General features: G+C 46.7%; 3 protein-coding genes and 1 long non-coding RNA gene across 4 annotated transcripts in view; all 4 read right to left on the bottom strand.

The window, feature by feature from the left end:
• Window positions 1–12589: 12589 nt before the first annotated feature.
• On the bottom strand, window positions 12590–15924 carry LOC138368923 (mucin-22-like). Its single transcript, XM_069331646.1, has 3 exons — window positions 15102–15924; window positions 13060–14940; window positions 12590–12720 (listed from the first exon to the last, which is right to left on the bottom strand). The coding sequence occupies exons 1-3, from the start codon at window positions 15922–15924 to the stop codon at window positions 12590–12592; spliced, it is 2835 nt and encodes a 944-aa protein (XP_069187747.1).
• Window positions 15925–16373: 449 nt separating this feature from the next.
• On the bottom strand, window positions 16374–18808 carry LOC138368922 (mucin-22-like). Its single transcript, XM_069331645.1, has 2 exons — window positions 17986–18808; window positions 16374–17824 (listed from the first exon to the last, which is right to left on the bottom strand). The coding sequence occupies exons 1-2, from the start codon at window positions 18806–18808 to the stop codon at window positions 16374–16376; spliced, it is 2274 nt and encodes a 757-aa protein (XP_069187746.1).
• A 449-nt stretch (window positions 18809–19257) lies between these two features.
• Window positions 19258–62077, bottom strand: LOC123749222 (calphotin-like). The gene is made up of 8 exons (XM_069331644.1): window positions 61921–62077; window positions 48953–49153; window positions 48165–48607; window positions 23947–24167; window positions 21620–22504; window positions 20721–21508; window positions 20029–20649; window positions 19258–19928 (listed from the first exon to the last, which is right to left on the bottom strand). The coding sequence occupies exons 1-8, from the start codon at window positions 62075–62077 to the stop codon at window positions 19258–19260; spliced, it is 3987 nt and encodes a 1328-aa protein (XP_069187745.1).
• A 48611-nt stretch (window positions 62078–110688) lies between these two features.
• LOC123757032 (uncharacterized) overlaps window positions 110689–127500 on the bottom strand; it is a 40811-nt gene continuing 23999 nt past the window's right edge. The window contains exons 3-4 of the long non-coding RNA XR_006772709.2: window positions 121822–121945; window positions 110689–111108 (exon numbers count right to left, since the gene is read on the bottom strand). This is a non-coding gene — a long non-coding RNA (uncharacterized lncRNA). The remainder of the gene's footprint in view (window positions 111109–121821; window positions 121946–127500) is intronic.

The following is a 127500-nucleotide window of genomic DNA, read 5'->3' as shown; positions in this document are numbered from 1 at the left end:
CAGGGATTGGGGCACCACCCCCAAATTCTACCCAACAGACACCCAACCTGCCCCATCCCCTGTCAGCCCCCCTCTAAGTACCCACCTAGGGCACCCTCCCCCCACCCACCCCCCTCCCCCCACTCACCCCCCTTCTCCCCCTCACCCCTCTCCCCAGGACCTCCCTTCCCCCCCATCCCCCATGCCCTCCCTTCTCCCACATGCCTTCCCGTCTCTCCCACCCCCATGCCCTCCCTTCTCCCCCTCCCCCCTAAGCCCCCCACTCTCCCCCACCCCACCTAAGTCTTCCCCTCTCCCCCACTCCCCTAAACCCTCCCCTCTTCCTCACCCACCTCAGCCCTCCCTTTTCCCCCACGCCCCCAAAGCCCTCCACCCTTTTCTCTCCCCCCAAGCCCCCCCATCTCCCCTATCCCCCACAGCCTCTCCTCCCCCCATGCTTCCCCAACCCTCCCTCTCTTACCCACCCCCTGTACCCTCCCCCTCTTATCCACCCCCTGTACCCTCCCCCTCTTATCCACCCCCTGTACCCTCCCCCTCTTATCCACCCCCTGTACCCTCCCCCTCTCCCCCACCAACCCAAGCCCTCCCTCCTCCACCAATCCCCCCGTGCCAGGTCCCCCCAGCTCCCACTCACCCCAGATCCCAAAGGTCCCCCCCAGAAAAGAAGCAGAAGAGAGTCAGTTTCAGGGTGATGTACTCGAACATAGATGGGATCACAAGCAAGACAAGTGAACTAAGGGAAAGAGCACAAGAAGTTAACCCAGATGTAATCAGACTCACTGAAACAAAACTCTCTGGAATCATAACGAATGCCGTGTTTCCCCAGGAGTATACAGTAATAAGGAAAGAGAGGGAAGGTAGAGGAGGAGGCGGAGTGGCCCAACTCATGAGAAGGGAATGGAGTTTTAAGGAGATGGCCATCCCGGGCTGTGAGGAGTTCAGAGACTACATAGCAGGCACCATAACAATGGGAGGACCAAGAATAGTAGTAGCAGTAATATACAACCCTCCACCAAATGACAGGAGACCCAGTCAAGAGTATGAAAACAACAACAAGGCAGTTAACACTATAATTGAGAGGGCAGCCTCTGCTGCCTGTAGAAATAGATCCCACCTGCTCATCATGGGCGACTTCAATCACGGAAAGATTGACTGGGAGAACAAGGAACTGCATGGAGGCGAGGATACGTGGAGAGCCAAACTATTGGAGGTGGTGACAAGCAACTTTTTAACCCAGCATGTCGGAGAACCCACAAGGATGAGAGGCAATGACGAACCAGCGAGACTCGACCTAGTCTTCACTCTGAACGACTCCGACATAAGAGAAATCGGTTTTGAGGACCCGGTAGGAATGAGCGACCACAGTGTACTGGTGTTTGAGTACTTGATTGAAGAAGGGTTATTGAACTCGAGGAGGAATACCGAAACCAAAAGGTTAGCATACCGAAAGGGAAACTATGAGGGGATAAGAAAATTCCTAACAGATATAGCATGGGAAACAGAGCTCAGGGGAAAGACGGCCCAAGATATGATGGATTACATCACGCAGAAGTGCAAGGACGCAGCAAACAAGTTTGTCCCAGTCCAAAAGGAAAACAGAGAAATGAAGATGAGAAACCCATGGTTTAATCAAAGATGTAGGCTAGCTAAGCAGCAAAGTAAAAGGGCATGGAGAAACTATAGGAATAACAGGACACTGGAGAGCAGAGAAAGATACCAGAATGCCAGGAATGAATATGTCAGGATGAGAAGAGAGGCAGAAAGACAATACGAAAATGACATCGCAAGCAAGGCAAAGACTCAGCCTAAATTGTTGCATAGCCACATTAGGAGAAAAACAACAGTAAAGGAACAGGTTATGAGATTAAGGATAGGGGCGGAAGGATTCACTACAAATGACAAGGAAGTGTGTGAGGAATTGAATAAGAAATTCCAGGAGGTCTTCACCTTAGAACAAGGAGAAATTCCAGAGGTAAGTGAGGGAATAGCTAACCAGGAACCACTGGAAGAGTTTGAGATTACCAGTGGGGAAGTAAGGAAGTGTTTACTAGAGTTGGACGTGACGAAGGCTATAGGCCCAGATGGAATCTCCCCTTGGGTTCTAAAGGAAGGAGCAAGAGAACTGAGCCTACCACTCTCCATAGTGTATAACAAATCACTGGCAACAGGGGAACTGCCAGATATTTGGAAAGCAGCTAACGTAGTCCCGATATACAAGAAAGGGGATAGACAGGAGGCACTGAACTACAGGCCAGTGTCCCTAACCTGCATACCATGCAAGCTGATGGAGAAGATTGTGCGAAAAAAACTAGTGGAGCATCTGGAGCGAAGGAACTTTGTAACACAGCATCAACATGGGTTCAGGGATGGCAGGTCCTGCCTCACAGGGTTACTTGAATTCTACGACCAGGCAACAAAAATAAGGCAAGAAAGAGAAGGGTGGGCAGACTGCATATTTTTGGATTGTCAGAAAGCCTTTGATACAGTGCCACACAAGAGGCTAGTGCGAAAGTTGGAGATGCAGGCTGGAGTGAGAGGGAAGGTACTCCGGTGGATAGAGGAATACCTAAGCAACAGGAGACACCGAGTCTGTGTGAGGGGTGAGGTCTCAGATTGGCGAGACGTCACAAGTGGAGTCCCGCAGGGGTCAGTCCTTAGACCTATACTGTTTCTGGTATATGTAAATGATCTCCCAGAGGGTATAGATTCGTTCCTCTCAATGTTTGCCGACGATGCAAAAATTATGAGGAGGATTGAAACAGAGGATGATAGTAGGAGGCTACAAGATGGATAGACTGAGTGAATGGTCCAACAAATGGCTGTTGAAGTTCAACCCGAGTAAATGCAAAGTAATGAAACTAGGCAGTGGAAACAGGAGGCCAGGCACAGGATACAGAATAGGAGATGAAGTACTTAATGAAACAGACAGAGAGAAAGATCTAGGAGTTGATATCACACCAAACCTGTCTCCTGAAGCCCACATAAAGAGAATAACGTCTGCGGCATATGCGAGGCTGGCTAACATCAGAACGGCGTTCAGGAACCTGTGTAAGGAATCATTCAGAATCTTGTACACCACATATGTAAGACCAATCCTGGAGTATGCGGCCCCAGCATGGAGCCCGTACCTTGTCAAGCACAAGACGAAGCTGGAAAAAGTCCAAAGGTATGCTACTAGACTAGTCCCAGAACTAAGAGGCATGAGTTATGAGGAAAGGCTACGGGAAATGCACCTCACGACACTGGAAGACAGAAGAGTAAGGGGGGACATGATCACAACCTACAAAATCCTCAGGGGAATCGACCGGGTAAACATGGATGAACTATTCAACACTGGTGGGACGCGAACAAGGGGACACAGGTGGAAGCTGAGTACCCAAATGAGCCACAGAGACGTTAGAAAGAACTTTTTCAGTGTCAGAGTAGTTAGTAAATGGAATGCATTAGGAAGTGATGTGGTGGAGGCTGACTCCATACACAGTTTCAAATGTAGATATGATAGAGCCCAATAGGCTCAGGAATCTGTACACCAGTTGATTGACGGTTGAGAGGCGGGACCAAAGAGCCAGAGCTCAACCCCCGCAAGCACAATTAGGTGAGTACAATTAGGTGAGTACACACACACACACACACACACACACACACACACACACACACACACACACACACACACACACACACACACACACACACACACACACACACACAAAATGGAATGCATTAGGAAGAGATGTGGTGGAGGCTGACTCCATACACAGTTTCAAGTGTAGATATGATAGAGCCCGATAGGCTCAGGAATCTGTACACCTGTTGATTGACGGTTGAGAGGCGGGACCAAAGAGCCAGAGCTCAACCCCTGCAAACACAACTAGGTGAGTACATCTAGGTGAGTACACACACACACACACACACACACACACACACACATCCACTGTAAGGGGCCTCGTAGCCTGGTGGATAGCGCGCAGGACTCGTAATTCTGTGGCGCGGGTTCGATTCCCGCACGAGGCAGAAACAAATGGGCAAAGTTTCTTTCACCCTAAGTGCCCCTGTTACCTAGCAGTAAATAGGTACCTGGGAGTTAGTCAGCTGTCACGGGCTGCTTCCTGGGGTGTGTGTGTGTGGTGTGGAGAAAAAAAAAAAAAAAAAAAAAAAAAGATCTGGGGTGTGATGTCACACCAGACCTGTCCCATGAAACCCACATCAAAAGGATTACATCAGTGGCGTATACAAGGCTGGCAAACATAAGAACTACCTTCAGAAACTTGTGAAAGGAATCATTCAGAACCTTGTATACCTCATATGTCTCCAATACTGGAATATGCGAATCCAGTCTGGAGTCCACATCTAGTCAAACAAAAACGAAGGTAGAAAAGGTTCAGAGGAATGCCAACAGGCTATTCCTCGAGCTGAGAGGTATGAGCTACGAGGAAAGATTGCTGTAACTGAACATCACGACACTTGAAGACAGAAAAGTTAGGGGAGGCATGATCACTACCTATACAATTCTCAGAGGAATTAACAGGGGAAGATAAAGATAAAAGGTAGAGCACGGGTGGGACGAGAACAAGGGGACACAGGTGGAATCTTAATACCAAATAAGCCACAGAGACGTTAGGAAAAACTTTTTCAGTGTCAGAGTTGTTAACAGATGGAATGCATTAGGCGGTGATGTGGTGGAGGCTGACTCCATACACAGTTTGAAATGTAGATATGAAATGAACCCAGAAAGATCAGGAATCTGTACACCAGTTGATTGACAGTTGAGAGGTGGGACCAAAGAGCCAAAGCTCAACCCCCGCAAGCACAATTAGGTGAGTGCACACACACACACACACACACACACACACACACACACACATCCCCATCTGAAGAAGCATATAATGAAACTGGAAAAGGTTCAGAGGTTTGCAACGAGACTCGTCCCAGAGCTACGAGGGATGGGGTATGAAGAGCGCCTGAGGGAACTGTGCCTTACGACACTAGAAAGAAGAAGGGAGAGGGGGGACATGATAGGAACGTATAAGATACTCAGAGGAATTGACAGAGTGGACATAGACGAAATGTTCACACGGAATAGTAACAGAACGAGAGGACATGGATGGAAGCTTGAAACTCAGATGAGTCACAGAGATGTAAGGAAGTTTTCTTTTAGCGTGAGAGTAGTGGGGAAATGGAATGCACTTCAGGAACAGGTTGTGGAAGCAAATACTATTCATAATTTTAAAACCAGGTATGATAGGGAAATGGGACAGGAGTCATTGCTGTAAACAACCGATGCTCGAAAGGCGGGATCCAAGAGTCAATGCTCGATCCTGCAAGCACATATAGGTGAGTACATATAGGTGAGTACACACACACACACACACACACAGCCAAGACCGAACCAAAGCTACTACACAGTCACATCAGGAAGAAGACAACAGTGAAGGAACAGGTGTTGAAACTTATGGTGGGCGAGGACAGGTACACAGAGAATGACAAAGAGGTGTGTGAATAACTCAACAAAAGGTTCCAGGAGGTCTTTACAATAGAACAGGAAGAAGTCACGGCGCTATGAGAGGTGGCAGCAAACCAGGTGACCTTCGATAGGTTCGAAATTACAAGAGATGAGGTCAAGAAGCACCTATTGGAGCTAGATGTGAGAAAAGCTGTTGGGCCGGACGGAATCTCATCATGGGTATTGAAAGGGTGTGCAGGAGCACTTTGCTTCCCACTCTCCATAGTGTATAGTAGGTCACTGGAAACGGGAGACCTACCAGAAATATGGAAGACTGCTAATGTAGTACCAGTATACAAAAAGGGTGACAGACAAGAGGCACTGAACTTCAGGCCAGTATCCTTAACTTGTATACCATGCAAGGTGATGGCGAAGATTGTGAGAAAAAACCTAGTAACACATCTGGAGAGAAGAGACTTCGTGACAACCCATCAACATGGGTTCAGGGAGGGTAAATCTTGCCTTACAGGCTTGATAGAATTCTACGATCAGGTGACAAAGATAAAGCAAGAAAGAGAAGGATGGGCGGACTGCATTTTTTTGGACTGTCGGAAAGCCTTTGACACAGTACCCCATAAAAGGTTGATTCATAAACTGGAGAAACAGGCAGGAGTAACTGGTAGGGCGCTCCAGTGGATAAGGGAGTACCTAGGCAATAGGAAGCAGAGAGTTACAGTGAGGGGTGAGACCTCAGAATGGCGTGAAGTCACCAGTGGAGTCCCACAGGGCTCTGTACTTGGACCTATCTTGTTTCTGATATACGTAAATGATCTCCCAGAGGGTATAGACTCATTCCTCTCAATGTTTGCTGACGACCCCAAAATTATGAGAAGGATTAAGACAGAGGAGGACAGCTTGAGGCTTCAAGAAGTCCTGGTCAAGCTGCAGGAATGGTCGAACAAATGGCTGTTAGAGTTTAACCCAAGCAAATGTAATGTAATGAAGATAGGGGTAGGAAGCAGGAGACCAGATACAAGGTATCATTTGGGAGATGAAATACTTCAAGAGTCAGAGAGAAAGAAAGACCTGGGGGTTGATATCATGCCAGACCTGTCCCCTGAAGCTCATATCAAGTGGATAACATCAGCAGCGTATGCCAGGTTGGTTAACATAAGAATGACCTTTAGAAACTTGTGTAAGGAATCTTTCAGAACATTATATACCACATATGTCAGACCAATCCTGGAGTATGCGGCTCCAGCATGGAGTCCATTTCTAGTCAAGCATAAGACTAAACTGGAAAAGGTTCAAAGGTTTGCCACCAGACTAGTTCCCGAGCTGAGAGGTATGAGCTACGAGGAGAGACTACGGGAATTAAACCTCACTTCGTTGGAAGACAGAAGAGTTAGGGGGGGACATGATCACCACATTCAAGATTCTCAAGGGAATCGACAGGGTTGATAAAGACAGGCTATTTAACACAAGGGACACACGCACTAGGGGACACAGGTGGAAACTGAGTGCCCAAATGAGCCACTGAGATATTAGAAAGAACTTTTTTAGTGTCAGAGTGGTTGACAAATGGAATGCATTAGGAAGTGATGTGGTGGAGGCTGACTCCATACACAGTTTCAAGTGTAGATATGATAGAGCCCAATAGGCTCAGGAACCTGTACACCTGTTGATTGACGGTTGAGAGGCGGGATCAAAGAGCCAAAGCTCAACCCCCGCCAGCACAACTAGGTGAGTACAACTAGGTGAATACACACACACACATGAGGGAGCCGGCGGCCGAGCAGACAGCACGCTGGTTACGTGATCCTGTGGTCCCGGGCGCCGGCGAGAAACGATGGGCAGAGTTTCATCACCCTATGCTCCTGCTACCTAGCAGTAAATAGGTACCTGGGAGTTAGTAAGCTGTCACGAGCTTCTTCCTGGGGTGTGTGTGTGTGTGTGGATGTGGTGTGGGAAAAAAAATAGTAGTAGTAGTAGAAACAGTTGATTGACAGTTCAGAGGCGGGCCGAAAGACTAGAGCTCAACCCCCGCAAGCACAACTAGGTGAATATAACTAGGTGAATACACACACACACTGAGAGGAGACACTCACACACACTCTCTCCTCTCAGTGAGAGGAGAGCGTGAGAGACACACGTGTCAGTAAGGCGTCCGCGGACTAATGTCAATTATCTCAAGACATTGAAGTATTACAGAGATAAGAGACATCGTTTCTTGTCACAGGAGTGTATACAAGCACAGTAATCACGTGTATAGTGAGCTTCTATAGCGTAAGATCAGTTAAGGACAAAATACTGTGGACCATCCTGTGGGACATTTCAACCAAGTCAGATAACTTGGCAAGGGTAGTGTAAGTGGATTATAGCAGTCATAGTGATCAATCTCCCAGAGTGTGCACACCTTGTTGAAAGTATGCTACGTTGTATATGCTGATTGATGGTCAGTGAGAATTACAGGAAGAATAGCATATCAGGCCACGTGGGAACAACATTGAGGAGGAGCAGCAGCGGAGGACAGTCGACCCAACCCCCAAGGACTGTCGGTGGTGGCATATTGTCACCACCTCAAACTCACTTAGTACTGTGCTTGCTTGGGGTGAGCTGTTGGTTTTCAGGATTAGTTGGTACAACAAGGACAGAGACCGAGTGATAAAGGTGGTATTCAAGAGCGAGCGAACTAAAGAGGACTTGTTAGCAAGGAAGAGCGGACAAGCATATGTACAGAAGTTCAAAAAAGTATTCCTGCAGAGGGATATGACAAGGGACGAGAGAAGGAGGTCAGCAGCAGTGAGGAGGGAGTGCAGGGAGAAAGAAAGGAATCAGGGAGCCACAACCCCGAGCCCTACAATCCCAGAAGGAAGCGGAGAACCATCCACAAGCAGCTCAATAGACACAATGAGAGAAGCACTTCCCCCATCCTCCACCCAATAGACGCCCTACCTGCCCCAACCCTTGGTGCCCAAGGTGCCCACCTTGGGCACCCTCCTCCCCTCCCCAGGATCTCCCTTCTCCCCCACCCCCCAAGCCCTCCCTAATCCCTCATTCCCTCCCTTCTCCCCCACCCCAAGCCCTCCATTCTCCCCCACCCCCCTAAACCCTGCAGTATCCTCCACCCTCTTGAGCTCTCCCTTCTCCCCCACTCTCCTCAGCCCTCCCTTTGTTTCTTATCCCCCTCGGCACTCCCTTTCCCCCAGCCTCCCCCCCCACAAGCGCTCCTTCCTTTTATGCCCCCTCAAACCCTCCCTCCTCCCATTCCCCACCAAGCCTTCCCTTCTCACACACTCTCGAAAGCCTCCCCCTCTCACCCACTCCTCAAAGCCTCCCCCTCTCACCCACCCCTCCAAGCCTCCCTTGCCCCCCCCACCCATCAGGCCCTCTTTTCTCCCCAACCCCCAAAAGCCCTCTCTTCAACACCACCAGATCCTCCCACCCCCCACCCACCCCAGATCCCCCAGGTCCCCTCTCATCCCAGTCCCTCCCTGTTTCCCTGCTTCAGGGAAAGCAATAGGATCTGATAAAGGACAGAAGAGAGTCAGCTTCAGGGTGATGTACTCGAACATAGATGGGATCACAAGCAAGACAAGTGAACTACGGGAAAGAACACAAGAAGTAAACCAGATGTAATCAGACTCATTGAAACAAAACTCTCAGGCATCATAATGAATGCCGTGTTTCCCAAGGACTACACTGTAATAAGGAAAGAGAGGGAAGGATGGGGAGGAGGTGGAGTGACCCTACTAATGAGAAAAGAATGGAGTTTCAAGGCGATCGTCATCCTGGGCTGCGAGGGATTCAGAGACTACATAACATGCACCATGACAATGGAAGGACCAAAAGTAGTAGTAGCAGTGATATATAACCCTCCATCAAATGACAGAAGACCAAGGCAAGAGTATGACAACAACAACAGGGCAGTTAACACTATAATTGAGAAAGCAGCCTCTGCTGCCTGAAGAAATAGATCCCATCTACTTATCATGGGAGACTTGAATTACGGAAGGATAGACTGGGAGAACAGGGAACCGCATGGAAGAGAGGATACATGGAGAGCCAAACTAATGGAGGTGGTGACTAGAAACTTTCTAAGCCAACATGTCAGGGAACCCACTAGGATGAGAGGAAACGATGAACCAGCGAGACTCGACCTAGTCTTCATTCTGAACGACTCAGACATAAGGAAAATCGGCTTTGAGACCCCAGTAGGAATGAGCGTCCACAGTGTGCTGGCGTTTGAGTATCTGGTTGAGGATGGATTATTGAACTCGAGGAGGGGTACTGAAAGGCTGGCATTCCGAAAGGGAAACTATGAGGAGTTAAGAAAATTCCTAACAGATTTAACATGGGAAACAGAGCTCAGGGAAAAAAACGGCCCAAGACATGATGGACTTCATTGCGAAGAAATGCAAGGAAGCATCAAACAAGTTTGTCACAACCCAAAAGGAAAACAATGAAATGAAGATGAGAAACCCGTGGTTTAGTCAGAGATGTAGTAGAAAATTTCAGGAGGTCTTCACCTTAGAGGAAGGAGAAATTCCAGAGATAAGAGAGGGAATAGTTAACCAGGAACCACTAGAAGAGTTTGAGATTACCAGTGGGAAAGTAAGGAAGTGTTTACTACAGTTGGATGTGACAAAGGCTACAGGGCCAGAAGGAATCTCTTTAGGATACTAAAGGAAGGGGTAGAAGCACTGTGCCTGCCATTCTCCATAGAGTATAACAAATCACTGGCAACAGGGGATCTGCCAGAAATTTGGAAAGCAGCTAATGTAGTTCCGATATTCAAGAAAAGGGATAGACAGATGACACTGAACTACAGGCCAGTGTCCCTAACCTGCATACCAATCAAGCTGATGGAGAAGATTGTGCGAAGAAAGCTAGTGGAACATCTGGAGCGAAAGAACTTTGTAACACAGCATCAACATGGGTTCAGGGATGGCAAGTCAAGGGTTAATTAAATTTTACGACCAGGTAACAAAAATCAGGCAAGAAAGAGAGGGGTGGGCAGACTGCATATTTTTGGATTGCCAAAAAGCCTTTAATACAGTACCACATAAGAGGCTAGTGAAAAAGCTGAAGATGCAGGCTGCATTGACAGGGAAGGTTCTCCGTTGGATAAGGGAGTACCTAAGCAACAGAAGACAACGAGTCACTGCGATTGGTGAGGTCTCGGATTGGCATAACGTTTCGAGAGGAGTCCCGCAGGGGTCAGTCCTTGGACCTATACTGTTTCTGATATATGTAAATGATCTCCCGGAGGGTATAGACTCGCTTCTCTCAATGTTTGCTGATGATGCAAAAATTATGAGTAGGATTGAAACAGAGGATGATAGTAGGAAGCTACAGGACGACCTGGACAGACTGAATGAATGGTCTAACAAATGGCTGCTAAAGTTTAACCCGAGTAAATGCAAAGTAATGAAACTAGGCGGTGGAAACAGGAGGCCAGACACAGGATTCAAAATAGGAGGTGAAGTACTAAATGAAACGGAAAGAGAGAAAGATCTAGGAATTGATATCACAACAAACCTGTCTCCTGAAGTCCACATAAAATGAATTACGTCTGCGGCATATGCGAGGCTGGCTAACATCAGAGCAGCCTTCAGGAACCTGTGTAAGGGATCATTCAGAATCTTGTATACCACATGTGAAAGATCAATCCTGGAGTATGCGGCCCCAGCATGGAGCCCGTACCTTGTCAAGCACAAGACGAAGCTGGAAAAAGTTCAGAGGTATGCCACTAGACTAGTCCCAGAACTCAGAGGCATGAGTTATGAGGAAAGGCTGGGTGAGATGCACCTCATGACACTGGAAGACAGAAGAGTAATGGGAGACATGATTACTACCAACAAAATTCTCAGAGGAATTGACAGGATAGATAAGGTTAAACATTTCAACACGGGTGATACGCGAACAAGGGGACACAGGTGGAGACTGAGTACTCAAATGAGCCACAGAGACGTTAGAAAGAACTTTTTCAGTGTCAGAATAGTTAACAAGTGAAATGCATTAGGCAGTGATGTGGTGGAGGCTGACTCCATACACAGTTTCAAATGTAGACATGATAGAGCCCAGTAGGCTCAGGAATCTGTACATCAGTTGATTGACAGTTGAGAGGCGGGACCAAAGAGTTAGAGCTCATCCCCCGCAAGCACAATTAGGTGAGTACACAGCTGAGCCTCGCGACTGCATGGACAGCGCTCTGGGATCGGAGTCCTATAGGCCAGGGTTCGATCTCCGGCAGAGGCAGAAACAAATGGGCAGAGTTTCTTTTACCCTGATGCCCGTGTTAACCTAGCAGTGAATAAGTACGTGAGAGTTAGACAGCCGCAACGGGCAGCTTTATGAGAATGTGTGTGTGTGTGTGTGTGTGTGTGTGTGTGTTTGTGTGTGTGTGTGTGTGTGTGTGTGTGTGTGTGTATGAGAAATACATATAGTAGACATAATAGAGGTAAAATAAATTGGATAAAAAGGCAGGGCCCAAGAACTAATAGTTAGAAACTGCCGATACAAATAGATATACTCACATACACACACACACTCAGGGGGTGTGCACATCCCCCTCCCCCGTATGTACACACACAAGAGGTCTGGTAGCTGAGTGGACAGTGCGCAGGACTCGAAATTCTGTGGCCCGGGATCGATTCCCCGACCAGGCACAAACAAATGGGCAAAGTTTCTTTCACCTTAATGCTCCTGTTACCTAGCAGTAAATAGGTACCTGGGAATTAGACAGTTGTTACGGAGCTGCTTCCTGTGAGTGTATGTGTGCGGGGGGGGGGGCGGAAATAGCTAGTTAGTAGTTGGAAACAGATGATTGACAGGTGAGAGGCGGGCCTATAGAGCAAAGTTCAACCTTCGTAAGCATAATTAGGTGAATACAACTAGGTGAACACAAGGGGGTTTAGCTAGCCATCAAGCGTTCAACTAGCACATATTGAAATGTGAATATATAAACATAAAACACGCGTATTTAAAGAGGAATCACATTCAAAGACATTAATATTGACAAGTGAAGCATTAATGTTACAGAAAATTGTATTCCAGGTTACTTAGTATATTATAGGAATGGTCATAACACATGGCAGTAGTACAATAGTTATATTAATGTCCGTTGAAACTACACTCAGATTATTTTCACCAAGGAGAAGATGTTGTAGTTTTCAAAAAAGTACCCGCTGCAGCACCGTGTGTTTCATCAACGGTGGCTGCAGCACCGGGTGTTTCATCAACGGTGGCTGCAGCACCGTGTGTTTCATCAACGGTGGCTGCAGCACCGGGTGTTTCATCAACGGTGGCTGCAGCACCGTGTGTTTCATCAACGGTGGCTGCAGCACCGGGTGTTTCATCAACTGTGGCTGCAGCACCGGGTGTTTCATCAACGGTGGCTGCAGCACCGTGTGTTTCATCAACGGTGGCTGCAGCACCGGGTGTTTCATCAACTGTGGCTGCAGCACCGGGTGTTTCATCAACTGTGGCTGCAGCACCGGGTGTTTCATCAACGGTGGCTGCAGCACCGTGTGTTTCATCAACGGTGGCTGCAGCACCGGGTGTTTCATCAACTGTGGCTGCAGCACCGGGTGTTTCATCAACGGTGGCTGTAGCACCGGGTGTTTCATCAACGGTGGCTGCAGCACCGGGTGTTTCATCAACTGTGGCTGCAGTACCGGGTGTTTCATCAACGGTGGCTGCAGCACCGGGTGTTTCATCAACTGTGGCTGCAGCACCGGGTGTTTCATCAACTGTGGCAGCAGCACCGGGTGTTTCATCAACGGTGGCTGCAGCACCGGGTGTTTCATCAACGGTGGCTGCAGCACCGGGTGTTTCATCAACGGTGGCTGCAGCACCGAGTGTTTCATCAACGGTTGCTGCAGCACATGGTGTTTCATCAACGGTGGCTGCAGCAAAGGGTGTTTCATCAACGGTGGCTGCAGCACCGAGTGTTTCATCAACGGTGGCTGCAGCACCGGGTGTTTCATCAACGGAAGCTGCAGCACCGGGTGTTTCATGAACGGTAGCTGCAGCACTGGGTGTTTCATGAACGGTAGCTGCAGCACCGGGTGTTTCATCAACGGCAGCTGCAGCACCGGGTGTTTTATGAACGGAAGTTGCAGCACTGGGTGTTTCATCAACGGTGGCTGCAGCACCGGGTGTTTCATCAACGGTAGCTGCAGCACTGGGTTTTTCATGAACGGTGGCTGCAGCTCCGGGAGTTTCATCAACGGTGGCTGCAGCACCGGGTGTTTCATCAACGGCGGCTGCAGCACAGGGTGTTTCATCAACGGTGGCTGCAGCACCGGGTGTTTCATCAACGGTGGCTGCAGCACCGAGTGTTTCATCAACGGTTGCTGCAGCACATGGTGTTTCATCAACGGTGGCTGCAGCAAAGGGTGTTTCATCAACGGTGGCTGCAGCACCGAGTGTTTCATCAACGGTGGCTGCAGCACCGGGTGTTTCATCAACGGAAGCTGCAGCACCGGGTGTTTCATGAACGGTAGCTGCAGCACTGGGTGTTTCATGAACGGTAGCTGCAGCACCGGGTGTTTCATCAACGGCAGCTGCAGCACCGGGTGTTTTATGAACGGAAGTTGCAGCACTGGGTGTTTCATCAACGGTGGCTGCAGCACCGGGTGTTTCATCAACGGTAGCTGCAGCACTGGGTTTTTCATGAACGGTGGCTGCAGCTCCGGGAGTTTCATCAACGGTGGCTGCAGCACCGGGTGTTTCATCAACGGCGGCTGCAGCACAGGGTGTTTCATCAACGGTGGCTGCAGCACTGGGTGTTTCATCAACGGTGGCTGCAGCACTGGGTGTTTCATCAACGGTGGCTGCAGAACTGGGTGTTTCATCAACGGTGGCTGCAGCACCGGGTGTTTCATGAACGGTAGCTGCAGCACTGGGTGTTTCATCAACGGTGGCTGCAGCACAGGGTGTTTCATCAACGGTGGCTGCAGCACTGGGTGTTTCATCAACGGTGGCTGCAGCACCGGGTGTTTCATCAACGGTAGCTGCAGCACTGGGAGTTTCATCAACGGTGGCTGCAGCACCGGGTGTTTCATCAACGGTGGCTGCAGCACCGGGTGTTTCATCAACGGTAGCTGCAGCACTGGGTGTTTCATCAACGGTAGCTGCAGCACCGGGTGTTTCATCAACGGCAGCTGTAGCACCGGCTGTTTCATCAACGGTAGCTGAAGCACCAGGTGTTTCATCAACAGCAGCTACTGTACTGGGTGTTTCATCAACGGCAGCAGTAGCAACGGGTGTTTCATCAACGGTAGCTGCAGCACTGGGTGTTTCAATAACGGTGGCTGCAGCTCCGGGAGTTTCATCAACGGTGGCTGCAGCACCGGGTGTTTCATCAACGGCGGCTGCAGCACAGGGTGTTTCATCAACGGTGGCTGCAGCACTGGGTGTTTCATCAACGATATCTGCAGCAATGGGTGTTTCATCAACGGCAGCTGCAGCACTGGGTGTTTCATCAACGGTAGCTGCAAAAATGAGTATTTCATCAACAGCAGCTACTGTACTGGGTGTTTCATCAACGGCAGCTGTAGCAACGGGTGTTTCATCAACGGTGGCTGCAGCACTGGGTGTTTCATCAACGGTTATTGCATCACTGGGGGTGTTTCGTCAACGGTGGCTGCTGCACTGGGTGCTTCATCAACGGTAGCGGCAGCAAAGGGTGTTTCATCAACGGTGGCTGCTGCACTGGGTGCTTCATCAACGGTGTCTGCAGCACTGAGAGTTTCATCAAAGGTAGCTGCTGTACCGGGTGTTTCATCAACGGTGGCTGCAGCACCGGGTGTTTCATCAATGATGGCTGCAGCACCGGGTGTTTCATCAACGGTAGCTGCAGTACCGGGTGTTTCATCAACGGTAGCTGCAATACCGGATGTTTCATCAACGGTAGCGGCAGCAGAGGGTGCTTCATCAACGGTGGCTGCAGCACTGAGAGTTTCATCAAAGGCAGCTGCTATACCGGGTGTTTCATCAACGGTGGCTGGAGCACTGGGTGTTTCATCAACGGCAGCTGAAGCATTGGGTGTTTCATCATCGGTAGCTGCAGCACTGGGTGTTTCATCAACGGTAGCTGCAGAACCGGGGGTTTCATCAACGGTAGCTAGAGCACCGGGGGTTTCATCAACGGTAGCTATAGCACCGGCTGTTTCATCGACGGTAGCTGCAGCACCGGTTGTTTCATCAACGGCAGCTGCAGCACTGGGTGTTTCATCAACGGCAGCAGTAGCAACGGGTGTTCCATCAACGGTGGCTGCAGCACTGGGTGTTTCATCAACGGTGATTGCAGCACAGGGGTGTTTCATCAACGGTGGCTGCTGCACCGGGTGCTTCATCAACGGTAGCGGCAGCACAGGGTGCTTCATCAACGGTGGCTGCAGCACTGAGAGTTTCATCAAACGTAGCTGCTGTACCGGGTGTTTCATCAACGGTGGCTGCAGCACCGGGTGTTTCATCGACGGTGGCTGGAGCACTCGGTGTTTCATCAAACCGGTAGCTAAAGACCCGAGTGTTTCACCACGGCAGTTGCAGCACCGGGTGTTTCACCAACGGTATCTGCTGCACCAGGGGTTTTATCAACAGTAGTTATAGCACCGGCTGTTTCATCGACGGTAGCTGCAGCACAGGGTGTTTCATCAAAGGTAGCTGCCGCACCAGGTCTTTCGTCAACGTTAGCTGCTGCACAGGTGTTTCATCAACGGCAGATGCAGCGCTGGGTGTTTCATCAACGGTAGCTGCAACAATGGGTATTTCATTAATAGCAAATGCAGCACTGGGTGTTTCATCAACGCTAGCTGCAGCAATGGGTGTTTCATCAATGTCAGCTGCAGCACTGGGTGTTTCATCAAAGGTTGTAGCCATAGCGAAGTTTCATCAACGGCAGCTGCAGCACTGGGTGTTTCATCTACGGCTGCAGCAGCACTGGGTGTTTCATTAACGGCAGCGGCAGGACTGGGTGTTTCATCAACATCAGGTGTAGAACCGGGTGTTTCATCAAAGGCAGCTGCAGAATCGGGTGTTTCATCAACATCAGCAGCAGCACTGGGTGTTTCATCAACAGCAGCAGCAGCAGTGGGCGTTTCATCAACGCAGTAGCTGCAGCACTGGGTGTTTCATCAACATCCACTGCACCACTGGGTGTTTCAACAACTTCAGCTGCAGCACTGGGTGTTTCATCAACGGTGGCTGCAGCACCGAGTGTTTCATCAACGGTTGCTGCAGCACATGGTGTTTCATCAACGGTGGCTGCAGCAAAGGGTGTTTCATCAACGGTGGCTGCAGCACCGAGTGTTTCATCAACGGTGGCTGCAGCACCGGGTGTTTCATCAACGGAAGCTGCAGCACCGGGTGTTTCATGAACGGTAGCTGCAGCACTGGGTGTTTCATGAACGGTAGCTGCAGCACCGGGTGTTTCATCAACGGCAGCTGCAGCACCGGGTGTTTTATGAACGGAAGTTGCAGCACTGGGTGTTTCATCAACGGTGGCTGCAGCACCGGGTGTTTCATCAACGGTAGCTGCAGCACTGGGTTTTTCATGAACGGTGGCTGCAGCTCCGGGAGTTTCATCAACGGTGGCTGCAGCACCGGGTGTTTCATCAACGGCGGCTGCAGCACAGGGTGTTTCATCAACGGTGGCTGCAGCACTGGGTGTTTCATCAACGGTGGCTGCAGCACTGGGTGTTTCATCAACGGTGGCTGCAGCACTGGGTGTTTCATCAACGGTGGCTGCAGCACCGGGTGTTTCATGAACGGTAGCTGCAGCACTGGGTGTTTCATCAACGGTGGCTGCAGCACAGGGTGTTTCATCAACGGTGGCTGCAGCACTGGGTGTTTCATCAACGGTGGCTGCAGCACCGGGTGTTTCATCAACGGTAGCTGCAGCACTGGGAGTTTCATCAACGGTGGCTGCAGCACCGGGTGTTTCATCAACGGTGGCTGCAGCACCGGGTGTTTCATCAACGGTAGCTGCAGCACTGGGTGTTTCATCAACGGTAGCTGCAGCACCGGGTGTTTCATCAACGGCAGCTGTAGCACCGGCTGTTTCATCAACGGTAGCTGAAGCACCAGGTGTTTCATCAACAGCAGCTACTGTACTGTGTGTTTCATCAACGGCAGCAGTAGCAACGGGTGTTTCATCAACGGTAGCTGCAGCACTGGGTGTTTCAATAACGGTGGCTGCAGCTCCGGGAGTTTCATCAACGGTGGCTGCAGCACCGGGTGTTTCATCAACGGCGGCTGCAGCACAGGGTGTTTCATCAACGGTGGCTGCAGCACTGGGTGTTTCATCAACGATATCTGCAGCAATGGGTGTTTCATCAACGGCAGCTGCAGCACTGGGTGTTTCATCAACGGTAGCTGCAAAAATGAGTATTTCATCAACAGCAGCTACTGTACTGGGTGTTTCATCAACGGCAGCTGTAGCAACGGGTGTTTCATCAACGGTGGCTGCAGCACTGGGTGTTTCATCAACGGTTATTGCATCACTGGGGGTGTTTCGTCAACGGTGGCTGCTGCACTGGGTGCTTCATCAACGGTAGCGGCAGCAAAGGGTGTTTCATCAACGGTGGCTGCTGCACTGGGTGCTTCATCAACGGTGTCTGCAGCACTGAGAGTTTCATCAAAGGTAGCTGCTGTACCGGGTGTTTCATCAACGGTGGCTGCAGCACCGGGTGTTTCATCAATGATGGCTGCAGCACCGGGTGTTTCATCAACGGTAGCTGCAGTACCGGGTGTTTCATCAACGGTAGCTGCAATACCGGATGTTTCATCAACGGTAGCGGCAGCAGAGGGTGCTTCATCAACGGTGGCTGCAGCACTGAGAGTTTCATCAAAGGCAGCTGCTATACCGGGTGTTTCATCAACGGTGGCTGGAGCACTGGGTGTTTCATCAACGGCAGCTGAAGCATTGGGTGTTTCATCATCGGTAGCTGCAGCACTGGGTGTTTCATCAACGGTAGCTGCAGAACCGGGGGTTTCATCAACGGTAGCTAGAGCACCGGGGGTTTCATCAACGGTAGCTATAGCACCGGCTGTTTCATCGACGGTAGCTGCAGCACCGGTTGTTTCATCAACGGCAGCTGCAGCACTGGGTGTTTCATCAACGGCAGCAGTAGCAACGGGTGTTCCATCAACGGTGGCTGCAGCACTGGGTGTTTCATCAACGGTGATTGCAGCACAGGGGTGTTTCATCAACGGTGGCTGCTGCACCGGGTGCTTCATCAACGGTAGCGGCAGCACAGGGTGCTTCATCAACGGTGGCTGCAGCACTGAGAGTTTCATCAAACGTAGCTGCTGTACCGGGTGTTTCATCAACGGTGGCTGCAGCACCGGGTGTTTCATCGACGGTGGCTGGAGCACTCGGTGTTTCATCAAACCGGTAGCTAAAGACCCGAGTGTTTCACCACGGCAGTTGCAGCACCGGGTGTTTCATCAACGGTAGCTGCAGCACCAGGGGTTTTATCAACAGTAGTTATAGCACCGGCTGTTTCATCGACGGTAGCTGCAGCACAGGGTGTTTCATCAAAGGTAGCTGCCGCACCAGGTCTTTCGCCAACGTTAGCTGCTGCACAGGTGTTTCATCAACGGCAGATGCAGCGCTGGGTGTTTCATCAACGGTAGCTGCAACAATGGGTATTTCATTAATAGCAAATGCAGCACTGGGTGTTTCATCAACGCTAGCTGCAGCAATGGGTGTTTCATCAATGTCAGCTGCAGCACTGGGTGTTTCATCAAAGGTTGTAGCCATAGCGAAGTTTCATCAACGGCAGCTGCAGCACTGGGTGTTTCATCTACGGCTGCAGCAGCACTGGGTGTTTCATTAACGGCAGCGGCAGGACTGGGTGTTTCATCAACATCAGGTGTAGAACCGGGTGTTTCATCAAAGGCAGCTGCAGAATCGGGTGTTTCATCAACATCAGCAGCAGCACTGGGTGTTTCATCAACAGCAGCAGCAGCAGTGGGCGTTTCATCAACGCAGTAGCTGCAGCACTGGGTGTTTCATCAACATCCACTGCACCACTGGGTGTTTCAACAACTTCAGCTGCAGCACTGGGTGTTTCATAAACGGCCGAAGCAGTACTGGGTGTTTCATCAACGGAATCTGCAGCACTGGGGGTTTCATCAAAGGCAGCTGAAGCACTGGGTGTTTCATCAACGGGAGCTGCATCACTGGGTGTTTCATCAACGGCAGCAGCAGCACCGGGTGTTCCATTAACGGCAGCTGAGGCACTTGGTGTTTCATCAATGGTGACTGCAGCACCGGGCGTTTCATCAATCGTCGCTGAAGCACAGTGTGTTTCATCAACAGTGGCTGCAGCACCGGGTGCTTCATCAACGGTAGCTGCATCACCGGATGCTTCATCAACGGTGGCTGCAGCACCGGGTGCTTCATCAACGGTAGCTGCAGCACTGAGTGCTTCATCAAAGGTAGCTGCTGTACCGGGTGTTTTATCAACGGTGGCTGCAGCACCGGGTGTTTCATCATCGGTAGCTGCAGTTCCGGGTGTTTCATCAACGCTGGCTGCAGCACTGGGGTGTTTCATCAACGGTGGTTGCAGTACCGGGTGTTTCATCAACGGTAGCTGTAATTCCGGGTGTTTCATCAACGGTGGCTGCAACACCGGGTGTTTCATCAACGGTGGCAAGAGCACTGGGTGTTTCATCAACAGCAGCTGCAGCACTGTGTGTTTCATCAACGGTAGCTGCACCACCGGGTGTTTCATCAACGGCAGCTGCAGCGTTGGGTGTTTCATCAATGATAGCTGCAGGAATGGGTGTTTCGTCAACGGCAGCTGCATCACTGGGTGTTTCATCAACGGCAACTGCCGCGCTGGGTGTTTCATCAACGGTAGCTGCAACAATGGGTATTTCATTAACTGCAGCTACTGCACTGGGTGTTTCATCAACGATAACAGCGGCACCGGGTGTCTCATCAATAGCAGCTGCAGCACTGGGTGTTTCATCAACGGTAGCTACAGCAATGTGTGTTTCATCAACGGCAGCTGCATCACTGGGTGTTTCATCAACATCAGGTGCAGAACCGGGTGTTTCATCAACGGCAGCTGATGAATAGGGTGTTTCATCAACAGCAGCAGCAGCACTGAGTGTATCATCAACTGCAGCATAAACAGTGAGTGGTTCATCAACGGCAGCTTCAGCATCGGGTGTTTCATCAACGTCAGCTGCAGCACTGGGTGTTTCATCAATGCGGTAGCTGCGGCATTGGCTGTTTCATCAACGGCAGATGCAGCACTTGGTGCTTCATCAACGGCAGCTGCAGCACTGGATGTTTCATCAACGGCAGCTGTAGCACTGGGTGTTTCATTAATAGCCGAAGCAGTACTGGGTGTTTCATCAACGGCAGCTGCAACACGGGGTGTTTCATCAATGGCAGCTGCAGCAATGGGTGTTTCATCAACGGCAGCAGCAGCACTGGGTGTTTCATCAACAGCAGCTGCAGCACTGGGTTTTTCATCAACGGCAGCAGCAGTACTGGGTGTTTCATCAACTGCAGCAGGAGCACTGGGTGTTTCATCAAAGGCAGCTGTAGCACTGTGTGTTTCATCAAAGGCAGCTGTAGCACTGGGTGTTTCATCAACGGGAGCTGCAGCACTGGGTGTTTCATCAACAGCAACACCAGCACTGGGTGTTTCATCAACTGCAGCAGGAGCACTGGGTGTTTCATCAAAGGCAGCTGTAGCACTGTGTGTTTCATCAAAGGCAGCTGTAGCACTGGGTGTTTCATCAACGGGAGCTGCAGCACTGGGTGTTTCATCAACAGCAACACCAGCACTGAGTGTTTCATTAACGGCAGCTGTAGCAATAGGTGTTTCATCAACGGCGGCAACAGAACTGAGTGTTTCGTGAACGGCAGCTTCAGCACTGGGTGTTTCATCAAAGGCAGCTGCAGCATTGGGTGTTTCATCAACGGCAGCTGCAGCATTGGGTGTTTCATCAACGGCAGCTGCAGCACTGGGTGTTTCATAAATGGCAGCAGCAGCAGCAGTTGGTGTTTCATCAACAGCAGCTGCAGCACAGTTTCTTCAACCGTAGCTGCAGCACTAGGTGTTTCATCAACGGCAGTTGCAGCACTGGGTGTTTCATCAACGGCCGAAACAGCACTGGGTGTTTCATCAATGGATGAAGCAGCACAGCACTGGGGGTTTCATCAACGGCCGAAGCAGCGGGTGTTTCATCAACCGCCGCTGCAGCACTGGGCGTTTTATCAACGGCATCTGCAGCACTGGAAGTTTCATCAAGAGTAGAAGCAGCACTGAGTGTTTCATCAACGGCAGCTGCCGCGCTGGGTGTTTCATCAACTCATCAACGGTAGCAGCAGCAGCGGGTGTTTCATCAACGGCAGCTGCAGCAGCGGGTTTTTCATTAACAGCAGGAGCAGCACTGTGCGTTTCCTCAACGGCAGCTGCAGAACCGGGTGTTTCATCGACGGCATCTGCAGCATCAGGTGTTTCATCAATAGTAGCTGCAGCACCGGGTGTTTCATCAACGGCAGCAGCAACATTGTGTATTTCATCATCGGCTGCAGCAGCACTGGGTGTATCATTAACGACAGCTGCAGCACTGTGTATTTCATCAATGGCAGCTGCAGCACTGGGTGTTTCATCAACTCCAGAAGCAGCACTGGGAGTTTCATTAACAGCAGCTGCAGCACTGGGTGTTTCATCAACGGCAAATGCAGCACTGAGTGTTTCATCAACGGCAGCTGCAGCACTGGGTATTTCATCAAGTGTAGCTGCAGCACTGGGTGTTTCATCAACGGCAGCAGAACTGTGTATTTCATCAACGACAGCTGCAGCACCGGGTGTTTCATTAACGGCAGCAGCAGCACAGGGTGTTTCATCAACGGCAGCTGCAGCACTGGGAGATTCATCAACAGCACCTGCAGCACTGGGTGTTTCATCAACAACAGCAGCTGCAGCAGTGGGTGTTTCAATAACATCATCATCTGGTGTTTCATCAATTTCCGCATGGTGCATAGAGGAATTGAGTAAAACCCTAGTTTGTGTCTCGGAGATGCTGCAGGATCCAATTAAATTCAGTAGAACTTCTAGTTGCAATTCTTTTGACCTTGTTGTAGCTCAGTTGATCAAGGCAGCGTCAGGGATCACCTTGGACGTAGATTCGAACCCTCGTCACAGCTCTTGTGGATTTGTTCATATGATGCATCATGCTATTGTGATTTCAGTACTCACCTAGTTGTGTTTGGGGGGGTTGAGCTCTGGCTCTTTGGTCCCGCCTCTCAACTGTCAATCAACTGGTGTACGGATTCCTGAGCTTATTGGGTTCTATCATATCTGCATTTGAAACTGTGTATGGAGTCAGCCTCCATCAAAACACTACTTAATACATTCCATTTGTTAACTACCCGGACACTGAAAAAATTCTTTCTAACGTCTCTCTGGCTCATCTGGATACTAAGTTTCCATCTGTGTCCCCTTGTTCGTGTTCCACCCACGCTAAAGAGTTTTTGTCCACCCAATCAATTCCCCTGAGAATTTTGTAGGTGGTTATCACGTCTCCCCGTCTCCTCACGTCTCTTCTGTTTTCCAGGGTTGTGAGGTTCAGCTCCCTTAGCCTTTCCTCGTAACTCATTCCTCTCAGTTCCGGGACCAGTCTGGTGGCATACCGCTGAATCTTCTCTAACTTCGTCTTGTGTTTAACTAGGTATGGACTCCAGGCTGGAGCTGCATACTCCAGGATTGGTCTTACATAAGTGGTATACAGGGTCCTGAACGATTCCTTACACAAGTTTCTAAAGGCAGTTCTTATATTGGCCAGTCTAGCATATGCCGGTGATGATATCCTTTTAATGTGGGCCTCTTGGAACAGGTTCGGTGTGATATCGACCACTAGATCTTTCTCTCTATTTGACTCTTGCAGGATTTCACCTCCCAGATGGTACATTGTGTTCAGCCTCCTGCTCCCTTCGCCTAATTTCATTACTTTACACTTTCCTGAGTTGAACTTTAGCAGCCATTTTCTAGACCATTCCTCCAGTTTGTCCAGGTCGTCCTGTGGTCTCTGTCTATCTTCATCTGTTTTGATTCTACTCATAATTTTTGCGTGATCAGCAAACATTGAGAGGAATGAGTCTATACTCTCTGGAAGGTCGTTTACATATACTAGAAACAGGATGGGTCCAAGTATAGTGCCCTGTGGAACCCCGCTGGTGACATCGCGCCACTCTGATGCCTTCCTCCTCACCGTTACTCGCTGTTTCCTATGGCTTAGATACTCCCTTATCTACTGGAGCACCCTACCTTTTACTCCTGCCTGCTTGGTCATAGAATTCTATTAGGCCTGTGAGGCACGATTTACCATCTCTGAACCCATGCTGGTGGTGTGTCACTTAGCTGTTTCCCTCCAGATGCTCTACGAGCCTTTTCCTCACAATCTTCTCCATCATCTTGCTTGGTATACAAGTTAGGGAAACTGGCCTATAGTTCAGTGCCTATTGCCTGCCACCCTTTTTGTAAATTGGGACTACATTAGCTGTCTTCCAGCTTTCTGGAAGGTCTCCCGTTTCCGGTGACCTGTTATACACCATAGAGAGTGGCACACTTAATGCTTCTGCACCTTCTTTTAGAATCCACGATGAGATTCCTTCAGCACCAACAGCCTTTGACACATTCAGCTCCAACAGATTCCTTTTGACCTCATCACTGGTGAGGTAAATTTCCTGCAAGGGTGTTCGGTTTGCCTCCTCATTTAGTGCAGGGACCTCTCCTTGTTCTATTGTGAAGACCTCCTGGAATCTCTTGTTGAGTTCTTCATACACCTCTTTGTCGTTCTGTGTGTATCTGTTCTCCCCTTTTCTCGGTTTCATCACTTGTTCCTTCACTGCTGTTTTCCTCCTGATGTGGCTGAGGAGCAGTTTTGGTTGGGTCTTGGCTTTACTTGCGATGTCATTTTCGTACTGCCTCTCTCTCTCCTCACTCTGATGTTCTCATTTCTGGACCCCTGGTATCTCTGCCTGCTCTCTGGTGTTCTGTTGTTCCTGTAGTTTCGCCATGTTCTTTTACTCAATTGCTTTACTGCTGCACATTCCTCGTTGAACCAAGGATTCTTCTGTTGCTTTTCATTTTTCACATTTTTGGACTGGGATAAACCTGTCTGCAGCCTCCTGACACTTCTGAGTGACATAATCCATCATATCCTGTACAGTCGTTTCTCTGAGTTGTTTCCCATGGTATTCCCATTAGGAAATTCCTCATCTCGTCATAATTTCCTCTTCGGCAATTTAGTCGTTTTCCTTCCAATCCCAACCTTGGATAGGTTATCCCTACTTCTACCAGTTACTCAAATATCAATACACTGTGGTCACTCTTTCCTATGGGGGCTTCATATTCGACTTCCCTTATTTCTGAGTCATTTAAGGTGAAAATCAGGTCGAGTCTAGCTGGTTCTTTGTTTCCTCTCATTTTTGTGGGCCCCTTGACATGTTGGCTCAGAAACATCCTTGTACTCACTTCCAAAAGTTTAGATCTCCATGTGTCTTCACCTCCATGTGGGTCCCCATTCTCCCAGTCTATCTTTACATGGTTGAAATCGCCCATGATTAAGAGTATGGATCCATTCCTGCAAGCAACTGAAGCTGCTCTTTCTATTATGTTTTTTGGTAGCCATGTTGTTTCTGACGAACTCTTGTCTGGGTCTTCTGTCATTTAATGGAGGTTTGTAAACGACTGCCACTATTATCTTAGGTCCACCCATTGTCATAGTTTCGGTTAAATAATCTCTGAATCCGTTGCAGCCCGGAATTTCCATCTCTTCGAAGCTCCAGTCCTTTCTTATCAGCAGAGCCACACCTCCTCCTCCACTCCCATCTCTCTCTTTCCTTACTATATAAAAGTCCTTTGGAAACACAGCATTTATTATGACTCCTGATAATTTTGTTTTTGTGAGTCCTATTACATCTGGGTTTTCTTCCTGCACCCTTTCTGCCAGTTCCCTTGCTTTGTTGGTAATCCCATCAATGATTGAGTACATTACCTTGAAGCTCACTTTCCTATGTACATTTTCACCCACCCTCCCCACTAGTGCAGGAAGCTGTTCCATGACCATTGCTGCTGCTCATCCTCCTGTGGGGTAGTTACAAGGGGTTCTGAGGGAGGCGGGGGTGGGTGGGTAGGAGGGGCAGGGGGAGGATGGCTTAGAACTGGGGTGAGGGATGGAGGACCTAGTTCGTGTCTGGGCCGGCTTGGAGCAGGAGGAAGACCAGGGGGTGGGTGGGAAGGGGGAACTCGGGGTAGGGAGGGAGGGTGGAATTGGGTGGAATGGTGGAACTCCCACCTATAAGGTGGTGAGTTGGGATGTTGCAGATCCCTCTGGGGTTCGTTCCTGAGGTGCTGGGTTGGGGTTCCACACTCCCCACTGGGATTGCTGAGTTGGGGGTTGAGGTTCCCTGGCTCCCTTCCCTCTGCCTGCGCCTTTTCCTTGTGCCTCCACCACATCACTTCCTGATGCATTCCATTTGTCAACCACTCTGACACTAAAAACGTTCTTTCAAATATCTCTGTGGCTCACTTGGGCACTCAGTTTCCACCTGTGTCCCCTTGTACGTGTGCCCCTTGTGTTAAATAGCCTGTCTTTATCTACCCTATCAATTCCCTTCAGAATCTTGAATGTGGTGATCATGTCCCCCCTAACTCTTCTGTCTTCTAACGAAGTGAGGTTTAATTCCCGTAGTCTCTCCTCGTAGCTCATACCTCTCAGCTCAGGTACTAGACTGGTAGCAAACCTTTGAACCTTTTCCAGTTTAGTCTTATGCTTGACTAGATATGGACTCCATGCTGGAGCCGCATACTCCAGGATTGGTCTGACATATGTGGTATATAATGTTCTGAAAGATTCCTTACACAAGTTTCTTAAGGCCTTTCTTATGTTAGCCAACCTGGCATATGCTGCTGATGTTATCCTCTTGATATGAGCTTCAGGGGACAGGTCTGGCGTGATATCAACCCCCAGGTCTTTCTCTCTCTCTGACACATGAAGTATTTCATCTCCTAAATGATACCTTGTATCTGGTCTCCTACTTCCTACCCCTATCTTCATTCCATTACATTTGTTTGGGTTAAACTCGAACAGCCACTTGTTCGACCATTCCTGCAGCTTGTCCAGGTCTTCTTGAAGCCTCAAGCTGTCCACCTCTGTCTTAATCCTTCTCATAATTTTGGCGTCGTCAGTAAACATTGAGAGGAATGAGTCTATACCCTCTGGGAGATCATTTACGTATATCAGAAACAGGATAGGTCCGAGTACAGAGCCCTGTGGGACTCCACTGGTGACTTCACGCCACTCTAAGGTCTCATCCCTTCACTGGAACTCTCTGCTTCCTATTGCTTAGTTACTCCCTTATCCACTGGGGCGCCCTACCAGTTACTCCTGCCTGTTTCTCCAGCTTATGTATCAATCTTTTATGGGGAACTGTGTCAAAGGCTTTCCGACAGTCCAAATAAATGCAGTCCGCCCATCCTTCTCTTTCCTGCTTAATCTTTGTCACCTGATCGTTAAAATTCTATCAAGCCTGTAGGGCAAGATTTACCCTCCCTGAACCCATGTTGATGGGTTGTCACGAAGTCTCTTCTCTCCAGATGTGTTACTAGGTTTTTTCTCACAATCTTCTCCATCACCTTGCATGGTATACAAGATAAGGACAGAGGCCTGTAGTTCAGTGCCTCTTGTCTGTCACCCTTTTTGTATATTGGTACTACATTAGCAGTCTTCCATATTTCTGGCAGGTCTCCCATTTCCAGTGACCTACTATACACTATGGAGAGTGGCAAGCAAAGTGCTCCTGCACACTCTTTCAATACCCATGGTGAGATTCCGTCCGGCCCAACAGCTTTTCTCACATCCAGCTCCAATAGGTGCTTCTTGACCTCATCTCTTGTAATTTCGATCCTTTCCAAGGTCACCTGGTTTGCTACCACCTCTCCTAGCGCCGTGACTTCTCCCTGTTCTATTGTAAAGACCTCCTGGAACCTTTTGTTGAGGTTTTCACACACCTCTTTGTCATTCTCTGTGTACTTGTCCTCGCCCACCCACACACACACACACACACACACACACTGTGTGTGTGTGTGTGTGTGTGTATACTCACCTAGTTGTGCTTGCGGGGGTTGAGCTCTGGCTCTTTGGTCCCGCCTCTCAACCGTCAATCAACACGTGTACAGATTCCTGAGCCTATTGGGCTCTATCATATCTACACTTGAAACTGTGTATGGAGTCAGCCTCCACCACATCACTTCCTAATGCATTCCATTTGTCATCCACTCTGACACTAAAAAAGTTCTTTCTAATATCTCTGTGGCTCATTTGGTCGCTCAGTTTCCACCTGTGTCCCCTTGTACGTGTGCCCCTTGTGTTAAATAGCCTTTCTTTACCTACCCTATCAATTCCCTTCAGAATCTTGAATGTGATGATCATGTCCCCCTAACTCTTCTGTCTTCTAACGAAGTGAGGTTTAATTCCCGTAGTCTCTCCTCGTAGCTCATACCTCTCAGCTCGGGTACTAGTCTGGTGGCAAACCTTTGAACCTTTTCCAGTTTAGTCTTATGCTTGACTAGATATGGACTCCATGCTGGAGCCGCATACTCCAGGATTGGTCTGACATATATGGTATATAATGTTCTGAAAGATTCCTTACACAAGTTTCTTAAGGCCTTTCTTATGTTAGCCAACCTGGCATATGCTGCTGATGTTATCCTCTTGATATGAGCTTCAGGGGACAGGTCTGGCGTGATATCAACCCCCAGGTCTTTCTCTCTCTCTGGCACATGAAGTATTTCATCTCCTAAATGATACCTTGTATCTGGTCTCCTACTTCCTACAACTATCTTCATTACATTACATTTGTTTGGGTTAAACTCTAACAGCCACTTGTTCGACCATTCCTGCAGCTTGTCCAGGTCTTCTTGAAGCCTCAAGCTGTCCTCCTCTGTCTTAATCCTTCTCATAATTTTGGCGTCGTCAGTAAACATTGAGAGGAATGAGTCTATACCCTCTGGGAGATCATTTACGTATATCAGAAACAGGATAGGTCCGAGTACAGAGCCCTGTGGGACTCCACTGGTGACTTCACGCCATTCTGAGGTCTCACCCCTTCACTGTAACTCTCTGCTTCCTATTGCTAAGTTACTTCCTTATCCACTGGGGCGCCCTACCAGTTACTCCTGCCTGTTTCTCCAGCTTATGTATCAACCTTTTATGGGGTACTGTGTCAAAGGCTTTCCGACTGTCCAAAAAAATGCAGTCCGCCCATCCTTCTCTTTCTTGCTTAATCTTTGTCACCTGATCGTACAATTCTATCAAGCCTGTAGGGCAAGATTTACCCTCCCTGAACCCATGTTGATGGGTTGTCACGAAGTCTCTTCTCTCCAGATGTGTTACTAGGTTTTTTCTCACAATCTTCTCCATCACCTTGCATGGTATACAAGATAAGGACACTGGCCTGTAGTTCAGTGCCTCTTGTCTGTCACCCTTTTTGCTTACTGGTACTACATTAGCAGTCTTCCATATTTCTGGCAGGTCTCCCATTTCCAGTGACCTACTATACACTATGGAGAGTGGCAAGCAAAGTGCTCCTGCACACTCTTTCAATACCAATAGTGAGATCCCATCCTGCCCAACAGCTTTTCTCACATCCAGCTCCAATAGGTGCTTCTTGACCTCATCTCTTGTAATTTCGATCCTTTCCAAGGTCCCCTGGTTTGCTACCACCTCTCCTAGCGCCGTGACTTCTCCCTCTTCTATTGAAAAAACCTCCTGGAACCTTTTGTTGAGGTTTTCACACACCTCTTTGTCATTTTCTGTGTACCTGTCCACGCCCACCCACACACACACACACACTGTACTCACATAGTTGTACTCACCTAGTTGTGTTTGCGGGGGTTGAGCTCTGGCTCTTTGGTCCCGCCTCTCAACCGTCAATCAACAGGTGTACAGATTCCTGAGCCTACGGGGCTCTATCATATCTACAGAATATGTAGATACTATGTGTGTGTGTGTGTGTGTGTGTGTGTGTGTGTGTGTGTGTGTGTGTGTGTGTGTGTGTGTGTGTGTGTGTGTGTGTATGTGTGTGTGTGTGTGTGTGTGTGTGTGTGTGTGTGTGTGTGTGTGTGTGTATGTGTGTGTGTGTGTGTGTGTGTTCACCTAGTTGTGCTTGCGGGGGTTGAGCTCTGGCTCTTTGGTCCCGCCTCTCAACCGTCAATCAACACGTGTACAGATTCCTGAGCCTATTGGGCTCTATCATATCTACACTTGAAACTGTGTATGGAGTCAGCCTCCACCACATCACTTCCTAATGCATTCCATTTGTCAACCACTCTGACACTAAAAAAGTTCTTTCTAATATCTCTGTGGCTCATTTGGGAGCTCAGTTTCCACCTGTGTCCCCTTGTACGTGTGCCCCTTGTGTTAAATAGCCTGTCTTTATCTACCCTATCAATTCCCTTCAGAATCTTGAATGTGGTGATCATGTCCCCCCTAACTCTTCTGTCTTCTAACGAAGTGAGGTTTAATTCCCGTAGTCTCTCCTCGTAGCTCATACCTCTCAGCTCAGGTACTAGACTGGTAGCAAACCTTTGAACCTTTTCCAGTTTAGTCTTATGCTTGACTAGATATGGACTCCATGCTGGAGCCGCATACTCCAGGATTGATCTGACATATGTGGTATATAATGTTCTGAAAGATTCCTTACACAAGTTTCTTAAGACCTTTCTTATGTTAGCCAACCTGGCATATGCTGCTGATGTTATCCTCTTGATATGAGCTTCAGGGGACAGGTCTGGCGTGATATCAACCCCCAGGTCTTTCTCTCTCTCTGACACATGAAGTATTTCATCTCCTAAATGATTCCTTGTATCTGGTCTCCTACTTCCTACCCCTATCTTCATTCCATTACATTTGTTTGGGTTAAACTCGAACAGCCACTTGTTCGACCATTCCTGCAGCTTGTCCAGGTCTTCTTGAAGCCTCAAGCTGTCCACCTCTGTCTTAATCCTTCTCATAATTTTGGCGTCGTCAGTAAACATTGAGAGGAATGAGTCTATACCCTCTGGGAGATCATTTACGTATATCAGAAACAGGATAGGTCCGAGTACAGAGCCCTGTGGGACTCCACTGGTGACTTCACGCCACTCTAAGGTCTCATCCCTTCACTGTAACTCTCTGCTTCGTATTGCTTAGTTACTCCCTTATCCACTGGGGCGCCCTACCAGTTACTCCTGCCTGTTTCTCCAGCTTATGTATCAATCTTTTATGGGGAACTGTGTCAAAGGCTTTCCGACAGTCCAAATAAATGCAGTCCGCCCATCCTTCTCTTTCCTGCTTAATCTTTGTCACCTGATCGTTAAAATTCTATCAAGCCTGTAGGGCAAGATTTACCCTCCCTGATCCCATGTTGATGGGTTGTCACGAAGTCTCTTCTCTCCAGATGTATTACTAGGTTTTTTCTCACAATCTTCTCCATCACCTTGCATGGTATACAATATAAGGACAGTGGCCTGTAGTTCAGTGCCTCTTGTCTGTCACCCTCTTTGTATATTGGTACTACATTAGCAGTCTTCCATATTTCTGGCAGGTCTCCCATTTCCAGTGACCTACTATACACTATGGAGAGTGGCAAGCAAAGTGCTCCTGCACACTCTTTCAATACCCATGGTGAGATTCCGTCCGGCCCAACAGCTTTTCTCACATCCAGCTCCAATAGGTGCTTCTTGACCTCATCTCTTGTAATTTCGATCCTTTCCAAGGTAACCTGGTTTGCTACCACCTCTCCTAGCGCCGTGACTTCTCCCTGTTCTATTGTAAAGACCTCCTGGAACCTTTTGTTGAGGTTTTCACACACCTCTTTGTCATTCTCAGTATACTTGTCCTCGCCCACCCACACACACACACACACACACACACAGTGTGTGTGTGTGTGTGTGTGTGTGTGTGTGTGTGTGTGTGTGTGTACTCACCTAGTTGTGCTTGCGGGGGTTGAGCTCTGGCTCTTTGGTCCCGCCTCTCAACCGTCAATCAACACGTGTACAGATTCCTGAGCCTATTGGGCTCTATCATATCTACACTTGAAACTGTGTATGGAGTCAGCCTCCACCACATCTCTTCCTAATGCATTCCATTTGTCCACCACTCTGACACTAAAAAGTTCTTTCTAATATCTCTGTGGCTCATTTGGGCACTAAGTTTCCACCTGTGTCCCCTTGTACGTGTTCCCCTTGTGTTAAATAGACTGTCTTTATCTACCCTATCAATTCCCTTCAGAATCTTGAATGTGGTGATCATGTCCCCCCTAACTCTTCTGTCTTCCAGCGAAGTGAGGTTTAATTCCCGTAGTCTCTCCTCGTAGCTCATACCTCTCAGCTCGGGTACTAGTCTGGTGGCAAACCTTTGAACCTTTTCCAGTTTAGTCTTATCCTTGACTAGATATGGACTCCATGATGGGGCTGCGTATTCCAGGATTGGCCTGAAATATGTGGTATACAAAGTTCTGAATGATTCTTTACACAAGTTTCTGAATGCCGTTCGTATGTTGGCCAGCCTGGCATTTGCCGCTGATGTTATCCGCTTGATATGTGCTGCAGGAGACATGTCTGGCGTGATATCAACCCCCATGTCTTTTTCCTTCTCTAACTCCTAAAGAATTTCCTCTCCCAGATGATACCTTGTATCTGGCCTCCTGCTCCCTACACCTATCTTCATTACATTACATTTGGTTGGGTTAAACTCTAACAACCATTTGTTCGACCATTCCTTCAGCTTGTCTAGGTCTTCTTGAAGCCTCAAACAGTCCTCTTCTGTTTTAATCCTTCTCATAATTTTAGCATCGTCTGCAAACATTGAGAGAAATGAATCGATACCCTCTGGGAGATCATTTACATATATCAGAAAGAAGATAGGACCGAGTACAGAGCCCTGTGGGACTCCACTGGTGAATTCACGCCAATCGGAGGTCTCACCCACACCGTAACTCTCTGCTTCCTATTGTTTAGATACTCCCTTATCCACTGGAGCACCTTACCATCTACACCTGCCTGTCTCTCCAGCTTATGTACCAGCCTCTTATGCGGTACTGTGTCAAAGGCTTTCCGACAATCCAAGAAAATGCAGTCCACCCAGCCCTCTCTTTCTTGCTTAATCTTTGTCACCTGATCGTAGAATTCTATCAAGCCTGTAAGGCAAGATTTACCCTCCCTGAACCCATGTTGGTGATTTGTCACGAAGTCCCTTCTCTCAAGATGTGTTACCAGGTTTTTTCTCACGATCTTCTCCATCACCTTGCATGGTATACAAGTCAAGGACACTGGCCTGTAGTTAAGTGCCTCTTGCCTGTCGCCCTTTTTGTATATTGGGACCACATTCGCCATCTTCCATATTTCTGGTAGGTCTCCCGTCTCCAGTGACTTAGTATACACTATGGAGAGTGGCAAGCAAAGTGCCTCTGCACACTCTTTCAGTTTCCATGGTGAGATCCCATCTGGACCAACAGCCTTTCTAACATCCAGATCCAGCAGGTGTCTCTTGACCTCCTCTCTCGTAATTTCGAACTCTTCCAAGGCCGCCTGGTTTACCTCCCTTTCTCCTAGCACAGTGACCTCACCTTGTTCTATTGTGAAGACTTCTTGGAACCTCTTGTTGAGATCTTCACACACCTCTCTGTCATTCTCTGTATACCTGTCCTCGCCTGTTCGAAGTTTCAATACCTGTTCTTTCACTGTTGTTTTCCTTCTGATGTGACTGTGGAGTAGCTTTGGTTCGGTCTTGGCTTTGTTTGCTATATCATTTTCAAAACTTTTCTCTGCTTCTCTTCTCACCCTGACGTACTCATTCCTGGTTCTCTGGTATCTCTCTCTGCTTTCTGGTGTTCTGTTATTCCGGAAGTTCCTCCACGCCCTTTTGTTCAGTTTCTTCGCTTCCATACATGCCCTATTATACCATGGATTCTTCTGTTGCTTCTCGGATTTTTCCCTTTGGGCCGGGATGAACCTGTTTACTGCCTCCTGACACTTTTGGGTAACATAGTCCATCATACCCTGTACGGACTTATCTCTGAGGTCTGTGTCCCAAGGTATTTCACTTAGGAAACTTCTCATCTGTTCATAATTTCCCTTATAGGTATGCCAGCCTTTTGATTCCTAGTTCTTTTTTGGGGGAGATAAGTTCTAGCTCTACCAGGTACTCAAAGTTCAATACACTGTGGTCACTCATTCCCAAGGGCACTTCCATCTTAACTTCTCTTATATCCCACTCATTTAGGGTAAATATCAATTCAAGCATTGCTGGTTCATCTTCTCTCATTCTTGTTGGTTCTTTGATGTGCTGGCTTAGAAAGTTTCTTGTTGCCACGTCCAGCTGCTTAGCCCTCCATGTTTCTGGTCCTCCGTGCGGGTCTCTGTTCTTCCAATCTATCTTCCCATGGTTGAAGTCTCCCATAATTAGTAGTCCAGATCCATTCCTGCTAGCAACAGAAGCTGCTCTTTCTATTATGTTAATGGTGGCCATGTTGTTTCTATCATATTCCTGTCTAGGTCTTCTGTCATTTGGTGGTGGATTATATATGACTACGACTATAATTTTTTTTCCCTCCATTTGTTACAGTACCTGCTATGTAGTCACTGAAACCTTCACAGCCCTGAATATCCATCTCCTCAAAATCCCAGCCTTTTCTCACCAGCAGAGCTGCACCACCCCCACCTCTTCCTTCCCTCTCTTTCCTCATAACATAATAGTCCTGTGGGAACAGTGCGTTTGTTATCGTTTTCGTGATCTTTGTTTCTGAGAGGGCTATTATGTCTGGGTTCCTCTAGTACCCGTTCTCCAAGCTCATTTGCTTTATTTGTAATTCCATCTATGTTAGTGTACATCGCTTTGAGGCTCACTTTCTTCTGTCCCTTCTCATATCGCCTCCTTGGTGAGTGTTCTGCTGGTGGGGGAGGCTGTTCCATGGGTTTGAGGACCTGTGAGGTGGATAACAGGGTCTCAGAGGATACTGGGATGAGGGGCGGGGGATCCACTGAAGGGGGAGGGACAGGGAGGGTATGGGGTGAAAGGGGAGGGAGGACGGGAAGGAAAGGGGGGGAGGGAGGACTCGGGAGGAGGGGAGGGGTAGAAAGGTGGGGATTGGGTGTGGGGGGAGGGAGATTTGGCTGAACATTTGAGTGGGGGCAGGGAGGGTTTGGGGTAGCGGGGTTTTCTATACAGAGGAGGGAGGTGAAGTTGTCCTCCCTTCTGGTGTTACTGGGTAGCTGGTTGTGTGTTCCCCCCTCGCTTCTGGGGGTGTTGTGTTGGGAGCTGTGACTTCCTGGTTATCCCCTCTCGCCCTGCGCCTCTTCCTTGCTTCTGCCGCCACGGCTCTCTCCTCCCTTGTCATGTCTCTCTGGAGGAATACATTTTTGAATTTTCCCACATTTTTCAGGGAGCTCTTCCTTGATAGGATCTTCTCCTTTGTGCTCTCGTTTGCAAACACTATCTTTATCATTCGGTCTCGGTCTTTGTTGTACCAACCTAGCCTGAAAACCTTCTCAATGCTATGCTCAGCCTCTTCCATGTCTAGTGCCTTTAGTAATTCATTCACTGCTGCTTTGTCCTTGGCATTCCACTCTGTCCTATTAGAGCCTTCCTGCTTTTTAATACCCACCGCAACCACTGATCTGTTCCTTTCCAGCAGTTGGCTAGTGGAGCGTGCCGCCTCCTTTGAGGTGGCTGCTTTCATGGCCGCCTCCATCACTGCAGTCATTACTTCAGGGTTATTTTTTTTAGTATTTCCGCAAATGTTGCTTTTATTGTGGCATTCTCATCCAAAAAACTATTACCACTTTCTCCCTGGATGGTTTTCTGATTCTCAGCCTCGATACCATTCTCTTTGAGGGCTCTATTCTCCTCCTTTGCTGCTGTCAGCTCTCTTTTCAGGTTGCTTATTTCGTTCTTCATTTCCTGCATCATTTCTTGCATCTCACTCTTGATGCCCTCCAGAAACTGGGTGAACATTCCCTTCATTTCATCACCTTGGCTCTTCCCAGTTCCCCTGGTACCTCTGGCTGCCATGCTTGACCCTGTTCCTATACTTGTGTCGTGAAAGGATTTGTCAGGAGGGCAGAGCGGGATGGGGGAGGGAGAGAGAGAGAGTAAGAGAGAGAGAAAGAAAGAGAGAAAGAGAGAGAGAGAGAAGGGAGTGATAAAGGGAGAGATAAATGGGTGGGTGGGGGGGATCCGACCCTTCCACTGAAGTGAAAAGAAAGTAGAAGGGGAGGGGGGGAGGAGATGGAGAGGGAGAGAGCGGGTGAGGGAGCGAACGGGTGAGGGAGAGAGGGGGGGGAGGTGCGTGTGTATATGTGTGTAGATGTGTGTGTATAGTTGTGTGTATAGTTGTGTGTGTGTGTGTGTGTGGGCAGAGAGGGAGGGGGAAGGAAAGAGAGGGAAAGGGGGAGAGAGAGAAAGAGAAAGAGAGAGAGAGAGAGAGAGAGAGAGAGAGAGAGAGAGAGAGAGAGAGAGAGAGAGAGAGAGAGAGAGAGAGAGAGAGAGAGAGAGAGAGAGAGAGAGAGAGAGAGAGAGAGGGAGAGGGAGAGCAGGAGAGAGATAGTGGGAGAGATAGAGAGTGGGAGAGAGAGTGAGTGGGAGAGAGAGAGAGTGGGAGTTGGGGAGAGGGAGGGAGAGAGGGGGAGAGAGTGGGGAGGGGATGAGTGTGTATGGGAGATGCGAGGGACTGGGGGTGGGGGGGGGGGAGATGGCGACCAGGTCTGGTCAGGTCAGATGGGTGGGTCAAGAGGGGGGGGGATAGTAAGGTCCTGATCCCAGGTGTTAATGCCTTTTCCCCTGACTGATCGATTGTGTGTGTGTGTGTGTGTGTGTGTGTGTGTGTGTGTGTGTGTGTGTGTGTGTGTGTGTGTGTGTGTGTGTGTGTACTCACCTAGTTGTACTCACCTAGTTGTGTTTGCGGGGGTTGAGCTCTGGCTCTTTGGTTCCGCCTCTCAACCGTCAATCAACAGGTGTACAGATTCCTGAGCCTATTGGGCTCTATCATATCTACACTTGAAACTGTGTATGGAGTCAGCCTCCACCACATCACTTCCTAATGCATTCCATTTGTCAACCACTCTGACACTAAAAAAGTTCTTTCTAATATCTCTGTGGCTCATTTGGGCACTCAGTTTCCACCTGTGTCCCCTTGTGCGTGTTCCCCTTGTGTTAAATAGACTGTCTTTATCTACCCTATCAATTCCCTTCAGAATCTTGAATGTGGTGATCATGTCCCCCCTAACTCTTCTGTCTTCCAGCGAAGTGAGGTTTAATTCCCGTAGTCTCCTCGTAGCTCATACCTCTCAGCTCAGGTACTAGTCTGGTGGCAAACCTTTGAACCTTTTCCAGTTTAGTCTTATCCTTGACTAGATATGGACTCCATGCTGGGGCTGCATACTCCAGGATTGGCCTGACATATGTGGTATACATAGTTCTGAATGATTCTTTACACAAGTTCCTGAATGCCGTTCGTATGTTGGCCAGCCTGGCATATGTCGCTGATGTTATCCGCTTGATATGTGCTGCAGGAGACAGGTCTGGTGTGATGTCAACCCCCAAGTCTTTTTCCTTCTCTGACTCCTGAAGAATTTCCTCTCCCAGATGATACCTTATATCTGGCCTCCTGCTCCCTACACCTATCTTCATTACATTACATTTGGTTGGATTAAACTCTAACAACCATTTGTTCGACCATTCCTGTGTGTGTGTGTGTGTGTGTGTGTGCGTGTATACGTACGTGGGCGGGCGTGCGTGTATGTGTCAAGATATCCCTTATGCGTTACCTCTGCCTAAATGAGCCACCCTGAGATTTTTAAATATATATGATATCCTGAACCTCAATTTGTACACCTGATTAATTGACCAGAGAGGGGGTACATACCAGACTCCTCCTCATCAATCTACTAGCACTTAGTGAATCACCTAGTGGGAGACAACGATGGATAACCATCGTCATCATACATCGTCCTTACTCATCTAGTTGTGTGAGCGGGAGGCAGACTGGTATTTACCCCCTCTCTGGTCAATTAATCAGGTGTACAGATTGAGGTTAAATATTATCAAATTCTTATTCAGGATTTCATGTATATTTAAAATTCTCAGTGGCTCCTATAGGTAGAGGTAACGCTTAAGGGATCTCGTGACACATACACGCACGCCCACCCACGTATGTATGCACGCACACAAGCTTGCACACGCTAAAACAGACACACACACACAAACATTCAGTCAGGGGAAAAGGCATTAACACCTGGGAACAGGGGATACTATCCCTTACACAGGGGGACCTTACTATCCCCCCCACCTCTTAAGCCCCCCATCTGACCTGATCTGACCTGGTCGCCATCTCCGCCCCCCCCCACCCCCAGTCCCTCGCATCCCCCATACACACACTCTTCCCCTACCCACTCTCTCCCTCTCCCACTCCCTCTCTCCCACTCTCTATCTCTCTCCCACTCTCTATCTCTCTCCCACTCTCTCTCTCTCCCACTCTATCTCTCTCCCACTCTCTCTCCCGCTCTCTCTCTCTCTCTCTCTCTCTCTCTCTCTCTCTCTCTCTCTCTCTCTCTCTCTCTCTCTCTCTCTCTCTCTCTCTCTCTCTCTCTCTCTCTCTCTCTCTCTCTCTCTCTCTCTCTCTCTCTCTCTCTCTCTCTCTCTCTCTCTCTCTCTCTCTCTCTCTCTCTCTCTCTCTCTCCCTCCCTCCCTCTCTTTCCTTCCCCCTCCCTCTCTGCCCACACACACACACACACACACACACATACACATACACACACACACACACACACACACACATACACACACACACACACACCTCCCCCCCTCTCTCCCTCTCCATCTCTCTCCCTCTCCTCTCTCTCCCTCTCTCTCTCCCTCATGCCTCTCTCTCCATCTCCTCCCCCGTCCCCATCTAATTTCCTCTCACTTCAGTGGACGGGTCGGATCGCCCCCACCCACCCATTTATCTCTCCCTTTATCACTCTCTTTCTCTCTCTCTTCCTCTCTCTCTCTCTCTCTCTCCCTCCCCCATCCCGCTCTGCAATCCTGACAAATCCTATCACGGCACAACTATAGGAACAGGGGCAAGCATGACAGCCAGAGGTACCATGGGAACAGGGACGAGTCAAGGTGACAAAATGAAGGAAATGTTCGCCCAGTTTCTGGAGGACATCAAGAGTGAGATGCAAGAAATGAAGCAGGAAATGAAGAACGAAATAAGCAACGTGAAAAGAGAGCTGACAGCAGCAAAGGAGGAGAATAGAGCCCTCAAAGAAAATGGTATCGAGGCTGAGACTCAGAAAACCATCCAGGGAGAAGGTGGTAATAGTTTTTTGGATGAGAATGCCACAATAAAAGCAACATTTGCGGAAATACTAAAAAAAAATAACTCTGAAGTAATGACTGCAGTGATGGTGGTGGCCATGAAAGCAGCCACCTCACAGGAGGCGGCACGCTCCACTAGCCAACTGCTGGAAAGGAACAGATCAGTGGTTGCTGTGGGTATTAAAGCGCAGGAAAGCTCTAATAGGACAGAGCGGAATGACAACGACAAAGCAGCAGTGAATGAAGTACTAAAGGCACTAGACATGGAAGGGGCTGAGCATAGCATTAAGAAGGTTTTCAGGCTAGGTTGGTACAGCAAAGACCGAGACCGAATGATAAAGATAGTGTTTGCAAACAAGAGCACAAAGGAGAAGATCCTATCAAGGAAGAGCTTCCTGAAAAACGTGGAAAAATTCAAAAATGTATTCCTCCAGAGAGACATGACAAGGGAGGAGAGAACCGTGGCAGCAGAAGCAAGGAAAAGTTGCAGGGCGAGAGGGGAAAACCAGGAAGTCATAGCTCCCAACACAACACCCCCAGAGGCGAGGGGGGAACCCACAACCAGCTATACCCAGTAACACCAGAAAGGAGGACAACCCTACCACCCTCCTCTGCATAGAAAACCCCCCTACCCCAAACCCTCCCTGCCCCCACTCAAATGTTCAGCCAAATCTCCCTCCCCCCACACCCAATCTCCACCTTTCTACCCCTCCCCTCCTCCCGAGTCCTCCCTCACCCCCTTTCCTTCCCGTCCTCCCTCCCCTTTCACCCCATACCCTCCCTGTCCCTCCCCCTTCAGTGGATCCCCCGCCCCTCATCCCAGTATCCTCTGAGACCCTGTTATCCACCTCACAGGTCCTCGCACCCTTGGAACAGCCTCCCCCACCAGCAGAACACTCACCAAGGAGGCGATATGAGAAGGGACAGAAGAAAGTGAGCCTCAAAGCGATGTACACTAACATAGATGGAATTACAAATAAAGCAAATGAGCTTGGAGAACGGGTACTAGAGGAACCCAGACATAATAGCCCTCACAGAAACAAAGCTCACGAAAACGATAACAAACGCAGTGTTCCCACAGGACTATTATGTTATGAGGAAAGAGAGGGAAGGAAGAGGTTGGGGTGGTGTAGCTCTGCTGGTAAGAAAAGGCTGGGACTATGAGGAGATGGATATTCAGGGCTGTGAAGGTTTCAGTGACTACATAGCAGGTACTGTAACAAATGGAGGGAAAAAAATTATAGTCGTAGTCATATATAATCAACGACCAAATGACAGAAGACCTAGACTGGAATATGATAGAAACAACATGGCCACCGTTAACATAATAGAAAGAGCAGCTTCTGTTGCTAGCAGGAATGGATCTGGACTACTAATTATGAGAGACTTCAACCATGGGAAGATAGATTGTGAGAACAGACACCCACATGGAGGACCAGAAACATGGAGAGCTAAGCTGCTGGACGTGGCCACAAGAAACTTTCTAAGCCAGCACATCAAAGAACCAACAAGAATGAGAGGAGAAGATGAACCAGCAATGCTTGATTTGATATTTACCCTAAATGAGTGGGATATAAGGGAAATTAAGATGGAAGCGCCCTTGGGAATGAGTGACCACAGTGTTTTGAACTTTGAGTACCTGAAAGAGCTAGGAATTATCTCCCCCAAAAAAGAACTAGGAATCAAAAGGCTGGCATACCGAAAGGGGAATTATGAACAGATGAGAAGGTTCCTAAGTGAAATACCTTGGGACACAGACCTCAGAGATAAGTCTGTACAGGGTATGATGGACTATTTTACCCAAAAGTGTCAGGAGGCAGTAAACAGGTTCATCCCGGCCCGAAGGGAAAACGCGAGAAGCAACAGAAGAATCCATGGTATAATAGGGCATGTCTGGAAGCGAAGAAACTGAACAAAAGGGCGTGGAGGAACTTCCAAAATAACAGAACACCAGAAAGCAGAGAGAGATACCAGAGAACCAGGAATGAGTACGTCAGGGTGAGAAGAGAAGCAGAGAAAAGTTTTGAAAATGATATAGCAAACAAAGCCAAGACCGAACCAAAGCTACTCCACAGTCACATCAGAAGGAAAACAACAGTGAAAGAACAGGTATTGAAACTTCGAACAGGCAAGGACAGGTATACAGAGAATGACAGAGAGGTGTGTGAAGAACTCAACAAGAGGTTCCAGGAGGTCTTCACAATAGAACAAGGTGAGGTCGCTGTGCTAGAAGAAAGGGAAGTAAACCAGGCGGCCTTGGAAGAGTTCGAAATTACGAGAGAGGAGGTCAAGAGACACCTGCTGGATCTGGATGTTAGAAAGGCTGTTGGTCCAGACAGGATCTCACCATGGATACTGAAAGAGTGTGCAGAGGCACTTTGCTTGCCACTCTCCATAGTGTATAGTAAGTCACTGGAGACGGGAGACCTACCAGAAATATGGAAGACGGCGAACGTGGTCCCAATATACAAAAAGGGCGACAGGCAAGAGGCACTGAACTACAGGCCAGTGTCCTTGACTTGTATACCATGCAAGGTGATGGAGAAGTTCGTGAGAAAAAACCTGGTAACAAATCTGGAGAGAAGGGACTTCGTGACAAATCACCAACATGGGTTCAGGGAAGGTAAATCTTGCCTTACAGGCTTGATAGAATTCTACGATCAGGTGACAAAGATAAAGCAAGAAAGAGAGGGCTGGGCGAACTGCATTTTCTTGGATTGTCAGAAAGCCTTTGACACAGTACCGCATAAGAGGCTGGTACATAAGCTGGAGAGACAGGCAGGTGTAGCTGGTAAGGTGCTCCAGTGGATAAGGGAGTATCTAAGCAATAGGAAGCAGAGAGTTACGGTGAGGGGTGAGACCTCTGATTGGCGTGAAGTCACCAGTGGAATCCCACAGGGCTCTGTACTCGGTCCTATCTTGTTTCTGATATAGGTAAATGATCTCCCAGAGTGTATCTATTCATTTCTCTCAATGTTTGCGGAGGACAAACAGAAGAGGACTGTTTGAGGCTTCAAGAAGACCTAGACAAGCTGAAGGAATGGTCGAACAAATGGTTGTTAGAGTTTAACCCAACCAAAAGAAATGTAATGAAGATAGGTGTAGGGAGCAGGAGGCTAGATACAAGATATCATCTGGGAGAGGAAATTCTTCAGGAGTCAGAGAAGGAAAAAGACTTGGGGGTTGATATCACGCCTGTGGGACATTTGGGGCTTGAATCTAATTATTTAAATATTAATGTAGTAAATTAAATTACGAAGGACCACCCGCTTTTATAGTAAAGAGGGAAACTGAGAAATTATGATCATTTGATAATTCCTAGATGAACCAGTAACTATGGATAAAATACTAGAGAATATGATCATAGAAATAATTAATGGGCTGTATACTTAAATGAATCAAACCACAAACACCTACATTGGGGGGTTATTACTGGAACTCAGTACGTCCAGGAACTAGTGTGGTTCGTTCACTAATCCAAGATATAATAATCTAATCCTATGAATAATTGTGAAATCATTGTCATTATCATTAATGGGAACATAGATTATGAATATAATAATAATAATCATAATAAACACATGTCAATCCAATAAACAGAGTTCTGCATATAAAGAATTACAAATAATAAATTAGAGGAATACAAAGGAATCTTAGCTTAATGACGATTCCTTAAAGTGAGTCCCGACGCTTCCTCTAATTCTCCTGGGCTCGACTTGGAACCCTTAGGAGCTGGATAACATGGGAGTGGGCAGCTAGGAGAATTCTTCTCACATGCTGTGATTTGTTGTTGTTATGTGTCGTCACGACAAACTACCCAGCTATAATTCTACACCCTATCAGATGCATCAAATAAGGATAAGATACTTAGCTAATATGGGCACTGTTTAAGTTTGCCGAAATTCGCGTCCCAGGCTCTGGCTTAGCCTATCCAGGATAATGACGCGCTTCACTGGCCGGTCACGTGGAGTCACAAAGAACCAGATTAAAAAGGTTCCTTGTATGACACTGACACCAGGTGAAGATATTGTCTGCAAGGCTCTTCACACCTCACAGTGGCGACTTTCTTCAGGAGAATGGATAGCGTTTACCCTGATGGCTGGGTAATGGCATCTCCTCGTGAGCACTACGTGAACAGGTCCGCTCGGGAGCGTCTCAACACGTGCACTGGCGTCCTCTCCCTCCCCGCTCCGCGTCTCGCTTTCATTAACCAAGTTATTATTATGGATATTAGCATTTCTTGCGGTTGTGCTTGAAATGCTCGAGTTAGGACGGGTTTATCATTTGGAAGAGTTAAATATTATTATTTGCCAGTTCAGTGAGAGTAAACAGATAATGGAGAAGAATTAATGTCTCTCCAAGGCATTCACGTGTGACGTTAATTTTTATTACTAGATAACTGTTATGACTTTAACGCTCAATTCGGCTTTAGTTGGAGGTCAATTTATCTGTAATTAATTATCACACAGAACACTGCTTGTTATAGAGAATCGAATTCAATTCTCAGGCACATTGGATATAAATGTGTTTATTACAATGAAATCTGACGCAATACTGGCGTCGGGTGACGTAAGAATTCTAGCCTATTGTACAGATGTAATTATTAGTACATGTGAATTCTACGTTGTGTTAATTTTACTTACTACAATGATTAGTAGAATTAGTAATAATTAATGAGAATACAACAGTGTTGTATTCGGTGTTGGAAATTTCCAACATAACTCCGGGGGGAGGATTCTAGGGTCGTAGTGTACTGTGGAGTACTGACCTATCCCGAAGTTGGTATTAATATTAGTATATTAGTAAGTTAATATGTTAGTATGTTAGTACACACATAACGAACGTCCCGTATTTATCAAGGACTTACAAGAACTCAAGTCTTGCTATTTACATGTCAAATGAAACATGTTATTTATAACCTACACAATAATTAAAGATTTTAAATCACACAATTTAAACAACAGAATCTACTGTGATGGGAATATCTTGGGTCATAGTGACTTGTAATGGTTTGTTACGTGATATCACATCGCAGCACCATCATAGTTATCTAAGTGGGATGTAAAGGGAATTACTCTTGTTCAGAGTTGTAATAGGCTTGCAAATTCCGCCTACATTGTTGAGCAGCAGCTCTAGTGGGGCGGTTGCTTGGAGGATCAGGATTATTGTCCTCGGAAATTACTGGGGAAACTGGATCTGGCTGATATTTTTGCTCAGTCAATTCAAGGGGAACCAGCTTCTCTAAAGTTTTTAGAGTAGTGTTGCCTCGGCATAAAACTTTAACTACTCTCAGGACACCTTGATGATCTGGATGAATGGCAACAATTTTGCCTATAGGCCACTCTGACCTCAGTCCATCACTGTCGACTAGTACTAGGTCCCCTGGTTTTAATTGCACCTTATTGTAAGGACTCGAAGCTCCGTAGTGGTACTCGCGTAGAGCCGTGAGGTACTCTCGAGTCCACACCTCATTCCACCTGTTAATAACTCTGGAGAGATGCTGGTAGCTTTCCACCAAGTCTCCTCTGGTCACATGTGACGGGTCTACAGGGTCCTCTTCGGCTAAAGGGATGAGAGGGCTCAGTAGACCTCCATGGATCAAGTGTGTGGGGCTCAGAGGTTCTCTCTGGGTGAAATCATCAGACAGGTAGGTTATTGGGCGGTTATTGACTCACGCCTCGATTTCCACAACAATAGTTTGGAGTTCTGAGTAACTGACATTTTGTCGGTGTAAAGTTTTCCTTAGACACTTGTTAACTGTGCCTACCATTCGCTCATAGAACCCACCTTGCCAAGGGGCTCTCGGTGCTATGAATTTCCAGTGACATTGTCGTCTCTGTAGGACCGACTGTACTTCTGGGTGGTTCCAGACTTCTCGCAAACAAGTTTCTTCTGCCACAAAATTGGAACCATTGTCCGATATCATTAATTTGGGACAAGATCGGCGGGCAGCAAATCGGCGGAAAGCCTGGATGAAGGCTTCAGCACTCATGTCTGAAGTGACTTCTAAATGTACGCCTCTGGTTGTAGCACACGTAAATAGACAAATGTACGCTTTTACTGGTATATTATCTGGGTTACCAGTGAGAAGTAAGGCTCCTGTGTAATCAACACCAGTGGTTTCGAAAGGACGAAGATGAACCACTCGCTCTTCTGGGAGTGGTGGAGGTCCTGGGTAAGGACATACTCTAGCGTCGTATCTCTTACAGATTACACAAGATTTAATAATTGACTTAACTGTCTGATGACCTTGAGGAAGCCAGTACTTTTGTCTAAGGTCGGTGAGAGTATCTAAAACTCCACCATGTAAGGTACCATATTGATGGTAATGTAAGACAAGAAGTTTAGTGATGATGTGGTGACGAGGTAGAAGAATTGGATTCTTTGTGTCCAAATCAATTTTTGCATGAAGCAAACGTCCTCCACATCTTAGTATGTTATGAGTGTTGGCATCATACCAGATACCTAGAGACTTAGTTAATTTATCTGGAAGATTTTCATATTCGCTTCCATATGTCTCTTGTTGTGCCCGTTTGATCCAGTAGAGGATAGGATTGGGAAACTTATGTCGAATTCCTATCTTAGCAAGAAAATCAAACACATGTGCAGTCACTCATAATAATTTGCTTAAGTTAGAATAATGGTGAGGATCAATGGCTAATATTCGTTGAGATTCTGGTTCTTTCATGGGAGTGGTGATATTGGTCACTATGACTTGTGGCTTTTGTTTGGGCCACTGACTACCAACAAGCCATGAAGGTCCATTGAACCACAGCGAAGACTTGACAAGTTGTTTTAGTGTTAACCCTCGAGATAAATAATCTGCAGGATTGTCCTTAGTAGGAACATGTCTGAATTTATATCCAGCAGATAACTCATAAATCTCCCTGACACGATTACTAACGTAGGGAGTTTTGTTGTTATTGTTTCTTACCCATTGTAAGACTGCCTCGTTGTCTGACCACACTACAATCTCACCAAAGTGGATATTATTGAGTGTCTTTGCCAGGCAATGAGCCAATCTTACTCCCACCAGCAATGCAGTCAACTCCATTTGAGGCAAAGATCTCTTCTTATTGGGAGCAACTCTTGCTTTAGATGTGAGCAAAATTGATTGTGCACTATTAACTAAATAGACTACTGCGCCGTATGCTTTGCCAGAGGCATCGCAGAAAACGTGTAAATTGGTGGGTAAGTTTGGTCCTGAAGCATTACGAGGAAATTTCAAAACGCCTAACTGATTAAAATCCGTTGAGAGTATTTGCCATTTAGCTTGTAACTCACTTGGTAATGGATCATCCCATCCCATATGTTTCTGCCAGCACTCCTGCATTAGGAGTTTGCCCCTTATTAATATAGGAGTAAGTAGGCCTAAAGGATCAAATGGTTGACTGACAAACGAGAGCAGTGTTCTCATGGTAAGGGTTGAATTATCAGTTTGTACTGACTTGACATTCATCTCGTCAGTACTGGTGTTCCATTCCACGCCTAGAACCTTTAATTGACTGGGTACCTGATAATCTGGAAATTCTTTCTCGATTACCTGGTTGAGCAGTTCATTATTTGAGACCCATGACTGTAGTGGCATATTGGCTCCTAATAGTTCACGGTTAGCCTCATAGTAGATTTCTTACAGATCAGCTTGATCATTAGTTGTCCCCTGGAAATTGTCGACATACAAGTTGTCGCTAATGTCTGCCTTATAGGGGCTGTTTGATTTCTTCAAATGTGTGTCTAATGTTGCTTGCAAAAGAAACGGTGAGGACGTAGCTCCAAATAATACTGAGGCAAAACGATAGGTGATTACTTCACTGCTAGGATCCAGTGGATCCTTAATCCAGAGGAATTTTGTGTAGTTACTATCTTCCTCCTGCAAACCTACTTGGAGGAAAGCTTTGCTAATATCAGCAGTATAGGCGAACATACCTGTGCGAAATCGTAACAGCACATCATGTAGCCTTTGTGTTAGGCTAGGTCCCGTTTGGAGACATTAATTTAAAGACACACTGCTTGGCTTTACTTTAGCACTACAGTTAAAGACAATACGAATAGGTGTTGTCAATGAGTCTTTCACCACCGCGTGATGAGGTAAATAATGACCTGTTTTTCGGTCATCGTGTTCAACAACTTCAATGAATTTACTGTTAAGTTGTTGTTGGATAAGTTGATGATACATGTTCAGTTTGTCTGGCTGCTTCCGTAGTCGTGTTAATTGAGACTGCAATTGTGAGGCTGCCATAAAATAATTAACTGGAAGTTGTGGATGATCCAACTTCCATGGGAGTCTTACCCAGTATTGTTTATTTGAATAGACAACTGTATCCAGGTATTGCTGGTAAGTCCACGTATCATCAGGACTTGGTTGTTCAGGGATAATGCCTAAAGTGTCTAAATCCCACAAACGATGTATTGGTGGGTCAGACTCAATATCCTCAGATATTTCCCTGAAACGTAGGGGTGACTGTTCCAAGCCTAGTCACGCCACGATTATGTTATTGGATTGTTGGTTTGTGGACGCTGGACCTTGTCTGAAAAGCACCGGTCCCGTAAGCAATTTGCCTCCTGCAGACGACAACAAATTCATTCCGTGTTGTCTAGTGCATCCAGTTATTAACTTGTAATAATGATCCGCGCCTATAAGTATTCCAACATCTGTGAGGCAGTCAGAATTTATTTTGTAATCTGCTAGCCTCAGGCGGTTTCGTTTAAGATGTCTCGCAGTGCGAGCTAACACTGTGACCTGCAGGTCTGTAGGAAGTTTATCCACTACTACCGCTTGTATTGGACTAGTAGAAGATCCAAGTCTTACTAATACTTTAACTACCTTGTAGTCACGAGGTCCACTATTTGACAAGAAACCAGAAATATTTAACCTCACAATTTTGGCAGGTTTTAAATTTAACTCATCTACCAACTGTTGTGTAATGAAGGTTTTCTGTGAACCTTGGTCAAAAAGACCTCTAGTGTTAATTCTAGATCTTCGGTTTATTAGTTTAAGTTGAGCTGTAGGTAGAGTAGTATTATTGCCTGACTCAGTAGCAAGTACATTTACTTCTTGATGCACTTTGCAATATTGCACTGCGGTAGAATTCGTAGAATTCTCCCCAGTGGTCATGGTTAGTGTAGAAGATTTTCTACATAAGGCGTAGTGGTGTACACCTTGGTTACATCTGTTGCAGGGACGTAGCTGCACTACACATTTTTTGGGATCATGAGAGCCCATGCACCTGGTGCACTTGTGTATTTCTTGCAACCTTTTAATCCTAGCATTATAAGTAGGATAAACAGAACATTGGTAGGCGGTATGCCCTTGATTGCAGAGCAGACACCTTCTCACTTTGTTTGACTTGTTCTCTTTAGAAGACAAGTCATTGGTTATCTCACAAGGAGACATCGAATATGTACCTACATTTCCACTTCTTTTCTCAGTGGATGGAGTCGTTCTAGATGTAAATTTATTAGACTTATTTAAAGTCATTTTTGGTTTGACTGAAGTGTCAACTTGAGCTGAGTTACGATGGGAGTTAGTAGAGGAGTTTGAAACTTTCTCCCCGCCTTGGTTGGCTTTTTGTCTCTCGACTAAGGTATGTAGACCTTCTGTGATCTCTTTCAAAGTCAAAAAGGTCTTATTGTACATAGTACACAACTTATCTAAAGTTTCTCTTGGCAATTTTCGCTTAACAACTACTTTGGTCATCCATTCGGCTGACTGAACTTGGACTTTAAGGCTTAAGGCCTTGAGTAAAGAATCTAGCTCTAGTCTGAAAGTTTGGAGAGAATCTGTGGAATTATTGGCAGAAGGTAAATCTAGCAATTTCTGAACTAAGACAGTAACAGTTCTCTCTGTGTTATCGTAGTTGGTTTTGAGCAATTGAACAGCTGATGTGTACCCATCACTGGTCAGTGTTATATTAGAGTTCACTTTCAAGGCTTCATTTCGTAACAGGCCTTGTAAATAAGTGAATTTGGTGGTTTGAGGAACGTTAGCTTTAGAGTCTACCGCATCTACGAATTTACTCCAGAAATCGTCCCAACTTTCTGTATCTAATCCTGAAAATGTAGGTAAGGCTAAAGTAGGTAGACGGACCTCTGGTAGTTGGTTACTGAATTGAGACCCTGTGTTACTGGTATTGGATCCAGATTGTCTTGCTAATGTAGACAGCCTGTCAATTATATCTTGAGTCTCCTCTTCGTACTGGGAGATACCGTCTACAATTTGACTTACTTCATCAGGATCGGTTTCTACAGTATTTAGTAGAGCAATATAAGACTGACTTGTAGACTTGACTTGATCAAATTTCAGATCAGCTACTCTAACTGATGTCTCTAAGTGATAAGAGTCAATGGGAATATCTTTAGTTAAGTTCTCAGCCTTGTTAATTAATCTGGTCAAATGACCTTTAAGGCCAATGTAGGTTCTCCTTAATTGTTCAGGAGTAGCCATGTTGGGCTTAGGTTCAAACTTCACGGTGTTAGTATATGTATTACTAATGAAGCTTGGGTACTTGTTCATTAGTAGACAAGTAACATTAAATGTAGCCTAATTTAAGGTGGCTATTTATACTTTTCCTCACTTGAGGTTGAATGTACCTACCTACCTAACAACAAATAGCTAGATACTTTGTGCACTGTCTGAACTTCACCATTCGTTCTCGTCCGGTTAGCTCTTCTATATCACCATCAGAGTTAATGGAGATTATCCAGCAATACACAAAATAGATACACAAAATAATGAATACAAGAGAAATATTATGAAGACACTCCAATCAGAGTTATCTCAAAGTTAATCCCACCCTGTATAGGGTCAGCACAAATAGTATAATACATACAACACTGACTAGCTCAGGTCTAGTCGTAATAATTCCTAACTAAGAACTATAAATTTATTTAGTCTGGGTTTGTACCAAATTCAGCACAATCTCAGCCTAAATTCTACCTAATAACATTGGTAAAGATTATTGTGGTGCAGTAAGGTGAATATAGCTGTGCTGTATTTTTGGGTTTTTTGTTTTTATAAGAGTGCACTTACACACACAAGTGCAAACATATAAAGGTTATGAGCTAATGCTCCTGGTGACCTAAAGATTCATACTTCTGTATGAGGTATAGGTCTAAGTGTTGTGGGTAATTAACTGTGTCCCACTACAGCTACCTTATACATGAGGTGAAAGTAGCAATATGTTAGTGTGATTTTGACTAACTGATGTGTTACACTGTTAGTTGACACAATTAATTAAATAGTTAGTCTAGCTTATATCACCCAAGGATTAGTTATTAATGATTAATATTTTAATTATAAATTTAATGCCTATCCGGTTCGAAGGACCATAATGTGGGACATTTGGGGCTTGAATCTAATTATTTAAATATTAATGTAGTAAATTAAATTACGAAGGACCACCCACTTTTATAGTAAAGAGGGAAACTGAGAAATTATGATCATTTGATAATTCCTAGATGAACCAGTAACTATGGATAAAATACTAGAGAATATGATCATAGAAATAATTAATGGGCTGTATAATTAAATGAATCAAACCTCAAACACCTACATTGGGGGGTTATTACTGGAACTCAGTACGTCCAGGAACTAGTGTGGTTCGTTCACTAATCCAAGATATAATAATCTAATCCTATGAATAATTGTGAAATAATTGTCATTATCATTAATGGGAACATAGATTATGAATATAATAATAATAATCATAATAAACACATGTCAATCCAATAAACAGAGTTCTGCATATAAAGAATTACAAATAATAAATTAGAGGAATACAAAGGAATCTTAGCTTAATGACGATTCCTTAAATTGAGTCCCGACGCTTCCTCTAATTCTCCTGGGCTCGACTTGGAACCCTTAGGAGCTGGATAACATGGGAGTGGGCAGCTAGGAGAATTCTTCTCACATGCTGTGATTTGTTGTTGTTATGCGTCATCACGACAAACTACCCAGCTATAATTCTACACCCTATCAGATGCATCAAATAATGATAAGATACTTAGCTAATATGGGCACTGTTTAAGTTTGCCGAAATTCGCGTCCCAGGCTCTGGCTTAGCCTATCCAGGATAATGACGCGCTTCACTGGCCGGTCACGTGGAGTCACAAAGAACCAGATTAAAAAGGTTCCTTGTATGACACTGACACCAGGTGAAGATATTGTCTGCAAGGCTCTTCACGCCTCACAGTGGCGACTTTCTTCGGGAGAATGGATAGCGTTTACCCTGATGGCTGGGTAATGGCGTCTCCTCGTGAGCACTACGTGAACAGGTCCGCTCAGGAGCGTCTCAACACGTGCACTGGCGTCCTCTCCCTCCCCGCTCCGCGTCTCGCTTTCATTAACCAAATTATTATAATGGATATTAGCATTTCTCGCGGTTGTGCTTGAAATGCTTGAGTTAGGACGGGTTTATCATTTGGAAGAGTTAAATATTATTATTTGCCAGTTCAGTGAGAGTAAACAGATAATGGAGAAGAATTAATGTCTCTCCAAGGCATTCACGTATGACGTTAATTTTTATTATTAGATAACTGTTATGACTTTAACGCTCTATTCGGCTTTAGTTGGAGGTCAATTTATCTGTAATTAATTATCACACAGAACACCGCTTGTTATAGAGAATCGAATTCAATTCTCAGGCACATTGGATATAAATGTGTTTATTACAATGAAATCTGACGCAATACTGGCGTCGGGTGACGTAAGAATTCTAGCCTATTGTACAGATGTAATTATTAGTACATGTGAATTCTACGTTGTGTTAATTTTACTTACTACAATGATTAGTAGAATTAGTAATAATTAATGAGAATACAACAGTGTTGTATTCGGTGTTGAAAATTTCCAACATAACTCCGGGGGGAGGATTCTAGGGTCGTAGTGTACTGTGGAGTACTGACCTATCCCGAAGTTGGTATTAATATTGTCGATTACCATATTCTATGCAGGTACAAAATAATTCCTGAACGTCCCTCTCATGTCACTGGAAGGGAAGTGAGAGGGGCACCTTCCGTACCTTCCACAGTCTGTCGTGTCTGTCCTCATTTCCATTATTCCCGAAGTGCAGGCACCTGAGAATCAAGAGGAATCTATCACACAACATATACTGGATGAACACGGGTGATGGAACAAGACTGTACAAGACTGTCTTTGCTCCAATAATCCTGGACGACAGCTTTCTCGGAGTGCTTCATCATCATGCTGAGTGCAGGAAACACGTACATATCGTCAATTATCGTGTCCTTCCATCGCGTAAGGCGTGAGGCGTGAGGCAGGTAAAATACCGGCGTCTATGAAGCTGTGAGCGTACCTGTTTGACTCAGTCACAAGATGGGTCATGAATTCGTGGTCGAAATACGCCTGAAAATATTCCATTTCTGCCATATCATCCCCAGTATACGGGAATAATGGTGTAACACAAACATCGGTGGCATCAAACGTTGGTATTTGTGGGACAAATGTGGCACAATCCTCCCACACAAGTGCACCCGGGGGTTCGGTGTTGGCGCCAACACCACCACGAGCACCAAAAACACCGCTTTGTCGTCTGGTGCTGGAGCTGCGTAAAGGTATGGTAGGTGATAAGCCAGATTTACGTAACGTAAGCCTACCACAAACACCTGATGTTGAGGGGCCACTGTCGTCATTGTCCTGTTGCTGCGAGACACGCTGCCGCCTGCCGCGAAGTGTTGTAATGATGTAATATGCTGACACTAGCAAGGGACACTAAACATCGTGTCTTAGCTTGGTCTTATCTTCTCCTCCTCTTCTCCCTTTCTTCTTTTTTCTCTCTTCTTTCGCCTTTCTTCTCTCTTCTCTCTTCTTACTTCTTTCTCACATGATCTTTGACAAGCGACCGGGGTCCTCAGGGGTGCGTCCGTCCTGGAGTCCATTCTGGCACCTAGAAGGAATGGAGCACAGCTTGTTTTACCGCATCGTAGTTGGTGCATTCTTGGAAGTCGAGCATAGTGTAGGCTTCACGAGCTTCACCTGTGAGCCTCCCTTGAACCAGCTCCGCCCACTCCGCCCTCGGCCACCTCTTCAAAGCAGCAACCCTTTCGAAGTGGTCGAAGAAACTTTCGGCTTCATTTGGCACAAAGACCGGCAGATCTCGTTCCCTCACTCGTCGGTCCTCCTGTTGCGGCGGAGCAGGTGCACCTAGTCCTAGTTCAGCTCGCTTCAGCTCCACCTCCTTGTTGGCTTCTATCTCCTGCTGTCTCATCCTAGCTTCTCGCTCGTGTTCTTCCCTGCGTAGCTGTGCTTCTCGCTCTTGTTCTTCCCTGCGTAGCTGTGCTTCTCACTCCTCACGCTTCAGCTGTGCTTCTCGCTCCTCACACTACAGCTGTGCTTCTGCTTCTCGCTCTTCTTTGCGCTGTTGTGCTTCTTCTCTCCTCAGCTGCGCTTCTCGCTCTTCTCTGCGCTGCTGTGCTTCCAGCTGCAGCTTCATTATCTCCAGCTTAATGCTGTGCCTGCTGCCGCTGGATCCCCTGCTGCTTCCACCAATGCTCAGGTGTTCTCCCACACTGGCAGGTGTTTGTGGCCGTTCCTCCCCTAAAGCTTCGTCTCGTGCTCTGAGCTGTGCCATTATCTCCAGTCTTCTTTCTCCCACTCTGGCAGATCTCAGCTTTATCCCAAAATGGTCTGCTATTGCCAGTAACTGTGTCTTGGTGCACTCCTCCAGCACCTGTTCATCTCTAGTGTCAACAAACCATGTTACTTTATCATCCTCCAACTTGTGCTATGAGTGATAACCTGCACCTGATACCTAATACCACTGCCAACTACCACCACTGCAACCTTTACTTCGATTGTTATAATGGCGAGGTCGCCAATGTTGGGGTTTTCCTCTACTCACGGGTGAGCAACCGTTATCAGTACTTATCCTGGCAAGGTCGCCAATGTTGGGGATATGTATATCCTCCAGCACCTGTTCATCTCTAGTGTCAATAAACCTTGTTACTTTATCATCCTCCATCTTGTGCTATGAGTGATAACCTGCACCTGATACCTAATACCACTGCCAACTACCACCACTGCAACCTTTACTTCGATTGTTATCCTGGCGAGGTCGCCAATGTTGGGGTTTTCCTCTACTCTCGGGTGAGCAACCGTTATCAGTACTTATCCTGGCAAGGTCGCCAATGTTGGGGATATGTATATAGTTCCACTCTCCGGTGGTGAACAACAGTTATCTCAAGGTCACTCACCGTAGCCCTGCGGGTCTTCACTCTATCCTCACGGCGCCACTGCACGCCAGGAGAGTATCCCAGTCAATCCCAACCGGCCTCTGATTGAGAAGGAGTGGGAACACAACTCGTTCACTTAACTGTTATGTGCCCGCCCCAACAATAGGGCTTTACTGTTAACCTCAAGGTCGCCAACTGGTGTTTTCGGTGTCCAGTAACACGTCAGTGGACTGGTTGAATTGTGGTATCCTTGGCAAGGTCACACTCAATAGATCAGGATATCAGGCAGGTACTTACTTTTATCACTCTTTGCTTTCAAGTATAATGTAGCTACAAGATAAATGGAGGGGATGATATAAACACAAATGTATTTTGTATTTTACTTAAAACTCATTCAAAGATGTCACAAGGTCATATCGATAAATAATCAGCTGATCGGGCGGAAGTCGGTCGTTCCCACGTATATTATACACTCACTACGGTGGCAAGACTCCCCCTCTCGTCAATGTCACGATCAGCTGGGCGCCCTCCTCCGCGCGAAAGTTTATTGCTTGTTTCCCTGGCGTCATGCGCGCTGTTTCTTTAAGTTCTCAAAGATCACTAGAAGTTCGCACACTCGATATTTGCAACAATAGCACGTATTACTTCGCTACACTGTACTTGGGCTCAAACAATCGTTTCTATAATAAATGCGACAATAATTCACTGTCATAGTATTTCACACTGCCCTTCCTTCAATGATATCTTATGAAGTATTTAACACTGGAGTTCTCAGTACTTGCTTTCGTGGGCGATAACACAATAAATCACTGCACTCTCAAATGATTATTCAATGCACGAACATAGACATATATAATATAGATAAATCAGACATCAATAAATGGTAAATAAATAGTTACTGGGCACATAGCCTAACTTCCAAATACTGGCATAATATTATATATAATTTCTCACTATATGTTCACATTAAAGTCTCATGAAAGGCATTCTCAACACAGTAAATTCATCACTTAATCCGGGTGCCTGTACGCACCAATAATAATATATATAAATATCGTGAGTACTCTTGATAGTACTATTCTGCATACTGGTGCCTTACTGTGACATAGGTGAGACTTGCTCACGACATACCAAATCCTCAGGCTAAATAATATAGCTGAATAATATAGCTGACTAAAGGGGAATTGGGAGGGAAACTAGAACCACCTACTTCCACCTATCCTCCGATGAGAGTTGAGTTGTAGCTCCTGGTCCTGGCTCCTGCCTCGTGTCGGGAACACCCCCACACACACGTTGTCGTGTCCTCCAGGAACTCAATCACTGTCCCACCTTTAGCGCGTCGTCTCTGTGCCTTCTTCCCAGCAGGTCCGTGCTCCTCCTCGACTTCTTGTAGGGTTGGAGTCGGTCTCCTGGCCGTCGACTTCTCCCAGCTACGGCTGCCCGCCTACTTCTCGGCTGCAGTCGTCCGGATTCCCAAATAGTCCTCTTCTTCCTCTGCTACCCAGTGGCTCTGGTCAGCCACTACGCCGTCACGAATGGGTGAACTGCCTCAGACGTCGCCTACATCACTGCACAGACTTCACTTCTTCTTGCACAGTACCTGTCCTGGAGCACTTGTTGCTCAATAACCGTCGATTCCCTCTCTGGTTCAACACATGAACTAAGGAAGACCTCACAGAGTACTGGCAGACTTCAGGTGACGCATAAAATCCACGGGAGCGGGAAACAACTGTCAAACTGACAGGACCAATCTTCGCACGTCCAACCTCTTTGACGTATCGTGTCTGACTGATGGCGCCAACGCGACGCGCTGCCTGGACCCCCTTTCCTTCGTGACGTCACTTTCGCCACGGGAGGTTTTCATTGGCTCCCTGTGCCACATTGCTGTCGGTGACCAATCCGGTGTTACTGACGTCACACAGTTTTGGCGGGGAAACAGGAGAGCCAGCGCCATCTTGGCTTCCTAAAGGGCCTAAACCACAGGCCAAAACATTATTGTTTCACAAATTTCTCGGCTCTCCGAGAACACTCCACTCTCCCACATATATCAAATTGATGCCTGCGACGTAGAGAACGCTTGGGTAAAGTGGACATGACTCTTACTGCAGGTGTGGGAGAAATATAAGGGGGGGAACACCGTCACAGTAGTAGTTTTAGTTCTTGTTTTGTGAATAAATTGTTTTGTTATAGAAACGGTCGTTTACGTCAAACCTTCCAATATTACTGCCCCACATTTCATGTTCTGCAACGCTCTGCCTGCTTATGTTCATATTAAGTCTGTATCTAAAGCTCGAGTCCATTGCACAGCACCACACTTCTATAAATAAGAGGTGAGAATCCGTCGGCTACCCTTTATTAGTTGTCAAACTAGGAGGAGCCAGCGACCTAAGTGACAGGTGTTACTCGAGTGGTTTCGCCTGGCGGTTTGCTCCCGCGGTCCTATGATCTTAGGTTTTAAGATTAAATATCTGCCACTGGCAGCTCTTGCTGTTTAAGGTCTGCCTCTCTTGCGAGGTAGTTACGATTAACGTAACATCAATAGGACTTAATTCTTTTGATAACCTGTCAAAGAAAAAATCTCACAATCACATCATGAATTTATTGGAGAACGACCGACACTGGGATGTATGCATTAATATGCGTCCAACACGTCACATCCGAATCAAATTCGTGCATTATTTGCAATCATATTGACCGTCTGCTCTCCTTCATCTCCAACAGTTATGGGAGAAATATAAATCGCACATGACTGTAGATGTTATCCATCGAATACGCAAGGAAAATTCATATATTAACATGGATTTCACAGGAAAAGTCTGCAACGAAGCGTTGATAATGATCGAAGATTTGTTCTTAGAAATCGCGAACAAAGTTCTCAATCAGTTGGAACTGCCATCATCGAATCAATCTGTTGCTGCTTTCTTTGATGTAGAATTGCGTCGTGAACATAATTACAAGACGGGTGATCTGTTGTGGTATGTTCAATCAAATATTCCTAAGGTAACGCTTGAGCGAAAAGGCATTTACAACAAAATAATTCAAACTGTCAATAAAGGGCTTGATGAAATCTTCTTAGATGCGCCAGAATGAACTGGTAAATCCTTCCTAATTAATTGATTCTGGCAACATTTCGATCCCAAAATGAAATAACGTTAGCTCTTGCATAGTCCGGAATACCTGCGACATTGCTACCAGGTGGAAGAACTGCTACTGCGGCTTTAAAATTGCCATTGAACATGCAATTCATTGAAACTCCCACGTGCAATATTTCCAAAGGATTTGGCGTGGGAAAAGTATTGCAGAAATGCAAACTTATGAATGCACAATGAGGATGGGATGAATGCACAAAGGCCTACAAAAAATCGCTCGAGGCTCTTGATCGATCATTGTATGATTTGCGTGGAAACATCAGACCATTTGGGAACGCAATAATATTGCTTTCAGGAGATTTCAGGCAAACATTACCTGTAATTCCTCGATTGACACCAGCGGATAATATAAATGCTCGACTGATATAGTCTACTTTGTGGCGCCAGGTAAAGACGCTTAAATTAACTACAAATATGCGTGTCCAGCTGCAAAACGATCCATCAGCTGAGATATTCTCACATAAATTTTTGGAAACTGGGAACGAAAACGGCCGGTTGATCTGACCTCAGGACGAATTTCATTGCCTCATAGCTTCTACAATTTAGTGACGTCAAAAGAAGAACTGATTGAAAAAGTATTTCCAAATATTCCAAAAAATTATAAGAATCACGATGGACTCAGTGAACGAGCTGTTCTTGGGGGCCAAGAACAAAGACATCTACGAACTTAACAATATTATTCAGTCTAACATCCAAAGCAAGGCAGTCACATACACGTCCGTCGAAACTGTTGTGGAAGCAGATGAAGCGGTTAATTATACAAGAGAATTGTTGAATTCACTCGATCTGCCCGGGGATACCATCACACGTACGGCAATTAAAAATCGGCGTGCTAATTATTTTGTTGCGAAATATCAACCAGCCAAAACTTTGCAAGGCCACTCGCCTTGCAGTAAAATACTTAATCAGCAACGTTGTAGAAGAAACAATCTTGGCAGAACCTTTCAAAGGTGAAGATGTCCTCATTCCTCGCATTCCTATTATTCCAGATATGCCATTTCAATTTAAGAGATTGTGATTTCCAATTCGATTGGCGTTTGCAATCAACATCAACAAAGCTCAGAGCCAATGTTTAGAATTGTGTGGTTTATAACTACACACAGATTGCTTTTCACATGGGCAAATATATGTTGCGTGTTCTAGAGTCGGCAAACCAGACAATCTCTATCTCCACAGTTAATAGAACAACAAAAAATATTGTATACCCACAAGCATTATGAAATTAAACATATTAGAAACGTGCGCTTTCTCTTTTCTTTCTTTCCTATTTAACCAGATTGAGCCACAGCAACACGTGGCGGGTACAGCTAGTATTTATTAAATCAGTTGAGCTAGGCAGAGTGCCAGAGTCATGGAAGGTTGCTAATGTGGTACCAATTTTTAAGAAAGGAGATAGATCACTAGCATCAAACTATCGGTCAATTAGCCTAACGTTTATTGTGGGAAAGTTAATTGAATAGATAACTGCAAATACACTTCGTCTTCATCTTGAAAAACATAAATTAATAAATGATTCACAGCCTGGTTTTCCAAATTTAGCAGTCTCCGTGGTGTAGTGGTAAGACACTCGCCTGGCGTTCCGCGAGCGCTATGTCATGGGTTCGTATCCTGGCCAGGGAGGATTTACTGGGCGCAATTCCTTAACTGTAGCCTCTGCTTAACGCAACAGTAAAATGTGTACTTGGACGAAAAAACGATTCTTCGCGGCTGGGGATCGTATTCCAGGGACTATAGGATTAAGGACTTGCCCGAAATGCTACGCGTACTAGTGGCTGTACAAGAATGTAACAACTCTTGTATATATCTCAAAAAAAAAAATGGCAGTTCATGTTTAACAAATTTGCTATCATTTTATTCAAGAATAGTTGAGACAATTAATAGTGGTAAGGATTGTGATGTTGTGTACTTTGACTTTAGCAAAGCTTCTGATAGTGCCACATGAAAGACGTATTAAAAAGATACTCATGGTATTGGGGTGCTATACTAAGTTGGATTAGGGCATGGCTATACCAAAGGAAACAGTGATTTAGTATGAATGGGGTTAAGTCAGAGTGGGAAAATGTTTTAATTAGAGTGCCTCAGAGCTCTGTCCTGGGACCTCTATTGTTTATAATATATATAAATGATTTAGATTCAGGTTTGAGTAACAACATTTGCAAATTTGTCGATGATACAAAAATCGGCAGGGGAAATTAACACGGGAGAAGTATCACTATCACTTAAAGTAGATCTAAACAGGGTTCTGAAATAGTCAAACGATTGGTAGATTCAGTTTAATGTTGACAAATTTAAAGTTTTTAGGTTAGGTAATGATGATATAGTTACATGATACGAGCTAGATGGTGTTGAGATTGCGAAAGGGTTCAGGGAGTTATGATTAGTTAGAATTTAAAACCAAAGGATCAATGCATGGAAGTTCGTAATAAAGCAAATAGGACACTGGGATTTATTCATTGAAGCATTAGTAACAAGATGCCTGGTTTTGTTCTTCAGTTATATCGTCCACCGGTTAGGCCCCATTTAGATTTTGCAGTTCAGGTTTAGTCGCTGTACTATAGAACATAAGAACATAGGTAACTGCAGACGGCCTATTGACCCATACGAAGCAGCTCCTATCTATAACCACCCAATCCCACTCATATACATGTCCAACCCGCGCTTGAAACAATCGAGGGACCCCCATCTCCACCACGTTACGCGGCAATTGGTTCCACAAATCAACAACCCCTGTTACTGAACCAGTATTTACCCAAGTCTTTCCTAAATCTAAACTTATTCAATTTATACCCATTGTTTTGTGTTCTGTCTTGTGTTGATAATTTTAGTACCCTATTAATATCCCCTTTGTTATATCCATTCATCCACTTGTAAACCTCTATCAATTCCTTTCTCTCCCCCCCCCCCAAGCTGTTGCTGGGGCTCCTAATTCTTCTGCTCTCTTGATTCGCACTGATGTTCCATTGTCCCCTTACTTTTTCCTTTGCCTCTCCATTGTTCTGCTGCTCGTATCTTTGTGGGGAAATGGTACACAGTTTGTTCCATTTATCTCCCCCCGAGTGTCCCGCTTTCTCTTCCTGATCTGAAACACCTCTTGGACTCCTTGCCAGAGCCTGTGCTCCTGCTGGGTGATTTCAATTGTCGTCATTCTCTTTGGGGTGATGTTCTGACGAATACCCGAGGTCGCCTTCTTGAGCCGTTTATCCTCTCTTCTTCCCTGTCTCTTCTGAATTCTGGTGAGCCCACTCATTTGGATTCTCGGACTCGCACCCTTTCCTGTCTTGATCTTTCTCTTTGTTCATCTTCTCTTTACTCTGATTTCACGTGGCAGGTTCTTGATGACCTCCATCGCAGGGACCATTTCCCTATCCTTGTTTCCTTTTTCTCTTTTCGTCCTTCCCTCTCCTTCCGTAGGTGGCAGTTTGCTAAAGTGGACTGGAACCTATTTACCATCAGTGCTGCTCTCTCTGACCTCTCCCTTCTGCCTCTCCCTCGCGTTCTCCTCCTTTTTCATGACACTGTCTTCGACGCTGCCCCCCACTCTATTCCTCGCTCTTCCTCTCGGGTCCGGGGAAGTGTGTTCCCTGGTGGAATGCAGACTGTGCTCGAGCTGTCCGCTGTAAGCGTGCAGCCTGGAAGAGGCACCGCCGTCGGCAGACGGCCGATTCTTTTCTTTTCTTTAGCTTTTCTTTTTCTTTGCTTTTTAGCGGAAAGCAAGTGCGGTGGCCCGTAGGGCCATCCATATGGCTAAACGTGAATGTTGGGCATCTTATGTCTCCACAATTACGTCCGAAACTTCCCTGCCACAGATCTGGAAGCGTATCCGCAAGATAGCGGGTAAGTTCGTTCCCAATGTTTGACCGGTCCTTCACCTCCGTGGTACTTTTGTGGTGGACCCGTTGCAGGTTGCTACTGAACTGGGTTCCCACTTTCTTCTGTTAGCTCTGGTCTTCAATTCCCCAATTTTTCCTTCTTCGTAAACCTGTCCTTGAGTCTCGTCCTTTAGATTTCTGCACTCGACTTCGACTTTCCTATAACGATCCCTTCTCTCTCTCTGAACTTCGTTCTGCCCTGGCCCTCTGCGGTTCTACGGCGGCGGGCTCCGATGGTACTCATTATGAGATGCTTCGCCATCTCCCTCCATGCACGTCTCAGTATTTACTGAGTCTATATAATCGGATCTGGGAGTTGTCGTCAGTCTCTGAGGACTGTGTCGATGCTGTTGTCCTCCCTGTTCGCAAACCAGGGTCTCTGGGAACTTCGCCTAAGGACTTTCGCCCTATTGCCCTCACAAATTGTGTCTGCAAACTCTTTGAAGGTATGGTTAACGTTCGTCTGATGTGGTTCCTGAAACACCATCACCTCCTCTCCCCTTCTCAATTTGGTTTCCACAAGTGCCGCAGCACGACAGATGTCCTGGTGAACTTGGAGGTCGATATTCGTACTGCTTTTGCTGCGAAGACCTCCGTTGTTGCCGTCCTTTTTGACCTGGAAAAGGCTTACGACACCACTTGGCGATATCATATTCTATCCCAGCTTCATTCTTTTGGCCTTCGTGGTCATCTCCCTCTCTTTCTCTGCAGCTTCCTCTCTCGTCGTTCCTTTCGGGTGCGCCTTGGTACCGCTCTCTCTGCCTCTTTTCAGCAGTACGAAGGTTTGCCCCTGAGTAGTGTTCTGAGCTTTACTCTTTTCTGGTTGCCCTCAATGGTTTTCTTTCCTCTCTTCCTTCAGGTGTCTTCTCCGCTGTTTATGTCTCACCCTTGGCTGTCAGGGTGATGATTCGCCTCTCCTTCAGCGCCGGCTTTAACTTGCGATTGATGCCGTGTCGTCTCTTGTCGAAGCCACCGATCATGGCTTCAAGTTCTCTACTTCTAAGACTTGTGCCATGTCTTTTACTCGGAAACGAGTCGTTCATCGTCCCTCTTTGTTACTTTATGGTCATCCCCTTGAGTACAAAGATTCCGCGAAGCTTTTGGGGTTATTCCTTGACACTCGTTTGTCTTGGTCTCCCTATATCTCTTACTTCTGTGTTGAGTGCTCTAAGGCCCTTACCCTCCTTCGGGCATTGTCCCATACTTCTTGGGGAGCGGATAGGCGCACTCTCCTTGCTTTACATTCCTCTCTCGTCCTGTCTAAGCTCGATTATGGTTGCCCTGCTTACTCGTCTGCTTCTCCTTCTACTCTTCGCCGTCATGATGCTTTGCACCATACTGGGTTGTGCCTCAGTTTTGGTGCCTTTCGTTTGACTCCTGTCCTTTGCTTGTATGTTGACACTGGCTTCCTGTCTCTCCAGGACCGCCGTGATCGCTACTGTCTTCGCTATCTTGCGCAGTCCTTACAACATCCTTCCTCTCGCCTCTGTCGTGCTTTAACTTTTACCCCTTCTGTGGTTCCTGTTCCTCTTCACCACCTCCCTCTTTCTGTCCGGTTATCTCGCTTACAGGATTCTCTTTCCGTTCGTGTTTCTAATGTTTCTCCTCGTGTGTGAGATTTTTTTCTACGCCTACCTCCCTTAGGAGGTGGACTACAAGTTTAAAGGCTGCTCACGGCAGTTAAGCATGAGTCCAATACAAAAAGGAAAAGCGGGAGCAAACCGCCAGGCCTCCACCACTAGAGGTGAAAACCTGTCCACAATAGGCCACTGGCTCCTCCTAGTTAAACAGGACGTTAAAACTAATAAAGGGTAACCGACGGTTTCTAACAATCAAATAATTATATTTGATGTGGCTCTATGAATTGGAATTCGAATTCCCAAGAGCAGCCGTCATTTCAAGATCACATCAACATTTATTAATATGCAGAAATATGGTGGAATAATATGGTTGAAGGGTTGACATCAAAGACCGTTTTCTATAACATAACAATTTATTAATAACAAGAGACTAACTACTACATTACCGAGTTTACGTTACGTTAATGTCCGTCCAGTGGCACGATAACAAACAGCTAAATATCAACCCTTGCTGTGAGGCTGCATACTGAACTAACCTGAACACAGCTGTGCCCACTGATGACGCAATATTGCAAATCAAAGAAAAATATCACAGACTAAGTTACTCCACAGCGAATGGTTACGCTATTGTCCATCAAGTGGCATTTGCAACACAGCTATTCAACAGCCCCTCGAGAAGTGACAGCAGGCTCCATCTTGCTGACACTTCGGGCTGACAACATGAACTAACTGAACAAATGAAGGATATCCACTGAAGACACAAGCATGCAATCAATAGTGTCTCGGTTTCCCTGACAGCTACTATAATCACAAGCTTAGGGGTCCTCCTGCCCCCCAGGAGAGACCCACGTAACTAGGCGGGTAGTCGAACAGTGACCCCCCCCTATCACAACCCAATGTGAACACTCTTTGCAACTCCCTACAAGAAGCTGCCCTGTAAATAATAACAAAGACAGGCAAGGCGGGATTCTGGGACACAGCTCCACAAATCCCTAGATGACTCTACTCTCGTCACCAGACGACAACCAAAAGAAATTGCCTTAAGTGATTAATTACGTTAATTGACTGATCGCAGCAGTCAGCAACAAAGTACTACGGTAATCACAAACAATTGTCTCACACTAGACAACATCATGGTGATACTCTACGTTAATCTTTAACACTTGTCTCTCTTGTTAACAATAACTCAAACTTATATTACATCACACTTGACTCCTAGCAAGTATTCAGTGAGTAATCCTCAATTAAGGTCAAACGGACCACTAATTACATCCCCATTGAGTTACATTAACTAAGCCTACCCTAACTTGGTAGCTTCTCAACAGTCTGTGTCAAAAAATTACTAGTGAGTGTTAATTACCCTAATTAGCTCCGATCAATTAATTAACTGTCACCAGGACCGATAATTAATCATCCATAAATACGTCTCACTCCGCACTGCCTAAGCAGGTCTCATCAAACACTGTGAATTCACGGGAAAGGAGTTAATTACCCCTAATTAACAAGATGTGCCACTAATCCACTGTCCTCAGACAGGATATGATTAATACAACGATTTATGCTAGCTCCATAACCTCGCTTTACCGAGTCATCGGAGCTCTCAGATGTTAATTACTCCACTAATTAACCTGAGCCACTAATTGCTATACCCCAGAAAGGTAATTAGACTCGAGCAAATTACGTTAACACAAATACTGACAGACTCTGACAGATCCTCTCCCACTACGTGAATTCATGATGAGAAGGCTAATTACATAATTAGCTAGAGTGGTCAATTAGTTGTCACACGGACAATTAATTGCTTCCGAGACGTATCTCACTCAAGCTCAACGCTGTTCTCTCTCATAACAGCCCTCACTCACTCAACAATAGTGTGCACCCCTTATCCAGTTAATTCCCCAATTATTAACTCACTGAATCCTTAAGTCCTCAGCACAACATAAAGAAACAAAGTAACCCCAGCGTTACATAGGTCACACTACAATGGCATGCAACAGCACAAATGCACTGCCCACATATGGTTGCGGCTACAGCAACTCGCTAATTACTGTACCCACACAATAATGACACACGGTTGTGCAACACACAAGAGTATACCAATATTACTGCCCCCCTTTTCTTGCAACCGTTGCAAAGGACAACTATGAACACACACTTACCTCAGCAAGGCAATTAATCCATCAATTGCCTGCTCTCATTAAGCACTGTGAATTCCCCTGAATAATCCTAGAGGCCCCTTAAACCCTCAACACAGCTCCCAGGGCAGCAATATCGTATAAACTGATAACAATACTGCACAAACCTGCAACATAATGATGCCGTCAGCATACCCCACATGCTAATGACATCATTAGGCAATCAGTCAGCAATCACATCTACTGACTCACCACACAACACAGTACATAAACATGCAAATGAACACATAGAAATGGCATTCACATAATCAATGAAAATTATATCATCAGGTATATGTATCTCTAACTACACAGACCTCAGGGGTACCCACTGACATCCCTGCAACCTGGCCTGCCTACCTCTAATGATACAATACGGTACTCTATGGCATTAATCCAGTCTGAACGATTATATAGAATCGACAACTGGATCATTTATATGGTAAATCTCTACACTGACCGGTACATACTCGAGTCAGTCTACACACATATATCTATATATAACTACAGTGTGGTCGTGTACAACATCTATCTCCAGGTACCGCCCTACCGGTCACCTGGACGTGATACAGACAGCTGTCTCTCAGCTGCTTCCCTAGCCTGGCGAGGCTCTGAGACCACTCTTACCGGGAATTTCCACCGGTACTCATCACACTGTACACAATGATAAATTTTACTCACGTCTAACCTCCTCATTTTACTCATTTCCCAGGTCACCACCACTCTAGCTGTCAACATTTAGCTTGCTCCTCATGCGTCGACAAGATGTGACCCTAGGCTGTCCCGGGAAAGTGGCCAAGTGGCCCAAGGAGGTGGCCAAGGCATGTGGCCACCGCGTGGCCCACAGCGCCCCTCCCGAGCTGAGAGGGGGGGTGGTGGTAGCCGGCGCGCGGGCCGAGCTGAGCCGGGCCAAGTGGCCGGGCCGAGCCGAGTGGCCGGGCCGAGTGACTGGGTGGCCTGGGGTGGCCTGGGGGTGGCCTCCAAGCATACACACGTGGTTGAGGAATCGCCCACAACTCCAGCAACCAGAGCCTGCCTTGCTCTACACTGGGGTGACAATGACACTCTTTATAGACACTGTTGTAGACACTCTCAATTAAACCCTTTTTTCCATACTACTCTCACATGTAAGATATACATGTGATATGTATGTCTTACATGTGAGATAATCCCCCATACGACTCCTATATTCGTAATATATCTCAAGGGTAGAGCTGCTTCATAGCCATACATCAAAACTCTAAATTTGATATAGTGAACCCTTAGTGTTCTACGCCCTTACACTAAAAGCTTTAGTGATGCGGGTCAGAGAAGTACAAAATTTGGGAAGGGGGACCCTTCACGGGGGCAGGGATGGAACAATACGAGGATAAACATTAGTAATACGAACCGAAAGAGAATCTTGTAAGCAAGACAAACGGACAGAAAGAGGAAGGTGGTGAAGAGGAACAGGAACTACAGGATTAGTCAATAAGTCAAAGCACGATAGAGGCAAGAGTGAGGATGCGGTAAGGTTCGCGCAAGATAGCGAAGACTGTAGTGATCCCGGCGGTCCTGGAGAGACAGAAAGCCAGTGTCAGCGTACAAGCTGAGGGTAGGAGTTGAGCGGAAAGCACCAGAGCTGAGGCGCAACCCAGTATGGTGCAAAGGATCAAGGCAGCGAAGAGTAGAAGGAGAAGCAGAAGAGTATGCAGGGCAACCATAATCGAGTTTAGACAGGACGAGAGAGGAATGCAAATAGAGGAGCGTGCGCCTATCTGCTCCCCAAGAAGTATGGGACAACACCTTAAGTAGGTTAAGGGCCTTAGTGCATTCAACACGGAGGTAAGAGACATGGGGCGACCAAGACAAACGAGTGTCAAAGAATAACCCCAAATCTTCGTGGAATCTTTGTACTCAAGGGGATGACCATAAAGTGACAAAGAGGGACGAAGAACGACCCGCTTCCGAGTAAAGGTCATGGCACAAGTCTTAATAGTAGAAAACTTGAAGCCATGATTGGTGGCCCAAAATGACACGGCATCAATCACAAGTTGAAGCCGCCATTGAAGGAGAGGCGAATCATCACCCCGACAGCAAAGAGTAAGATCGTCAACATAAAGAGCGGAGATGATGCCAGAAGGAAGGGAGGAAAGAAGACCATTGAGGATAACCAGAAAAAAGAGTAGTACTAAGAACACTACCTTGGGACACACCTTCATACTGCCGAAAAAGAGGCAGAAAGAGTGGTATCAAGCCTGACTCGAAAGGTACGACGAGAGGGAAAGCTTTGAAGGAAGAGAGGGAGATTACCACGAAAGCCAATAGAACGAAGTTGGGACAGAACACGGTATCTCCATGTCGTGTCATAAGCCTTTTCCAAGTTAAAAAGGACAGCAGCAACGGAGGTCTTCGCAGCAAAAGCAGTACGAATATAGACCACCAAGTTCACCAGGACATCAATCGTGCTGCGGCACTTGCAAAAACCAAATTGAGAAGGAGAGAGGTGGTGATTGTGTTCCAAGAACCACATCAGACAGACATTTACCATACGCTCAAACAGCTTGCAAACACAACTCGTGAGAGCAATAGGGCGGAAGTCCTATCGGACGTAATTATGGAAACATAAGATTTCCAACTCTCACGTTTAACTGTACGGATGATCCTACGGGCCACCGCACTTGCCTTCCGAAACAAAATAAAAGAATCGGCCATCTGCCGGCGGCGGTGTTTCTTCCAGGCTGCACGCTTACAGCAGACAACCTGAGCACAGTCCGCATTCCACCAAGGAACGCACTTCCATGTGCCCCCTGGAGGAAGAGCGAGGAATAGAGCGGAGGGTAGCGTTGAAGACAGTGTTATAAAAAAGAAGGAGGGCGCGAGGAAGAGGCAGAGAGGAGAGGTCAGAGAGAATAGCACGGAGGGTAAATAGGCTCCAGTTAGCCTTGGCAAACTGCCACCTAGGGAAGGAGAGGGGAGGGTGAAAAGAAAATAAAGAAACGAGGATGGGGAAATGATCACTGTTATGGAGGTCATCAAGAACCTGCCACGTGAAATCTAAGTAAAGGGACGACGAGCAGAGAGTAAGATCAAGACAGGAAAGGGTGGGAGTTCGAGAGTCCACATGAGTAGGCTCACCAGAATTCAGAAGAGATAGAGAAGAAGCGAGGACGAACGGTTCGAGAAGACGGCCTCGGGTGTTTGTCAGAACATCACCCCAGAGGGAATGTTGACAGTTGAAATCACCCAAAAGGAGCACCGGCTCTGGCAAGGAGTCCAGGAGGTGCTTAAGATCTGGAAGGGAAAGCGAGACATTTGGGGGGAGATAAATGGAACAGACTGTATATCATTTACCCACAAAAACGGGAAAAAATTGGAAAGCAAGAAGACACACACAAAAAAGCAAGACACACTCTCGTCCTGGAAGTCAGGACATTCAAGAAGGACATGCATGACCGTAAGAGGGACAATGCAACTAGGACAATAAGGAGCAGGGCGGCGCTCCATCAAGTGACCATGGGTTAAGCGAGTATGGCCAATACGCAACCTCGCCAGAGCCGTTTCCCATCACCGGTTACGGTGGTAGGAGGATGGCCACGAGGAAACACAACATTTAAGAGTACGTAGTTTGTTACCAGTAACAGACGACCAAGAAGCCTGCGAACAGGTAAGGACGGAGGAATGGATAACCGGGTAAAAGTCGGAATATGGAATACCTTTACGAGAGATGGGACAAGAGCGGACAGCTTCCTTTACGGCAGCATCCACACGCTCATTTAAAGACACACCAATATGGCTGGGAACCCAACAAAACTCAACCGACTTAAATTTACTGTGAACAAGAAACAGAGAATGCTGGATCTCGACAACTACTGGATGAACCGGATTAGAGGACCCCGAGAGCCATGAGGGCACTATGAGAGTCAACAACAACTACAAAGGAAGACTGACAACGAGAAAGCAGGAGACGAAGAGCATAGAGAATAGCATAAAGCTCTGCTGTAAAGATGCTAGTCTCCGGAGGTAAGCGACACATATAAGTGCGATCAGGAAAAACAAGAGTAGCCAACACCATCCGCAGACTTAGACCCATCGGTGAAGACAGAAACGGAGCGGGAGTGAGAAGAAAAGTGCTCGAGGAAAAGGCGTTTTAGAACCGGAGGAGGGGTAAAAGCTTTAGTGATACGGGTCAAGGATGTACAAAACCGCGGAAGAGGGACTCTCCACGGGGGCAAAGAAGGAACAACACGAGGAGAAACATCAGAAATACGAACGGAAAGGGATCCTGTAGGCGAGATAACCGGACAGAAAGAGGGAGGTGGTGAAGAGGAACAGGAACCGCAGGAGGGGTAAAAGTTAAAGCACGACAGAGGCGAGAGGAAGGAAGTTGCAAGGACCGTGCAAGATAGCGAAGACAGTAGCGATCACGGCGGTCCTCGAGAGACAGGAAGCCAGTGTCAACATACAAGCTAAGGATGGGAGTCGAACGAAAGGCACCAGAACTGAGGCACAACCCAGTATGGTGCAAAGCATCAAGACGGCAAAGAGTAGGAGAAGCAGACGAGTAAGCAGGGCAACCATACTCGAGCTTAGACAGGACGAAAGAGGAATGTAAAGCAAGGAGAGTGCGCCTATCTGCCCCCCAAGAAGTATGGGACAAGACCCGAAGGAGGGTAAGGGCCTTAGAGCACTCAACACGGAGGTAAGAGATATGGGGAGACCAAGACAAATGAGTGTCAAGGAATAACCCCAAAAGCTTCGCGGAATCTTTGTACTCAAGGGGATGACCATAAAGTGACAAAGAGGGACGAAGAACGACCCGTTTCCGCGTAAAAGTCATGGCACAAGTCTTAGAAGTAGAGAACTTGAAGCCATGATCGGTGGCCCAAGACAACACGGCATCAATTGCAAGTTGAAACCGACGCTGAAGGAGAGGCGAATCATCACCCTGACAGCAAAGGGTAAGATCATCGACATAGAGAGCGGAGAAGACACCAGAAGGAAGAGAGGAAAGAAGACCATTGAGGGCAACCAGAAAAAGAGTAGTTCTCAGAATACTACCCTGGGGCACACCTTCGTATTGCTGAAAAGAGGCAGAGAGAGCGGTACCAAGGCGCACCCGAAAGGAACGACGAGAGAGGAAGCTGTGGAGAAAGAGAGGGAGATGACCACGAAAGCCAAAAGAATGAAGTTGAGATAGAATATGATATCGCCAAGTGGATTCGTACGCCTTTTCCAGGTCAAAAAGGACGGCAACAACGGAGGTCTTCGCAGCAAAAGCAGTACGAATATAGACCTCCAAGTTCACCAGGACATCTGTCGTGCTGCGGCACTTGCGGAAACCAAATTGAGAAGGGGAGAGGAGGTGATGGTGTTCCAGGAACCAGATCAGACGAACGTTAACCATATGTTCAAAGAGTTTGCAGACACAACTTGTGAGAGCAATAGGGCGAAAGTCCTTAGGGGAAGTACCCAGAGACCCTGGTTTGCGAACAGGGACGACAACGGCATCGAGCCAGTCCTCAGGGACTGACGACGACTCCCAGATCCGATTATATACAGACTCAGTAAATACTGAGACGTGCACGGAGGGAGATGGCGAAGCATCTCATAATGAGCCCATCTGAGCCCGCCGCCGTAGAACCGCAGAGGGCCAGGGCAGAACGAAGTTCAGAGAGAGAGAAGGGATCATTATAGGGAAGCTGAAGATGAGTGCAGAAATCTAAAGAACGAGACTCAAGGACAGGTTTACGAAGAAGGAAAGGTTGGTGAAGATGAAGACCAGGGCTAACAGAAGAAAAGTGGGAACCCAGTTCGGAAGCGACCTGCAACGGGTCTGCCACAAGAGTATCATGGAGGTGGAGGACCGGTGAAACATCGGGAACGAACTTACCCGCTATCTTGCGGATACGCTTCCAGATCTGTAGCAGAGGAGTTTCGGACGTAATTGTGGAGACATAAGATGCCCAACATTCACGTTTAGCCGTACGGATGGCTCTACGGACCACCGCACTCGCTTTCCGAAAGAAAAGAAAAGAATCGGGCGTCTGCCGACAGCGGTGCCTCTTCCAAGCTGCACACTTACAGCGGACAGCCCGAGTCCCTGGCTGGGACTCGGGCTGGGACAACCCTGGTCCGCATTCCACCAGGGAACGCACTTCCGTAGACCCCGAGAGGAAGAGTGAGGAATAGAGCGGAGGGCAGCGTCAAAGACAGTGTCACGAAAAAGGAGGAGAGCGCGAGGGAGAGACAGAACGGAGAGGTCAGAGAGAGCAGCACTGAGGGTAAATAGGTTTCAGTCCGCTTTAGCAAACCGCCTCCTAGGAAAAGAGAGTGAAGGGCGAAACGAGAAAAAGGAAACAAGGATAGGGAAATGATCAATGCCATGGAGGTCATCAAGAACCTGCCACGTGAAATCTAAGTAAAGAGAAGAAGAGCAGAGAGAAAGATCAAGACATGAAAGGGTGCGAGTCCGAGAGTCCAAATGAGTGGGCTCACCAGAATTCAGAAGAGACAGGGATAAAGAGAGGAGAAACGGCTCAAGAAGGCGACCCCGGGTATTCGTCAGAACATCACCCCAAAGAGAATGACGACAATTGAAGTCACCCAGCAGGAGCATAGGCTCCGGCAAGGAGTCCAAGAGGTGTTTCAAATCAGGAAGAGAAAGCGGGACACTCAGGGGGAGATAAATGGAACAAACTGTGTACCATTTCCCCACAAAGATACGAGCAGCAGAACAATGGAGAGGCAAAGGAAAAAGTAAAGGAACAAAGGGAACATCAGTGGGGGGAGAGAAAGGAATAGCCACGAAAACGACCAGGACGAGCACCAAGCATCGGCTCCTGGAGACAGACACAAAGGGGTGAAAACCGCGAAATCAGAAGTTGGAGATCGGAGAAATTATTGGCGTAATAACCTCGAACGTTCCATAGAAGAATAGACATCGACGAGAAGGGAAAGGACAACAACAGAGAACAAGGAAGAAACAAAGGCGAAAGAGCAACACAGCATGTTAAAGAATATCAGGGTCGGGATCAGGGTCAGCAAAGTCAGGGTTAGTGGGCATGGGTAAACTGAGCAAAGACGGAGGGAAGGAAGCGGGAGAGCAGACCAGAGGTGGGCGGGCAGGGTCCGGAGGAGGAGGAGGAAGAGGAGGAGACAAGGGAGAGGAGCAGTCAAGGACAGCAGCAGGAAGAGGGGGAGTAGAAAGAGGGGAGCGCATCTCAGCAAGAGCAGCAACCGAAAGGGAAGCAGGGGCCAAAGAAACCTCCATAGCAGGAACAGGGGGCGCAATCACTGAAATGGGAGGGGAAGGAGCAACAGAGCCAGAAGTAGGGGCTGAGGAAGAAAGCGAAGCCTTCTTACCTACCGGGGAGGAGGAAGGAGAGGAGCCAGGCTTACGCTTCTTACTTAAAGAGACCGGTGTCCCAGCAACCACGTACCGGGCAACGGATTCCAGTGTCTCAACAGGAGAAGCTGAACGAGAGCACACACGACGGCCGGTAGGAGAGCGATGGACATCCGCCTGCACCGACAGGCGGCGGGGAGAGCCAATAGATGGAGGAAGAGGAAGGGAAGGAGGATCGGAGGGAGACGAGGAAGAAGACACAGGAGACACGATAGACCGGGCAGAAAGAAGGGGAACCCCAGACAGAGGACCAGGAGAGGGACCCTTCGGGACAGAACTCATTGGAACAGAGGAGGGGGCAGTGGACGTATCAGGGTCCAAGGCCCGGAAACGGTTGTGAGTCTGAGGAAGGAGGGGAGGATGAGGAGAGGAAGAGCGCAATATGCGAACATAAGAGACGTTAGCATAAGGCGGGAGCCGGCGAACCTGGCGCCTCGCCTCAGGAAAAGATAAACGCTCCCGGTGCTTCAAGGTGAGGACGGCCGCCTCAAGCTTGTAATGGATACAGGCACGGGAGAAGGTAGGATGGGCCTCACCACAGTTGAGGCAGCGAGCTTGGGGAGAAGTGCACTCCGACTTAGAGTGACCTTCACCCCCACACAAAGGACAGAGAGAGACAGTCCCAGAGCAGCGGAGGGCACCAAGCCCAAACCTCCAGCACTTATTACAAAGCCGAGGAGAAGGGATATACTCCTGGACAGAGCACCTAGCACCAGCAAGAATGACAGAGGATGGGAGGGTCCGACCATCAAAGGTGATCTTCACAACACGAAGGGGTTGACGGCGACGACCACGAGGTAAACGAGTCAACCTGGAGGACAGAATGGCTTTGGGCATCAAGGATATGCCGAATATCATCGTGGCAATCCTCCAGATTCCGAACACCGGTTGCAACATGGGGTGGGAGGAGAATAGTGCCAACACTGGCATTCATCTGAACGTTCTTGGAGACCCGAACAGGGATCTCGCAAAGGCAAGACAAGGCTGCCAAGCGGAAAGCTGCATCCTGAGAAGGAGCAGCAACAACACGTGTACCGAGACGAGTGGGGTTAAAGGTAACGGACGCATCCACGGAATCAACAAGATGCCGATGGAGGGAGAAATCGTTAGGAGGCGCAGAATCAAGAGGGAGGAGATCAAAGTATTTGGCCCAAGAAGCGGGACCAAACAAGGCTCGATACGCGTCAGTACGGGAAGGAATCGAGCGAGTGCGGCCGGGGCGCGAACGGCGATGAGAACCCCCAGAGAGAGAGGGGACAAAAGTAGCAGTAGTCACAACGAGAGACTTAGCCGCACCAGGGGACGAAGTGGTCACCACTGGGGGCTGGAGGCTCGACCCAACCACAGAGGAGGGAGGGGAGCTGGGGGAAGAAGTTAGGATGGTCAAAGGAGGAGCAAGGTCGGGGCCCAACGTAGCGGAGGCTACAGAGCCCGGTTTTCCAAGACAGGCCGACTCGGGGGCTTGGTCGCCCACCCCACGAGCCCGAGAGGGTAAAACAGAAGCATTCAACGACATAGGTACGAAGAGTGATAAATTCATCCACGAATGTGCCCCCATACCCACCATGGAGCCACAATTAGAGGTAGGACACCCAACGTGAAGCTATCGCCGATCATGCCGGGGCCCCCTAGGGGTACGTCGTGAGTATACGCCCCACAAACGCCACCTTAAGAACCATCAGTTCATCGAGATCGGGTTCAGCGACGAAAGGGGGATTGACAATAAAAGGTTCCCCTCGCTCAAGACGTTGGGTACTACAGTTCTACGGGTGCAAGAGTATGCCTCCTCAAGCACCCGGGCGTCAAATTAGAAGAAGTCCAAAGAAATAATCCAAAACAAGCAAAAGGTCGGCAGGAAACGACAAGCAGATAGGAGAAGAGGGGGGAGAAAAACGAATCATGAGGAAAAGGAAAAGCGATCCGGCACAATTAGAGAAGACAGCAGCAGGAGTGCAAGGCCAGAAAAGGACAGAGGACTGCCCCACGGAGCATCACACTCCTGCAGCCGTCCACCAAGCCCCCTCACGATGCCAACGGGCCGGATGGGGAGGGGGCAACTGTGAGGGAATCTAGATTCCCTCAGCTAATTTTCCTAGATTCTAGATTAGGCTTGTCGCCCTAGGGACTCTAGAAACTGGAGCTTTCAAACTAACATATACTTGTGGGGTGTTGAATGAAAGCTAATGTTAAGGACTGTCGTTTGGGACTGGTTAAAGGCCTGTGATTGCTCTGTAGAGAGAATTACAGAAATTTTCCTGTTCTGTGAAATAGGATGGGAGTTGAGTGTGAAGTGGTGTAGGGTGGTACTTGATTCTCAAACCGTTAGAGATGGGGGGAAAGTGGGGTGAATGTTGCCCCCCCCCCCCCACCATGAGAGACAGTGCACCCCTTGTCTTTAGGCCTCCCCCTCCTTGTGACATCACAGCACGCCTGAGGGTGAGTGAGGCCTGTGATTGGGTTAGGCACGGCTGCTCTGAGCTGTGTCTTGGTGCGAACAGCTGTGATTGGAAGCGGCACCATGGCGGTGTGCCGGCTTCCTGCTGATTGGTCAAGACAAAGTAGGGGGGGGGAGGTATGGGCATTTTGAGTTTCCTTAGCCCGTGAAATCGTCAGTTTGAGCAGGGTAGCAGGTGGACGAGGACGTAGCTGGGTGGAGGGGGGAGTCTCCCCCCTCCACCCCATTAATCGCGGACGTTACCGTGTTGTCCAGCAGGGATGGCACTCCTGCCATCCCGGGTTGTGTCTAGGCCCAATTTTCATGAAATTTGGGGCCGATGAGGTACGGAAGGACCAGTAAAATAGCCTCAGAGACAGTGGGCACCCAAGAAGCAGCTGGCAGAGCCTCATGGTGTAACAGGTGGTTCAAATAACCTGTCTAGTGTTGATGGATAATTGGCGGAATACGGGCAGGGCCTCCTAGTGTAATTGTGGTGAGATTACAGGCCCATGTTGGACTTTGAATTCCGCCAGGTGGCGTCAGTGTGGGGACGCCGCCGGCCATTGTCACCTCAGTGTAGAGCAAGGCAAGCTCTGGTTTGATGGGGTTGTTGGTGATTCCCCATCCACGTGTATATGCCCGGGGGCCACCCCCAGGCCACCCAGGCCACCCAGGCCACCCAGGCCACCCACCCGCCCGCCCGGCCCGGCAACCCCACCCGCCCACCCGGCCCGGCCACCCCGCCTGCCCGTGCGCCGGCTACCCCAGGCCAACCGCGCGCCGGCTACCCACCCCCTCTCAGCTCGGGAGGGGCGCGGTGGCCACATGCCTTGGCCACCCCCTTGGGCCACTTGGCCACTTTCCCGGGACCGCCTAGGGCCACATCTTGTCGATGCACGAGGAGCAAGCTAAGTGTTGACAGGCAGAGAGGTAGTGACCTGGGAAATGAGAGGAAAACGTGAGTACAATAGTCAGTGTGTAACAGTGTCTCAGTATTAGTGGAAATTCCGGTAAAAGCTGTGTTGTCCCATAGCCCTGCCAGGCTAGGGAAGGAGCTGAGAGACAGCTGTCTGTAGCACGTCCAGGTGACTGGTAGGGCGGTACCTGGAGATAGATGTTGTACACGGTACCACACTGTAGATACATATAGTATATACATATAAGTGTGTAGACTGACTCGAGTATGTACCGATCAGTGTAGAGATTTACCATATAAGTGATCCAGCCTGTCGATTCTATATAATCGTTCAGACTTGATTAATGCCATAGAGTACCGCATATAAATTGTATCATTAGAGGTAGGCAGGCCAGGTTGCAGGGATGTTAGTGGATACCCTGAGGTCTGTGTAGTTAGAGTTACATTTACCTGATGATATGATTTTCATTGATTATGTGAATGCCATTTCTTATGTTCATTTGCATGTTTTATGTACTGTGTTGTGTGGTGAGTCAGTAGATGTGATTGCTGACTGATTGCCTAATGATGTCATTAGCATGTGGGGTATGCTGACAGCATCATTATGTTGCAGGTTTGTGCAGTATTGTTATCAGTTTATACGATATTGCTGCCCTGGGAGCTGTGTTGAGGGTTTAAGGGGCCTCTAGAATTATTCAGGGGAATTCACAGTACTTAATGAGAGCAGGCAATTGATGGATTAATTGCCTTGCTGAGGTAAGTGTGTGTTCACAGTAGTCCTTTGCAACGGTTGCAAGAAAAGGGGGCAGTAATATTGGTATACTCTTGTGTGTTGCACAACCGTGTGTCATTATTGTGTGGGCACAGTAATTAACGAGTTGCAGTAGCCGCAACCGTATGTGGGCAGTGCATTTGTGTTGTTGCATGCCATTGTTGTGTGACCTATGTAACACTGGGGTTACTTTGTTTCTTTAAGTTGTGTTGAGGACTTAAGGTTTCAGTGAGTTAATTAAGATACGTCTCGGGAGCAATTAATTGTCTGTGGGACAACTAATTGACCACTCTAGCTAATTATGTAATTAGCCTTCTCATCATGAATTCATGTAGTGGGAGAGGTTCTGTCAGTCTGTCAGTATTTGTGTTAACGTAATTTGCTCGAGACTAATTACCTTTCTGGGGTATAGCAATTAGTGGCTCATGTAAATTAGTGGAGTAATTAACGTCTTGAGGGCTCAGATGACTCGGTAAAGCGAGGTCATGGAGCTAGCATAAATCGTTGCATTAATCATATCCTGTCTGAGGACAGTGGATTAATTGCACTCAGGTTAATTAGGGGTAATTAACTCCTTTCCCGTGAATTCACAGTGTTTGATGAAACCTGCTTAGGCAGTGCGGAATGAGACGTATTTGTGGATGATTAATTATCGGTCCTAGTGACAGTAGTTAATTGCTCGGAGTTAATTAGGGTAATTAACACTCACTAGTAATTTTTTGACACAGACTGTTGAGAAGCTACCAAGTTAGGGTAGGCTTAGTTAACGTAACTCAATGGGGATGTAATTAGTGGTCCGTTTGACCTTAATTAAGAATTACTCACTGAATACTTGCTTGGAGTCAAGTGTGATGTAATATAAGAGTTTGAGTTATTGTTAACAGAGATGACTTGTATTGAGAGAAACAAGTGTTGATGATTAATTAATGTAGAGTACCATCATGTTGTTGTCTAGTGTGAGACAATTGTTTGTGATTACCGTAGTACTTTGTTGCTGACTGCTGCGATCAGTCAATTAACGTAATTAATCACTTAAGGCAATTTCTTTTGGTTGTCGTCTGGTGACGAGAGTAGAGTAATCTAGGGATTTGTGGAGCTGTGTCCCAGAATCCCGCCTTGCCTGTCTTTGTTTACTGTTTACAGTGCAACTTCTTGTAGGGAGTTGCAAAGAGTGTTCACACTGGGTTGTGATAGGGAGAGTTACTGTTGGACTACCCGCCTAGTTACGTGGGTCTCTACTGGGGGGGCGGGAGGACCTTTAAGCTTGTGATTAGAGTAAGCTGTCAGGGAAACCGTGACACTATTGATTGCATGCTTGTGTCTCCAGTGGGCATCATTGTTCAGTTAGTTCACTTGTCAGCCCGAAGTGTCAGCAGGATGAAGCCTGCTGTCATTTCTCGAGGGGCTGTTGAATAGCTGTGTTGCAATTGCCACTGGATAGAGAATAACGTAACCATTCGCTGTGGAGTAACTTAGTCTGTGATATTTTTCTTTGATTTGCAATATTGTGTCATCAGTGGGCACACATGTGTTCAAATTAGTTCAGTATGCAGCCTCACAGCAAGAATTGCTATTTAGCTGTTTGTTATCGTGCCACTGGATGGACATTAACGTAACGTAAACTCGGTAATGTAGTAGTTAGTCTCTTGTTATTAATAAATTGTTATGTTATAGAAAACGGTCTTTGTTGTCAACCCTTCAACCATATTATTCCACCATTTTTCTGCATATTACGATTAAATGTTGATGTGATCTTGATATGACGGCTGTTCTTGGGAATTCGAATTCCAATTCATAGCGCCACATCAAATATAAATATTTGATTGTGAGAACCCGTCGGTTACCCTTTATTAGTTTTAACGTCCTGTTTAACTAGGAGGAGCCAGCGGTCTATTGATGACAGGTTTTCACCCCTAGTGAAAGGCCTGGCGGTTTTCTCCTGCTTTTCCTTTTTTCTATTGGACTCATGCTTAACTGCCATGAGCAGCCTTTAAACTTGTAGTCCACCTCCTAATGGAGGTAGGCGTAGAAAAAAATCTCACATCAACAACAACTACAAAGGAAGACTGACAATGAGAAAACAGGAGACGAAGGGCATAGAGAATAGCATAAAGCTCCGCTGTAAAGATGCTAGTCTCCGGAGGTAAGCGACACATATAAGTGCGATCAGGAAAAACAACAGAGTAGCCAACACCATCCGCAGACTTAAACCCATCGGTGAAGACAGAAACGGAGCGGGAGTGAGAAGAAAAGTGCTCTAGGAAAATGCGTTTTAGAACTGTAGGAGGGGTAAAAGCTGTAGTGATGCGGGTCAAGGATGTATAAAACTTCGAAAGGGGGACGCTCCTCGGGGGCAAAGAAGGAACAACACGATGTGAGGGAATCTAGATTCCCTCAGCTAGTTTTCCTAGTTTCTAGATTAGGCTAGTCGCTCTAGGAAACTCTAGAAACTGAAGCTTTCAAACTAACATATACTTGTGGGGTGTTGAATGAAAGCTTATGTTAAGGACTATCGGTTGGGACTGGTTACAGGCCTGTGATTGCTCTGTACAGAGAATTACAGAAATTTTCCTGTTTCTGTGAAATAGGATGGGGGTTGAGAGTGAAGTGGTATGAGAGGATACTTGACTAAAACCGTTAGAGGTGGGGGGAGAGTAGGGTGAACGTTGCCCCCCCCCAACATGTGAGACATTGCGCCATTGTCTTTAGGCCTCCCCCTCCTTCTGACGTCACAGGGAGGCTTGAGGGTGAGTGAGGCTGTGATTGGTTTAGGCACCTGTGCTCAAAGCCGAGTTTTGGCGCGAAGAGCTGTGGTTGGAAGCGGCATCTTGGTAGTGTGCCGGCTCCCTGCTGATTGGTCAAGACAAGGAAGGGGAGAGATATGGGCATTTGAGTTTCCCTGCCCGCCATAGAGTCAGTTTGAATTGGGCGGCAAGCAGAGGAAGAAGTGACTGGTGGAGGTGGCAGGCCGGCCACCTCCACCCCCGTTAATTGTTTCTGTCGTCCAAATTATTCAGCGAGCACGGCACTCCTGCCATCAGGGGTTGTGTCAAGGCCCAATTGGCGTGAATTAGGGCCAAGGATTTACGGAAGGAACAGTAAAAGGCTAGAGACAGTTGACAGTGTTCACCCATGAGGCAGCTGGCAGAGCCTCATGGTGTAACAGGTGGTTTGAATAACCTGTCTAGTGTTGTTGGACAATTAGCAGAATCGAGCAGGGCTTCCTAGTGTAATTGTGGTGTGATTACAGGCCCATGTTGGACTTTGAATTCCGCCAGGCGGCGTCAGTGTGGGGACGCCGCCGGCCATTGTCACCCCAGTGTAGAACAAGGCAGGCTCTGTTTGCTGGAGTTGTGGGCGATTCCTCAACCACGTGTGTATGCCCGGAGGCCACCCCCAGGCCACCCAGTCGCTCGGCCCGGCCACTCGGCTCGGCCCGGCCACTTGGCCCGGCTCGGCTCGGCCCGCGCGCCGGCTACCACCACCCCCCCTCTCAGCTCGGGAGGGGCGCTGTGGGCCACGCGGTGGCCACATGCCTTGGCCACCTCCTTGGGCCACTTGGCCACTTTCCCGGGACAGCCTAGGGTCACATCTTGTCGACGCATGAGGAGCAAGCTAAATGTTGACAGCTAGAGTGGTGGTGACCTGGGAAATGAGTAAAATGAGGAGGTTAGACGTGAGTAAAATTTATCATTGTGTACAGTGTGATGAGTACCGGTGGAAATTCCCGGTAAGAGTGGTCTCAGAGCCTCGCCAGGCTAGGGAAGCAGCTGAGAGACAGCTGTCTGTAGCACGTCCAGGTGACCGGTAGGGCGGTACCTGGAGATAGATGTTGTACACGACCACACTGTAGTTATATATAGATATATGTGTGTAGACTGACTCGAGTATGTACCGGTCAGTGTAGAGATTTACCATATAAATGATCCAGTTGTCGATTCTATATAATCGTTCAGACTGGATTAATGCCATAGAGTACCGTATTGTATCATTAGAGGTAGGCAGGCCAGGTTGCAGGGATGTCAGTGGGTACCCCTGAGGTCTGTGTAGTTAGAGATACATATACCTGATGATATAATTTTCATTGATTATGTGAATGCCATTTCTATGTGTTCATTTGCATGTTTATGTACTGTGTTGTGTGGTGAGTCAGTAGATGTGATTGCCTAATGATGTCATTAGCATGTGGGGTATGCTGACGGCTTCATTATGTTGCAGGTTTGTGCAGTATTGTTATCAGTTTATACGATATTGCTGCCCTGGGAGCTGTGTTGAGGGTTTAAGGGACCTCTAGGATTATTCAGGGGAATTCACAGCGCTTAATGAGAGCAGGCAATTGATGGATTAATTGCCTTGCTGAGGTAAGTGTGTGTTCATAGTTGTCCTTTGCAACGGTTGCAAGAAAAGGGGGGCAGTAATATTGGTATACTCTTGTGTGTTGCACAACCGTGTGTCATTATTGTGTGGGTACAGTAATTAGCGAGTTGCAGTAGCCGCAACCATATGTGGGCAGTTGATTTGTGTTGTTGCATGCCATTGTAGTGTGACCTATGTAACGCTGGGGTTACTTTGTTTCTTTATGTTGTGCTGAGGACTTAAGGATTCAGTGAGTTAATAATTGGGGAATTAACTGGATAAGGGGTGCACACTTATTGTTGAGTGAGTGAGGGCTGTTATGAGAGAGAACAGCGTTGAGCTTGAGTGAGATACGTCTCGGAAGCAATTAATTGTCCGTGTGACAACTAATTGACCACTCTAGCTAATTATGTAATTAGCCTTCTCATCATGAATTCACGTAGTGGGAGAGGATCTGTCAGAGTCTGTCAGTATTTGTGTTAACGTAATTTGCTCGAGTCTAATTACCTTTCTGGGGTATAGCAATTAGTGGCTCAGGTTAATTAGTGGAGTAATTAACATCTGAGAGCTCCGATGACTCGGTAAAGCGAGGTTATGGAGCTAGCATAAATCGTTGTATTAATCATATCCTGTCTGAGGACAGTGGATTAGTGGCACATCTTGTTAATTAGGGGTAATTAACTCCTTTCCCGTGAATTCACAGTGTTTGATGAGACCTGCTTAGGCAGTGCGGAGTGAGACGTATTTATGGATGATTAATTATCGGTCCTGGTGACAGTTAATTAATTGATCGGAGCTAATTAGGGTAATTAACACTCACTAGTAATTTTTTGACACAGACTGTTGAGAAGCTACCACGTTAGGGTAGGCTTAGTTAATGTAACTCAATGGGGATGTAATTAGTGGTCCGTTTGACCTTAATTGAGGATTACTCACTGAATACTTGCTAGGAGTCAAGTGTGATGTAATATAAGTTTGAGTTATTGTTAACAAGAGTTACGGGCTATTCATGCCCGTGCCACCTTTTGGGTGGCTTAATCTTCATCAATCTTTAACAAGAGAGACAAGTGTTAAAGATTAACGTAGAGTATCACCATGATGTTGTCTAGTGTGAGACAATTGTTTGTGATTACCGTAGTACTTTGTTGCTGACTGCTGCGATCAGTCAATTAACGTAATTAATCACTTAAGGCAATTTCTTTTGGTTGTCGTCTGGTGACGAGAGTAGAGTAATCTAGGGATTTGTGGAGCTGTGTCCCAGAATCCCGCCTTGCCTGTCTTTGTTTACTGTTTACAGGGCAACTTCTTGTAGGGAGTTGCAAAGAGTGTTCACATTGGGTTGTGATAGGGGGGGTCACTGTTGGACTACCCGCCTAGTTACGTGGGTATCTCCTGGGGGGCAGGAGGACCCCTAAGCTTGTGATTATAGTAGCTGTCAGGGAAACCGAGACACTATTGATTGCATGCTTGTGTCTTCAGTGGATATCCTTCATTTGTTCAGTTAGTTCATGTTGTCAGCCCGAAGTGTCAGCAAGATGGAGCCTGCTGTCACTTCTCGAGGGGCTGTTGAAAAGCTGTGTTGCAAATGCCACTTGATGGACAATAGCGTAACCATTCGCTGTGGAGTAACTTAGTCTGTGATATTTTTCTTTGATTTGCAATATTGCGTCATCAGTGGGCACAGCTGTGTTCAGGTTAGTTCAGTATGCAGCCTCACAGCAAGAGTTGGTATTTAGCTGTTTGTTATCGTGCCACTGGATGGACATTAACGTAACGTAAACTCGGTAATGTAGTAGTTAGTCTCTTGTTATTAATAAATTGTTATGTTATAGAAAACGGTCTTTGATGTCAACCCTTCAACCATATTATTCCACCATATTTCTGCATATTAATAAATGTTGATGTGATCTTGAAATGACGGCTGCTCTTGGGAATTCGAATTCCAATTCATAGCGCCACATCAAATATAAATATTTGATTGTTTGAACCCGTCGGTTACGCTATATTAGTTTTAACGTCCTGTTTAACTAGGAGGAGCCAGTGGCCTATTGTGGACAGGTTTTCATCTCTAGTGGTGGAGGCCTGGCGGTTTGCTCCCGCTTTTCCTTTTTGTATTGGACTCATGCTTAACTGCCGTGAGCAGCCTTTAAACTTGTAGTCCACCTCCTAAGGGAGGTAGGCGTAGAAAAAAATCTCCCACACGAGGAGAAACATTAGAAACACGAACGGAAAGAGAATCCTGTAAGCGAGATAACCGGACAGAAAGAGGGAGGTGGTGAAGAGGAACAGGAACCACAGGAGGGGTAAAAGTTAAAGCACGACAGAGGCGAGAGGAAGCATGTTGTAAGGACTGCGCAAGATAGCGAAGACAGTAGCGATCACGGCGGTCCTGGAGAGACAGGAAGCCAGTGTCAACATACAAGCTAAGGACAGGAGTCAAACGAAAGGCACCAGAACTGAGGCACAACCCAGTATGGTGCAAAGCATCAAGACGGCGAAGAGTAGAAGGAGAAGCAGACGAGTAAGCAGGGCAACCATAATCGAGCTTAGACAGGACGAGAGAGGAATGTAAAGCAAGGAGAGTGCGCCTATCCGCTCCCCAAGAAGTATGGGACAATGCCCGAAGGAGGGTAAGGGCCTTAGAGCACTCAACACAGAAGTAAGAGATATAGGGAGACCAAGACAAACGAGTGTCAAGGAATAACCCCAAAAGCTTCGCGGAATCTTTGTACTCAAGGGGATGACCATAAAGTAACAAAGAGGGACGATGAACGACTCGTTTCCGAGTAAAAGACATGGCACAAGTCTTAGAAGTAGAGAACTTGAAGCCATGATCGGTGGCTTCGACAAGAGACGACACGGCATCAATCGCAAGTTGAAGCCGGCGCTGAAGGAGAGGCGAATCATCACCCTGACAGCCAAGGGTGAGACATAAACAGCGGAGAAGACACCTGAAGGAAGAGAGGAAAGAAAACCATTGAGGGCAACCAGAAAAAGAGTAAAGCTCAGAACACTACCCAGGGGGCAAACCTTCGTACTGCTGAAAAGAGGCAGAGAGAGCGGTACCAAGGCGCACCCGAAAGGAACGACGAGAGAGGAAGCTGCAGAGAAAGAGAGGGAGATGACCACGAAGGCCAAAAGAATGAAGCTGGGATAGAATATGATATCGCCAAGTGGTGTCGTAAGCCTTTTCCAGGTCAAAAAGGACGGCAACAACGGAGGTCTTCGCAGCAAAAGCAGTACGAATATAGACCTCCAAGTTCACCAGGACATCTGTCGTGCTGCGGCACTTGTGGAAACCAAATTGAGAAGGGGAGAGGAGGTGATGGTGTTTCAGGAACCACATCAGACGAACGTTAACCATACCTTCAAAGAGTTTGCAGACACAATTTGTGAGGGCAATAGGGCGAAAGTCCTTAGGCGAAGTTCTCAGAGACCCTGGTTTGCGAACAGGGAGGACAACAGCATCGACACAGTCCTCAGAGACTGACGACAACTCCCAGATCCGATTATACAGACTCAGTAAATACTGAGACGTGCATGGAGGGAGATGGCGAAGCATCTCATAATGAGTACCATCGGAGCCCGCCGCCGTAGAACCGCAGAGGGCCAGGGCAGAACGAAGTTCAGAGAGAGAGAAGGGATCGTTATAGGAAAGTCGAAGTCGAGTGCAGAAATCTAAAGGACGAGACTCAAGGACAGGTTTACGAAGAAGGAAAAATTGGGGAATTGAAGACCAGAGCTAACAGAAGAAAGTGGGAACCCAGTTCAGTAGCAACCTGCAACGGGTCCGCCACAAAAGTACCACGGAGGTGAAGGACCGGTCAAACATTGGGAACGAACTTACCCGCTATCTTGCGGATACGCTTCCAGATCTGTGGCAGGGAAGTTTCGGACGTAATTGTGGAGACATAAGATGCCCAACATTCACGTTTAGCCATATGGATGGCCCAACGGGCCACCGCACTTGCTTTCCGAAAGAAAAGAAAAGAATCGGCCGTCTGCCGACGGCGGTGCCTCTTCCAGGCTGCACGCTTACAGCGGACAGCTCGAGCACAGTCTGCATTCCACCAGGGAACACACTTCCCCGGACCCGAGAGGAAGAGCGAGGAATAGAGTGGGGGGCAGCGTCGAAGACAGTGTCATGAAAAAGGAGGAGAACGCGAGGGAGAGGCAGAAGGGAGAGGTCAGAGAGAGCAGCACTGATGGTAAATAGGTTCCAGTCCACTTTAGCAAACTGCCACCTACGGAAGGAGAGGGAAGGACGAAAAGAGAACAAGGAAACAAGGATAGGGAAATGGTCACTGCGATGGAGGTCATCAAGAACCTGCCACGTGAAATCAGAGTAAAGAGAAGAAGAACAAAGAGAAAGATCAAGACAGGAAAGGGTGCGAGTCCGAGAATCCAAATGAGTGGGCTCACCAGAATTCAGAAGAGACAGGGAAGAAGAGAGGATAAACGGCTCAAGAAGGCGACCTCGGGTATTCGTCAGAACATCACCCCAAAGAGAATGACGACAATTGAAATCACCCAGCAGGAGCACAGGCTCTGGCAAGGAGTCCAAGAGGTGTTTCAGATCAGGAAGAGAAAGCGGGACACTCGGGGGGAGATAAATGGAACAAACTGTGTACCATTTCCCCACAAAGATACGAGCAGCAGAACAATGGAGAGGCAAAGGAAAAAGTAAGGGGACAATGGAACATCAGTGCGAATCAAGAGAGCAGAAGAATTAGGAGCCCCAGCAACAGCTGGGGGGGGGGGGGGAGAGAAAGGAATTGATAGAGGTTTACAAGTGGATGAATGGATATAACAAAGGGGATATTAATAGGGTACTAAAATTATCAACACAAGACAGAACACAAAACAATGGGTATAAATTGAATAAGTTTAGATTTAGGAAAGACTTGGGTAAATACTGGTTACGTAACAGGGGTTGTTGATTTGTGGAGACCAATTGCCGCGTAACGTGGTGGAGATGGGGGTCCCTCGATTGTTTCAAGCGCGGGTTGGACATGTATATGAGTGGGATTGGGTGGTTATAGATAGGAGCTGCTTCGTATGGGTCAATAGGCCGTCTGCAGTTACCTATGTTCTTATGTTCTATAGTACAGCGACTAAACCTGAACTGCAAAATCTAAATGGGGCCTAACCGGTGGACGATATAACTGAATAACAAAACCAGGCATCTTGTTACTAATGCTTCAATGAATAAATCCCAGTGTCCTATTTGCTTTATTACGAACTTCCATGCATTGATCCTTTGGTTTTAAATTCTAACTAAACATAACTCCCTGAACCCTTTCGCAATCTCAACACCATCTAGCTCGTATCATGTAACTATATCATCATTACCTAACCTAAAAACTTTAAATTTGTCAACATTAAACTGAATCTACCAATCGTTTGACTATTTCAGAACCCTGTTTAGATCTACTTTAAGTGATAGTGATACTTCTCCCGTGTTAATTTCCCCTGCCGATTTTTGTATCATCGACAAATTTGCAAATGTTGTTACTCAAACCTGAATCTAAATCATTTATATATATTATAAACAATAGAGGTCCCAGGACAGAGCTCTGAGGCACTCTAATTAAAACATTTTCCCACTCTGACTTAACCCCATTCATACTAAATCACTGTTTCCTTTGGTATAGCCATGCCCTAATCCAACTTAGTATAGCACCCCAATACCATGAGTATCTTTTTAATACGTCTTTCATGTGGCACTATCAGAAGCTTTGCTAAAGTCAAAGTACACAACATCACAATCCTTACCACTATTAATTGTCTCAACTATTCTTGAATAAAATGATAGCAAATTTGTTAAACATGAACTGCCATTTTTTTTTTTTTTTAGATATATACAAGAGTTGTTACATTCTTGTACAGCCACTAGTACGCGTAGCGTTTCGGGCAAGTCCTTAATCCTATGGTCCCTGGAATACGATCCCCAGTCGCGAAGAATCGTTTTTTCGTCCAAGTACACATTTTACTGTTGCGTTAAACAGAGGCTACAGTTAAGGAATTGCGCCCAGTAAATCCTCCCTGGTCAGGATATGAACCCATGACATAGCGCTCGCGGAACGCCAGGCGAGTGTCTTACCACTACACCACGGAGACTGCTAAATTTGGAAAACCAGGTTGTGAATCATTTATTAATTTATGTTTTTCAAGATGAAGACGAAGTGTATTTGCAGTTATCTATTCAATTAACTTTCTCACAATAAACGTTAGGCTAATTGACCGATAGTTTGATGCTAGTGATCTATCTCCTTTCTTAAAAATTGGTACCACATTAGCAACCTTCCATGACTCTGGCACTCTGCCTAGCTCTACTGATTTAATAAATACTAGCTGTACCCGCCACGTGTTGCTGTGGCTCAATCTGGTTAAATAGGAAAGAAAGAAAAGAGAAAGCGCACGTTTCTAATATGTTTAATTTCATAATGCTTGTGGGTATACAATATTTTTTGTTGTTCCATTAACTGTGGAGATAGAGATTGTCTGGTTTGCCGACTCTAGAACACGCAACATATATTTGCCCATGTGAAAAGCAATCTGTGTGTAGTTATAAACCACACAATTCTAAACATTGGCTCTGAGCTTTGTTGATGTTGATTGCAAACGCCAATCGAATTGGAAATCACAATCTCTTTAATTGAAATGGCATATCTGGAATAATAGGAATGCGAGGAATGAGGACATCTTCACCTTTGAAAGGTTCTGTCAAGATTGTTTCTTCTACAACGTTGCTGATTAAGTATTTTACTGCAAGGCGAGTGGCCTTGCAAAGTTTTGGCTGGTTGATATTTCGCAACAAAATAATTAGCACGCCGATTTTTAAATGCCGTACGTGTGATGGTATCCCCGGGCAGATCGAGTGAATTCAACAATTCTCTTGTATAATTAACCGCTTCATCTGCTTCCACAACAGTTTCGACGGACGTGTATGTGACTGCCTTGCTTTGGATGTTAGACTGAATAATATTGTTAAGTTCGTAGATGTCTTTGTTCTTGGCCCCCAAGAACAGCTCGTTCACTGAGTCCATCGTGATTCTTATAATTTTTTGGAATATTTGGAAATACTTTTTCAATCAGTTCTTCTTTTGACGTCACTAAATTGTAGAAGCTATGAGGCAATGAAATTCGTCCTGAGGTCAGATCAATCGGCCGTTTTCGTTCCCAGTTTCCAAAAATTTATGTGAGAATATCTCAGCTGATGGATCGTTTTGCAGCTGGACACGCATATTTGTAGTTAATTTAAGACAGGATATAGGGGTCCTCCTGCCCCCCAGGAGAGACCCAAGTAACTAGGCGGGTAGTCCAACAGTGACCCCCCCTATCACAACCCAATGTGAACACTCTTTGCAACTCCCTACAAGAAGTTGCCCTGTACATAATAACAAAGACAGGCAAGGCGGGATTCTGGGACACAGCTCCACAAATCCCTAGATTACTCTACTCTCGTCACCAGACGACAACCAAAAGAAATTGCCTTAAGTGATTAATTACGTTAATTGACTGATCGCAGCAGTCAGCAACAAAGTACTACGGTAATCACAAACAATTGTCTCACACTAGACAACATCATGGTGATACTCTACGTTAATCTTTAACACTTGTCTCTCTCTTGTTAACAATAACTCAAACTTATATTACATCACACTTGACTCCTAGCAAGTATTCAGTGAGTAATCCTCAATTAAGGTCAAACGGACCACTAATTACATCCCCATTGAGTTACATTAACTAAGCCTACCCTAACTTGGTAGCTTCTCAACAGTCTGTGTCAAAAAATTACTAGTGAGTGTTAATTACCCTAATTAGCTCCGATCAATTAATTAACTGTCACCAGGACCGATAATTAATCATCCATAAATACGTCTCACTCCGCACTGCCTAAGCAGGTCTCATCAAACACTGTGAATTCACGGGAAAGGAGTTAATTACCCCTAATTAACAAGATGTGCCACTAATCCACTGTCCTCAGACAGGATATGATTAATACAACGATTTATGCTAGCTCCATAACCTCGCTTTACCGAGTCATCGGAGCTCTCAGATGTTAATTACTCCACTAATTAACCTGAGCCACTAATTGCTATACCCCAGAAAGGTAATTAGACTCGAGCAAATTACGTTAACACAAATACTGACAGACTCTGACAGATCCTCTCCCACTACGTGAATTCATGATGAGAAGGCTAATTACATAATTAGCTAGAGTGGTCAATTAGTTGTCACACGGACAATTAATTGCTTCCGAGACGTATCTCACTCAAGCTCAACGCTGTTCTCTCTCATAACAGCCCTCACTCACTCAACAATAAGTGTGCACCCCTTATCCAGTTAATTCCCCAATTATTATCTCACTGAATCCTTAAGTCCTCAGCACAACATAAAGAAACAAAGTAACCCCAGCGTTACATAGGTCACACTACAATAGCATGCAACAACACAAATGCACTGCCCACATATGGTTGCGGCTACTGCAACTCGCTAATTACTGTACCCACACAATAATGACACACGGTTGTGCAACACACAAGAGTATACCAATATTACTGCCCCCCTTTTCTTGCAACCGTTGCAAAGGACAACTATGAACACACACTTACCTCAGCAAGGCAATTAATCCATCAATTGCCTGCTCTCATTAAGCACTGTGAATTCCCCTGAATAATCCTAGAGGTCCCTTAAACCCTCAACACAGCTCCCAGGGCAGCAATATCGTATAAACTGATAACAATACTGCACAAACCTGCAACATAATGATGCCGTCAGCATACCCCACATGCTAATGACATCATTAGGCAATCAGTCAGCAATCACATCTACTGACTCACCACACAACACAGTACATAAACATGCAAATGAACACATAGAAATGGCATTCACATAATCAATGAAAATTATATCATCAGGTATATGTATCTCTAACTACACAGACCTCAGGGGTACCCACTGACATCCCTGCAACCTGGCCTGCCTACCTCTAATGATACAATACGGTACTCTATGGCATTAATCCAGTCTGAACTATTATATAGAATCGACAACTGGATCATTTATATGGTAAATCTCTACACTGACCGGTACATACTCGAGTCAGTCTACACACATATATCTATATATAACTACAGTGTGGTCGTGTACAACATCTATCTCCAGGTACCGACCTACCGGTCACCTGGACGTGCTACAGACAGCTGTCTCTCAGCTGCTTCCCTAGCCTGGCGAGGCTCTGAGACCACTCTTACCGGGAATTTCCACCGGTACTCATCACACTGTACACAATGATAAATTTTACTCACGTCTAACCTCCTCATTTTACTCATTTCCCAGGTCACCACCACTCTAGCTGTCAACATTTAGCTTGCTCCTCATGCGTCGACAAGATGTGACCCTAGGCTGTCCCGGGAAAGTGGCCAAGTGGCCCAAGGAGGTGGCCAAGGCATGTGGCCACCGCGTGGCCCACAGCGCCCCTCCCGAGCTGAGAGAGGGGGTGGTGGTAGCCGGCGCGCGGGCCGAGCCAAGCCGGGCCGAGCCGAGTGGCCGGGCCGAGCGACTGGGTGGCCTGGGGGTGGCCTCCGGGCACGCACACGTGGTTGAGGAATCGCCCACAACTCCAGCAACCAGAGCCTGCCTTGCTCTACACTGGGGTGACAATGGCCGGCGGCGTCCCCACACTGACGCCGCCTGGCGGAATTCAAAGTCCAACATGGGCCTGTAATCACACCACAATTACACTAGGAAGCCCTGCTCGATTCTGCTAATTGTCCAACAACACTAGACAGGTTATTCAAACCACCTGTTACACCATGAGGCTCTGCCAGCTGCCTCATGGGTGAACACTGTCAACTGTCTCTAGCCTTTTACTGTTCCTTCCGTAAATCCTTGGCCCTAATTCACGCCAATTGGGCCTTGACACAACCCCTGATGGCAGGAGTGCCATGCTCGCTGAGTAATTTGGACGACAGAAACAATTAACGGGGGTGGAGGTGGCCGGCCTGCCACCTCCACCAGTCACTTCTTCCTCTGCTTGCCGCCCAATTCAAACTGACTCTATGGCGGGCAGGGAAACTCAAATGCCCATATCTCCCCCCTTTCCTTGTCTTGACCAATCAGCAGGGAGCCGGCACACTACCAAGATGCCGCTTCCAACCACAGCTCTTCGCGCCAAAACTCGGCTTTGAGCACAGGTGCCTAAACCAATCACAGCCTCACTCACCCTCAAGCCTCCCTGTGACGTCACAAGGAGGGGGAGGCCTAAAGACAATGGCGCAATGTCTCACATGTTGGGGGGGGGGCAACGTTCACCCTACTCTCCCCCCACCTCTAACGGTTTTAGTCAAGTATCCTCTCATACCACTTCACTCTCAACCCCCATCCTATTTCACAGAATCAGGAAAATTTCTGTAATTCTCTGTACAGAGCAATCACAGGCCTGTAACCAGTCCCAACCGATAGTCCTTAACATAAGCTTTCATTCAACACCCCACAAGTATATGTTAGTTTGAAAGCTTCAGTTTCTAGTTTCCTAGAGCGACTAGCCTAATCTAGAAACTAGGAAAACTAGCTGAGGGAATCTAGATTCCCTCACATCGTGTTGTTCCTTCTTTGCCCCCGTGGAGAGTCCCCCTTCCGCAGTTTTATACATCCTTGACCCGCATCACTAAAGCTTTTACCCCTCCTACAGTTCTAAAACGCATTTTCCTTGAGCACTTTTCTTCTCACTCCCGCTCCGTTTCTGTCTTCACCGATGGGTTTAAGTCTGCGGATGGTGTTGGCTACTCTGTTGTTTTTCCTGATCGCACTTATATGTGTCGCTTACCTCCGGAGACTAGCATCTTTACAGCGGAGCTTTATGCTTTTCTCTATGCCCTTCGTCTCCTGTTTTCTCATTGTCAGTCTTCCTTTGTAGTTGTTGTTGATGTGAGATTTTTTTCTACACCTACCTCCATTAGGAGGTGGACTACAAGTTCAAAGGCTGCTCATGGCAGTTAAGCATGAGTCCAATAGAAAAAAAGAAAAGCAGGAGAAAACCGCCAGGCCTTTCACTAGGGGTGAAAACCTTTCATCAATAGGCCGCTGGCTCCTCCTAGTTAAACAGGACGTTAAAACTAATAAAGGGTAACCGACGGGTTCTCACAATCAAATATTTATATTTGATGTGGCGCTATGAATTGGAATTCGAATTCCCAAGAACAGCCGTCATATCAAGATCACATCAACATTTAATCGTAATATGCAGAAAAATGGTGGAATAATATGGTTGAAGGGTTGACAACAAAGACCGTTTTCTATAACATAACAATTTATTAACAACAAGAGACTAACTACTACATTACCGAGTTTACGTTACGTTAATGTCCATCCAGTGGCACGATAACAAACTGCTAAATAGCAACCCTTGCTGTGAGGCTGCATACTGAACTAATTTGAACACATGTGTGCCCACTGATGACGCAATATTGCAAATCAAAGAAAAATATCACAGACTAAGTTACTCCACAGCGAATGGTTACGTTATTATCTATCCAGTGGCAATTGCAACACAGCTATTCAACAGCCCCTCGAGAAATGACAGCAGGCTCCATCCTGCTGACACTTCCGGCTGACAAGTGAACTAACTGAACAATGATGCCCACTGGAGACACAAGCATGCAATCAATAGTGTCACGGTTTCCCTGACAGCTTACTCTAATCACAAGCTTAAGGGTCCTCCCGCCGCCCAGTAGAGACCCACGTAACTAGGCGGGTAGTCCAACAGTGACTCCCCCTATCACAACCCAGTGTGAACACTCTTTGCAACTCCCTACAAGAAGTTGCACTGTAAACAGTAAACAAAGACAGGCAAGGCGGGATTCTGGGACACAGCTCCACAAATCCCTAGATTACTCTACTCTCGTCACCAGACGACAACCAAAAGAAATTGCCTTAAGTGATTAATTACGTTAATTGACTGATCGCAGCAGTCAGCAACAAAGTACTACGGTAATCACAAACAATTGTCTCACACTAGACAACAACATGATGGTACTCTACATTAATTAATCATCAACACTTGTTTCTCTCAATACAAGTCATCTCTGTTAACAATAACTCAAACTCTTATATTACATCACACTTGACTCCAAGCAAGTATTCAGTGAGTAATTCTTAATTAAGGTTAAACGGACCACTAATTACATCCCCATTGAGTTACGTTAACTAAGCCTACCCTAACTTGGTAGCTTCTCAACAGTCTGTGTCAAAAAATTACTAGTGAGTGTTAATTACCCTAATTAACTCCGAGCAATTAACTACTCTCACTAGGACCGATAATTAATCATCCATAAATACGTCTCATTCCGCACTGCCTAAGCAGGTTTCATCAAACACTGTGAATTCACGGGAAAGGAGTTAATTACCCCTAATTAACCTGAGTGCAATTAATCCACTGTCCTCAGACAGGATATGATTAATGCAACGATTTATGCTAGCTCCATGACCTAGCTTTACCGAGTCATCTGAGCCCTCAAGACGTTAATTACTCCACTAATTAACATGAGCCACTAATTGCTATACCCCAGAAAGGTAATTAGTCTCGAGCAAATTACGTTAACACAAATACTGACAGACTCTGACAGAACCTCTCCCACTACATGAATTCATGATGAGAAGGCTAATTACATAATTAGCTAGAGTGGTCAATTTTTTTTTTTTTTTTTTTTTACATGCAGAGCATGCAAATTAAATACAATAAAAATACAGAATACATAAAGGAAAACAATAGACCACCGGCCAGAAGGGCCGACAGCCGAGCACAACAAAACAGCATAGCACAACAAAACACATACACAAGAAAAACATGAAAAATACAGCATACATCAAAACATAAAACAGAATACAATGGCAATCCAGCAATCACAGTACAAAACAACACCTCCAAAAAACAAAACATACAACAAGAGGCAACAGGTAAAGCAACAGAAAATCAATACATTAACGCCCCTTAACAAAAGGCGAGGCCAATTACAATAAAAAAGCAGGCAAAAACACAAGTCACTAAACACCGGCCTGAAGGGCCAACATCAAAAACACAAGAAAACAAAAGAAAAATAAAACACACAGCAAGCACACAGACTACGAAAAGATCTCATACTTGTCCGGCCACTCTTCCGCCGGGAAGCGAATACAGTACGCTTCCCAAAGTAACATAATGTCCTCCGAAACATGGTCACTATTGAGCGTACGAGGATCGGGCATTAACTCTGGCACACCCACAATAAAACACTTAGCCCGACGAATCCAGATGGTAGAAGGGCACCACGGAGCAGGACGCACACGGTCAACAATTTCAAAATGCAACGGATGGTCAGCATCCATCACCACTCCGGAGGCCAAGATGAGAGGGAGAGGCTCCTACCCAAGAGGCCGGGCAATGGGCAGCACACTGGGAGCCTCCTCAGCTGCCTCACAGGGCTCCTCGGCAACCACTGAACGTTGCACCTGCCGGGACCCCCCACGCTTGGCATCCTTTTTCAGCACCAGCTTGATGCCTTGGCTCGCACCAGGATCCACACCATCCACGCCCGTAGGAGCAACCACCTCCCACTGCGGAGAACCTTCTGCAGGAGAAAGAACAGGAGGTAAATTAGATGCACAATCATCGTCAACAGCCGACACATGGACATCAGCCACCACCAGCGTCGTAGAGCACGAGGCACCTGGAACCGCCACACCATCTCCCGAAGCTCCACCCGCGTCGTAGTCCTCCATATCAGCCCAAGCAGTAGAAGAGCGCCTAGAACGCTTGGGCACTGGCCGCACATCCTCACAGCCGGAGGCGGACCCAGAACCACGGCCCTCACGAACCGGGCGAACCAACGCCCGTCGCAGTACTTCAGCAGCCTCAACCACATGGGGAACCGGGCCGCACACAACAGGATGCTCCGCAGCACCCCCAACACCCAACACAGCCGGAACACCTGGCGAGGGCGCAGGACCAGGCGCAGCAGCAGGAGTCGAGGAAGACGCAGACGCACTCGGCTGAGGGGCAACAAGCACCGGGGGCATGTCGGGTGACGCAGGAGGGGCCGCATCAGCAGCGACTGGGACCTGCTCCACTTCATCTCCGGAATCCACGCCCTGAGGGAGCGGCGGGAAATCCTCCTCCCGGAATAAGTTAACGGGCGCAGCAGGTGTCTCAGAGCACCCGGCAGCCTGATGCCCCAACTGGCCACACCGGAAACAAGTACGGGGCTGCCGGGCATAGTACACCCGAATGTAGTAGCCCAGCAGCCGGACAGAAGATGGGATATCCGACCGCAGGCGCATACCTAATGTACGGACGTTCGTCTGCTTCCCAGCATACTTCCCCGAGGACAGCTTGTTCACCCGCACACTGATGACTGCACCATACCTCCCGAAGAAGCGCCGGAGAAGGTTTTCAGGGAACTCCAGGGGCGCACCGTGCACACTGACATATGTCAGGGCACCACTTCGGTCCGAGATCGTAACGGAGCCGGCGCCATCCGGCAACTGCAATGAACGCCCCTCGTTCCGCCGGAGGAAGTCCCGATACTCCTCCTCCCCCACGAACTTGACAATCACCCGGTGGGCCGTAACAAGCTCAACGCCATACACAGCTTCCACCGGGACACGAAGCATGTCACACATAACTAACTCAACGGCCAGATAACCAGCCTTACACGTGAATTCCAGTCCCACGGAATTTACCCTCAACACAGGAGGAATAGCCAGGCCCCCCATGGCAAAACGGCCACGTCAGCACGCAGCCAGGCAGGCAACAACACTGGACAGGGAGGGTAAGAGACCCCCACACCCCCTGCCGGCGAAAAAACTGCAACCTCCCCAAACTGCCGGAGTGTTCAGACGACACGTCTTCACCCTACGGCTACTCAGGTGGAACTCCAGAGTGGTCAATTAGTTGTCACACAGACAATTAATTGCTCCCGAGACGTATCTTAATTAACTCACTGAATCCTGAAGTCCTCAACACAACTTAAAGAAACAAAGTAACCCCAGTGTTACATAGGTCACACAACAATGGCATGCAACAACACAAATGCACTGCCCACATACGGTTGCGGCTACTGCAACTCGTTAATTACTGTGCCCACACAATAATGACACACGGTTGTGCAACACACAAGAGTATACCAATATTACTGCCCCCCTTTTCTTGCAACCGTTGCAAAGGACTACTGTGAACACACACTTACCTCAGCAAGGCAATTAATCCATCAATTGCCTGCTCTCATTAAGTACTGTGAATTCCCCTGAATAATTCTAGAGGTCCCTTAAACCCTCAACACAGCTCCCAGGGCAGCAATATCGTATAAACTGATAACAATACTGCACAAACCTGCAACATAATGATGCTGTCAGCATACCCCACATGCTAGTGACATCATTAGGCAATCAGTCAGCAATCACATCTACTGACTCACCACACAACACAGTACATAAAACATGCAAATGAACATAAGAAATGGCATTCACATAATCAATGAAAATCATATCATCAGGTAAATGTAACTCTAACTACACAGACCTCAGGGTATCCACTAACATCCCTGCAACCTGGCCTGCCTACCTCTAATGATACAATTTATATGCGGTACTCTATGGCATTAATCAAGTCTGAACGATTATATAGAATCGACAGGCTGGATCACTTATATGGTAAATCTCTACACTGATCGGTACATACTCGAGTCAGTCTACACACTTATATGTATATACTATATGTATCTACAGTGTGGTACCGTGTACAACATCTATCTCCAGGTACCGCCCTACCAGTCACCTGGACGTGCTACAGACAGCTGTCTCTCAGCTGCTTCCCTAGCCTGGCAGGGCTATGGGACAACACAGCTTTTACCGGAATTTCCACTAATACTGAGACACTGTTACACACTGACTATTGTACTCACGTTTTCCTCTCATTTCCCAGGTCACTACCTCTCTGCCTGTCAACACTTAGCTTGCTCCTCGTGCGTCGACACGATGTGGCCCTAGGCGGTCCCGGGAAAGTGGCCAAGTGGCCCAAGGGGGTGGCCAAGGCATGTGGCCACCGCGTGGCCCACAGCGCCCCTCCCGAGCTGAGAGGGGGTGGGTAGCCGGTGCGCGGTTGGCCTGGGGTAGCCAGCGCACGGGCAGGCGGGGTGGCCGGGCCGGGTGGGCGGGTGGGGTTGCCGGGCCGGGCGGGCGGGTGGGTGGCCTGGGTGGCCTGGGTGGCCTGGGGGTGGCCCCCGGGCATATACACGTGGATGGGGAATCACCAACAACCCCATCAAACCAGAGCCTGCCTTGCTCTACACTGAGGTGACAATGGCCGGCGGCGTCCCCACACTGACGCCACCTGGCGGAATTCAAAGTCCAACATGGGCCTGTAATCTCACCACAATTACACTAGGAGGCCCTGCCCGTATTCCGCCAATTATCCATCAACACTAGACAGGTTATTTGAACCACCTGTTACACCATGAGGCTCTGCCGGCTGCTTCATGGGTGCCCACTGTCTCTGAGGCTATTTTACTGGTCCTTCCGTACCTCATCGGCCCCAAATTTCATGAAAATTGGGCCTAGACACAACCCGGGATGGCAGGAGTGCCATCCCTGCTGGACAACACGGTAACGTCCGCGATTAATGGGGTGGAGGGGGGGAGACTCCCCCCTCCACCCAGCTACGTCCTCGTCCACATGCTACCCTGCTCAAACTGACGATTTCACGGGCTAAGGAAACTCAAAATGCCCATACCTCCCCCCCCTACTTTGTCTTGACCAATCAGCAGGAAGCCGGCACACCGCCATGGTGCCGCTTCCAATCACAGCTGTTCGCACCAAGACACAGCTCAGAGCAGCCGTGCCTAACCCAATCACAGGCCTCACTCACCCTCAGGCGTCCTGTGATGTCACAAGGAGGGGGAGGCCTAAAGACAAGGGGTGCACTGTCTCTCATGGTGGGGGGGGGGCAACATTCACCCCACTTTCCCCCCATCTCTAACGGTTTGAGAATCAAGTACCACCCTACACCACTTCACACTCAACTCCCATCCTATTTCACAGAACAGGAAAATTTCTGTAATTCTCTCTACAGAGCAATCACAGGCCTTTAACCAGTCCCAAACGACAGTCCTTAACATTAGCTTTCATTCAACACCCCATAAGTATATGTTAATTTGAAAGCTCCAGTTTCTAGAGTCCCTAGAGCGACAAGCCTAATCTAGAATCTAAGAAAATTTGCTGAGGGAATCTAGATTCCCTCACAGTTGCCCCCTCCCCATCCGGCCCGTTGGCGTCGTGAGGGGGCTTGGTGGACGGCTGCAGGAGTGTGATGCTCCGTGGGGCAGTCCTCTGTCCTTTTCTGGCCTTGCACTCCTGCTGCTGTCTTCTCTAATTGTGCCGGATCGCTTTTCCTTTTCCTTATGTTTCGTTTTTCTCCCCCCTCTTCTCCTATCTGCTTGTCGTTTCCTGCCGACCTTTTGCTTGTTTTGGATTATTTCTTTGGACTTCTTCTAATTTGACGCCCAGGTGCTTGAGGAGGCATACTCTTGCACCCGTAGAACTGTAGTACCCAGCGTCTTGAGCGAGGGGAACCTTTTATTGTCAATCCCCCTTTCGTCGCTGAACCCGATCTCGACGAACTGATGGTTCTTAAGGTGGCGTTTGTGGGGCGTATACTCACGACGCACCCCTAGGGGGCCCCGGCATGATCGGCGATAGCTTCACGTTGGATGTCCTACCTCTAATTGTGGCTCCATGGTGGGTATGGGGGCACATTCGTGGATGAATTTATCACTCTTCGTACCTATGTCGTTGAATGCTTCTGTTTTACCCTCTCGGGCTCGTGGGGTGGGCGACCAAGTCCCCGAGTCGGCCTGTCTTGGAAGACCGGGCTTTGTAGCCTCCGCTACATTGGGCCCCGACCTTGCTCCTCCTTTGACCATCCTAACTTCTTCCCCCAGCTCCCCTCCCTCCTCTGTGGTTGGGTCGAGCCTCCAGCCCCCAGTGGTGACCACTTCGTCCCCTGGTGCGGCTAAGTCTCTCGTTGTGACTACTGCTACTTTTGTCCCCTCTCTCTCTGGGGGTTCTCATCGCCGTTCGCGCCCCGGCCGAACTCGCTCGATTCCTTCCCGTACTGACGCGTATCGAGCCTTGTTTGGTCCCGCTTCTTGGGCCAAATACTTTGATCTCCTCCCTCTTGATTCTGCGCCTCCTAACGATTTCTCCCTCCATCGGCATCTTGTTGATTCCGTGGATGCGTCCGTTACCTTTAACCCCACTCGTCTCGGTACACGTGTCGTTGCTGCTCCTTCTCAGGATGCAGCTTTCTGCTTGGCAGCCTTGTCTTGCCTTTGCGAGATCCCTGTTCGGGTCTCCAAGAACGTTCAGATGAATGCCAGTGTTGGCACTATTCTCCTCCCACCCCATGTTGCAACCAGTGTTCGGAATCTGGAGGATTGCCACGATGATATTCGGCATATCCTTGATGCCCAAAGCCATTCTGTCCTCCAGGTTGACTCGTTTACCTCGTGGTCGTCGCCGTCAACCCCTTCGTGTTGTGAAGATCACCTTTGATGGTCGGACCCTCCCATCCTCTGTCATTCTTGCTGGTGCTAGGTGCTCTGTCCAGGAGTATATCCCTTCTCCTCGGCTTTGTAATAAGTGCTGGAGGTTTGGGCTTGGCGCCCTCCGCTGCTCTGGGACTGTCTCTCTCTGTCCTTTGTGTGGGGGTGAAGGTCACTCTAAGTCGGAGTGCACTTCTCCCCAAGCTCGCTGCCTCAACTGTGGTGAGGCCCATCCTACCTTCTCCCGTGCCTGTATCCATTACAAGCTTGAGGCGGCCGTCCTCACCTTGAAGCACCTGGAGCGTTTATCTTTTCCTGAGGCGAGGCGCCAGGTTCGCCGGCTCCCGCCTTATGCTAACGTCTCTTATGTTCGCGTATTGCGCTCTTCCTCTCCTCATCCTCCCCTCCTTCCTCAGACTCACAACCGTTTCCGGGCCTTGGACCCTGATACGTCCACTGCCCCCTCCTCTGTTCCATTGAGTTCTGTCCCGAAGGGTCCCTCTCCTGGTCCTCTGTCTGGGGTTCCTCTTCTTTCTGCCCGGTCTATCGTGTCTCCTGTGTCTTCTTCCTCGTCTCCCTCCGATCCTCCTTCCCTTCCTCTTCCTCCATCTATTGGCTCTCCCCGCCGCCTGTCGGTGCAGGCGGATATCCATCGCTCTCCTACCGGCCGTCGTGTGTGCTCTCGTTCAGCTTCTCCTGTTGAGACACTGGAATCCGTTGCCCGGTACGTGGTTGCTGGGACACCGGTCTCTTTAAGTAAGAAGCGTAAGCCTGGCTCCTCTCCTTCCTCCTCCCCGGTAGGTAAGAAGGCTTCGCTTTCTTCCTCAGCCCCTACTTCTGGCTCTGTTGCTCCTTCCCCTCCCATTTCAGTGATTGCGCCCCCTGTTCCTGCTATGGAGGTTTCTTTGGCCCCTGCTTCCCTTTCGGTTGCTGCTCTTGCTGAGATGCGCTCCCCTCTTTCTACTCCCCCTCTTCCTGCTGCTGTCCTTGACTGCTCCTCTCCCTTGTCTCCTCCTCTTCCTCCTCCTCCTCCGGACCCTGCCCGCCCACCTCTGGTCTGCTCTCCCGCTTCCTTCCCTCCGTCTTTGCTCAGTTTACCCATGCCCACTAACCCTGACTTTGCTGACCCTGATCCCGACCCTGATATTCTTTAACATGCTGTGTTGCTCTTTCGCCTTTGTTTCTTCCTTGTTCTCTGTTGTTGTCCTTTCCCTTCTCGTCGATGTCTATTCTTCAATGGAACGTTCGAGGTTATTACGCCAATAATTTCTCCGATCTCCAACTTCTGATTTCGCGGTTTTCACCCCTTTGTGTCTGTCTCCAGGAGCCGATGCTTGATGCTCGTCCTGGTCGTTTTCGTGGCTATTCCTTTCTCTCCCCCCCCCCAGCTGTTGCTGGGGCTCCTAATTCTTCTGCTCTCTTAATTCGCACTGATGTTCCCTTTGTTCCTTTACTTTTTCTTTTGCCTCTCCATTGTTCTGCTGCTCGTATCTTTGTGGGGAAATGGTACACAGTTTGTTCCATTTATCTCCCCCCGAGTGTCCCGCTTTCTCTTCCTGATTTGAAACACCTCTTGGACTCCTTGCCGGAGCCTATGCTCCTGCTGGGTGACTTCAATTGTCGTCATTCTCTTTGGGGTGATGTTCTGACGAATACCCGGGGTCGCCTTCTTGAGCCGTTTCTCCTCTCTTTATCCCTGTCTCTTCTGAATTCTGGTGAGCCCACTCATTTGGAGTCTCGGACTCGCACCCTTTTATGTCTTGATCTTTCTCTCTGCTCTTCTTCTCTTTACTTAGATTTCACGTGGCAGGTTCTTGATGACCTCCATGGCAATGATCATTTCCCTATCCTTGTTTCCTTTTTCTCGTTTCGCCCTTCACTCTCTTTTCCTAGGAGGCGGTTTGCTAAAGCGGACTGAAACCTATTAACCCTCAGTGCTGCTCTCTCTGACCTCTCCGTTCTGTCTCTCCCTCGCGCTCTCCTCCTTTTTCATGACACTGTCTTTGACGCTGCCCTCCTCTCTATTCCTCGCTCTTCCTCTCGGGGTCTACAGAAGTGCGTTCCCTGGTGGAATGCGGACCAGGGTTGTCCCAGCCCGAGTCCCAGCCAGGGACTCGGGCTGTCCGCTGTAAGTGTGCAGATTGGAAGAGGCACCGCTGTCGGCAGACGCCCGATTCTTTTCTTTTCTTTCAGAAAACGAGTGCGGTGGTCCGTAGAGCCATCCGTACGGCTAAACGTGAATGTTGGGCATCTTATGTCTCCACAATTACGTCCGAAACTCCTCTGCTACAGATCTGGAAGCGTATCCGCAAGATAGCGGGTAAGTTCGTTCCCGATGTTTCACCGGTCCTCCACCTCCATGATACTCTTGTGGCAGACCCGTTGCAGGTCGCTTCCGAACTGGGTTCCCACTTTTCTTATGTTAGCTCTGGTCTTCATCTTCACCAATCTTTCCTTCTTCATAAACCTGTCCTTGAGTCTCGTCCTTTAGATTTCTGCACTCATCTTCAGCTTCCCTATAATGATCCCTTCTCTCTCTCTGAACTTCGTTCTTCCCTGGCCCTCTGCGGTTCTACGGCGGCGGGCTCCGATGGTATTCATTATGAGATGCTTCGCCATCTCCCTCCGTGCACGTCTCAGTATTTACTGAGTCTGTATATAATCGGATCTGGGAGTCGTCGTCAGTCCCTGAGGACTGGCTCGATGCTGTTGTCCTCCCTGTTCGCAAACCAGGGTCTCTGGTTTGTCCCTAAGGACTTTCGCCCTATTGCTCTCACAAGTTGTGTCTGCAAACTCTTTGAACATATGGTTAACGTTCGTCTGATGTGGTTCCTGGAACACCATCACCTCCTCTCCCCTTCTCAATTTGGTTTCCGCAAGTGCCGCAGCACGACGGATGTCCTGGTGAACTTGGAGGTCTATATTCGTACTGCTTTTGCTGGGAAGACCTCCGTTGTTGCCGTCCTTTTTGACCTGGAAAAGGCGTACGACACCACTTGGCGATATCATATTCTGTCTCAACTTCATTCTTTTGGCCTTCGTGGTCATCTCCCTCTCTTTCTCCACAGCTTCCTCTCTCGTCGTTCCTTTCGGGTGCGCCTTGGTACCGCTCTCTCTGCCTCTTTTCAGCAATACGAAGGTGTGCCCCAGGGTAGTGTTCTGAGCACTACTCTTTTTCTGGTTGCCCTCAATGGTCTTCTTTCCTCTCTTCCTTCTGGTGTCTTCTCCACTCTCTATGTCGATGATCTTACCCTTTGCTGTCAGGGTGATGATTCGCACTCTCCTTCAGCGTCGGCTTCAACTTGCAATTGATGCCGTGTTGTCTTGGGCCACCGATCATGGCTTCAAGTTCTCTACTTCTAAGACTTGTGCCATGACTTTTACGCGGAAACGGGTCGTTCTTCGTCCCTCTTTGTCACTTTATGGTCATCCCCTTGAGTACAAAGATTCCGCGAAGCTTTTGGGGTTATTCCTTGACACTCGTTTGTCTTGGTCTCCCCATATCTCTTACCTCCGTGTTGAGTGCTCTAAGGCCCTTACCCTCCTTCGGGTCTTGTCCCATACTTCTTGGGGGGCAGATAGGCGCACTCTCCTTGCTTTACATTCCTCTTTCGTCCTGTCTAAGCTCGAGTATGGTTGCCCTGCTTACTCGTCTGCTTCTCCTACTCTTTGCCGTCTTGATGCTTTGCACCATACTGGGTTGTGCCTCAGTTCTGGTGCCTTTCGTTCGACTCCCATCCTTAGCTTGTATGTTGACACTGGCTGCCTGTCTCTCCAGGACCGCCGTGATCGCTACTGTCTTCGCTATCTTGCACGGTCCTTGCAACTTCCTTCCTCTCGCCTCTGTCGTGCTTTAACTTTTACCCCTCCTGCGGTTCCTGTTCCTCTTCACCACCTCCCTCTTTCTGTCCGGTTATCTCGCCTACAGGATCCCTTTCCGTTCGTATTTCTGATGTTTCTCCTCGTGTTGTTCCTTCTTTGCCCCCGTGGAGAGTCCCTCTTCCGCGGTTTTGTACATCCTTGACCCGTATCACTAAAGCTTTTACCCCTCCTACGGTTCTAAAACGCCTTTTCCTCGAGCACTTTTCTTCTCACTCCCGCTCCGTTTCTGTCTTCACCGATGGGTCTAAGTCTGCGGATGGTGTTGGCTACTCTGTTGTTTTTCCTGATCGCACTTATATGTGTCGCTTACCTCCGGAGACTAGCATCTTTACAGCGGAGCTTTATGCTATTCTCTATGCTCTTCATCTCCTGCTTTCTCGTTGTCAGTCTTCCTTTGTAGTTGTTGTTGACTCTCATAGTGCCCTCATGGCTCTCGGGGTCCTCTAATCCGGTTCATCCAGTAGTTGTCGAGATCCAGCATTCTCTGTTTCTTGTTCACGGTAAATTTAAGTCGGTTGAGTTTTGTTGGGTTTCCAGCCATATTGGTGTGTCTTTAAATGAGCGTGTGGATGCTGCCGTAAAGGAAGCTGTCCGCTCTTGTCCCATCTCTCGTAAAGGTATTCCATATTCCGACTTTTACCCGGTTATCCATTCCTCCGTCCTTACCCGTTCGCAGGCTTCTTGGTCGTCTGTTACTGGTAACAAACTACGTACTCTTAAATGTTGTGTTTCCTCGTGGCCATCCTCCTACCACCGTAACCGGCGATGGGAAACGGCTCTGGCGAGGTTGCGTATTGGCCATACTCGCTTAACCCATGGTCACTTGATGGAGCGCCGCCCTGCTTCTTATTGTCCTAGTTGCATTGTCCCTCTTACGGTCGTGCATGTCCTTCTTGAATGTCCTGACTTCCAGGACGAGAGTGTGTCTTGCTTTTTTGTGTGTGTCTTCTTGCTTTCCAATTTTTTCCCGTTTTTGTGGGTAAATGATATACAGTCTGTTCCATTTATCTCCCCCCAAATGTCTCGCTTTCCCTTCCAGATCTTAAGCACCTCCTGGACTCCTTGCCAGAGCCGGTGCTCCTTTTGGGTGATTTCAACTGTCAACATTCCCTCTGGGGTGATGTTCTGACAAACACCCGAGGCCGTCTTCTCGAACCGTTCGTCCTCGCTTCTTCTTTATCTCTTCTGAATTCTGGTGAGCCTACTCATGTGGACTCTCGAACTCCCACCCTTTCCTGTCTTGATCTTACTCTCTGCTCGTCGTCCCTTTACTTAGATTTCACGTGGCAGGGTCTTGATGACCTCCATAACAGTGATCATTTCCCCATCCTCGTTTCTTTATTTTCTTTTCACCCTCCCCTCTCCTTCCCTAGGTGGCAGTTTGCCAAGGCTAACTGGAGCCTATTTACCCTCCGTGCTATTCTCTCTGACCTCTCCTCTCTGCCTCTTCCTCGCGCCCTCCTTTTTTATAACACTGTCTTCAACGCTACCCTCCGCTCTATTCCTCGCTCTTCCTCCAGGGGGCACATGGAAGTGCGTTCCTTGGTGGAATGCGGACTGTGCTCAGGTTGTCTGCTGTAAGCGTGCAGCCTGGAAGAAACACCGCCGCCGGCAGATGGCCGATTCTTTTATTTTGTTTCGGAAGGCAAGTGCGGTGGCCCGTAGGATCATCCGTACAGTTAAACGTGAGAGTTGGAAATCTTATGTTTCCATAATTTCGTCCGATAGGACTTCCGCCCTATTGCTCTCACGAGTTGTGTTTGCAAGCTGTTTGAGCGTATGGTAAATGTCTGTCTGATGTGGTTCTTGGAACACAATCACCACCTCTCTCCTTCTCAATTTGGTTTTTGCAAGTGCCGCAGCACGATTGATGTCCTGGTGAACTTGGTGGTCTATATTCGTACTGCTTTTGCTGCGAAGACCTCCGTTGCTGCTGTCCTTTTTAACTTGGAAAAGGCTTATGACACGACATGGAGATACCGTGTTCTGTCCCAACTTCGTTCTATTGGCTTTCGTGGTAATCTCCCTCTCTTCCTTCAAAGCTTTCCCTCTCGTCGTACCTTTCGAGTCAGGCTTGATACCACTCTTTCTGCCTCTTTTTCGGCAGTATGAAGGTGTGTCCCAAGGTAGTGTTCTTAGTACTACTCTTTTTCTGGTTACCCTCAATGGTCTTCTTTCCTCCCTTCCTTCTGGCATCATCTCCGCTCTTTATGTTGACGATCTTACTCTTTGCTGTCGGGGTGATGATTCGCCTCTCCTTCAATGGCGGCTTCAACTTGTGATTGATGCCGTGTCATTTTGGGCCACCAATCATGGCTTCAAGTTTTCTACTATTAAGACTTGTGCCATGACCTTTACTCGGAAGCGGGTCGTTCTTCGTCCCTCTTTGTCACTTTATGGTCATCCCCTTGAGTACAAAGAGTCCACGAAGATTTGGGGTTATTCTTTGACACTCGTTTGTCTTGGTCGCCCCATGTCTCTTACCTCCGTGTTGAATGCACTAAGGCCCTTAACCTACTTAAGGTGTTGCCCCATACTTCTTGGGGAGCAGATAGGCGCACGCTCCTCTATTTGCATTCCTCTCTCGTCCTGTCTAAACTCGATTATGGTTGCCCTGCATACTCTTCTGCTACTCCTTCTACTCTTCGCTGCCTTGATCCTTTGCACCATACTGGGTTGCGCCTCAGCTCTGGGGCTTTCCGCTTGTAACGGTTCTTGGTTACGTAAAGTATGGTGACAAATAAACACAGACACTAAGATACTATATATATATTTGGTCGAATATACAGAAGTACACAGGTGATACTTTGGTGTGAGTTAAGCGCACTGAGCGTCGGTACAGTATCTCGAAAGTGTCTGCTCTAGACCACACTTGAAAGTAGACTAGTTAATGTTTGATATTCTGCTGCTTATATGCTCGGGCAACACCTCACCGTGTTGCCCAGGCAACGCCTCACCTCATTCATCTCCAAAGGTTGACAGGAATATTAACAATGCATTTGGAGCGAGTATATTATTGGGATAATCTACTCGCTACACGCTCAACTCCTACCCTCAGCTTGTACGCTGACACTAGCTTTCTGTCTCTCCAGGACCGCCGGGATCACTACAGTCTTCGCTATCTTGCGCGAACCTTACCGCATCCTCACTCTTGCCTCTATCGTACTTTGACTTATACCCCTCCTGTAGTTCCTGTTCCTCTTCACCACCTTCCTCTTTCTGTCCGTTTGTCTCGCTTACAAGATTCTCTTTCGGTTCGTATTACTAATGTTTATCCTCGTATTGTTCCATCCCTGCCCCCGTGAAGGGTCCCCCTTCCCAAATTTTGTACTTCTCTGACCCGCATCACTAAAGCTTTTACCCCTCCTACAGTTCTGAAACGCCTCTTCCTCGAGCACTTTTCTTCTCACTCCCACTCCGCTCCCATCTTCACCGATGGGTCTAAATCTGCTGACGGTGTGGGCTACTCTGTTGTTTTTCCTAACCACACTTATATGTGTCGCCTTCCTCCGGAGGCTGGCATCTTCACAGCAGAACTTTATGCTATTCTCTATGCTCTTCGTCTCCTGCTTTCCCGGTGTCAATCCTCCTTTGTGGTGGTAGTTGACTCTCGTAGTGCCTTCCTGGCTTTAGGGTCCTTTAATCCGGTCCACTCGGTGGTCATCGAGATTCAACATTGGCTGTTTGTTATCTCCGGTAAATTTAAGTCGGTTGCGTTTTGCTGGGTTCCCAGCCATGTTGGTGTCTCTTTAAATGAGCGTGCGGATGCTGCCGCTAAGGACGCTATCCTCACTTGTCCCATCTGCCGTAAAGGTATTCCTTATTCCGACATTTACCCAGTTATTCATGCCTCCATCCTTGCCTGCGGGCAGAGTTGTTGGTCGTCTGTTATTGGTAACAAACTGCATACTCTTAAGAGTCGTGTATCCCAGTGGCCTTCCTTTTGCCACCGTAACCGGCGGTGGAAATGGCTCTGGCTAGGTTACGTATTGGTCATACCCGTTTAACTAACGGTCACTTAGTCGAGCGCCGCCCTGCTCCTTATTGTCCAAATTGCATTGTCCGTCTTACGGTCGTGCATATCCTTGTTGAATGTCCTGACTTCCAGGACGAGCTTGTGTCTTGTTTTCCGACCGTCCCCCGCGGTCGCTTGTCCCTCGATAGAATTCTTGGCGACTCCAATACTTTTGATATCGTTCGCCTTATGAGTTTATGTTCTCGTATTGGCATCCTTGGTGATATTTAGTGCTCTCTGATTATCCCGCACATTTGATGGTACTACATAGCTTTCCCGGTTTGGTGCCTTCTATTGATAATTACTTACTTCCCTTAGAACCTTGGCTACCAGCCACACACCTCTTCTGAGTATTCACGATTACCTCTCCCTGCACCTTTTCACCTTTTCAATGAGGCAACATGTCACCAGAAAACAATGTGGTCATCTTGGTTACATCAACTCAACCACTTCCTTCAGTACCACCTAACCCCTCTAACACTACTCCAGACGATCGAACATCACGTCAACAACGTCCGACGCTGGTGCAGGCTGATCACCTCCACCAGCACCGCTCTCTACCACAGGGCTCACACAAGACTCCATCGATGCAGCACTTGCCTCCTTACCACCTCTCTTTATCACTGGTTCAATCATCGGCGGAAATCTGCTTTTGAGAATATGTTAGCCCGGTGTTCTGGGGCAACCTCATGAATGCTCAGACATTCTGCACCTGAAGCATATCCGCTCTTGCCCATGGCAGACCACGTGTACTGTGGTCCTAGCCACCTTCAGCGATGACGGAATTCCTGCCAGCATCTTCATCGCCACTGTACAATTCCCGGTCAGGTCACTTTTTGCAGAACCCGACGTGAAATGGTGCGGTCTGACTTCAATCACATTTCCATAGCAAGAAAGTGTCATTCTCATAACGCCGTCAGGCATTTCAAACCGCGCATACCTCACTACGACATAGGTCGTATCCTTCCCTGCATCCTTAATATTTACTGTACCACCGTCTCCACTCAACTGGTGCTCCTGGAGACCGTGTAAATCAGCAATAGATATACTGAAGTCATCCACGAGGACCGGCACAGCGTCACATAATCAATTTGCTTTGAGAAGTGTAAGCAAGCATTCAGAGTCCTACGGTACATATCACTCACTCGGACCATGATGAATCACTGAAAAAGTCGGTCGAAAGTTGTGCCACCACCCTCGCGCCTACACAAACGATGAGCTGGCAATATGAGTGGTCAAGGTTGAGCGCTAAACGATCGTCTGGATTCGTCTGAGGTCAACTGACTCCTTTCATTGATTATTAGTCTTAGTGACATATAATTGTCATATGTTATTTGTGCTATCTTTTAAAGGAATTATTATATCTCTGTTGTGCGCTATTTATATACTTGTGTTAAGATATCATAACTAGAGCAAAGTGCCTGCGTTTCGATTGACAAAAGTGTTATAAGCATATTGTGATGCACCAATCGATGACCCTTGCATTTCCTTATGCTAAAGAGTTATCACAAGTGTTAAGTAGTTCATTCTGTGTACCTTAAATGTGGCGGGAGACAAATTCCCTATTTGCTTAGTTTTAGAAGTGAAACTCTCTGTTAAGATAATGAACCTGTGTGTATTAGTGTTAATTTTCTTAAAAAAAGTTTGTAAGTTATAGACACTCTCAATTAAACCCTTTTTTCCATACTACTCTCACATGTAAGACATACATGTGATATGTATGTCTTACATGTGAGACAATCCCCCATACGACTCCTATATTCGTAATATATCTCAAGGGTAGAGCTGCTTCATAGCCATACATCAAAACTCTAAATTTGATATAGTGAACCCTTAGTGTTCTACGCCCTGTAGCGATCTTTGTTTGGGCAGGACGACGGCTGACTACAAGATTTCGATATCATAGTGGAAGAGATTATATCTTTGGGTTATTATCTCGGCCACTGGAGTGTCGGTGTCCTGTTCCTAACTCTTTTGGGAACTCATCGTGGACTGTTGCAAGTGCCACGAGCATTTGCAGGTCCTCTGTGAGAACCCAGCTATTACAGCTAGAATTATTCTAGGATATCGGTATCTATGGCAGGTGGCTGCAGGTAATGAATCCCCCAATGGTGAGCAGTCTAATTGTAAACTTGGGAACAAGAGCTGTCTTGTTATCAATTATTTCAAACCAAACTATATGAAATACTTTGAGCTCTATAACTACTTTATACAATCTTGAATATAGTAAAATATTCTTGTGCTAGTTTTAGATTTTCCTTGTGCAGGCTAATAGATCAGCCTCGTATTTCAAGTTCTCTCCAGATTCCAGGTTGGACTAACCATCCTGTGAGATGAGGATATTAGATGAACTCATAGCTAGCCTTTAAGCTACCCTCTGTAATATCGTCATATGGAATAGGGTAGCAGCACGTTGCTGTGTATACCTAAGCATGCCAATAAATAGTTTTTTAATCTGACCAAACTGTCACTTGGCTCAACCCATGTGTTGGAATCCAAAAATGTCCAACCTCGTTGAAACTCACGAGCATGAAGTGAAATGAAAATGTCCATAGAGTTGGCAAGCAGGGGATGGAAGAACGGGGCGAGGTTGCAGAAATCTTGAGCAAGGATCTGGAGATGAGGTGAAGAGGGGAGATGAAAGATCGGTGGCCCAACCACAGCGGATTAGAACTTAAAAAACTCACGAGCATCCGAAGAAAATTGTTGAAAACATCTTAATAAGTTAATGAACATTAATTATTTATATATGTCATAAGAAAGACTGAAAGAAAACATATATAAATCCTATAACAGAAAAATATAATAATTACAATCTAATATAATTAGTTTTATAAAAGTTGTTTGTTTCATCTCTCACCGAGCTCCAAGCTGATCAACTGAGCGGCGAATAGACCTCTCTTAGCACAATGTTGAATTAACCCAGATATGTTATTAAATGTAAATGTTTTTGTCTCAAGAATGACAGAAATATAAGCTTCATTTTAAGTCTTTTACCCGTTTACATACTTATACCACAGGCAGATATATTTTTTACAAAGGCTTCCAGTTGCTTGTCGGTCATATAGAACAGGAGCCAACGCCCTGGTCGATAAACAGAGATATTCTAATAACGCCTAAAATATTAAATGCCTTCAGAAGTAAGGAGATATAATTGTTACTACGAATCCATCACATGAAATATTTGTTATGGGAGTAGAAATATATCAGCTGTAAAGAAGGTTGCCATAGCGATGGGGCCCCGGCAGCTCCCAACATTCCAAGATCAATGTTAACTTTTTTATGTGTAAAGAAGTGTTGTTACTAGTCGAGTTTTGACTAGGCTAGAAAAGTCGTTATGAATAGTCTAGTCAATCCGTATGAACAGGCAAGTCAAGGAATATGAATAGCTTAGTCAGTGGTTATAAATAGTTTAGTCATCGGTTATGAATAATCTAGCTATAACCAGTATAGTCAAGATGTATAAACTTTTTTTTTCAAATCGTTAATATAACCATATTTCAAATATGAGCAAAGATATATGTGTGATTTGATAAAGGTTTCTGGTACTCTAGTTAGTTTAGTTCATTTATTATGCACCCCATACCCATGACGTGGGCGGTAGTGGAAAAGGTTACAGAGGTACATTATGGGCTCAGGAGCTGTATCCAAAAATTCATATAGCTAAGCATTTTACAATTATATTTATTTTGTCCTGACCATCTTGAAGGTCATGACAATCTTCAAAGTCTCTCTCTCGTCCCAAATAGCTGAGCCTTTTCAGCAAACATGTTCATTTAATTTTGTATTCCTTCTGGAAAATCGTTTATATAGACAATGAACATTATTGGTGCTAGAATTTAATCTTGAATTACTGCACAATCTATATTTCCCCTGTTTCATCTATTGTCTCTGATTACCGCCGTTATTTTTCCTGTCAGAAAGTTGTTCATCCATGTCAGAAGTCTTCCTGCCACCCCTCCAGCATGTTTCAGCTTGCAAATATGTGGAAAAAGACAAACATAGTTCTAATATTAAAAATGGAATAATACAAAGCGTCTAAATTATAGACCTCTATCGGGTACAAGTAAGTAATTATCAAAATAATGCATTACTGCTGACAAATGTGGTAGTCAAATTAGTAGAAATATAATTACAAGCAAATGGTAGAATACCTGGAAGGAAATGACGTTATAAGTGGCAAACCATATGGCTTTCAGCCAGGAAGATACATTGTATCAAATCTACATAGTTTTTATAACAGAGCCACGAAGATCTTTCAGGAAAGAGATTGATGGGTTAATTGACAAAGCCTTTTTAAGTTCCAGATAAATACATACTACCACACAAGAGGCTGACCTTGCTTTTTCCTAGTTCCTTGATCAGATTTCTACCAATGCTAACATCACACCTAATTTCAGGTGAAATGAAAGCTTTGGCTTTTATTTGGCATGCCATTCAGTCTATTTTACTAAAAAAAATTTGTACACAAAGAAAGCACATTAACATGATGTATCAATGATAAAGTCAGTAGGAGCATTAAGAAGGATGGACGCTCCCAAGCAACGCTCTTGACCAGTACTCAGACCAATGCCTTAGAAATTAGCTTGGGACTACCCAGAGCATAGGTTCGAATCCTCCTCGTGGTTCCTGCTGATTTTGTAAAAAAAATCTTAGTTTCCTTCCAATTATAATTTTATGATCATTGTGAGATTTTTTTCTACGCCTACCTCCCTTAGGAGGTAGACTTCAAGTTTAAAGGCTATACACGGCAGTTAAGCATGAGTCCAATATAAAAAGGAAAAGCGGGAGCAAACCGCCAGGCCTCCACCACCAGGGGTGAAAACCTGTCCACATAGGCCGCTGGTTCCTCCTAGTTAAACAGGACGTTAAAACTAATAAAGGGTAATCGACGGGTTTTCACAATCAAATATTTATATTTGATGTGGTGCTATGAATTGGAATTCAAAGTTCCAAGAACAGCCGTCATATCAAAATATCACATCAACATTCAATCGTATAAAGCAGAACATGGGTGGAAAAGAATGGTTGAAGGGTTGACATCAAAGACCGTTTTCTATAAAATAAACAATTTATTAATAACAAGAGACTAAACTACTACAATATCGAGTTTACATTACGTTAATGTCCATCCAGTGGCACGATAACAAACAGCTAAATAGCAACCCTTGCTGTGAGGCTGCATACTGAACTAACCTGAACACAGGTGTGCCCACTGACGATGCAATATTGCAAAATCCAAAAAATTATCACAGACTAAGTTACAACACAGAGAGTGACTCGTTACGTTAATGTCCATCCAGTGGCAATTGCAGCACAGCTATTCAACAGCCCCTCGAGAAATGACAGCAATCTCCATCTTGCTGACACTTTGGGCTGACTACATGAACTAACTGAACAATGATGGATGTCCACTGATGACACAAGCTTGCAATCAATATTGTCACGGCTTCACGGTGAACAGATACTATAATCACAATCTTATGGGTCCTCCAACCATAACAGAAGAGACCCACGTAACTAGGAGGGTACACCAACAGTGACTCCCCCTATCACAACCTAATGTGAACACTCTTTGCAACTTCCTGCAAGAAGTTGCACTGTAAACAGTAAGCGAAGCCAGGCAAGGTGGGATTCTGAGACACAGCTCCAGTAATCCCTAATCCAGTAATCCCTAAGATACTTTACTCTCGTCACCAGACGATAAACAAAAGAAATTGCCTTAATCAGTTACAAAATTGATTATGTGATTAATTACGTTAATTGACTGATCACAGCAGTCAGCAACAAAGTACTACGTTAATCACAAACACTTGTCTCTCTTAGACAACAACATGATGGTACTCTACGTTAATCATCAACACTTGTCTCTCTTAACACAAGTCATCTTGTTAACATTAACTCAAAGTCTCTTACATTACATCACACTTGACTCCTTGCAAGTATTCAGTGAGTAATTCCTAATTAAGGTCAAACGGACCACTAATTACATCCCCATCGAGTTACGTTAACTAAGTCTACCACTAACTTGGTAGCTTCTCTACAGTCTATGTCAAAATTTACTTTAATGAGTGTTAATTACCCTAATTAACCCCAAGCAATTAATTAACTGTCACCGGGACCGATAATTAATCATACATAAATACGTCTCACTCCGCACTGCCTAAGCAGGTCTCATCAAACACTGTGAATTCACGGGCGAGGAGTTAATTACTCCCCTAATTAACATGAGTGCATCTTAATCCACTGTCACCAGACAGGATATGATTAATATAACGAGTTATGCTAGCTCCATGACCTCGCTTTACCGAGTCATCTGAGACCTCAAGACCCCAGACGTTAATTACTCCACTAATTGCAATACCCCAGAAAGGTAATTAGTCTCAAGCAAATTACGTTAACACAAATACTGACAGTTCCTCTCCCACTACGTGAATTCATGATGAGAATGCTAATTACATAATTAGCTAGAGTGGTCAATTAGTTGTCACATGGACAATTAATTGCACCGGAAACGTATCTCAACAAGCTCGACACTGTTCTCCTTTAACAGCCCTCACTCACTCAACAATAAATGTGCAACCCCTTTATAAAGTTAATTCCCATTAATTAACTCACTGAATCCTTAAGTCTTCAACACAACTTAAAGAAACAAAGTAACCCCAGTGTTACATAGGTCACACTACAGTGGCATGCTTAACAACATAAATGCACAGCCCACATACGGTTGCGGCTACTGCAACACGTTAATTACTGGACCCACACAGTAATGACACGCGGTTAGGCAACAACAAAATTATACCTACATTACTGCCCCCTAATCTTGCAACTGTTGCAAGGGACTACTGTGTGCAATCACGACTATCTCAGCAAGACAAGTTACGTTAATATAAACCACTGTCGCTACGCGGACAGCTGGCACTAATTCTCGTAATTAGGCAATTAACTAATCAATTGCTTGCTCTCATTAAGTACTGTGAATTCCCCTGAATACTCAAAGGGGCCCCTCAAATCCTCAACACAGTTCCTAGTGGCAGTAATATTACGTATACCAACAACAACACTGCCCAAACCTACAACATAATGATGCCATCAGCATACCCCACATGCCAATGACATCATTAGGCAATCAGTCAGCAATCTCATCTACTGACTCACCACACAACACAGTACATACATATACATGCAAATGAAACACATGGAAATGGCATTCACATAATCAATGAAACTTATATCACACTTATACAGACCTCAGGATATCCACTGACAACCATGCAACACTGGCCTGCCTACCTCTGCAATGATATAATTAACATGCAGCAACATGGCATTAATCTAGACTGAACGATTATATAGAATCGACAGAACTGGATCACTTATATGGTAAATCTCTACACTGACCGGTTACATACTCGAGTCAGTCTACACACAACATATATCTTTATACATCTACAGTGTGGTACTGTGTACAACATCCATCTCCAGGTACATCCCAACCAGTCACCTGGACGCCAGTACAGACAGCTGTATCTCAGCTGCTTCCCACGCCTGGCAGGCGCTATGGGACCACACAGCTGTTACCGAAATTAACACAGTCCTGAGATGTGTAACAACTTTTATTGGACTCACAGCTCCTTAAATCTTCAACACATTCATTATTCCGGTCACTACCTCACTGGCTGCAGAACACCTAGCTCGCTCCATGTGCGTCGACTAGGTGTGGCCCTAGGGTGGTCCAGGGAAGGTGGCCAAGCGTGGCCCAAGGGGGTGGCCAAGGCATGTGGCCACCACGTGGCCCTAAGCGGGTAGCCACGAGGTAAGCACGGGGCGTCACAGCGCCCCACCGGGCTGGTGTGGCCGGCGCGGGGGATGGCCAGGGTGACCGGCGCGGGGATTGGCCTGGGGTGGCCGGCACGGGGGTGGCCTAGGGGGTCGCCAGGGTGGCTCCCGGGCGGGTGGCCAAGGTGGGCGGCGCGGGGTGGCCAGCGCAGGGTGGCGAGCACATGGGGTGCCTCAGACTGGCTGGCTGGCGCCCATAGGCATACACACGCGGATGGGAGATGACCTACACCCCCATCATACCAGACCATGCCTCGCTCGTACACCGGGTGTGATAATGCCGGCGTCACCACCACATGGACACTGCCAGGTTGAATTCAATGTCCAACAGGGGCCTGTAATATCACCACAATTACACTAGGAGGCCCTGCCCTTATTCCACCAATTGTCCATAACATAGACAGGATATTCGAACCATCTGTTACACCATGAGGCCTGCCAGCTGCCTCATGGGTGAACACTGTCTCTGAGGTTTTTTTACTGTTCCTACCGTACTCTTTGGCCCCTTTTCATGCAAATTGGACCTCGACACAACCCATGATGGCAGGAGTGCCATGCACGATGAGTAATGAGGATGACACAGCGATTAATGGGGAAGGGGGGGGGGTGGAGGTAGAAGCCGCCACCCCCACCCAGTCACCTTCTCAGCTTGCCGCTCAGCCCAGACTGAAGATTTGGTGGCTAGGGAAACTCAAAAATGTCCATATCTCCCCCCTACCTTGTCTTGACCAATCAGCACAAAGCCGGCACAACTGTATGGTGCCGCTCCCAATCACAGCTGTTTACACCAAAACTCACCTAGAGGTGGAGGTGCCGCTACCAATCACAGACGCCCTCACCCTGAGGCGTCCTGTGACGTCACAAGGAGGGGGAGGCCTAGGACTGGAGCGACGTCACACATGGTGGGGGTGGGGGGGTGGCGACGTTCACCCCACCTCTAAGACCGCTGAGAATCAACTGCCCTCTCATACCTCTTCACTCTCAACTCTCATCCTATTTCACAGAAACAGGAAAAATTCTGTAACTCTCTCTACAGAGCAATCACAGACCTCTAGTTAGTCTTAAATGACAGTCCTTAACATAAGCTTTCATCCAACACCCCACAAGTGCATGTAGTTTGAAAACTTCTTGTCTAGAGTCCCTAAAGCGACTCTAGCCTAATCTAGAAACTAGAAAAACTAGCTGAGGGAATCTTCATTCCCTCACATTCATAATGATGTTTGGCTAAATTGAATTATCCATCATAACAAAGCCGACCATTATTATTGAATCGACTGCCTCCACCCTTCTGGAGGAATCACTGATGGTTCGTTATATTTTTTCTAACCAGCATTACCATTATCTTCTCTAGACACAATCAAAATTTTACGGAGAGTTGTCATGTGAGTGCACATATTTACTAAATGTGAGTCTGTTAGTTCAACTGCAAGTGCAGACTACGGTGGATGAAAAATATGATGCAATACATATCACTATAATGTAAATGACATTCATACATTATTATCGTAATCTCTGTGACTCTTGCCACTGTTGCTAGTGCTGGCCACCAGGAGCCTCTGTGCCGTGACCCCCCAGCACCTGAGCTTCTGGTGGAGTCCAGCGACTCTAACATATACTGGGGTTTGCTGGAACCTTTCACATCTATTTGCCTCACATGGTTGAGGTGGACCTTCTTGCCTTCCCTTGTGCATAATGTTAAAACTATGCAAGTTTGCATAGAATGCGTTCTATAGGAAGTTCAGGGGCAACCCCCATCATTCATTACCTAATTTCCACACAGAAATCCCAGTAGCGTGATGCATCAAATGAATAAATCCACAAGGGCCATGATGAGGGTTCGAACCTACGTCCGAGAGGATCCCAGACGCCCCTTAATCGACTAAGCTACGACATAGTTAAAGGATTGCAACCGGGAGTTCAACTATTCCTACCACGGGTCCTACAGTCTCTCCGAGACACAAACCAGGTTTTTACACAAATCTCCCATGCACCCGAGCTCTGCCAATAAGCTATTCTACCTCTTCGCCCGTACTTCACTACACGCAGATGTCACAATTGTGTGATGCATCAAATGAACAAATCTACAAGGGCCGTGAAGAAGGTTCGAACCTACATCCGAGAGGATCCCAGACGCATCGTAATTGACTAAGCTATGACATGGTAAAAGTTGAACTCCTGGTTGCAATTCTTTTACCATGTCGTAGTTCAGTCAATTAAGGTGCGTCAGAGTTCCTCTCAGACGTAGGTTCGAATCCTCATCACGGCCCTTGTTCATTTGTTCATTTGATGCATCACACTATTGTGATTTCTGTGTGTAATAATGAAAGGGCGAAGAGGTAGAATAGCTTATTGGCAGAGCTCGGGTGCATGGGGGGAATTGCGTTAAAACCGGGTTTGTGTTTTGGAGAGACTGTAGGATTCGTGGTAGGTCAAGTTGAACTCCCGGTTGCAATTCTTTAACCATGGCGTAGCACAGTCGATTAAGGCGAATCTGGGATCCTCTTGGACGTAGGTTCAAATCCTCATCACAGCCCTTGTGAATTTGTTCATTTGATGCATCACACTATTGTGATTTCTGTGTGTAATAAAGAAAGGGCGAAGAAGTAGAATAGCTTACTGGCAGAACTCGGGTGCATGGAGGAATTGTGTAAAAACCTGGTTTGTGTCTCGGAGAGACTGTAGGATCCGTGGTAGGTCAAGTTGAACTCCCAGTTGCAATTCTTTTACCATGTCGTGTCTCAGTCGATTAAGGCTCGTCTGGGATTCTCTCGGACGTATATTCGAACCCTCATCACGGCCCTTGTAGATTTGTTCATAATCTAACACAATTTCTAAGTGCAGTCTCACACAAGTCAAAATTTTCTGTGCAGTGGGTCACCAGGAGTCAGGTTTCGTGCTGATTATCCCAGGGTGTTTAATGCAGCTTGAAGCTGTTGGCCGACACTTTGGTTCTCATGCTGGATGGGGTGACTTCATGCGTAACATTAGATGCAGATTTGGAAGTGAGTCAGTGGATTTATGGAACAGTTTCTTGAGTAATATAATAGAGACAATTTAATTGGAAGGATTCTGGCGTAGGATGGATAAATATTTGACAGTAATTTGTTGTATACACTGGAACTGTCACGCATGTGACAGAAGGAATCTGTTGTCTATTTTATTTTTGTAGTTAAGGCGTTGGATAGGAATAGTGCACCCACTATTCCTTCCACAGGCTTCATTGAAACATAAAATTTAAATGTTAAGCGAGTTACGTAACAGTGCTCAGCACCATTGAAGGAAACTTCGTGGGATGTTCTGCATGATATGATACTTATAATATTAACTTTACAGTGCATATTGTTATGCCATAAAACAGCAGTAGCACCATGAAGTTTTCCTTGCCTGACCAAAATAAAGACCAATATGCATTTTTATGAAGGTTTTTAAATTCATACTATACTAGTCTGTACTCCTGCAGAACTGTATCCCTCACACCATAGACCTTCAGAGAACATACGTATGTTTAGTGGTTGAATTCGTCATAGATAAACTTTTGACTTTTAAAATATTGTACACAATTACTAATTTTGACAATTAGTACTTCAAGCCTTTCGATATGACCATAGTTTGAAAGACACCAGCAGGTGTTGGGGTTTCACCTCTCTATTCCTACTCTGGGGTGAGCAATAGTTATGCTCAAGGTCACTCACCGTAGCCCTGCGGGTCTTCACTCGATCCTCACGGCGCCACTGCACGCCAGGAGAGTCTCCCAGTCAATCTTAACGGCCTCTTATTAAGAAAGAGTGGGAACACGACTCGTTCACTTGACTGTCATGTGCCCTCCCCAACAATCGGGCTCTACGGTTAACTACAAGGTCGCCAACTGGTGTTTTAGGTGGCCAGTAACACCATCAGTGGACTGGTGGAATTAGTGGTAGCCTTGGCAAGGTCACACTCAAAAGATCAGGAATCAGGCAGGTACTTACTGTATCACTCTATGCTTTCCAGTATCATATAGCCACAAGATCAATGGAGGAGATGATAAAAACACAATGGTAATTTTGTATTTTACTTAAAATGTATGAAAGATGTCACAAGGCCAAACAATAACAAATAAACCAACTGATCCGGACGCGGCCGGTAATTCCCACGGTTAGTATGCGACCACTAAGTGGCAACACCTGCCCTCCTTGTCAAATGTCAAGAACAACTGATCGCCTGGCCTCCGCGCGCGAAAGATTATTGCTTGTTTTCAGATTCACGCGCGCTGTTTCTTTAAGTTCTCCAATATTACTATAAACTCGCCCACTCGTTACTGGCACAATAGACCGTATTACTTAGTTACACTGTACTCAGGCTCAAACAGTCTTTTCTACAATCAATGCTATAATGACTCACTGTAATGGCTTTACATTGTTCTTCACTCAACAATATATTATGAACTATTAACACTGGAGTTTTCAGTACTTTCTCTCGTGGGCGATAACGCAATAATTCACTGTACTCACAAATGACTAATCACTGCATGAACATAGCATATATAATGTAGATACATCCAATATCAATACATGGAAAATAAATGGTTTCTGGGCACACAGCCTAACTTCCAAATACTGGCATAATATTATATATAATTTACCACTATATGTTCATATCAAAATCTATAGAAAGATATACACAACACAGTAAATTTATCACTTGTTCCTGGTGCCTGTACACACCAATAATCAACATGAATATTACAAGTACTCTTGATAGTACTGTCTAGCACACTGGTGCTTTACCGTGACATGGGTGAGACTTGCTCACGACATATAAAATCCTCAGGCTAGATAATATAGCCGAATAACATAGCTAACTAAAGGGGAATGGGGAGGGAACTAGAAACACCTACTTCACCCTATCCTCCGATGAGAGTCGAGATGTAGCGCCTGGTCCTCGTGTCGGGAACGCCCCCACACACACGTCGTCATGTCCTACCAGAGCCTCTCGTCGTCCCACCGTTTAGCGCGTCGTCTCCGTGCCCTCTTCACTGCAGGTCCGTCCTCCTTCTTAACTTCTTGAAGGTTGGAGTCGGTCTCCTGGCTGTCGTCTTCTCCCATCAACGGCTGTCGCCTACGTCTCAGCTACAGTCGTCCGGTTTCCCCAAATAGTCCTCTCTTCCTCAGCTACCCAGAGACTCTGTCAGCCACTACGCTGTCACGAACTGGTGAACTGCCACAGACGTCACATACGTCACTGCACGGCTTCACTGCTTCTTGCACAGTACCTGACTGGAGCACTTGTTGCTCAAATAACCGTCAATTCCCTCTTCTGGTTCAACACATGAAATAGGGAAGACTTCTCAGAGTACTGGCGGACTTCAGGTGACGCGTAAATCCACGGGAGCGGGAAACAACTGTCCAACTGACAGGACCGATCGTCGCACGTCCGACCTCTATGATGTGTCGTGTCTGACTGATGGCGCCAGCTCGGTGCGCTGGCCGGACCCCCTTCCTTCGTGACGTCACTTTTGCCACGGGAGGTTTTCATTGGCCCCCGGTGCCACACTGCTGTCGGTGACCAATCCAGTGCCACTGACGTCACACGGTTTTAGCGGGAAATCAGGGAGGCAAGCGCCATCTTGGCTCCCTAAAGGGCCTATACCACAGGCCAGAATATTACTATTTCACAAATTTCTCGGCTCTCCGAGAACACTTCACTCGCTCCCATATATCAAATTGTAGCCTGCAACGTAGAGAACGCTTGGGAAAAGTAGACATGACTCTTACTGCAGGCGTGGGAGAATTATAAGGGGGGGAACACCGTCACACAGGCCAAACATTATCACACAGTACAAGCAATGTGACACGAATATTAATATTAATCTAATGAGAAAGGTCTCTAATCCCATCCATATATGACGATAATCTCTTTCTAGAGAGATTGAGCCTGCTCTTCCCTGCCTCAAGTTACGTCCAGTTAACAAGTATAAGATGCTACGTTCAAGATACGTCACCGGTAGCACAAAACGTTTTGACCAGGAGGCAAAACGTACCCAAGATCCCCCCTACTCCACACACCCTCCACACCGGCTTGTCGTCAACCAGCAAACTACCGATTCCAGCCTGCCTGCTCCTGACTGGTGACTCGCCGACCGCGCACCTGCACACTGCACCTCCGTGCCATCTACCTGAATCGACATCGGAGCCCTGACCAGCTATCAACTTCAGAATATTCTTTGTGCTCTTAGAGTTGACATCTCTCTCTGGCATACTAAGCTCACTGGCTTGTATACGAAGGGAGGTCTCAGCCATAGCCGATATTCTCAGCACCATTTTACTATTTCACCTTTATACTATTGTGTCTCACATTGTCTTTGCATTTATCTTTGTCATTTTATTGTACTTTTCATTCCCCCGAGATTTGTCTTTATTTTTATTTATGTTTAAAGTAAATATATTAAAGTTTCATTGTTCATACTTTGTGTTTTACGTGTTCCTCCCTCTAACTTACCACAGACAACAGGCAAGCAGTCTATCTTTTTTTTGTAAGTGTGACCAGGCATTGACACCTGCCATTGGAAGACTGCCGAACATCCATACTCCAACACTTTCCCGTCACAATTTTTTACTGATATCACACTGACTCCATTCCTCTTAATTAAATCTTTAAGGCACCTAACCTTGAGACAAGTTAAGGTACACTGATGACTTGAACTTACCAGGTCAAGTGTCACATATTCTTACCTTCTTGGTTCATACCTTACTGGCTGTCACAACACTTCATTGCTGTGAAGTTAATCACAAGTGTCGGGTACACCCGCATGGCCTAACAATTCCTGACAAAAACAAATAAAAAACGACATGCTGTTAAGGGAAAATTACCTGTGTGTTATCAGTGTGAAGCAGCAGGTGGTTTAGTGGCAGAGGACGTACCAGTAGAGGGAGGGGCTTGGTGTGAGGGCCACACCGGCCGTGAGGTGGGTCTCGTACTTCAGGAAGCAGTAGTCTGTCAAGCAAATCCTCTAACGTAATAGTCGGTCGTGTTGGAGCATTAATATAATATTTGTTTTATATGTTGTTTAATTATTTACAAGCAGTACCCGACCATGCATTGCTGTGGCTCAGCAACGCATGTGCGTTGCTGAGCCACAGCAACCTTCCCTTTCCCCAGTCCTCCCCACCATACCCTCCTCACCCGTCTCTTCGGCCTCACAACCATTCCCCACTCCACTATCCCTCTTCCTTCCCACCATGCCCCACTCCAATATCCCTTTGTACTCCCCACCATTCTCCATTTCCCCATTCTTTCGTCCCCACCATCCCAAATTTCCCTGTCCCCTCGTCCTTCCCCACCATTACCCACTCCCTTGTCCCATCGTCCTCCCCGCCATTTCTCACTTCCGTCCCCTCGTCATCCCCACCATTCCCAACTCCCTCGTCCGATGTCTTCTCAAATGGTCTGATGTTCCCATCAGAAAATTGGGAACATCAAGTGATGTGATGTTCCCATCACTGAACTATAAGGGAAAAACAGTTAAAAAATTAAATGAAAATATGAAAAAATAATGGAATAAACTATACTCACGAAATGAATGGTATGGTAAACAACACAGCTCAATTCCAACGCAATTCAAACAAAATAATTAAATAAAAATAAAAATAAATAAATAAAATAAAAATGTATAAAAATTCAATTTATCAATGCAATCAAAAACAGTGAAATTAAAATGTGACATATTTAGTATAGAATGTGTCTTGCTCTTACATGCAAAAGATGGCATTGTTTTCCAAGAAAAGCATAGTTTTACCTGTCACAGGTGTGGCATCTATACTTATACTTATTAAATGAACAGCATGGTAAATAACACACCTCAATTCCAACACAATGTCACACAAAATAATTAAATAAAAAAATATTTAAATAAAAATCTATGAAAATAAAATTTATCAATGAAATCGGAAACATTGAAATGGAATTTGTGACATATTTAGTATAGCTGCAAGTTGCTATTATGTGCAACAGATGGCGCTATTTTTCAAAAACGCATGTTTTTATCTGTCACAGGAGTGGCATCTATATAGTAGGTATATAAAAAGATGCGCCTATTCGAAAGCAACGTTGTGTCAAAATTTCAAAGCAATCGGTGAAGAACTTTCGGAGATTACAGTGTGTGTTGCGCTTACGTCCAACAGATGGCGCTGCTTTAAAAGAGAAAGGCATGTTTTTTTCCTGTCACAGGTTAGGCATGTATATAGTAGATATATAAAAATATATTATTATATGCCTATTGAATATATGCCTATTGAATATATGCCTATTCGAATGCAACGTTGCGTCCAAATTTCAAAACAATCGGTAAAGAAGATTCGAAAATTTTCTTCACATGAAAAACACAGTTTTTCAGAAAAAGCATGTATTTTTTTTTACCGTCACAGACGTGACATCTATAAAGTATGTATATAAAAACCTGCTCGGATGCGAATGGAACGTTGAGAAAATTTCAAAGCAATCAGTGAAGAACTTTCGGAGATTAGCGGTCATACACAAACGAACATTATTTTTAGCATCTTTTTATTTATATAGATTAATATTTGTAATATTAATATCTATTATCGCTGATTTAGGGGGCCTGACAGCTGAGTGGACAGCGCTCGGGATTCGTAGTCCAGAAGGGTCCGGGTTTGATCCCCGTTGGAGGCGGAAGCAAATGGGCAGAGTTTCTTTCACCCTGATGCCTCATTCACCTAGCAGTAAATAGGTACCTGGCAGTTAGACAGCTGCTACGGGCTGCTGCCTGGGGATGTCTGTGTGTGAAAATTAAGATTAAGGACTTGTCCGAAGCGCTATGCGTGCTAGTGGCTGCACAAGAATGTTAACTCTTGTATGTATAAATAAATAAAACAAATAAATAAATGTGACACGCGAGGATCGTCATCAGCATGTGGGCCAACTGCTCTCCGGAAAAGGTGTCGTACTGCAGTACACAAGCTGCCTAGTTCGACCAGCAACCTGCCCTCTACTCAAGTCCATTACATCCAGCGGGTGTAATGGACACAAACGCATTCATAAATTTGTACATGCCGTTCAGTCAAAATGGGAATTTTCTCAAATATAAATTAATATTATAAGATATTAGCATATTGTGCATATATAGGCATAGGTTACGTGTTTAGGTCCTGTTGGCGATTATTTGTATTTATAGTACGTGGGTGAAGCATTTATAGCGTTTTAGTTGAAACAAAATTTTTCAGTGAAGCACGTCTTCCGGACGTGTTCGAACGTGAACAGTTGTGAGTCGTGTGTAAACCGCTTTTCAATCATAAACAGCGGGTTTAGAGGTGCATGGAATCACTTTTGGATCTTTGTTTGGAGGACGGGCTGCTATCAGACATATATATATTCACAGCTGCTGAATCGTCATAGAGAACTACTCCGTCCCTATCACCTCGATGTGCACCTATCTCGCCTTACTGTTTGCTCTACACTAGAGAACTAGTCAGTCACTACATAACACAGATTGAACGGGTTTCCCATTTAATATCTCCTTGAAGTGTCTGGGAACTTAGGTCTCCCAAGGTCAGTTCCTAAAGTTATAAGTAGCTACCTGAAGAGGGTGGTGTCTGGCCATCCCTCTGGGGTCCAAACTCATAACAAGATAATAATAAAATATGTAGCCAAACCCACATTCTCTCGTAGCCAGAACGTAGGTGTAGAAGGCACCTCTCTGGAGTGATGGTGTTTGTGTACCACTAACCATGGTGTCAACAGCTGTACACACAACAATGGGCCGAACATCTGTCACCTGTAACTAAGTGTAACCGAGAGCTTCACCTGCCTCTTAAGATGCAAACCCTGACCTAAAATTAACATACATCTGCTAGCTATGTTCCACTTCCTAACGAAAGAGTTTCAATGGGAAAAAATTGCCTATTGGTGGAAAACACCATTGACTACGGTATAACAAAAAAGAGAGAAGATGTGGTCTCTTTCTTAGATTTAAAAGATTAAACTGTTTGTTCTAAGAGCGGTTTTAAGAATCTTTAAGAAAAGTCGGCGGCCTGCAGCAGTGCTTCAGACAAAATTATTCTATAATTAGTGTGCAACACTGTAGCTCCCAGCAGCTCCCAGAGTGGTGGTGTGCAACACTGTAGCTCCCAGCAGCTCCCAGAGTGGTGGTGTGCAACACTGTAGCTACCAGCAGCTCCCAGAGTGGTGGTGTGCAACACTGTAGCTCCCAGCAGCTCCCAGAGTGGTGGTGTGCAACACTGTAGCTACCAGCAGCTCCCAGAGTGGTGGTGTGCAACACTGTAGCTACCAGCAGCTCCCAGAGTGGTGGTGTGCAACACTGTAGCTACCAGCAGCTCCCAGAGTGGTGGTGTGCAACACTGTAGCTACCAGCAGCTCCCAGAGTGGTGGTGTGCAACACTGTAGCTACCAGCAGCTCCCAGAGTGGTGGTGTGCAACACTGTAGCTCCCAGCAGCTCCCAGAGTGGTGGTGTGCAACACTGTAGCTGCCAGCAGCTCCCAGAGTGGTGGTGTGCAACACTGTAGCTCCCAGCAACTCCAAGAGTGGTGGTGTGCAATCTTTCACGAACCAATGAACAATCACTTATATATCCATTACTCGTCAGCACATACTTTATCAATAAAAAAATCTCTGCGCTTCATTTTGGGAATCCGAATGAAATGAAAAGTCAAAGATGGAGAGAGACTATGGGGAGGGTCCTTAAACGACTCAGTGATTTTTTTCAGACACAGAGTATACCCTGCCAAATTCTACGGGATACATGTACATAGTTGGCACAAAGATATCTTCATTGTTACAACAGAGGGACAACAGCCAGGTAATGAAAGGCTAATCCACCCGTCCCTCTATTTTCCAGGAATCGCGGGGCCGCCTCGAACTTCGGCCAGAACTCATTAACCTCTGGGGATGTCTAACGAGACTACACCGAAATCACCCAGAGTGGAAGAAAAAAATTCCTCCAGAAATATGCATATTAGCTAAGACATGAGGTAAATCCTTATATTTCATCGTGGTAAAAGCTAAATTTGCTTATCATTCCCATACACCGTAGGGTCAAGGAGGCCGTGCAATATAACGCCAACAACACACATTCCCCCCCCCATACACCTTCCCCATCTCCCCCTCCCACACACCTTCCCCATCTCCCCCTCCCACACACCTTCCCAATCACTTCCTCCACACACCGTACCCATCTTCCCCCCCCTCACACACCTTCCCCATCTCTCTTCCCATACTCCTTCCCCATCTCTTCCCCAACACATCTTCCCCATCTCTGCCCATATACTCCTTCCTCATTTCTTCCCCCACACGTCTTACCCATCTCTCCCCCCCACACTACTTACCCATCTCTCCCCCACACACCTTCCCAATCTCTCCTTCCCACATCTTATATAATATTTTTAACACAACATGCAGTAAAAAATTAATGCTGTCCTTGTGTTAATTAAATCATAAATTAAAATAAAATAAATGTTACCCCAAAAAGAGAGCGGACGTGACAATTTTTCTTTAGAAAATGTATAACTGCAACTGTTAGGCCACGTCACTTAAAATGATCAAATTAAAAAATCTGACTTCATATTATAACTTTAAAGCATCAGTTTGCGACTGAGTATATTAAAAACCTATTCTATAAATTAAAGTAAATGATGAGTTTTCAAATATACTAAAATAAACCCTCCTATCGGGAATCAATATAACCGAATTTGGAAAAAAGCGTCCTGGCCGAGGAGGAAGGTGAGACAAGTAAGAGAGGACGTCTTGGTTGGTGGTTCGCAAGCAGTATACTATGACGTAGTTCTGCGAGTGTTAGACAGCCACATTACTTCACGTCGTCTCCCAGGATAAGTGTCTTTCCTTTGATGTTAAACTTATTGTACATGAGCTCATGGTACATGTATAAATTATGGCCGTTTATGACGGAAGATGACAATAAATAAATGGTGAGCGTCTTATAACCTAAACCTTATATATATAATCTAACATAGTATGCTATATTAATCATTGCTTAAATTTAACTTATGTTTTGGCCTAATACGCAATGTTGTGTGTCGAGAGGTAACTGGTTTACGACGTAGCTGTAGTCAACGTGAGGTCTGCCACTTGTGAGACGCCATAACCACATGTGGACAGATGTCGAGCTCACGTGACTGAATTTACGTAGAGGAGTATACATTTAATTATTCTAATTAACCATTTAAATAATATGAATTTAATGTTTCAACTAACAAGTTAATTCCTGTCTAGTTGAGTTTTATAATAAAACAGCCAAAGCTTGTAAGGAGTGGCAAAATCTTTATACAGTCCACTTGCTACATAAATAAATAATAATAAAATTCTACCTATATAATCTATTAAAGTAAAATAAATAAATAATTAACATAAAATTCCCCACACCCAAACACACCTCTTCCATCTCTCCCCCTAAACATCATCCCTGTTTTTACCCCCCCACACCTTTACCGTCTCTCCCCCCCCCCCCCACACATACACCTTCCCTGTCAATAGCCCCACACACCTTCCCCATCTTTTC

The sequence above is a fragment of the Procambarus clarkii genome, chromosome 26 (genome assembly GCF_040958095.1).
Source record: "Procambarus clarkii isolate CNS0578487 chromosome 26, FALCON_Pclarkii_2.0, whole genome shotgun sequence".
In the NCBI taxonomy this organism is placed as follows: domain Eukaryota; kingdom Metazoa; phylum Arthropoda; class Malacostraca; order Decapoda; family Cambaridae; genus Procambarus; species Procambarus clarkii.
This window is presented reverse-complemented; position numbering and strand designations above follow the sequence as displayed.

Excerpts from the sequence above, each read along its gene's own strand:
- LOC138368923 (XM_069331646.1), bottom strand. The coding sequence starts at position 15,924 with ATGAAACACCCGGTGCTGCAGCCACCGTTGATGAAACACCCGGTACAG. Across the intron at positions 14,941-15,101 it reads TACCGTTGATGAAGCACCCA|CTACCGTTGATGAAACACCC; the intron begins GTGCAGCAGCCA and ends TCATTTTTGCAG. Across the intron at positions 12,721-13,059 it reads CACCGTTGATGAAACACCCG|CCACCGTTGATGAAACACAC; the intron begins GTGCTACAGCCA and ends CCGGTGCTGCAG.
- LOC123749222 (XM_069331644.1), bottom strand. The coding sequence starts at position 62,077 with ATGAACGACTCGTTTCCGAGTAAAAGACATGGCACAAGTCTTAGAAGT. Across the intron at positions 21,509-21,619 it reads TTGATGAAACCCCCAGTGCT|AAACTGTGCTGCAGCTGCTG; the intron begins GTGCTGCTTCAT and ends CTACGGTTGAAG. Across the intron at positions 20,650-20,720 it reads TGCCGTTGATGAAGCACCAA|CTGACGTTGATGAAACACCC; the intron begins GTGCTGCATCTG and ends CCAGTGCTGCAG.
- LOC138368922 (XM_069331645.1), bottom strand. The coding sequence starts at position 18,808 with ATGAAACACCCGGTGCTGCAGCCACCGTTGATGAAACACCCGGTACAG. Across the intron at positions 17,825-17,985 it reads TACCGTTGATGAAGCACCCA|CTACCGTTGATGAAACACCC; the intron begins GTGCAGCAGCCA and ends TCATTTTTGCAG.